At 53.8% G+C, this 102,098-nt stretch overlaps 3 protein-coding genes across 5 annotated transcripts; 1 reads left to right on the forward strand and 2 right to left on the reverse strand.

The window, feature by feature from the left end:
* Positions 1-1,015: 1,015 nt before the first annotated feature.
* On the forward strand, positions 1,016-61,994 carry ENG (endoglin). Its single transcript, XM_030535760.1, has 15 exons — positions 1,016-1,594; positions 19,741-19,892; positions 34,209-34,346; positions 40,148-40,304; positions 41,109-41,274; positions 42,234-42,372; positions 43,339-43,513; positions 44,362-44,504; positions 44,821-44,961; positions 49,297-49,335; positions 51,155-51,268; positions 54,575-54,829; positions 55,607-55,667; positions 59,225-59,320; positions 60,151-61,994. The coding sequence occupies exons 1-15, from the start codon at positions 1,537-1,539 to the stop codon at positions 60,267-60,269; spliced, it is 1,953 nt and encodes a 650-aa protein (XP_030391620.1). The 5' UTR covers positions 1,016-1,536; the 3' UTR covers positions 60,270-61,994.
* Positions 61,995-64,054: 2,060 nt separating this feature from the next.
* On the reverse strand, positions 64,055-83,963 carry FPGS (folylpolyglutamate synthase). 2 transcript variants are annotated; one of them, XM_030535222.1, is made up of 15 exons: positions 82,417-83,963; positions 76,610-76,738; positions 76,336-76,389; positions 75,981-76,045; positions 75,735-75,849; positions 75,117-75,194; positions 74,313-74,374; positions 73,776-73,878; positions 73,342-73,419; positions 72,668-72,815; positions 71,028-71,129; positions 69,501-69,651; positions 68,932-69,007; positions 67,943-68,009; positions 64,055-67,557 (listed from the first exon to the last, which is right to left on the reverse strand). In XM_030535222.1, the coding sequence occupies exons 1-15, from the start codon at positions 82,453-82,455 to the stop codon at positions 67,121-67,123; spliced, it is 1,704 nt and encodes a 567-aa protein (XP_030391082.1). In that variant the 5' UTR covers positions 82,456-83,963; the 3' UTR covers positions 64,055-67,120. The 2 variants fall into 2 exon arrangements, with proteins under 2 accessions (XP_030391082.1, XP_030391083.1); XM_030535223.1 differs by lacking the exon at positions 82,417-83,963 and adding an exon at positions 77,296-79,674.
* Positions 83,964-84,069: 106 nt separating this feature from the next.
* CDK9 (cyclin dependent kinase 9) lies at positions 84,070-91,659 on the reverse strand. 2 transcript variants are annotated; one of them, XM_030535226.1, is made up of 7 exons: positions 91,534-91,659; positions 90,187-90,268; positions 89,286-89,376; positions 87,232-87,398; positions 86,178-86,349; positions 85,872-86,020; positions 84,070-85,272 (listed from the first exon to the last, which is right to left on the reverse strand). In XM_030535226.1, the coding sequence occupies exons 1-7, from the start codon at positions 91,584-91,586 to the stop codon at positions 84,907-84,909; spliced, it is 1,080 nt and encodes a 359-aa protein (XP_030391086.1). In that variant the 5' UTR covers positions 91,587-91,659; the 3' UTR covers positions 84,070-84,906. The 2 variants fall into 2 exon arrangements, with proteins under 2 accessions (XP_030391086.1, XP_030391085.1); XM_030535225.1 differs by having other exon boundaries at positions 91,495-91,657.
* Between the last annotated feature and the right edge of the window lie 10,439 nt (positions 91,660-102,098).

Below are 102,098 nucleotides of genomic sequence, written 5' to 3' on the forward strand. Positions count from 1 at the left end.
CATGCTGTACCCTAGCTAGGACCTCAGCTGTATTCCCTAGCCAAGCTAAAGCATTGGCCATGTCCAGGGACAGACAAACCGCAGCTAGAGCCCATCGGCATTAGAACTGGGTCCCCTGCCTCAGCTGCTATTGTAGCGTGGAGCAGCCCTTTGACTTCTTCAGCACTACGCATGGAGTGGTGCCGTCAGCCGTACGCCAGTGAGAACACGTAGTCCTGTTGAGGGATTGGGGGTCTGCTGCTAACCTACAGAAACGTTCCTTCTAGTGCTGCTACTGCTTTGCCTGAGAAGCTTCCTCTCCCGCTTGTAGGTCCTTGAGCTAGCCAGGCTCTGAGGATGCCCTTGGAGAGGTTGCAGTGGCTATATTCTCCATCACATAGACACTGTGTCCCACATTGCTGAGCTTAGAGCACGTGAACTCCCCGTTTGGCCTCTCAGGCAGCCCATCAAACTCCCGTCGGACCCCCTGAAATGACACTGGGAGCCCTCCAGAAAGATGCTTTGTCCATCTCTGTCCCCTTCCATCCAAAACACTCTAGATTCACCGCCCCGAGAGGCGGGCAGAGATTAGCAGTCCCATGTGATGGGGAAAACCAAGGCACAGAGCAGTGACATGACTTGCCCAAGGTTATCCAGCAGGTCAGTGGCAGAGCTGGGAATAGAATCCAGACCTGGGTACTAACCATTAGACTACACTCCCTCTCGGAAATCCTAAAGGAAGGATCAGTGGCTGGGACTTGAGAACAGGGCGGTGTCCACACACATGCTGCAGCCGCACTGGGCCATGCCTCACTACCCAGCTATCTGTCTCCAGGCAGAATCTGGCCAGGAAGCCAGAAATCACTCTCCTGTGTGGCCATGCCAGGGGAGAGGATCAGTTACCGGGTTGGCTGAGGGCAGGAGAAAGGAAATGCAGACCCACACAGAGGCCAGGAAGCGCAGCCACTTCCAGGGCTCCAGATGTGCTGGGAGCCCCATCTCCGCTGCACTCCTCCCTGCAGAGGAGAACTGAAAGTGCAAGGCACCCTCCCTTGCTTTCCTTCTGCCTCGAGCCACAGCTCTTAGAGCATGACCTCCAGCAGAGGCTCCAGGCCTCTGAAAACGGCATTTCCTCTCTTCCTTTGGCAGGCGATCGCTTGGCAGACCCTCCTCTAAAGGGAGTTAATTTCCTGCCGTGCTGCGTCATCAGGGCTGGATTGAGTCAGTGCTGCCCATTCAGGCACTGTGAGTCCGACCCAGCACATCCACTCTGCGGAGCAGCCCGGGCACAGCAAGCGGCAGCCGCCTTGCCAGCCCACGACGACCAGCGCCGGTTCTGCTGCTGCTGCCACTTCTCCATCGCCGAGAGCTCTGAAACTCCCCAAGGCTGGAGTGGAGACGCTTCCCCTCCCTCCGTCTTTTTCTCCTCGGTCCTGTAGCGAAACAGTGCAGCCCATCGGGGGTTCCTGGTGCGAGGCCCCTGCCTCTGGACACAGGCTAAGAAGAGCCGGGAGGCTGAGAAGAGAGGCAGAGCAGGGAGTCGGCATTCCCCACCTCATGGAGGCCAGGCTGTTCCTAGCAGCGCTGCTGCTCTCTTGCACACCGATACGCACAAGTGAGTGACTCCTCCTTGCCTGAGCTCTGGGCGGCGGCTCTGGGTGCGGGGGTGGTTGTCTGATCAGGTTGGGTTAATTCTGTATTCTCCTGGTTCACCCCATCCTTCTCGCTGCTGGATCTTTACACTAGCCCTGAATCCAGCTGAGCCAAGTGCCCTATTTTCATGCTGCACTTTCACAGGCACTGTTGGGCTAGACACCAGGGCCATGCGCCGCTCCATCCCCAGCAAACACAAGCCAGAGTCCTGCCTTGCACCGGGAACTCGCAGCCGATGGGATCGCCACAAGCATCTCCATTGCCCCTCGCAGGCTCCGCCGAAAAGCCGACGGTGAGGGCGAAACCCGGCTTTGCTTTCACTTTTCCCCAGCAGCCCGGGGACCCCACATCACTGGCTGACTCTTACCCGCTCTCCAGTTAGCGCCATCTCAGCCGTCACTCCCTCGGTCAGCCCGGGAAAGCTCACCCAGCACCTCCTTCTGCTGTCCCTAGGCCTGGGCTTCCACACTGCGCTCCCTGTGGCCAAGCGGAGAGTGACTTATTGTGACGTATCCTGGCGGGCGGGTGTGCACAGACTGCAGCCTGAGGTCTCTAAACCTGCTGCTGCTAGAGCCAGATCCTGCAAAGCGCTGAGTGCTTCCTGTAGTGCCCTCAGTGCCACTGGCTTTAGTGGGCACCAAGGGCAATCTGCAGCTCACAGGATCGGGCTCCCTGGGCCTCATCCAAAACTCACTGAAATCAATGAGGAGCCCGTCGGGCGACGTCAATGGAAGTTGGATCAGGCCCATAGTTAGCAAGTAAGAAAGCAAAATACAGAAAATAGCTAAAGGAGGGAAGGAAAACCTGTCCCCTGGGCCTGGGACGGGGGTGGTTTGAGGCTTCCCAGTGACCCACCAGATAAATCTCAGTTCTCGGATACAATATGGGACCAGAATGCAAACGCTGTGCAAGGCCAGTTGAACAGCTGTTAGGGGTCTCCTGGGCTATGCAAGGCAACAAAGTGCTGAGCCACTCAGGGCCCCCTCCCATTCCAATGTTGGGCTGGGGGTGATTGACATGAGTGCTTAGTGCTGGGAGATGCAGAGGCCGGAGCCTCAGCTGGCGTGAATCAGCACATGCCCCAATGGGACTGCTTGGGAGGGAGGCTGATCCGGCCGGTTGTGTTTGGTGTAAACCATCTTTTGATTACTCAGTCAAATCAAACTCAGGCGGCTGCAGCCAGAATGCTGAGAGCTGGAGTTTTGCAGAGGAAATAGCTCGAAGGGTTGCTGGGATTGAAAGAGAAAACTCGAAACAAATGTTAGAAAAGTGCAAACCCAAGTTTTATGTGTCTTTTGGGTTGTAAAGCTCCCAGGCAGCGCAGGGAGGGGAGAGGGAAAAGGGAAATGAAAATAACGTACAAGCCTTTGAAAACGGAGACTGTAAAAAATTGGGAATTTGGCCAAATTCCATGGATTGGGATAAATCCTCTCTCCACAGTAACTGCCCCTGGAGAAGTGAGATGCTTGGGAAATCCCTGAGCTGCATTTATTCACTCTCATAAAATCCTGAAGTGTTGAGGCCAAAGAGTAAAGCAACAGTAGGAGGGGAAAGTACAATTCAGGATGAGCAAGGATTTGAAAGGGATGAACGTTGTGAGCGGATTAACAGAAATACACACCAAAGAAACTAAACAAGCTAAGGGGAGAGAGCCAGAGCTGTTAGCTCCCTTCAAGGGCAACTACACTGATTAGGGATTTGGAACAGGTCCTATATGAGGAGAGATTAAAGAAGCTAGGACTTTTCAGCTTGGAAAAGAGGAGACTAAGGGGGATGTAATAGAAGTAATAAAATCATGAGTGATGTGGAGAAAGTGGATAAGGAAAAGTTATTTACTTATTCCCATAATACAAGAACTAGGGTCACCAAATGAAATTAACGGGCAGCAGGTTTAAAACAAATAAAAGGAAGTTCTTCTTCACGCAGCGCACAGTCAACTTGTGGAACTCCTTGCCTGAGGAGGTTGTGAAGGCTAGGACTAACAGGGCTTAAAAGAGAACTGGATAAATTCATGGAGGTTAAGTCCATAAACGGCTATTAGCCAGGATGGGTAAGGAATGGTGTCCTAGCTTCTGTTTGTCAGAAGGTGGAGATGGATGGCAGGAGAGAGATCACTTGATCATTACCTGTTAGGTTCACTCCCTCTGGGCACCTGGCATTGGCCACTCTTGGTAGACAGGATACCGGGCTAGATGGCCCTTTGGCCTGACCCTGTACGGCCGTTCTTATGAAGAACGAGCCTGGAAGAGCAGATAGCACAGACGGAACTGTGGCTTTGCTGAAGGGTCAGACTATGTGGATATCTAGCAAGGCGCAGGGTAGCTTTGAAGTAGGGACGTGCTGTGAAAATCATCACTGATTCCACGCTGGTTTATAACACTCTGTGATCTCGTGCACACAGCCAGGCCAGCACCATGCTATACCACAATCCCACAACACGGCAGGCTTGGCCGTGGCAATCAGTTCTAAACCAAGATCAAGTTTCCAGGCGGATCGTGGGTGTGGAGATAACATGGTCATGATGTTCCAGGGTGCAATCTAGACCAGTGAGGGGCTGCGTCACCCCCACCCTGCTCCCTGGGGTGCCTCAGTGCTTTGCTGCTGTAGCTCCCAACCTGAGCTCCTCACGTCCTGAGTGTCTGTGCATAGCCACAGCCCTGGTCCAGCAGCTGTGTGACCCCAGCAGCCTGTCAGCAGCACATCAGCCACACTCTGGCTTCCAGCAGCCTTGATTACTCCCTGCAGGGTGAAACCCAACACATGCCCAGTCCTGAATTGTCTCCCCAAGGCTGTGTGGTCTGCGCTGTCTAGCTGCCTCCCGGCCAGTCCAGATGTATTAGGTCCCTTTCCCCTCTAAGGAGATCAGTACATGCCGGCTTGCTGCCTTCAGTGGAGTCACCCACGCAGGTCACACAACACTGGATTAGGTTTGTTTAGAGAACCAAGGAGTCCAAGGAGCTAAGTGTTGAGTGAGTGCGAGTATAAGGCATTAAAGTCAGAAACGCTTACAAGAGAACTAAAGCTCAAAGCGCTTCCTAGTACTAAACGTAACAAACTAGACGTAGGTCAAGGTGAAATTCTTACCAGAGCTTTCCAGGAGCATTGTTGACCGAACTCTTAGGTCAGGATCTGCTCCCAAAGCCCAACATCTCTTGTCTTAGAGAGAGGTGGGTAGGAAGGGAGACCCAGGGATGTTTAGCTCTGCTCTTGCCGTCTGGCCCGAGCTCAGCAGTGTTGGACTGCGTGAGTGCTTAGCAGAGAGACCGGTCAGAGCTCCCCTGAGGGTGTCGGTGGTGCAGTAGGTGTTATCCTTCCCTTGGCCAGCACCACAATTGTGTCCTAGGAGACAGCACTCAGGAACGTGTAGCCCCTTACACCTCATGCTGATCACGTCACTTCCCGGATTGATTTCCAGGGTGGGTTTTCATGTTCTGCCTTCCTAACACTCCAGCTGCGTTTTCCGTTGAGAAAGGCATTTTTCGCTTTGTGGCCTAAACAGTAGCCGAGCGTTGGTGCCTGCTGTGAAGCAGCTTCCACGTCCCACTGGGGAAGGGGGCGTGTTTCAGGGACTGTTGGGGTGAGCCCTGTGTATTGTTTGCTTATGAGTTGGGAAAGTGGTCTGGGATGAAAGGCGCTTTGTGAATGGCTGATCCGGATCCAGCACCTGAGTTCTGTCAGCATGGTCACGCCAGTCAGCTGCCTCCCCTTTTTGCCAGACCTCCCTTCCCGAAACCCCACCCCTGCCTTCACCCGTCCTATGTGTGCATCACACCCACCACTGTCTGCGCACTCTGCCATGAATTGGCATCCCATTGTGTTGCGGGTCATTTACTGGCATTGTTTTCTAGCTCACAGAAAGGATCTGAATCATGTGATTGTGTCCCGGTGTGCTGATCTCATCCAGCTATTACTGTATCCATCAGCACCAGCAGCATCAAAAAGCAAGCTGTGTAACGTTTGTGCTGCCTTTAGTGGAATTAGGGGGTTTGTCCTAGGGGTCCTCATATGCCTGGGTTTACCTGGCTCTGCCTGGCGTGGCAACTGGGGTAGATTACGCTGCCCTCATGTCATCCTGCGGGCTAGGATGACAAAACAGGGCTAGGAGCCTGGACAGCATGAGCTACAGTGAATCATCAGATTCCCGTTCATGGCCACGGGACAAAGGCTTGGCAGCAGATCCTGCCTCCGAGGCCTCACTTCCCTCACATGCGGGGCCAGGAGAAAGGTGTCTGTGTGACAGCGATCAGCCATGTTGTAGTTCTGAGCTAGCGCTGGATTTCCAGCAGCAAAAATCTGCGTTGTCTCCCTTAAATCCCAGGCCCGTAAAGAGGCTCTGTAACCCCGAGGCACCTCAGCGATGTCCCAGTTATTGTGTAGAGGGCGGAACAGACAAGCAGAAATGATGCAGAAAGACTCAAAAAGAAAAGAGGCTATTCTCTTTGCTTAGTCCCGGAAACAGGCTGGTTCCTGGGACATCAGTTTCCCCTCACCTAGGGAGGATAGATTCTCTAGCCAAGATGGGAGAGGGAAATGGTCCGAGACAGCTTTCACCTACTCCATTGACCTGTGGATTTCCATCGCTGCATCATGCAGTGCCTGCGGTTAGTTAACCTAGTAAAATACCTTCCTGGGTTGATGAGTTAACACACAGCCTGAGCTGCAGATTTCCTGGGGGGTCTGTCCTGGAGCTGCCAGAGATGGCAGGTAGGCCTGTGTGATCCATTGGTCACAGCTCAGAGCCCTGGATTCTCATGCTCTGACGAACTGGGAATTGTTCTTAATATTTCTCTGAATACTGTGTTGGTGCCTCAGTGTCCCCATGGCAGTTCTTAAGTATCTGGCAGAGCAAAGGGCCAGTGCACCTAAATGCCTGGCACTCTGTCTCCTTGCAACTGATGGCCTGGGCCCCTCCCCTGCAAAGGTGCCAGCTGAAGGTGTTGGAGACAGAGATCAGGTGACCTTGTGTCCCGGGGAAAGGAGCTGAACAGAGAGGAGGGCTGGGGAGGGTTTGTTAGTCTGGAGCTGGCTGGGGGTCGAGGAGTGAAGTGCAGACATGGGGGGTCTGGTTCACTGCCCCTCAGAATGACCCGGCCGAGGGTCCGGTTCACTGTATCTACGAGCTCTGTTTTAGACCCTGTTCCTGTCATTGAATAAACCTCTGTTTTACTGGCTGGCTGAGAGTCACGTCTGACTGCCAAGTGGGGGTGCAGGACCCTGTGGCTTCCTCAGGACCCCACTGAGGTGGGCTCGCTGAGGGAAGCGCACAGAGGGGCAGAGGATGCTGAATGCGGCAAGGAGAGACCCAGGAGTTGAAGACGTGTGAGCTTCTTGTCCTGAACAAGTCTGCTCCAAGGAGAGGAGGCTCCCCCAAAGTCCTGACTGGCTTGGTGGGGAGCAGTTCCAGAGCATCGCCCAGTGACTCCGTGACACATGCTAATCCCACAGAGCCACTGCATGACCTCCAATGAGTTCACTTCACCTCCTCAGCCAGTCCAGGAAGACGGAGCGGTAACAAATCAGCTCTGAAAAGCAGAAGGACCCAAGTGACTCTGACTAATTAAATCATGGGGAGTGAAGGGTGCTAAGTCAGTTTTTAAAAGGCTTTAAATGAATGTCTTCCCTGAGGGCATGGCTACACTTGGAGGTGTGCAGCGCTGAGAGTTACAGCTGTCTTTGTACAGCTGTGTAGGGACCACTCCCAACAGCGCTGCAGTGTGGCCACATTTGCAGCATTTGCAGCGCTGTTGGGAGTGGTGCATTGTGGGCAGCTATCCCACCGAACACCTCGTCCCATTTTGGCGCCGTGGGTTGTGGGAAGGGGACGGAAGGGTGCGGGTCATTCCGCTTCCTGTCCCAACGCCCCATGGTGCATCGCTTCACATCCCAGCAGTTTGGCGCCATTGTGAGTCTCTGTGCAGCGCGATTTCTGTGGGAAATGGAGCCCGAGCTGCTGAGGACTTTGCTGATGAGTGTCGCGAGCTCATCACGTTTGGCAGTTGAGCTATTCCTTCGGCTCCAAAGTGACAGTGAGGAGTCCGACGATGATATCAATTCGCCTGACGCGTGTGACACTAAATTGCTTGTGGCAGTAACGGACATGCTCAGCACCGTGGAACGCCGCCTTTGGGCTTGGGAAACAAGCACTGAGTGGTGGGATCACATCATCCTGCAAGTCTGGGATGACAAGCAGTGGCTGCAGAACTTTCAGATGAGAAAAGCCACTTTCATGGGACTGTGTGAGGAGCTCGCCCCCACCCTGCGGGGCAAGGACACGAGACTGAGAGCTGCCCTGCCAGTGGAGAAGCGGGTGGCTATTGCAATCTGGAAGCTGGCAACTCCAGACAGCTACCGATTGGTCACAAACCAGTTTGGAGTGGGAAAGTCGACCGTTGGAATCGTGTTGATGCAAGTTTTGCAGGGCTATTAATCGCATCCTGCTAAGAAGAACCGTGACTCTGGGGAACGTGCAGGACATTCTGGATGGCTTTGCACAAATGGGTTTCCCTAACTGTGGAGGGGCGATAGATGGGACGCATATTCCTATTCTGGCACCACCCCACCTGGCATCCGAGTACATTAACCGGAAGGGGTATTTCTCTATGGTTCTCCAGGTGCTTGTGGATCACCGTGGGAGTTTCATTGACATTTACACAGGCTGCCTGGAAAGGTGCATGATGCATGCATCTTCGGAACAGTGGCCTGTTCAGGAAGCTGCAGGCTGGGACTTTTTTCCCAGACCGGAAGATCACAGTAGGGGACGTTGACATGCCCATTGTGATCCTTGGAGACCCCGCTTACCCATTAATGCCTTGGCTCATGAAACTGTATACAGGGAAGCTTGACAGGAGCAAGGACCAGTTCAACTACAGGCTGAGCCAGTGCCAAATGACTGTGGAGTGTGCTTTTGGCCATTTAAAAGGGCGCTGGAGATCTCTTTATGGGAAGCTAGACTTGGGGGAAAGCAGCATCCCTGCGGTTATATCCACGTGCTGTACCCTCCATAATATTTGTGAAGGGAAGGGTGAAACATTGTCAGGAATGGACCTCCAAGGTTCAACGCCTGGATGCTGAATTTGCACAGCCAGAGAGCAGGGCTACTAGAGAGGCCCAGCACAGGGCTACAAGGATTAGGGATGCCTTAAGGGAGCAATTTGAGGCTGAAAGCCAACAGTAATGTTTGGTGCCTTGCACAGGAGTGAAGTGCAGTGGTTACAATGATTTGCAGTGCCTGTTTTTTCCTTGGGGTACGGTATCTTTCACTTTCTGAAATAATAAAAACTGTTTTAAAAGCCAAGAAATCATTTATTGAAAAGAAAGTATGTAAAAGGGCATGGAAGTAGGGTGGTGAACTGTACAGTCAGAGGTTTGAATATGTCCTGCCTGGAGTGCTGTGCAATGACTGCTGCACTTCAGGATGAAAATGCTGCATGGTGATGGGGGTTGAGTGCAGAGGGTAAGGGTCATAGTTCTCAGGGCTCCTAGGTGAACATACAGGTGTTGGGGGCAGCTGGTGGTGGTAAGAACTCGGATGCTGGAGAAGGGGGTTTTGAGCTGATATTGGGGCACAAGGGAGAGAGCTTTGGGACGGGGGGGGGGGGGCAGCACGGTAGTGCTCTGCCTGCATGGCTACGAGTGACTGCATACACTCCGTTTGGCACGCCAGGAGGCTTATCAGCTGCCTTGTGCTTTTCTTCTTAGCCAATTCCTTTCTCCTGCTTTGCGTTTCCCTCCACTGCTGAATTTTTTCTCTCCAGTCCTGCAGCCTCTCACTCTCTCTGGCAGACTGATTCATAACTGCTTTCACCAAATCTTCTTTGCTTTTTCTTGGTTTCCTCCTCAGGTTTTGTAGCTTTTCAGCAGTCTGTGATAGGCCCGGTAGATTACTAGTACTAGTCAAGGACACTGTCATTAGAAAAAAAACAAAAATGGAAACATTTATTACAGTGGCTGCATTGTGTATAATCACAGTTAAGGAGTTTTTAGTCTCATTGTAGCATACTTTGCACATACCAAACACAGCACAGAGAGGCCACAGCAGCGAAGACATGGTGAGTAATGGGGAATGTGAGTGCAGGAGTTAGTTAATCCTGGAAGCCATCTCGCTGCCGCTGCTCACCTGGGAAGGGGAACTGCTTGGTTCAGGGCTGCATTGGGGTTTCTGTGCATTGGGGAAGGCACAGAGCAGCGGGGGGTGGGGGGAGAACTGCACTGAACAGTCTCCCTACATTTTCCACAGGAGTTAATCCTGCAAGATATCTCACTGCTGCGGGTTACCTGGGAAGAGCGGGAGGGTCTTCTACAGCAATGTGGATTCCACCCTGGTCCCTGTGCAGCTTGCCTGTGTGCAGCAATGGTCCCCCCACCCCTCGTGGCACAGTGGCGCGGACGCGTTAGCCTGACTGGGACAAGGACCATAGTGGCTCTCCCTATAAACTTGCGCAAGCGCATTGCCCACGCTCTGGCAGAAACTTTTGAAGAGATTACAGACACCGATTACCGCGACGTGATAGACCACATCAATGGGCTATTCCACATCTAGGCATGCATGCATGCAGCCATAACCCCCCCTCCTCTCCAAAAACAGTTCCATCCTGAAAATAAAAGCTGCTTACCGGTAACCCGCTCCTCTGCTTCTTCTTCACCCACAAGTTCCAGCTGCTGCGATGGGCTAGCTTCCTCCTGGCTTGAGAAGAGCTCCTGGCTGCATGCCTCTGGGACTCCAGAGTGTCTCCCACCACCCCAGTACCCTCACTCTCGGTTTCCTCCCCCCCCACACCTCCCTCTCCTCTCCCTGCTCTGAACTGTCCATCGTGGTCCTCAGATTGGCAGTGGGGTCACCCCCAAATATCACGTCCAGCTCCTTGTAAAAATGGCAGGTCATGGGGGCAGCACCTGACCGGCGGTTTCCCTCGCGGGCTTTGCAATAGGCACTCCACAGCTCCTTTACTTTAACCCTGCACTGCACCGTGTCCCAGTCATGGCCCCTTTCCAGCATGGACTTTGATATCTGCCCATAGGTATCATAATTCCTACACTGATGAGGTCCATCAACTCGCCATTGCTCCATGCTGGGGCTCGTTTGGCATGTGGAGGCATGATCACCTGGAAAGATTCACTGATTGATTGCACTCCACACCTGGCTGAGCAAACAGGAAGGGGATTTTTTAAATTCCTGGGGCATTTAAAGGACGAGTCACCTGAGGCCAGGGCAGTAGAGTGCGAACTGATGAGCAGAGTGGCTGAAAAGGTATTCTGGGATACCTCCTAATACCCTGGAGGCCAATAACAGCGCTTTTGGTGGCCACACTTGACGAGCAGCACTGCATCACCAGCGCTGCAATTGTTCACCCCAAGCAAACCAGGTGTACTGCCAGCGCTGCAGCCAGGGAGTTGCAGCGCTGGCTGTGCCTTGCAAGTGTGGACACAGAGTAAGTTGCAGTGCTGTAAACCCACCACCAGCGCTGCAACTCTCCAGTGTAGCCAAGGCCTGAGTTACTAACAGCCCCATCAGTTACTAAAGCTAAGAGTTCTGAATCCCCTTGGCTTTTCACCAGTCGTTCACTTGCTGTGTTTTTCTTAGCCTGTACATGAGAATTGATGACAACAGCTGTTAGTGTCACTGCAAAATTGACAAACCTGTATATCCTCCCAGGATCAGGGCTCCCGGCCTTAGGTTTAGCCTTACAAAATCTGCCTGTTGGGATGACCAGTCGCGGACAGTGCCTAAGACATGGAAGGGAAAGCGCCTGATTCAGAAACAAGTAAATAATAAATGCAGATAGACTCCCAGTTATCCCACTGAGCAAACTGGTAAAGTTCCCAACCCTTAAAAGGCCAGAAATAGCAACCAACTCCAGAATCTTCCCCCGTGTCAGCCCAGACCAGATGCGATTCACACTAGGTCTGAGTGAGTGGCGGCAGGGCTCTGTGTGTGTATTTAGTTTTTAAATGATTTAGTGCTGGTGAAAGCCCTAGAGGCTGATGCTCTGGGCTCATCCCCAGGAAAGGTCCTGCCATGGCAGTAGCAGAGAGCCTTCTCCCCCATCTCCACTCCCGTCAGGCACTGCCCCGTAATGGTGAGCTGGAGAGAGGAGAGTTAACATTCCATGGCCCAGGCAATCTTTGCCTCTCTGCTGAGACAGCCAGCCAGGGACCAGTTAGTACCAGCAATGGTGTTGGGTTTTGGGCCATGGCTCCTGGACTGAGACCCACCAGCTCGTTCTATGTGTGCCAAGCCAAGATGCTTTTCATGGCCATGATGGTTAGTCCCCACTTGAAACCATCAAGCTACAGGTGAAAGGGACCAAATCTCATTATCAATCCCTGGCTCTGTTCAGTTCTACCTGGACTGTGGGTCATACTCTGTGTCTGTATGGGAATTCTTTCCCACCCCATCTATGCATATGATTTCCTCCATGCCACTGCACCCCAGGGTCAGTGCCATTGTTCTGCACTTGTTTGGTTAGTGTCTCCTTGATCTGCTTATAGAAAACAGGACTTACCCCCCTCCCCCAAGCCCATGCTCTGGGCAGACAGGGTGACGCGTCAGGGCCTTCCCAGCTCCCTGGTCTCGTCTGTGCTGGGACTGGGGGGGGGGTGGATGGGAGGGAAGGCGTTTGAACAAGATTTTTTTTCCTGGAGTACAAAAATAAAGGCTCTCTTATCTGATCGCCCCGGGGCCCTGCAGGCTGGGCCCAGCTGAGCTGTGTTATCTGATCATTACATAATGCTGGAGCCAGGCTCCTTTCCCCCCCACCCCCGACGAATACCAGCGACATGAGGAGCAAATCATGTTTATGCACAGCGGGCATGGGGAGCTGACGAGCCTGAGTGTAACGCTGCCAGCCCGGAGCCCTCCGCAGGGGGAGGCCCTTACACCTTGCTTGCAGGATGCTGAATCCTGTTCTGGCAGTGCCTGCCAGAGATGAGGTTTTCCCTTCTCAGCATCTGCGCCCCATGAGAGGGTGGAACAGTGGAGAGAAGGATGGACGGTGGGCTCCTATGATCTGGGGACAGGGTAGGAGTTCAGCGTCAGGAGCACTGTGCTGAAGGCCCCTTGATTAAGGGGTTGGCGCATAGCAAGGGGGGGCAGGGGTGTTGGCCAGAGCAGAGACAGTGCTATGAACTGGGGACATGCGGATGTACCCAGCCAAGGGAGCAGGAGGAGCGTTAGGTGAGACAGGGGTGTTTGATGTGTCAAGGCATTAGGTGATGGGGGCCTCTGATAGCATATAGCTGGGGTGTGGAGCACAAGTGGGGGTTGGGTGATACATGGACTGGAAGGGGGCAGTGAGTGGGGTGGAGGTGCCCTGTTGGAGCCGAAGGGAGGGTTAAGTGACGTGGGGCTGACGGATCATAGGGGGAAGGTGTTTCACGGGACGGCGCCAGTTAATGCTAATGCGTCGCTGGGCACAGGAGCGCGGCGTGATGTACAGTGGGGGCGGGGTGCTGAGTGACATGGGGAATTTGATGGAATGGTTTGTGTGCTGGGCAATGTTTTGATGAGTGGGGCGCTAAGAGCCGATGGGGCTGAGGGTGAAAGGTCTCCCCTCTGGCTCTGCCGGCCTAGGACGCTGAGTGGCCGGCTCCTCCCAGCCGGCATGGTCCAACTGTCACTCTGTAGGTGGAAGGCTTCACACCCAGGCCAGAGGGTTGGGTAATCTCCCTCCGCGGTATGTGATCTTGAAAACCATCCCCAGCAGCTCCCGGTCGCCGCGGCGATCTAATCTTTCCCCTTTGCGTGCTAGTCCCTCAGTGCGAGGCAGAATCGGGGCCATAACGCTAGACACGGATCGGGCCTGTCTAGTGTTCTGAGCAGCAGCAGGAGCCTGGTGTCTAGTCCTGGCTGAATTACCCCAGACTGGCTGATTGGGGTAGGGCTGGAGGGGAAGAGTGACGCTGGCTGTGGAGCCCAGATAAGCCTCTGTTTATCTTCCTCCTGATGCTGCTGACTGCATGGCTGGTCTAGTTAGTGTGTTGAGGAAGTGCAAGACAATAGGTGGGCAGTGGACGCAGCGTCCTGGACGAGGCCTGGTCTGTGACCCTAGTACCAGGGCAGCTTTGGAACTTGCTTTCTCCTTATTTGACTTCTCTTCTCCCCAGCCCCCATCTTTCCAGCTGTCACTCTGTGTGAGTCACAGCTGTGGTCGCATCTTCTGCAGACTGGGTGCAGGAAACTGGGCTTGGACGCTGACCGAGTCCATTAGCAGGCCTTGAAAAATCTTTATGAAAGGAAGATTTCCTCGACGCGTGCGTGTGGTGTTGTGTTGTGGGGTGGCAGCGGCGAAGCCACCATTTTTGGCAGCACATAGGCTGTCGTTTCAAAGTGTGTGCCTTTTCACGCGTGGATTTACCTAGGATATTTCCTAGTTCTAATGCTCATGAAGCAAACTGTCCAAAGGAGAACAGAGTGTAAAGGGACACAGGACTAGGTGTCCGAGTCTAAAGACAGACAGCTCTGCTCCTCTGCCAGCTCTGCCCAACAGCAGAGTGAAGTTAACAAGCCGCTGGTCCATTCTCACTGCCGCTATTCAGACCCTGTGAGCAAGCAAGGAAAGGATCCTAAGGCCAGAAGGGACCGTCATGATCATCTCATCTGAGCTCCTGGCCACAACACAGACCACAGAGCAGCAATACTCAGACTGTGGCTTGCAAGCCACAAGTGGTTGTGCAGCACGTGGTATTAAAACACTGTGGGATTTACTTATTAACCAATCTAAGTTATTAACCAATCAGGATCCTATTACTATGTTATTAACCAATTAAGTTATCAACTTACACTGTTATTAACTTATTTGCTGTGAGAATTATATATATACACTTACACAGAGGCACATACATGGTGTATATATATATATATAAAAACATTTTCCTATCCTACTGTAAATACGACTGGTACAGTAGTAAATGAAACAATGCACTCAGACGCCGGGGGCTCTTTTGGGTACTGTTGGGCGCTAATTTGGCTCCTGAACCCCTGAGGTCTGAGTATCGCTGCCATGGAGTGTTACCCAGTAGATCCCATCAGTGTCATGTTTCTGTTGATCTGGGGGAGCTCTGAGCAGAAGCTGGGGCAGGTGCCAGCGCTGAGGACTACTCAGAAAATCGAAGGCTGGGGGAAGGGCAGAGCAGTGGGGACCCACCTTGACCTTGCAGCTTCAGAGAAGGGGGAGTGAGCTAATGGGGGAAGCTGTGAAGTGCTGTCACAGGGCTCACTACTATTACTAACCCTGTGAGGCACTGGATCGCACAAGCAGGGGCCTCTGGCCGGCACACTAGCCTGAGTGTTGCTTGCTGAATGCATTGCATTGAGCCCAACTCTCCTCCTCTCCCCCATCCCCCCAGCCTGACTGTGTCCCAGCCTGGGGCCTTGGGGAAGTGGCTGAGATCGAAGTTGCCTTTAGTGGGATCTGAGTGTGCAAATCCCTCAGTGGCTTTGCAGGTGTCAGCCTAGGCCAAAGCTTCCCAATACATGTCCCTCTTACTGTGGCCTGTCCAGGATCCCTGTGGGGGCTGGGGCTGGGAGGCCCCTGGGTTCAGCAGCTCCCTGCACTGTTCCAAACTAAGTGCTTCAGGCCCCTGAGTGGATGCTCAAGGCTCCGTCTCTGGGCTTAGGGCTGCTGTAGGTGGGATCTCTATGTTTAGAGCCAAGGACTCTAAGACCAGTCCCGGGGGGGAGCAGCAGACCAGGCCCAGAGCCACCCTCCCCCCAGGAGCTGCAACCAGGGCTCCCCTCCGCAACCCAGCCCAGCCCAGCCAAGCCAGGGAGCTGCCAAGAGCCGCTATCCTGCAAGCCAGAAAATGGCAGCCTGGGCCAAAGGCTCCTGCCCCTCCATCCCCAGGAGCAGCAGCCTGAAGCCCCCCAGCAGGAAGTTAAGGGCTAGGAGTGGCCCCGCAGCCCTTAGCAGATGGCAGGGAGCAGCCAGGTCTCCCTCCCTGGCCAGGGCAAGCAGTAGGGGTCAGCACCCCAACCTCAGTCCCCACCCAGCCTAGGACAGAGAACAACCAGGGACAGAGCCGAGTCTCGGAGCAGCCAGAGTTTCCCGGGCGCCAGCCAGGGAGGAGCACGGCTGGGCCTATGTTCCTACAGCTCATTCCCTGCTGCAGGCTTGAATTCTGGGAAACGGGACACGGCTGTTCTTTCTGTAAAGGGGAATGTGTTCATGAGATATGCAAATGAAGTGACTGTCATTTGCATAAGACCAGCACCCTGACCTTGCGGCTTCCCTGCGCCTTCCCCGTTCTCCTGTGCTCCATCCTCCTTTCATTCAGCACGGCTGACACGTTTGTGTAAATTTCCATTCCCATTCCTAGGGCCTTCCATTTCCTGTCACTCACTGGAGCTGTAGATAGCATCGTCCAGTCATCCACCCTTCTCCTCCTTCAACGTCAGGGCGTCTGGACAATCCAGGCCTAGCATCCGGCCCAGCCCCGCTGCCTCCAGACGCCTCTGCTTGCATGCAGTTGTCTGGAGCCACTGGGGAGCGTCAGTCCCCAGAGGGAAGTGATGGAAATCCTTTCAATGGCTGGCCATCTCCAAAGAAAACATTACCCTGAAGGGGCAGCCAGGCCTAGCTATTGGACCCCGTTTCACTCCCTCTGCTTCAGAGTCAGGAGGTTTGGCAAAGGATATTGAGCTCCCTTTAAGGAAGGCCTCATGGTGTGTCGCAGTTCACCACCATCACCCTAGTGAATCCTTTGTTACATGAGGATGCTGTTGTAAAACGTCTGTAGGAGCCTAAGGCTTCACAGCTGTTGCAGTGCTGAATGCCAGGGCCACTAGGAACTTAACTGAAGCAGCAGGAACATCAGATCTTGCGCTGATAGTCCAGGCCTGCGTGCCAAAGTAGAATCTCCATGAGCTGTTAGCTGTATAGGGCCTCTGACACACAAATGAACAATTCTGATCCCTCTGGTGAGAGCCGTCTGTCTGTCTGTCTCTCTCTCTCTCTCTCATACACACGCAAACACTTTAATTAGTATATTTTCTTCCTTTGCTTTGTCTTCATTCGCTGCCTGTAGGAAAGGGGTCTCACCACCATAACACTGACAGCTCCTGTCCCTCCGTGCCTGGGCCATTCACACAGGAGACAGAGAGTTGTCAACCCGCCTGTCATTCTCGACGTTCTGTATCCACGGAGCCTGTTCTCTCCCTATATGCACCTCACTTCCTTAATATCACTGAGAACCTCAGGATGCAGAAAGGGGAAACCAGCCAGCCCCTACTGCAATTCCCTGCCCTGTCTTCATCCAGAGCAGGGTGGCCAATGCCTGCCCTTCAGCAGCAGCAAGTGCTCAGTCATAAAGTGTCACAAGCCGGGGACTTGTTCCAGCGGGATATGGAACCAAATACCTCTAGGTCATTGCTGGTCTGAATCCAGCTCAGGTTGCCTAGTGGTCTGTGTGAGATGAGGTGTTTCGCCACGTCCTCACCCGTTTCTCTGAGTCTCAGCTCTAGCAGGATGAAATTTTTTTCAAGGTCAGGGCAAAATGGCCACCAAAAAATATGTATTTTATTTATATTTATTTTCCTCGATATTGTTGTGTTTTTATTTTCATGCGGTTTGGCCAGTTCTAGTCTCAGCTTCTGCCAAACAGAGCCAGGGGAGCATATTCTGATAGCCCTTACTCCCCGAGTAGCAACTTTCGGCTTCAGAAGTCCCATTGCCTTCAATGGGACAATTCACCAGGCAGCTGCATTGCAGTCAGCGAGAATAAGATCTGCTTGCAGGATCAGGTCTCTAACTTGCCTCGTACAAGGATTCCACATGCATTCCAGTAACTTAGATTTTCTGTTTTGTTTTTTTGAATGGCACATTGTTATTGTTCCCTCAGTAAAATGTTGCTTGCCCCGGTTTTTAGATGACTTAAATAACAGCTTCTGATCTTTCCGATTTCCTCTTGCTGTGTTGCAGACCAGGGGGTGTACGTGGCTTGTGGGTGGGGGGGAGGACTTCTTGTGCTCAATTGTTTGTGAAAGGTATAGCATGATTTTGTCAAGTGTTTGGTTGCAGCAGGGACATAGCATTTTCCATACCGGATCAGAGCTTTATTAAGTTCAATCTCCTGTCTTGGGCAGTGGCCAATATGTGACACTTCAGAGGAATTTTTTTAAAAGACCCAGCATCGAGCACTTGGCCTGTTGCGAAATGCTGTGTGTTTAGGTGGGAGGGCGCAGGGCTGGGATTCCTGACCTCGGTGGGAATTGACAGCTCATATCCTGAAGCATAAGCTCTGATCCCCCATAATGGGTGTGCGATTCACGTATTTCTCTGTGCTCTGGTGTGCTGAGATCTCACAATTTATTCATGGTCAGTTTTGTATGGATGGGGCTGAAAATTTCACTTTGAATAAGGTTCAGGATTTCAACCCCCGAAGCATGGGGGTGTTTAAAGGTGGAAGATTTGTGGCTGAGTAGGCAGTGTGATGTGCTATTTGCAAATCTGGGAAAGGCGGGTCTAGGCCCACCCAAACCTAAAGCCCCCTCCCCATAGCTAAGGGGGAAGAACCGCTAATCCCAGGTCACAAGTGGGTGTGTAGGGCAACAAATTTAAAAATAGGAGCAGGAGTGAGGTCAGAGATTGAAAATCGGGGGATCTGAGCAGAGAGCCCAGGACAGCACCCAACGTCCCTCAATGGCAGCTAAGGTGTCAGTGGACACTGCTCAGAGGAACTAAGACTAGGCATATGCTATATGGGCTCTGTAGCATAATGAATAGCGCATTGGTCTTCTAGCTTAGTGACAGATGAAGTCATTCAAAGGTTGTGGGTTTGAGTCCCACCAGAGCCATATTTTGGGGGTCAGACTAAATTACCTTTGTGCTCCCTTCTAACCCTATGGGTCTTGGATAAGGCATTGGGCTGGGACTCAGAAGACCTGAGCTTTGTTCCTGACTCTGCCACAGACCTGCTGGGTAACCTTGGGCAAGTCACTTCATCTCTGTTTCCCCTACCACCCTTATCTATTTGGATTGTAAATTCTTCAGGGCACGGCCCATCTCTTGTTATATGCTTGTACAGTGCCTAGCACGATAGGGCCCACATTGGATTGGGGCCTCTAGGTGCTACAGTAATACAAAGTACAGCAGCATGTGTGGCTGATGAGATTATTTGGAGAGCCCTACATTATGCTGGTGGAGCCCACTATTGGGTGTATTATCCAGCCCTGCTCTGTGGCTGGCTTACAGTGGATAGGACTGTACTGCAGGTACCAGTTAGCAGAGTTACTCCTTCAGCTCAGATGGTGGCGGTTCACATGTTTAGTGCTGGGGATCCAGGGCTGAGGGCCCAGGGGTGACCTGTGATGTCTGTTGTTACCCCGGCACAGGGCAAAACGAGGAAGCGTAGCTTTAATTTGGACTTTCTCCTCTATCAGCATAGTTCTAGTGTCTGAATAATTTTGCTGCTGCTTTTCACTGGAGCTAGTCTCAGAGTTGGCCCTGACAGACCCTGATGGAAGTCAGTGGAGCTCCACCACGGATGGAGACTGGCTTGAAAATATGCGGTGAAGGTCATAGTTAGAGACAAAAAAGCCGTCCCTGATCAAGTCTATACAGCTGCAAAGACGAGATGCGTTCTCCAGGGAGAGGGTGTGTCCACCCACCTCTTAGCCAAAGCGCTAGGAAGAATCCTGTTTGGTTACCTTTTTTAAAGAGCAGCTACAGCTGATTGAGGAAATGTCCTTTTCAGTAACCTAGGAACGGTTCGAGTTATTTGTCTGTCCTTCCTTGCTTCCTTACTCTAGAACCGCCCCTTCAGGGCTAAGTGTTGTGCCTTGACCTTATAAATCCTTGGAAACTGGCAGGAGATGGGCTCCCAGGCTCCTCTTGTTCCAGTAAGGACTATGCACTGCAGCTTTCTCCCCTCCCACCATCCAGGCTTCTTAGCTAATGCTTCAGTTGCCCTTTGATCTGTATCCTTTCCTGGGCTCCCCCCTGCATCCCTGACTCCTTCTCTTCCCTGGCCACTCTGTGCTCCTGCTCCCCTCCTGATGTGCCAGGCCCTTCTGTCTTCTCCTGTGCTCCTTGCCCCCAGGAGCCCCCCTTCTCACTGCAGCCGTTCTGTACTGCAGCGAGATGACTGACAGTGTGTTGCTTCCTTCCCCTCTAGGTCCCACGAGCGGTGATGTTTGCACCCTTCAGCAGATCACGAAGGACAAGGTGTCTTACATGACAGGCAAGACTGCGCGCGGCTGCGTGAGCCGCAGCACCGTGGGGAAACTCCAGGAGGTCCACGTTCTCCAAGTAAAAGTAGAGACCCAGGTCAGTGACTGGGGGGCTTGGAGGGTGGGGGAGAGACACAGTGACACAATGTCTGCTCCCTGTCAGCAGACAGACCAGGTGCTTTCACTGCCTGGAGAGTATGGCTTCATAGGCAGAGTTTGGGAGAGGGGGGGCAAGGGAGGACGTTGCCCCCACCCCCAAACTGCAAGCCTCAGGCAGAGTGCAATGTAAGGAGTTCTGCAGAGGAGACAGGAGACCTGCTGCTGCTTGCGCCCCTGAGGCAGGGAGTCCGAATTTTGTTTATAAATAGTAATTAACAGGTGATTAAGGTAAGAAAGAGCTGTTAGGCTCTTTCCTAAAGTTAACTGATCTGTTCCAAGCTTGGTGAACTGCAGTAATAGAATGTCAAGTATCAGGAGGTAGCCCTGCTAGTCCGTATCCACAAAAACAAGGAGGAGTCCAGTGGCACCTTAAAGATTAAGGGTTTGGCTACACTTGCAGGTGTGCAGCGCTGGGAGTTAAAGCTGCCTTCGTACAGCTGTGTAGGGAAAGCGCTGCAGTGTGGCCACGCTGACAGCTACCAGCGCTGCTGGGAGTGGTGCATTATGGGCAGCTATCTCAGCATTCAAGAGGCTGCAACGTACTTTTCAAAAGGGGGGGGTGGAGTGTGACAGGGAGCGTGGGGGAGACAGAGGCCATGGCTACACTCACACTTTACAGCGCTGCAACTTTCGCGCTCAGGGGTGTGAAAAAACACCCCCCTGAGCGCTGCAAGATACAGCCCTGTAAAGCGTCAGTGTAATCAGGGCGGCAGCGCTCAGAGTGCGGCTCCCAGCACTGCACGCTACACCTGTAAAGGATGTGGTTTACATGCAGCGCTGGGAGAGCTGTCTCACAGCTCCCGCAGCGCTGCCGGGGCAGCGCTTTGAAATTCCAAATGTAGCCATACCCACAGAGAGTGGATTTTTGGAGCTGACACTGTGTCAGCTCCCTGCCTTGCAAGTTCTAAGGACTTGAAGATACACAGCACCAACCTTCAATCATTTTTAAAGTTTTGACCCCTTCCCCCACCCCTCTCTCATTCACTAAATGCAAATAGCCTTCAGACCAGATGAGCAGCTGCTCCAAAACGGACCCCCCCTTCCCCGTCCGGGCTGCTTCTCTCCTCAAGCAAACACTAGCTGTGGACATTCATCCCCCAGCCTGCCTCTGCTCGAGCAAACAGGAGCTGTGTTTGTTTTTAGATAAGCAGCTCTGGGAGCCCCGAGTTCACAACAAAACAAAGAGTGTTATCTTTACTTAGAAAGCATTATGGGAAGGTTCCGGAGGTCAGTTACAGCGTAGTAAGATTAATCGCTGTTTACACTGGCACCCCAGCGCTGCAAGAGCAGTGCTATAGTCGTTGTTCCCCAGGCTGAAGTGGAGTACAGCCAGCGCTGTATGTGCCTTGCCAGTGTGGACGGGGAGTAAGTTACAGCGCTGTAAAGCCACCACCAGCGCTGTAACGCTCAAGTGTAGCCAAACCCTAACAGATTTATTTGGGCATAAACTTTTGTGGGTAAAAAACTCACTTCTTCAGATGCATGGAGAAGAAGTGAATTGTTTTACCCATGAAATCTTATGCCCAAATAAATCTGTTAGGCCTTGGCTACACTGGCGCTTTACAGCGCTGCAACTTTCTCGCTTAGGGGTGTGAAAAAACACCCCCCTGAGCGCTGCAAGATACAGTGCTGTAAAGCGCCAGTGTAAACAGTGCTGCAGCGCTGGGAGCGCGGCTAAACCCCATCAGGATGTGGAGTATGTGCAGCGCTGGCGCTGCAACCACACTCGCGCGGCAGCACTTTGAGGTTTCAAGTGTAGCCATACCCTTAGTCTCTAAGATGCCACTGGACTCCTTGTTGTTTTAATAATAGAATCGTAACTGTAAATTTTTCTACAATTGTTGTATTCAAGAGATGGTAACAAAGTGACTAATATCTTTCTTTGAGATGGTTTCAGAGTGGTCGCCCTGTTAGTCCGTATGAGCAAAAAGAATGAGGAGTCCTTGTGGCACCTTAGAGACTAACAGATTTATTTGGGCACAAGCTTTCGTGGGCTAAAACCCACTTCATCGGATGCACGCAGTGGAAAATACAGTAGGAAGATATATATACACAGAGAACATGAAAAAATGGGTGTTGCCATACTAACTATAACGAGACTAATTAATTAAGTTGGGCTATTATCAGCAGGAGAAAAAAAAACTTTTGTAGTGATAATCAGGATGGCCCATTTCAAACAGTTAACAAGAAGGTGTGAGTAACAGTAGGGGGGAAATTAGCATGGGGAAATAGTTTTTTACTTTGTGTAAAGACCACGAAAGCTTATGCCCAAATAAATGTGTTAGTCTCTAAGGTGCCACAAGTACTCCTGTTCTTTTTTCTTTGAGATGGTAACTGATTTTTTAGACAAGGGAAATGCAGTAGATCTAATCTACCTGGATGTCAGTAAGGCATTTGATACAGTCCCACATGAGAAATTGTTAGCTAAATTGGAGCAGACGGGGATTAATATGAGAACTGAAAGACGGATAAGGAACTGGACAACGGGTCATACTGAAAGGCTGGAGGGAGGTTACTAGTGGAGTTCCTCAGGGATCGGTTTTGGGACCAACCTTGTTTAACATTTTTATTACTGACTTTGGCACAAAAAGTGGGAGTGTGCTAATAAAATTTGCAGATGACACAAAGCTGGGAGGTCTTGCCAATACCGAGGAGGACTGGAATGCCATACAAGAGCTGGATGACCTTGTAAACTGGAGTACTAGAAATGGGATAATATTTAATAGTGCAAAGTGCGAGGTGGTGCATTTAGAGACTAACAACAAGAATTTTTGCTGTGAGCTAGGGACTTACCAGCTGGAAGTGACAGTGGACGAGAAAGAACTGGTGTGTTGGTTGATCGCAGGATGACTATGAACCGTCAATGTGATAAGTCTGTGAAAAACGTTAATGGATGCATCAGGAGATTTCAGTTGCCTAGGGAACCCCTCGAATCATGGTTAAAGTTGCCCACCCCCCAAATCTGAAATGGTGCCCCTGTGCAGGCATGGAATCCCCTCTCTTCCCCTCCCCCCGCATGCAGCCTGTTGGCCTCACTGGAGCCGTGTCCCCCTCCGCCCCCCAGCTGCCCTACCACCACCAAATATAGACTGGTTAACCAGTCAAACTATGCCTACATCAGGGGTCAGCAACCTTTCAGAAGTGATGTGCCGAGTCTTCATTTATTCACTCTCATTTAAGGTTTCTCATGCTGGTAATACATTTTAACATTTTTAGAAGTTCTCTTTCTATAAGTCTATAATATATAACTAAACTACAGTTGTAAGTAAAGTAAATAAGGTTTTAAAAATGTTTAAGAAGCTTAATTTAAAATTACATTAAAATGCAGAGTCCCCTAGACCGGGCCAGGACCTGGGCAGGGTGAGTGCCACTGAAAATCAGCTTGCGTGCCGCCTCCAGCACGCATGCCATAGGTTGCCTACCACTGGCCTATGTTAACGGCCCCTGGACCTGGGGAAAATCTGCCCCAGCGCAAAGGTCTGGTATGGCTGTTTGGGAAAGGATCCTTTATGTATAATGACCAGTAGGCTGGGAAGTCATTCTCTGTGCTACCGGGCTGGCAGCCTCAGCTTGGTTCCCTGCTAGGTAGGGGGAGCAGAACTCAGAATGACTGGTGCAGGGTGGGGATTTAAATATTGTTTAAGAAGTTAAGTGTTTAAACAAAATAATCAGTTAACTGATTAATGGGAGAGGAGCTGGGGCTGCTCTCACCGGCCGGTGCGGCTGGGGCTGGGGCCGATCCAGCTGACACAGCCGGGGCTGGGGCCACGCTGGCCAGCGTGGCTGAGGCTGCTCTGGCTGGCCGGTGCCAGCAGGCAGGGGGCTGCCGAGGTCGGTGGGCTCTGACCCTGTGTGTCTACGTGCACCAGTGGGTAATACTGGGTTAGTAACATGGTTAGCCCCCGCTAGAGGTCTAGGTTGGCCCGTGATTCTATCCCTCTAAGCAGTCTGGCACACTGGGTTTTTCTGCAGTTTACATGGGCCCCCCTGGCCAGGCCTTTGTAACTTGTTTGACTGAGCCGCTGTCCTCCTGGCTCTCTGTACGGGGGGATCTCTTGGAGTGCCTTGCTTTGTGCGCACGTCCCCGGCGTGCTCTCGCTGCTGATGCCTGCACTGATACAAATGCAGTGCAGAGGGCTGATTCTTAGGTGTCGCCGTGAAAGCACCCTCTAGGAGCAAAAGGGAGTTCATGTCCCAGACTGTCCTTCTTGTCGTCTCTGCTGGGACAGCCAGCTAGACAGGACCAACTGGTGCAAATTATGATAGTGGTTTCGAGTCTGAAATGCTGAGCGTGTATCACTCCATAACTGCAAATCCACAGGTATGTTCCCACTGATCTTGTCCTCTTGTTTTTGTGGTGTATGCAGACAACTGACGTGAAATTCACAAGCACGTCAAACAGCATGAATCTTGTGAATTTCACTTTACTTCCAGCACAGGAGCACAGAGCAAAGTATACAGCAGTGAGAAAAGGAGAGGAAAGTGCGTGTGTGAGCTCTGGACACCCTTACATGCATGGCTGTAATAGAAAACACAACAGATCTGGACATATTTTAGATTGTCAGCCTTGACTGTTTCCCTGTAAATGATGGAAGAGAGAATCAATGGGTGTTGGGGTTTCATTTGGGCTCTAGAACTTTTTTGAATTGTTCTGAGTTTCCACTAAATTATTCTGGATGTCTTGAAGTATTTCTCCCATTTAATTTAAGCCACTGGGTTTTTTTTTCCCACTTATTTTTTTTTCCAAGGAGGATTTAATTTTTGAAAAGATGATTTTCTAGCTACCTGGAGGCCTGGGCTACATAAACTATAAACATTCTTGTTTGAAATTAATTCCTGCTCCGGACTTTCAAGGGAACAACATTTACAAAACAAACAACACGCAGCAGCTCTGTTTCTGAGTTTTGGCAAAACCAAATGGAACTAGAATCACTCTGTTCTAAATTTAGAACTCGTGGGCCTCAATTTTCAAAAGTGCTTTGTCATTTTGGATGATTCCGCTTTTGGGTCCCCAATTCAAGACACCTTCAAGGGGGCTGATTTTCAGAAGTGCTGAGCCCAGACTCTCTGAAAATCAGGTCCCTGGAAGATTCTGTAAGTTGAGCACTTAAAAGCACAAGTCATGTTTGAAAATTTAGGCCCGTGATTTTTTGAGTGAGTTCTATGTATGACACAACTTATATTTCCCATCCTTGCTTTAAATCCACTAATAAAAGCCAGCAATTTCAAATGCGGCATCCTAAATTTAGCAATCTAAATCTAGTAAGTGGCCTCTTTCCAGTGCTGTTTAGACCCTACTACAGCTGCTGAAGTCCAGAGAGATACATTGGGGGTAAAGCCAGTGAGAGAGCAGGGGCTGCTGGACCCTGAGTACTCTGCAGAATATTCAGTGCCTGATGATAAAAGATAACTCTTCCTGTGAGCGCTAAATCATAGTATTTGGTGCTCATCTTCAACGTTTCACTACTGTGGTTCTGGAGTTGTGTGTGTATCGCGTCCATGCAATATGGAGCTTTGATTGGATATTACTAAGTGAAATGGCAGTTCTTGATCCTACAATATTGGAGGATTTTATAGCAAATCACTACCATGCTGTGGAAGCCTAGTTTTTATTGATGCCAGTAATGTTCCCCAAGAGAGACTGGATTATAAGGAGCAGAGTGCCAATGAGAGAAAGAGAAATGGATCAGTGTGAAACATTTGAATTTTGGCTTAAGATTTCCCACTGCACTGCAGTGCTTTCACCCAAGCTGCTCTCGGGATCATGTCCATGTGAGTCAGACTGTAAGCTCCCTGAGACAAGAACCTTGTCTTTTTAGATGCCTGCAAAGTACAGCCCCTCACTTGCTCCAGCCATTGGACAATGCTCCCTCGCTCATGGAGAGCAGGTGTAACTTTTTTCACTATAGACCATTTGTGAGGAGACCACCCTTTTCCAAAGCTAGGGTGACAGGGCGGCAGGCTGTCAGTTCATGCTCTACTGGCTATTCATGACAAAACGGATATTTCTGCTTGTGTGGGTTTTTTTTAAGCACATGGCACACTGACAACATGTGTTTCATCTTCCCCCAGCTGATCCTCAGTGGCTATCTGCCTGCTACTTCCCCTAGCCAACGGAATCAGTCCATTAGCTCAAGTGGTACCTGTCTGTGCTTTGGTGCAGGAGGTCCCTAGAATCAATCCAGCCAGAGGGTCATTTCAAATGAACGTTTAGATTTGCTAGAAAACTGCAGACTTGGTGGAATCAGCCTTCATAATTTCCCCACTGGCTCTGCTGATGATTACCTAGTTCTGCTTTTTCGGGGGGAGGCTGGAAAGGACAGTCTGTTGTTTGTACAAAATGAAAGAGTTTCCAGAATTGTGGTGACAGTGAAATCTCTCAGGATGTATAGGACGAGATCCCTGGTTGTTTAAAAGATGTTTGGCGTTGCCATAAGCAACCTCTCCTTTCAGATCCTTCCTTCCTACAACTGTTCTGATCTGTGCTTATACAGCATCTAGCGCAGTGGGGTCCTGGTCCATGACTCGGACTGCTCGGCGCTACAGTAATACAAATAATAAACAGTAACAATAATAACGGCTGCTGTCTCCGCATTCCAACAGAGCCTGAACATTCCAAAGTGCAGCGTGCAGAGAACAAAAAGCATCCCAACTTAACAGCTATGTGCAACCAAATGCAAAGTGCCAACCGAAGGGTAGGGCGCAAGACTTTTCTGTTTCCTCTTTAACTCTGTGTCCAAGGACTGGGTGTTATATTTACAGTCTTTATTGTATCAGGCCGGAGTAAGGCTGCTGGGCTTCTCTCTGCTTTCTAAAGGGCGCATCACCCGTTCGTGGATGCTGAGCCAGATCCTCTGCTAAAAGCAATAGAGCCATGTCGATAGACACCAGCTGAGTATCTGGCCACTGATTTCAGTTATTTTGCAGTCCAGAGGTCCAGAAGAATCAAACAGTGCAGCAGGGAAGCTGGTGTGAACATAATGTGCCAGCCAAGGTGATTGTATTTTTATGTCATTTTTCACCTGTGGGCAGCCTGTAGTGAAACAATTTGATGAGCAGTCCTTCGGGCCTGTCCCCACTAGTAGAGAAAAGACTGAACCCAGCTGTACTGAATCTATAGGGAATTCTGTATGGAAGCTCAGTCACATTCCAGGGTGCAGTCCAGCCCAGTGAGGGGTTGTCTCATCGCCTGCCCTGTAATGTTGGGTGCCTCACAAGGCTTTGCTGCTGTAGCTCCCAACTTGGGCTGCACACAGCCAGCGTACCAGCTTGCAGGTCACACTCTGAAGTGTCTGTCTGCCAGACAGAACTGGTTCAGCACTCTGACCCCAGCAGCCAGTCTGCAGCCCCTCAGCCACCCTCTGGCTTCCACCAGCCTGGGTTACTACTTGCAGGGTGACCCCAACACACCCCCAGTCCTGAATTTTCCCAAAAACATCTGTTCTGCAAAGTCCAGCCCTCTCCTGGGGAGTTCAGAGGGATATTATGGTTGCTGCCCCTTTAAGGAGTCAAGATTCAAGTTGCTTTCACTGGAGTTACCTGATAGTTCAGTTTAAACACAGCACTAGATGGGTTTAGATTAGAAACAAAACATGGTTATTAAAAAAAAGACTATAGGATTTTAAGTGCGTTCAAGTATAAGAGATAAAATTAGAGACTGTTACCAGCAAAAACACACCTAAAAGTCTAAAACTGAATCTACCAAGTTTTGGTTCCAGACTTTGTTCAAGATGGCCGTTCTCACCCCAGGCTTTCAGCAAGCTGGTGACTGATCCTATCCACAGTCAGGATCTCTCTCCAATGCCCAAAGGTGCTGGTGCCTTTGTCTTCTTGAATGAAAGAGAGAAGTCGGGGTTCTCTGCCCCTTTCTTGAGTAGCCCAGTGAATCTTTGCAATGGATTCCTCTGAAGGTTACCCCTCCAAGGAAAGTTTATCACGCAGTGAGGAAGGCAACACAGAGTTTGGCGGAGAAGGAGGCTCCATCCTCTTTTTTCCTCCACTTGTGTTTGCTGAAATAGAAATTGTTCTGGTTCCTACCCTCTCCTCCCCCTGCTGAACTGAGGACCGTGTTTGCTACTTTTATGTTACATGAGGTAAAGGCACATTTCTTTGTTTAGGATAGACCAGCGTAACAACTGTTGCCTCAGCAGGGCTGTCTGGCTCTGAACATGTGCTTATAACAGGGGAATTCAGAACTGTACATATAATGGTGCTATATACATTTCACTAGGATATTATTGACCAGCAACGTATTCGTTTTTAGATGATACCTCACAAGGTATATTTTGTACAAAGATTATTGCACTAGTATGTAGGGTGTGAATACAGTGATGCTTTCGGTCACAGGCTCCTGGATGCAGGCAGCCCCTGTGGTTTGCCTGGATCCTGTGACCTTAGGTTTATGTGTCCCGAATTAGTCATTTAAAAATAAGGACTAAAACCAAACTGAATTCTTTAAGTTTTGAGCCTCCAGGGCTGTTACAGATCATTTAATTTTGTGGCGGACTGTAAATAATATGAGTGATAGAATTTTAAAAGTTATTTAATATCAAATATCTATTTAACAATCAGGCCTGGCACCGTAACCATACACTGCATTGACACTCACACACTAAGAGGCAAGCCGCAATTAGTGGTGAGTGGTCCGTAAACGAGGAGACTGGGTATAATCATTTCTCTAACAGTACCGTGATGGTGGATGGATGCGCCTAAGCTAAAATTAGCCTGTTACCCTTTATATAATCGGTTATAACAACACCCCATCATTAATTAACATAAAATCGCCCTTTTACATTTTCTGTAGTTCCACTACCATAATTAAATATTTTCTTCTTCCTTATTGGCTATTTAACATTAAGCAGCATTTGAATTGACGTCTGTGTAAATGCCATACCAATCATTGTCAATATAGATAACAGTGCCCAAAACATTAACATTTTATTTAAAACACTTGTAAAAACCAGTGAGGACCCAAACAACATGACCCGGGTTTTGCCCGAAAGTATCTGTGACCTGCCTCAGAATTGTCTCCCTTGGCTACTCACGTTGTACCAGGCCTCGCTTGGCTATCGTCATGTCTATTCTTAGGAAACAGATTTTTTGGGTGCCTACTTACATTTTCAACACATTTTTATATACACCTAAGCAAGCATCAGCTCTACAGGCTAAGATCTCAAACGAACACACACAGCGTGGGCTGACTAATGTCACCATTCAGGGTCCCTTTAAGCCCTGGCTTTAGGGCAGGGGTAGGCAGCCTATGGCATGGGTGCCGAAGGCAGCACGCACGCTGATTTTCAGTGACGCTCACACTGCTCGGGTCCTGGCCACCGGTCCGGGGGCTCTGCATTTTAATTTAATTTTTAACGAAGCTTCTTAAACATTTTAAAAACCTTATTTACTTTATATACAACAATAGTTTAGTTATATATTATAGACTTATAGAAAGAAACCTTCTAAAAACGTTAAAACGTATGACTGGCACATGAAACCTTAAATCACAGTGAATAAATGAAGACTTGGCACACCACTTCTGAAAGACTGCCGACCCCTGCCTTATGGTGACCAGAGAGAAAGTGTGAAAAATCAGGACAGGAGGTGGGGGATAATAGAAGCCTATATAAGAAAAAGTCCCAAATATTGGGACTGTCCCTATAAAATCAGGACATCTGGTCACCCTACCTGGCTTCAACAGTGCAGTCATGAAAGTGATCACTGACTGAACTTCAGACTCCAGATTAGGTCCTCAGATGATTTAAATCAGAGTAGCTTAATCTTCAATAGAGTGATGCTGATTTATACTAGCCGACGCACTGACCCTCTTAGCCTGTGTGTAGGGTAACACGACTCTTACTGGCCTATGTGGGTGATGCATTGTAGGGGGATCTTCAGAGGCCAGGCAGTACAGCAATGTCATGTGGTATCTGCATTGATCACTGGGATGGTGCTTTGGGCCCCAGGGATTCCAGTCTGATAGACTCATAGACTGTAAGGCCAGAAGGGACCATTGTGATCATCTAGGCAGACCTGCACGTTGCAGGCCACGGAACCTCACCCACCCATGAAATGTTTCCCTTCTTGCCAATCCGCTAAGCTGCCTTCTAGGCTATCTAAGGATCTGTCTCAGGGATTCATCTGGCCCCATCACTGCACTGTCTGACCATCTCGCCGGCTTCGATGTATTTATCCTCCCAACCCCGTGGGAGGCAGGGCTGGGTTGCAGTCGGGGAACAGAGGCAGAGGCTATGTTTCTAATTTAAACAGGGATTTGAAGCCCTTCTCCCAAGTCTCAGCCTAGCACGTAACCACTCCTATTCCAAGAGAGGGGCCTGAACCAACAGCTGGCCTGTGTGCTACCCCAAATGAAGTAGTTTGACTTTGGAGCCACACTGGGCTTCTCCCTGAAGGAGATGCCGTGAATCAGGGACAGCGACAGCTGGGCCTCAAGCCCAGTGTTTGGGTGGTCGCAGCTAGTGTCTGCTCTCTCCGCTTGGAGGATCCAGCCCAGCTTCCATCACCTGACTGTGAAGGCAGGGACGAGGGAGGGAGGAAACGGCGGGAGACCTGGTTGTGGGGCAGTGTGTTGTATCATGTAAATAAATAGCATGGACTTGCACCCTCCTCCCCCCGTTTATGTAAAGAGGAGTTGGGGGGAGCCAGCCATTGATATCACAACCATGGCATTCAAGGTAGCTGGCATCAAGCCCTGCCTGAGAGGAGGGGGCCAAGGGAGAGAGGCTAGGCTCCACGTATAGAAGAATTACTGGAAGCCGGTTTCTATAAGCAGATCCCAATGAAAAAGGCAGCACAGGGGTAAAATAAAACCTCCCGCCACTCTGGAGGAGAGAAACAATGGCCCCTGGAAAAAAACAGGTGGTAAAAATAGAACCAAGGCCCTCCCCGTCACAGGGCCAAGGGGACCGACCGGCTGGGGTCCCGTGGCCACCCACACAGTCATATTTACGGGACGCCTCATGCCGTCGCATCGGGACTGGACTTGTAATAGGAGTGAGTTATTCTTAAGAGGCTGGTGGTAGACTTTTTGGCAGTTAATTTCCAGTAGCTCCTGATAAGATCATCTGGGCGTGTGTGTGTGCGGGAATAGAGTTGCCAACAATCCCGTATTACAAGGGACGTCCCGTATTGAAATAGAAAATTGCCTGTCCCGTACTAAATCAGTGCAGGGCGCCTTGTATCCCGTCTTTCAACATATTACGAATAGTCTCATTATGCAAAGCCAGTTTGATTATTCACTTCTGTCCAGAGATACAGTGTTTGTAACATGCGCCAATGTAGTAATGCAGAACCCGTCACATGATTTACTGAACCAATGTACCTAGAGCGCAGAGGTTCCCAAACTCTGGGGCACGGCCCCCTGAGGGGGCCACAGTAAGGTTATCAGGGAGGCACAAAGGCAGTAAGGTTATCAGGGGCCACACTGACAGGCGGGAATTAGTAGGGGGCTCTGTCCGGCAGGGGAAGTGGACAGGGCTCTGTGCAGGGGCTTGGCTGCCAGGCCCAGTCTCCCTGCCTGCCTCGCTCCCCCACTGCTGCAGCAGCCACCTACCAGCAGTTACGCTCCTCTGCTGGGACATTGGCAGAGACTCTGCAAGCGGGGAGGCTACACCCCGGGAGTACTGACCCCCCTGCCAGGCAGAGCCCCTTCCTCACCCTGGTCCTTCAGCGCAGTTCCAGGGCATGCAGCCCTGTCCCTGCCGGACAGAGACTGACCAGGGAAAGCTGGGGTCAGCAGGGGGCCCTGTCCAGCAGGGGCACGTACTCACGGGTGCATCTCTCCACTCCCCTCCCGAGCCTGGCCCTTCTGCAGTGCCCTGTTCACTTCCAGAGCTGGGTCCTGGCAGCTCAGACTGCCTGACTGCTGCAGGGAGTGGAAGGTTTCCTCCATTGCCATGCGATAGTACCCCCACCCCTGTGGTGGTGGGCGCCCCACCCCGGCCCCGTTGGCACAGGGCACTCCTCCCCCCCAGAGGTGCTAAGAAAACAGTCCTGTACTTTTGAAATACAATGTTGGCCACGCTATGCGGGAAGCTCGGCCCTATATCACAGAGCCCGCAGCCCAACCGTCACCAGCTCCTCAGAGCTAGGTCAGCCTGGGTGGCCTCTAGGGAAAAGCCAGGCTCCGGCAGAAAGTGGGATTCAGCAAGGGGTGCAATGCCATGCAGATGCCCCTCGGGTGGTGCTGGGAGAAGGGTGAGATGCTGCTGGCGGGTCTCTCTGTTAATTTGTCCGGCCATTACTGTGGTTAACTCCTGGGAGTTTTTCCATCCTGTACTTGGTAGTGTGGGGTAACAGTTTAGGGGGCAGTGTTCAAACTTGGTCCCTGCAGTTTGGAACCTGAAGCCAGATTTAGGAGACTAACTCTAGGCACCCCAGATTGGTACAATTAATGCTCCAACTCCAAGTTTCAGGGTCCGAGGGCCTCCTGGTCTGTCTTGAAACTAAAAAGCTGGCGGAACTAGCTGGCCCCTGAGCTCTGTACATACAGGTGTGTGTGTGGGAGGGCTCTGTGTGCTTAAAGCATGGCTAGTAGGCTGCAGTACGGCTTGCCATTCCTGGAATGTTCATTTGGAAATGCAGCCCCCGGGGCTTCCCCTGAATCTGAGCAGAGGAGAGCTGGGTTCTCTGTGGGCCACCAGGCCCGATTGCAGATGGCGGGGGTGGGAGAAGGGCTGCAGTCTGCTCTGCTCCATTTTTACTGGCTGTGGGTCTTGGCAAGGTGCTGGGATGGGTCTTGGTTGGGCAAAGTGTGGACCTCCCTAGGCATTGGGACTGGTTGAGACAAACTTGGGACCCCCAGCAAAGCCAGTGGAAGGGCTCTCCTGGCTGCAGTGCACCAGGCTGAATGTAGGAGGAGCTGGGGCAATGGCCCGGCAGTGGGAGGGCGTCGTGGAGAGAGATAGGGGGTGATGGATAGGGGGTTTCCGGTTAAATTGCGGGGAGGGGCTGCACACAACCCATGAGACTCCCCAGCAGGCTCCTGTTTTCAGCCGGCATGGAGCAGCTTCTGTGTCGCACTGCATGGCCATAAACACCACGCCAGCCTGGGCAGGGCCTGTGACAGGGTAGCTCCCAGTGGCTGCAGGTGCAGCCGCATTGTCTGAGCTCACACAGGATGCACCAGCTAGGGTGGGGTGGTAGTTTCCCCGGGCTGCTGCGCATCTGTGTGCTGTTGACAACAACCAGCGCGTCCGCTGAAACTAACCCAAACCATCGGGGAGGCACATTCCAGCCCCCACCTCCAGGAGGAGCAGCGAGGTGACCTTGCTCTCGTGGTTCGCCAGTCAAACTCACGCTTTCCCCCCTGCACCAGACACAGACTCGACTCCTGGCCCTTGGGACTTGAGAATCTGGGGCCTGAGCTTCCCTGTGCTGACCCTAAATCAAGTAGGCCCTCAATCCCCCAGGACCCCTTTGCTCCAATCCCTGGCCGCTTCTCAGCCACCTTCTAGCTCTGGTGGCCCAAAGAGAAAGGTCATGGGGTTTGTGTGGCTCTTTCCACCTTGGTCCTGTTCTTAACCCGCCATGCTGGGGTTGTGTCATCTTCTCAGTTGCTTCTGACATGAACAGGAGCTCCAGGTCCTGACAGGGTTTTCCTGACAGTAATATTCGAAGGAGATTGGGCTCTTCGCACAGCAGGGTGGATGGGGAGTGTGGGGGCATTGCATGTAACAGTGTGTCTGCTCTGGGGGGTGAGGGGGAAGGAGGGCGGGTATAGACCAGGTGTGATTGTCCTCACTAGTCCTCAGCAAGGTCCAGTTCAAGATAGAACATAGAGGCATAGGGACTGGGTCATACACGCATCAGCTGAGTATAGTCAGGGTCTCCTTGTCTCCCCCATCAACCCCAGAGGACGGAGCTGGCCTCTTCCCTCCCTGTCCATGTAGCGGAGTCACCTTGCCTGGGTCCAGGGGCAGTTGGCGTGAGGTGCCCAACCCACAGACAGAATGGTACCAAGCTGGTCGCTCTCTCTCATGGAGATTTTCGATTTGTTTCTTGCTGTGTTTGGCTTTAGCTTAATCTGCAGCACAAGCAGCCCAGGCTGAAAAGCCCTTGGCTGCCCTGTGTGGCTGGCCCATGTTCTCAAAGAATCTTGGCCCGTAAAATGTGGATGTGAGGTTTCATTCTCTCCCCCTACCATCAAGTCAGGCTCAGCCTGCCCGTCTCTGCACCTCACTGCAGAGGGGGTATTGTCCCGAGTAAGCACGAGTGACATTATCCCCATTATCTCCTGCAGATGTGGCCCTTCCAGTTGAATGTGTCCTCAGCGAGGAGGACCACCTCACCTGAGCGGAAGGTGCTGTTTGTGATCATCTGTGACAAGTTCTGTATGGTGACGGTTCATTCGGCGGATCTCCACCCGACCTTTGTCTCGGTGAGTATTGTCCCTGGAAAGAGCAGAACTCCTAAACATATGCGATTGTCACAAGGAACACAGATGTGTCCCGGCTCCCATTGGCTTGTTCAGCACTTTCTCAAACCAGTTCCTTTGGGACGAATGTTCTCCAGCTCAGTCTTGCCGCATGGCGAGTTTTTTGAGACTGTCTGAGTAAAATCAGATCCAGCCATTACTGGCTGAGCCACACATGGAGCATCTGAGCAGAACATCAGAGGATGGAGATATCATGGCTTCCGCACTTAGCTCGTGAGGGCCACTCGGATTGTGTTCTGACTTTCCCCACAAAAACATATCGAGCTCTGGGTTCTGAGCGCGCCTGGAGAATTTCACTCACCAGGAATTTGCTTGAGAAGGGTCTGAGCAGCTGGAACTCCACCTCATAGTAGGAAAGGGGACAGCCTTGGGGTAGCACTGTGTACTGCTGGGTGGAAGCATCCTTCTTAGGTCTTATCCCCAGTCAGAAGGGAGTTGGAGGAAGTGCAGTTCATGGTGGGGGAGGTGGAGCCCCTCACATCTCTAAGGTCCGGCCCTCCATGATTACATTGTCCCCCTTCATCGTTTTCAGTTATCACTGCAGCGCCGCAAGGCCCCAGCTGAGCTCAGGGCCCCATTGTGCTAGGCACTGTACTTACGCTGAGCGAGAGACACTCCTTGCCCTGAAGAGCTGGCAGTCTGAATATAGAGGGTGAGAGGGGAAGTGACTTGCCCAAGGTTACCCAGCAGCTCAGTGTCAGAGCTGAGAATAACACTGAGATCTCCTTAGCCTCAGGCCAGTGTCCTACGCCCTAGAATATGCTGCCTCTCCAGTCCTTGGCTGAAAGGATGGTGGCCACAATACAGGGCCTCCAGGACAGGGATGTAAATCTATGAAAAATGGGGACCCCGTGGGCTCCCTACAGGAGTGAGAAGGTTGCCCCACTCAAGAACAGAAGCAGACTGGACTGTCACCTATTCAGCAAGTCAGGTGAAGGACAGTGCATTCAAAGCGAGAAAGATCCAACCTTCTTCTCCTTCATGTTCTGCCTAGAGGCAGGTTGGAGGGGAGACAAGCATTAGGTACGGTGCTGATTTCCTCCACCTCACGTGAGCGCTGGGGAAATGTGTATCTGGTGTTTTGGCGCTGGCCCGTCCACAGAGTGGACACATGCTCTGCCCTGCCACCTGCTCTCCTCTCTTCTAATGACACTCTGCCTTGTGTCACCTGGTGGCATTAAGATGCTTTATGAACATGCATGAATAAAGGGGCACATGGCCACTGGGAGGCAGGGCAGGATTAGCAGTCCCCCATTTTACATGTAGGGAAGCTGTGGCACAGAGCTGTTCCGTGATCCTTGAGCATGTCCATGGCAGAGGCAGGAGAAGTGGGGCTGGTTCTGCCAGCCGGCCAGGACACCAAAATCCTCAGGATCTGTTTGTGTGCATGACTGTGGTGAGGTAGGGACAGACATTTGGAAGGGTGGCCCAGTAGTTAGGAGGGTAGCTTGGGCCTCGGGAAACCTGAGATCAGGTCCCAATTCTGCCACTGACTTCCCGTGTGACCTCGGACAAGTCACTTAGTCTCCCAATGCCTCAGTTCCCCATGTGTAAACTGGGGAGAGCAGCCCTGGCCTGCTTCCTAGTGGTGTTGTGAGGCTAAATTAGAGATTGTGTGGAATTCAGGTAAAATGGTGATGAGGGACATATAAGCACCATAGCTAGACAGAGCTGCTGATTGGACAATCTGAAGAGCCAGCTCTGAATAGAACCCATGAGTTCTGGATCTGCTCACTAGAGAATACTACCGCACTCCATGGTAACAGTCAATAGCGTGAATGTTGTTGTCACTAACACGTGCTGGTGCTTTGACTCCCTAAGCCCCCCAATATCTGGCTTTGCTTCCCTTGGGAATTTGGCAAGCTGTGCCAGTCCCTGACTAACTCCACACCAAATCCCCTTGCCCAGGGAGAGATGACAGCTGGGGCAATAAGTCCCTTACAGGAAGGGACATGTTATTAAAACAACACAGACGTGTGCCCTGGATAGGAGGGCGGGGAGGAGAGTGTGAAAGAAGGGGAGAAGAAAACATCTCCGTCTTGTCTCTGTCTCAGTCTCTCGTTCAGTCTTTCTGGCTCCTGTGTCCTGTTGTTTGCCTTTGTCTGTCTGGGTTTTTTTCTTGTGAGACTGGGAAGCAAACAGCTGGTGACATCTGGAGAGAGCAGCTCAGCTCCTCTGGCTGGGCTGAGCAATGGGCCCCATGGAAGGGGGGGAGTTCTTGGCCAGTTAGCTGCTGGCCGCTGCCCCAGCTGGAAGAAATCCTCCAAATTCCAAACCAAGCCCCCCAGGACCCATTAGTATTGATAACAAACAGCAGGGGCTGAAGATGGCGTGTGACCCCCCATCAGAAACATGTGTGCTGCCTCCAAGTGACTGAGGGAACATCCTCAGCTGAGAAGCCAAGTGCTGCACCCCTCGTGGGGGGGCCGGTGGGGCTGGGGCCAGGAACTGGAAGGAATGCAGAGCTAGGACAGGAGGTGACGAAAGGACTCTTGAAGGTCAGCACTGGCAGTCAGGCAGCAGGGGAGTGCCACGGGCAGGGAGGAGCGTGGCCAGGCTGTTCACCAGCCGTCACGGCCCAGTTTGTACTTGGCACCAGAGGTGGCTTCACAATTCAGGGCGGATTTTATGGTTAATAAAGGCCTGATTTTTCCTCCTGTCCTGCAGAGGAGAGGATCTGAGCCCGATACATCCCATAGGGGAAGGAAAGAGGGGCCCCTGACCTCCATATTCCCAGTGAGAGGGAGACCAACACCCCATGCACCCAGCAAGTGGGAAGGGGGCCCCTGAGCCCCATACAGCCAGCTCCTGAGCCCTGTGCAGCCAGTAGCTGGCCCTGGACCCCCTTCCTCTAGGACTCAACTCCATATGCCCAGCACCGCTTACTAGAAGCTGGTTTGCCGAGCCAGGTTTCGTCCCTCTGCAGTGTTGATTTAATGTGATAACACATGCTTACCTTCCCCAGCCCGCAGTGCTCCCCGGTGCAGCATATGCCTCCCCAGCGGGACACAGGCTTCTGCACAGCCAAGGGGGACCCCTTGTGGAAATGTTGGCAGTGCAGTATTGGCTCACGGGCCAGGAGGGCGCTCGCGGGAGTTTGTAGCAACAGCCCTGGCCTGGTGCTCGCTGCACAGGGCATGTGGATGCTTTGCTAAAGCTCCGATCATCTCCTGGTTTGTGGTCAGTGGGTCCGACCTCCAGGTCAATGCAGCCCATGCCTCCCTGCTGCTCTCTGGGGGGCTTCCCCGTGTCTCGCGCCTTGGGAAGCTCTGGCTGCCGGGGGCCCCCATCCAGCTGCGTTCATCTCCTTTCTGCGGCTGCTCTCCTGTTAGGGAGGCCCCTGCCTCCTCCTGGGAGCCAGGCCAGAACAGCCACAGGGCGCCCTTCAGCTGCGCAGAAGCCGTGGGGTGTGTGGAACTTCAAAGGGCTGAGTGAGGAATTACTGGGGATGAAGGGAACAGCTGGGTTCATCCTCCCACCAGCCTAAACCAGAGCTTGGCCTGCTGCTTGGGAGGTCCCTGGCCCTCTGTCCTCCTGGGTCTCCCCGTGGGTACGTCCCGGGCTCTGTACCACGTCCCTCTGTCGTCCTCTGGCTGAATCAGGAGATGTGCTGGCAACAGGTTAGCAAAGCCTGCGAAGAGCCCCCCTTGTGAGGGGTCTGTGTGCAGCGGAGAGGAGCAAGGCTGGGATGGGAGGCGCTAGCCAGCCCTTCTGGACTGTGCTTCTGCATGGAGGATCAAGAGCAGCGCTTAGCCTCTGGGTGCAGGAGTGAGAACCTGGCAGGTAGCTGGGGAGATCCTCTGGCTGCAAATGGTTTCAAAACCCCAGACACCTGGGGCAGGCTGGGCCACTCACAGTCTGCCCCCCAGCTGGCCTGTGTCCCCCTGCCTCCTGCAGTGCGCCCCTCCCCTAGACTCCCCCCACAGCTGGCCTGTATCCCCCTGCCTCCCGCAGCATGCCCCTCTCCAGCTCGCCTGTAGCCCCCTGCCTCCTGCAGCACGCCCCTCCCCCAGACTGCCCTCCTATCTGGCCTGTATCCCCCTGCCTCCCGCAGCGCACCCCTCCCCCAGACTGCCCTCCTACCTGGCCTGTATCCCCCTGCCTCCCGCAGTGCGCCCCACTCCCCTAGTCTGCCCCCCAGCTGGCCTGTATCCCCCTGCCTCCCGCAGCGCGCCCCTCCCCCAGACTGCCACCCCAGCTGGCCTGTATCCCCCTGCCTCCCGCAGTGCGCCCCACTCCCCCAGTCTGTCCCCCACCTGGCCTGTATCCCCCTGCCTCCCGCAGTGCACCCCACTCCCCTAGTCTGCCCCCCACCTGGCCTGTATCCCCCTGCCTCCCGCAGTGCACCCCTCCCCCAGACTGCCACCCCAGCTGGCCTGTATCCCCCTGCCTCCCGCAGTGCGCCCCACTCCCCCAGTCTGCCCCCCACCTGGCCTGTATCCCCCTGCCTCCCGCAGTGCGCCCCACTCCCCTAGTCTGCCCCCCACCTGGCCTGTATCCCCCTGCCTCCCGCAGCGCACCCCTCCCCCAGACTGCCACCCCAGCTGGCCTGTATCCCCCTGCCTCCCACAGCGCACCCCTCCTCCAGACTGCCCTCCTACCTGGCCTGTATCCCCCTGCCTCCCGCAGTGCGCCCCACTCCCCCAGTCTGCCCCCCACCTGGCCTGTATCCCCCTGCCTCCCGCAGTGCGCCCCACTCCCCCAGTCTGCCCCCCACCTGGCCTGTATCCCCCTGCCTCCTGCAGTGCGCCCCTCCTCCAGACTGCCCCCCCCACCTGGCCTGTATCCCCCTGCCTCCCGCAGCGCGCCCTCTCCCTCTGGCTCAGGCCCCGCACCCTCTGCCCGATTCCCGCTGCGGCAGGCCCCTCCCTGCGGCTCAGGCACTGTACTTGGCCCTGGCTGGCTTTCCCCTCTGGCCCTGGATCTGAGCGGAGGGCCAGTCTGAGCAGCAAGTGACGCACAGAACTTGAAAAAGCTCCCGTTTCCTCTGCCTGTTTGGAGGAAGGTCAGGGATGGGATTTGGCTCCAGTGAGCTTGGCTGGGGCTGGGAGCTTTGTTAGCAAACTACACCGCCTTCCTATTTGTATCTAATAATAACCCGGGCTGACAATGGCGGAGGCAGGGGCAGGGTGCAAAGAGCTATCAGATCGACCCTGGCACCACTCCTGCCAGCGACCCCCTCCACTGACCCCCCACGCGCTGCCCTGGGGGAAGTGACAGGCCAGCCCAGCTCTGGCTCACACTTCCTGACCCCCTTCCCCGGCATGTGCTCACCCAGCAAAGGTGACCCAGGGGTTCAGACAGGCTGGCTGCCGGCTCTGCTGAATGTTCCTGGAAAACCCCAGCGCCATGCCAGGTGATTCAGCCTTCCTGTGGGGTCCCCAGAACCCAAGCGCAGCCAGGCTGCCTGTGTGGTACCCACCTGGGATTTGGTGTATGAGGAGAGTCCCCAGGAGCGCTGGGCTGAGCCGGCTGGGCCGCCAGGGCAGGGCCTTGCCTATATGTGTGCCGCCATTTGCCAACACAGCCAGGGACATTGCGGGGTCTTGATGTCTGGTTGCTTGGTCACCCTTGGGCCTGAGTTCCAAAGAGCAGCACGTTTCCTGGTCCCCTGGACCCAATGGGGCGTTTGGCGCTAGCCAGATATTTGGTGGGATGTGGGGCTCTGGTGTTGTCCCAGCCAGAAGCCCAGTCACCAGGCAGAGCGGTCATGTCCATTCTATTGCTGGCTTGGTTTTTTTCAGAATAACATGGTCTACGGAGTCATGGGCAACGTGGCCACCACCTTTGACCAGACCAGTGGTGAGCAGCTTGTACAACAGGTGAAAGACCACTATGATAACGTCACTTCCTTCACCGAGCTGGAAAACCCCCTCCACATCCGCTTCCGAGTGGGCGAAGGTGGGTCCTGGAAGGGCTCGGGGCTGGGAGCTGGCATCCACAGCGCGGTGCTGTGCTATCACCCCTTGGAGGCTCCCCAGCACCCAGCTGTCGCTCTGGTTCACACGATCAAAGCAGGGGGCGTGTTTCAGGGCAGCACATGGCTCCCTGCCTCCTTGGCGGGCCGTCGCTGGGGAGTTAGGCTGTTAAAAGAAACAAGCTGTTTTTCCCGTGAAAAGCCACGTTGGTGAAAGACATTTCTCGACTCAGGCCTAGACTTTCAATGACATGGCAGGTTTGTTTTTTGTTAGTGCTGTGGACTTCCTCACAGCAGTGTCTTGTCCCTGCCAGCTGGCCTCTCAGCAGCGTGCACTCCCTCGCAAGCAGCGGTTCGTGCTCAGCGCTGCCTGCAGGAGCTGGTTTGGAGCTAGTCAGGCACAGGCTGAGTGGATAAGGGAGGAAGAGGATGCTATAGACAAGACTCCTCAATACCAAATGGTACTGCTGAGACTCTCAGTGCCGTGTGTGTCTAAAACCATCCGCGCTGACGCTCATGGAACGCAGGGAGCAGTGGGCCACACTGAGCCATGGCATAAGAGGTTGCAACTCCCACTGGCGTCAGCAGGAGCTTTGTCCATTTCTACCAGGGCTCAGTATCTTGCAGCGTAGCAGTGAGGGGCATGGGAGCCCAAGTCAGAAGTCCAAGGTCCATCCCACACCTTGGCCTGGAGACCAGGCCCCTGCGAGGTAGGGAGGGAGGTCACTGCAGCTCAGCAGAGTTCCCCACGCTGGAGCATACAGATGATTTTTTCTTCTCTCGCCCAGATGCCAGCAGTCCAGAGAACTGCATCGTGCAGGCTGGTTTCAATGCCTGGCGGTACCTTCAGACCGAGTTTTTAGTCCCAGAGGTTAAAGGCTGCACCAGCCCCAGTGCGAAGAAGGGGAAGGAGGCTCACATCTTGCGCGTGCAACAAGGCCCAGCGGAGACCAGGTAATTGGTGTGCTTTCAACCCTGTCCTCTCGCGAAGGGAGGGATCAGCGCATTCTCCGCCCCGGGCCTCCCCATCAGAGTACGCCTGAGGCTGGCTACAGGTTCTTCCCTAGCTGAGGGAGGGGTGGGAAGGGGGCGCCTCTTACAGAAGCAGCCCCAGTAATTGGGCCGAGAGCCGCACTGCAGGTTAGCTAAGCTCACTGTGCTGCCAGGCAGTGTCTGCAGTGGAACTTCGCTTAGGAAGGGAGCCCCTTCCCACAACACACACATGCTGGCTGGGTCCCAGCAATGGGGCCGAGAGAGCATGTCTCGAGGCTCGGCCCAGGGAGAAGTTGTGCTGGTCAGAGGGTGGGCGGCGAGGCTCGAGGACGAATTCAGGTCTGTGAGCTCTGAGGACGGAGCTGCGGGTGTCGGGGATCATTGGAAGGAGGAGGACGGATAGGGGTGATTTGGAGGAGAGTTGTGGTTTGCTTTGCCTGTTGGCAAGAGCCCAGCAGTGGTAGAAGTGCTAGGGTGGAGTGTGTTCTGGAAGAGGATGGCACCTTGTCAGGACCCAGGCCAGAGTGTAGAGCAGTGTGGGGTATCTCCCTCTTTGATGGAGGGGGACAGCCCTAGTTAAGTGGTGGCTTTCCTAGGGAAACTCTGAGACCAGTGAGGTGGGAGGTCTATAGGGCTGGGAAAGGTGTGGAGGGTCTTGAAAACCACCCACTCTAGCCAGTCTCCAGTGATTCCTCTCTGGCTAGGCCCGTGTGTGAGGGACAGAGAGAGAGGAGCACGTGGCATATTTTGTTGTTCGCAAAAGAGGCCTTGAAGTTGGCAGAGGGCTTGTTAGCAGAAGAGGCCTGCCGTTGGAGTCTTTGCCCGGGGGGCCCAGCTGTGGCTGAGAAGGTGGACTAACCATCGTGGGAGGCCATATTGGTTCATGAGCCCATCGGTTTATTCTGGGGTTTGCACTGTAGCTCTCAACCCGTGGAGGTGAAGGTGACCGTGGTCTGCCCTGAAGCAAAGCCACTGCAGGATCTGGAAATACTGCTGATCCTCCAAAGCCAACCCAACGTGACCTGGAACATTGATACGCAACGCACCGTGAGCATCATGGTAAGGCAGGAGAGAAATGCTGACTGAGAGCTCATATTTCCATGATGCCTTTCAGTTCAAAATGTTCACGGGGCGGGAGGGCCACCCCACCTGAAAAGCAGCCACCTCTGGGGTGGAACACAGCAGTTGTTTCAAAGCACACAGCCTTGCTGCAGAGCAATCCGGGATGGGGAGTGAAGAGTTCTGTGTCCAACTGAAACAGCAGGAGGAGTTTAGGGAAGCAGAATGTTACTGAGTGAGAATCTGGCCAGGACAATGGGCTTACCAACCCTACTCTGTGACAAGCATCCTGGGATGCTGAAAGGCTACCAGTGGCCAGGACCTCTGGCCGGCGCTCAGATGAAAGGTGGTACCTGCCAGCAGCACAGAGGTTAAAGTAAAAAGGAGTGGGGGAGAACCCAGCTTCCCCTCATCTCCCTGGGTTGGGCAAGCAGCACTCCCCTACAGCGTCCCATGTCTGGTTGGTGCAGTGAGAGTGCCCCCTCCTGTTTTGATCTATTTTAACCATTAGTGCCACCTATTGAATCCCCAGTGCTGGAGTGCTCCACAGCCGCCTCTTTCCAAGTACCAGCCTGGCCTACTGCAGCTTGCCTGGGTCCTGACGGGATCCCGGCATCAGAACAGACTCTCACAGAGCTGGGGCCTGTTCTCCCAAAGCCAAGCTTTAGTTTTGCCAAAGGGGCTTCATGATGCGCTGGGGGCTGCGTCAACAGGCAGAACACCTGGGCTCCTGCAGGCTTTGTCCTTAGGCTGGCAAGGGCTAGAAAGGCTGCAGAGGAGGCACCCGTTTGTGCCCTCATTGAACCTGACTGAAAAATGACCCCCTCAGCTTCCGCCAGGTCTGTGATTGCTCGTGGGTCACAAACAAGCTTGCTAGCACCCACCACCACCCTCCAGCACATCAATTCCTGTCTTCTCTATCTCTCTCCCTCCTACTTCTCTCTCCTCCCTCTTCTCCCTCCACAGGCGTCTGGGAAATACCGGATCACCAGATTCCCCTCCGAGCAATTGGATGAGAGAGTACTCCCTGACAGTGAGCAGGGCCTGATTGGCTTGGCCCACCAGAGAGGATTTGATGACATAGCTTCATATACGAACATCCCGTCTGCTACCCACGTGATCCTTGAGCTGCACAGATGTGGTGAGTCTCTGCCCAGCCACTCGACTCATTTGTCAGCCAGGCTCTGAGGGTAGGTCTATGCTGGAATTAAACACCACTGGCTGACCTGTGTCAGCTGACTCAGGCTCACAAGGCTTGGGCTACAGAGCTGTTTAATGGCGGCATAGACATTCGAGCTCAGGCTAGAGCCCAGGCTCTGGGACCCATTGCAGGGTCTATGCCGCAACTAAACAGCCCTGTAGTGCGAGCCCAAGTTAGATGACATGGGCCAGCCACGGGTGTTTAAATCTCAGTGAAGACATTCTCTAAAGGCCCCACGGGCAAAATTGCCACATGGCTCAGGAGGTTGGGAATGGACTGCCGGGCCTCCCACCTCTATGGTCACTGGCTCAGATCCAGCCCAGGTCAGTAGTCGCTAAGAGATGTCATCTGGTGGCTGCTTGGTGGTCTCAGCCCGGATCCCAGTGAGCAAGTGTCCACATCAGAATTTGCACAAATTGTTCCCCTTATTGGCAGCCTCAACAGAAGTGCCCGGGATTGGCTGGACCATGGCAACTGAGCCCCCCGCCCTCAAGAGATGGCTCTCTCCAGCTAAGGCCCATTCGTGGGGCAACATATGGGAAGTTGGCCCTGCTAATGCCTGTGCCATACCTGTTCTGAGTATCAAGATAACGTCACTCTCCAGAGCTCAGTCTGGTCCTTTTCCCAGCAACTAGATCAGCCCCTCTGGGTTCTATCATCACCTGCATTGTGAGGGTTACTCTTGCGTTTGCAAAGACGTCATCCCAGTGAGTTAAGATACCAATACCTCTCTCTGGGCTGCCGAAGGAAGCCGCTGCCCAATAATGTCCTGATGTTGATTTCTATAGAACCAGAAGTGAAGACTCCACCACCAACACCTGCACAACACCCCAAGACCGTCAACATTGTTCAAACAGTTTTCAATCTGCTCCCACCATGGAAGTGCGCAGACGACTCCATTGAGATAGTCGTGCCAAAGATGAATTTAAAGGTGAGTGGCTAAACTGAAGAGCACGGGCTTGAGAAATCACATGCTCCGGACAGAACTGTGGGAACAGAACTGGGACCTGGGAGAAGGGGCTCAGCACCTTCCAGAACTGGGCTCTGGGTTTCTTCCTGTCTCCAACATTTGGATGCTGGGCGTCAGAGGGTTCTGCCTTACTCTGCCTCTATGGAGGGAGGAGAGAAGCAACAGAGGGACCAACCACATGTTTTCCACAAGCAGGGGGTGCCGGGGGAGGCGGGGGGGGAAGAATCTAGGATTCTGCCTGGAACAGATGATGGATACATTGGTATCTTTCTCTTAGGATTTAAATGACTACATCACGGATATCACATTGCAAGATCCCCGTTGCAGAGCTGAACAAAACCAAACTCACTTTGTGCTGAAAAGGTATTTAGGGGACTGCCACACCAAACTGGAGAGTAGAATTCTAGCCAGGAATAAGGTCAGTGATAGTCCCACATGGTGCTAACATCTACATTCTTATCCGTGTGAATGGCTTGGTGTTAACCTCTGCCTCACCCCCAGCACACTGATTCCTGGTCTGTTGCTCAGAGATATTGCCCCCCTTCCCTCAGTGCAGAGATTCCCGCTGTACAGACTCGCCGAGGTATTAATCTGCTGTCCTCATTTGGGCAGAGATTTCAGGTATATTTCACTGAGACTTTGTCACCTTCAGGCATCAAGGAAAGTCCTGGTGTATTTCACAGCACGGGACTGTTAGAACCCATTTCTGCACCCACTGAATGCATGTTTGGCCAGTGTCTTCAGTGGGAGTGGACTTGGGCTCTTCCGGCAGGTATTTCACTTAATTCCAGCCCCCTTTTCTAACAGCTGCTGACCAATAACTCTAATATCAGTCACTGTCAGCCGTGGGCGCTCAGCACTTTTGAAAATCAGGCTAAGTCTTAATAATCCTGCTGCGGGCCACTCAGGTAGCAGGATGTAGTCAAGAAGGCTTGAGCGACGTGTCAATTCAGATTCTCCATTTCAGCAGCCCTGCTGTTAGATGGTTCATGGGTTTGCACCTTGCCACTTCCCCAGCCCCAACCCAAGGGGTGCTGCTTCAGGCTCCTAGTAACTGTGGGAAAATCAGATTTGGTCAAAATGAGAGACTGGGTGGGAAATGCTACCTGCTAAACAACCCTTGGCTGTCTGCTCTGGCTTTGCTAATGGAAGTGACATTTGGGCAAGTAGCATGAAATAATCACATTGCCTTCCTGGGATGAAACCTACATGAACTGTCATTCATGGCAAGTGACCCCAGCTGATCAGCTTTAGACTGCTAAGGACCATGGCAATTTTTATTTATATAGTGGCATAAATGTGCGTACGTGTCTCTTGCCCTGGAAAGCTGCCTCCCAAAGGACTCTGCTTGCAAACCACAAACACGCGCAGGAGCCGACTCTCACTTCATTTCTCTATAAGATGCGCTCTGTTTTTAAGCAAAAAAGCCGTTGTTTTTATCTGCCTGCCAACCCTGCAGTCTGACTGCAACTTGGTAACCATTCTCTTGCCAATGCATGAGCCAGGAATAGCCTCCAGCTTCCTCTCTCAGAGCTGTAAGGATCTGCATGGCTGTAGTGTATCTTTGTCACTGGAATATGCAGATATGAGTCTCTCCATCCTGGGAGCAAATTGACTGAGTAAGAAGGTGCCTTTTTTGCCTGGTTGCTTTTTGCACTGGAGCCTCGCGTTAAAGAAATGGATCCAAACTGTCTTGTTAATTAACAAAGGTGTGTAAGGAAAGCCAAGGGCTGATGTCCTGAGGAAGGTGTGAGGCCCTTAAGAAAAGATGACAAATCCTTAATGCCAGTCAGAATTGCCATGGAGTATCCGTTAGTATCCATGGAGTAGCCATTTAGCTATAGTAACTCCTCGCTTAAAGGCCTCCCCGTTAAAGTTGTTTCGTTGTTACGCTGCTGATCAGTTACAGAACATGCTCCTTCAAAGTTGCGCGATGCTCCCTTATAACCTTGTTTGGCAGCCACCTGCTTTGTCCACTGCTTGCAGGAAGTTGGAGCTAGCTGATGGGGGCTTGGAACCAGGGTGGACCAGCAGCCCCCCTATCAGCTCCCTGCTCCCCTAAGTTCCCTGTGCAGCAGCCGCCCAGCAGTCTAGAATTGCTGCAGTTCAGCTGTTCCTCCCCCCACTGCCATGTGCTGCTCCTGCCCTGTGCCTTGGAGCTGCTCCTAGGAGCCTCCTGCTTGTTATGCGGGGGTGTATGTGTGTGCTAATGTCAGGGTGTCCCTCTTCCCCCTGCTCCTGGCCCCCACTTACCCCATCTCCATAGAGCGGGGCTGGGCACAACAGGGCTCAGGACAGAGGGAGGTTGCTGGCAGTAGCTGCTGTCTCAACTTGCTGATCTACTTAAAAAGGCAATGTTCTTAGAGCGAGGTCAGCATACTTAAAGGAGCAATGTGCATCTCTCTCTCTCACACACGGTGTGTCTGTCTCGGTCTGCCATGCTGTCTCCCCTCCCTCCATTCATGCTGCCTTGTAGAGTGTGAGGCTACATTAACAACGTGTTAACCCTTGAGGGCTCAGCCGAGTGCGGCATTCCCTGGGAAATATCCCACCCTCTTCCACCCTCTGACTTCACCACCTCAACCAAGCTTCACAATCATCAATGCTGTGTACAGTATTAAACTGTTTGTTTAAAACTTATACTCTGTGTGTGTGTGTGTGTGTGTGTGTGTGTGTGTGTGTGTGTGTGTGTGTGTGTGTGTGTGTGTGTGTGTGTATCTATATCTATATCTATATCTATCTATCTATCTATATATAGTCTTTTGTCTGGTGAAAAAAATTTCCCTGGAACCTAACCCCCCCCCTTTACATTAATTCTTATGGGGAAATTGGATTCGCTTAACATCGTTTCGCTTAAAGTTTCATTTTTCAGGAACAGAACTACAGCGTTAAGTGAGGAGTTGCTGTAATGGCACAGAGAGTACACTTATAAAGTTTGTGGATAATAGCAAGCTGGGAGGGGATAACAAGTGCTTTGGAGGATAGGATTAAAATTCAAAATGATCTGGACAAACAGGAAAAATGGTCTGAAGTAAATAGGATGAAATTCAATAAGAACAAATGCAAAGTGCTCTGTTTAGGAAGGAACAATCAGTTGCATACACAAATGGGAAATGACTGCGTAGGAAGAAGCACTGCAGAAAGGTTTCTGGGGGTCATAGTGGACCACAAGCTAAATATGAGTCAACAGTGTCACACTGTTGCAAAAAAAGCTAACATACTTTTGGGATGTATTAGTAGGAGAGTTGTAAGCAAGACAGGAGAAGTAATTCTCCCGCTCTGCTCCACGCTGATTAGGCCTCAACTGGAGTATTGTGTCCAGTTCTGGGTGCCACATTGCAGGAAAGATGTGGACAAATTGGAGAGAATCCAGAGAAGAGCAACAAAAATGACTAAAGGTCTAGAAAACATGAGCTATGAGGGAAGACTGAAAAAAAATGGGTTTGTTTAGGCTGGAGAAGAGAAGACAGAGAGGAGATATAACAGTTTTCAAGTACCTAAAAGGTTGTTACAAGGCGGATTGAGAAAAATTGTTCTCCTCAACCTCTGAGGCTAGGACAAGAAGCAGTGGGTTTAAGTTGCAGCAAGGGAGGTGTAGGTTGGACATTAGGAAAAACTTCCTAACTGTCAGGGTGGTTAAGCACCAGAATAAATTGCCTAGGGAGGTTGTAGAATCTCCGTCATTGGAAATTTTTAAGAGCAGATTAGACAAACACCTGTCAGGGATGGTCTAAAAAATACTTAGTCCTGCCTTGAGTGCAGGGGACTGGACTAGCTGATCTGTCGAGGTCCATTCCAGTCCTATGATTCTATGATTAGTATCAATAGCAATTTCTGGTAATGACAGGCTAGGCTGGGCAGGTACCCAGTACCAATGTCCATTACACCCGTTAAGCCAGTGGTTCTCAAACGGGTCCAGGGCCCCATGGGGGGGCTGCAAGCAGGTTTCAGGGGGGCCGCCAAGCAGGGCCCAGGCCAGAAAGCCAAAGCTCTGCCGCATGGTGCAGAAGCCAAAGCCTGAGCAGTGTAGCTTAGCGGGGGCTCCTGTGGCATGGGGCCCCAGGCAACTGCCCTGCTTGCTACCCCCTAACGCTGGCCCTGGCCTTTGTATGCAGAAAAGCGGTTGTTGTGGCACAGGTGGGCCATGGCATTTCTACTGCATGTTGTGGGGGGGCCTCAGGATAAAAAAGGTTGAGAACCCCTGTGTTAAGCAGCTAAAATGGACTCAGTCGATTCCAGAACTGTCCATGTGTTTCACATCACTCCTAGGCAGTACCAGCAAAGGACCAATCTACATCGGTGTGTCTCCAGCTGCCCATGGCTCCAGCAGGCAGGGGTGCCCAACCCTAGCTCAACTGAGTGCCAGTCACTAGGGCCTGATTCGGTGAGGTGCTGAGAATCCTCAACTCCCCATTAGCTTTGTTGGAGCTTGAGGCTGCTCAGTACCTTGCAATAGCAACACCCGAACTTGCAGACAAGTAGGTCACAGCTGCCATTTTTGTCTTTAATACAGAGGTGCCGTGTGGAGACTGCAAGTCCCAGCATGCAAAGCTGCATAGTGTACCCAGTGGCTAGAAACCACACTGTCTTCTGGACTTTTAATCCTTTTCTACTCCAAATGATTGGCTCCCACCTTTGAGAGATGCCACGCGCAGCTCTTCGGGAACCAGGAGCCAGAGCACTATCTGCTGCATCAGTTCGGTGAGCCGTTCACTAGAGTCTCATGTTCTTTCCATTCTCTTTGTGTTCCCAGCTGATCCTGACACTGGCTTCATCGCTGGAGAAAGTTGAGGTAAGAGGAGTTGCTTGTTTTTTAATCTCCAAGTCTCCAAGCTGTTTCCAAGAGGAGAAACGGGGCTGGAGCGTTTCCTCTGGACAGCAGGAGTCCCAGGCTGTGATTTGGGAGGATTCTTTCCTTCTTTTCTTTCTTTCATTCATGCTTTGCTCCTCCCCACTGCCCCAGAGAAATCCAGGTGACTAGGGAACAGTCTTCCTTCCTCCCTCCCTGATAGGGGATTGACAACAAAACCTGCCGGAGGGGAAGTGAAAGCGTTTGCCATTTGCTCATGACGCAGCTACAAGTGATTGAGACGGCCGAGTTCTAGTGGTGCAGCAGAGACCATCCCTGTTCCAGGGGCTGTACAGGATTTCTACCATCCTGGGGACTGACTGATGTCACAGATCCCAGCAAGTGCCCCCTTCCAGCCCCTCGTCAGGACTGCTGCGAGGGGAATCCAAGCCACTGCTGTTCTGGATCCCCAGTGTTTCAAGCCCTTGGACCCTCAATGGAGTCCAGCCACTGCCCCAATCTCGGGGTCCCTAGGCATGTTCTCAGACCGCAGACCCTGTGTCTGGCAGCCCCGTCTGGGGGCTGGAACCCATTGTCCAGCTGCCTAACCGCTCTGGGCACGGCCCTGACCCCGGTAATTAAACACACCCCTCTTCCAGAACTTCACCGTAAAAGTGTGAAACTTTGGGTTTACAGTTTCTCTCTCTCAGGGGCATGCAGTTGTGACACAGTTAACACGCACACACATTGCCAGCCCAGCACTGGCAGGCTGTTTGCCTTGGATCATGCAAATCACAGGCGCATCCAAAACAATAAAACACCCTAAACGCCATGTCCCTCCCTAGTTCAGCGTGCTCCTGTGGGCCTTGGGAGATCACCTGTGTTCTGGCAGGCCAGGGCTGCCACCCTTTGCCTACCCTGCCCCTGCCGCAGCCTCCCACCCCTCATCTTAATCTGGTGCAAAATGTCTCTCCTAGTCACTCCCCATTCCCCCAGGGTGAGTCCCTTTAGAAGCTCCTGCTTCTTTCATTCTCTTCCCGTAACTTCCATTCCTCTCAAACCCCCTCCTTTCAGACAAGAGGAGCCAACTAGACCAAACCCATTGTCCCCAGGTGTTCACCTTTGCTAGGTGATGGTTGAATGTTGATCACTTGCCATTGTCTCTGGCCTGGCAGTGACATAGAATCACAGAATCATAGAATATCAGGGTTGGAAGGGACCTCAGGAGGTATCCAACCACTGCTCAAAGCAGGACCAGTCCCCAACTAAAATCATCCTAGCCAGGGCTTTGTCAAGTCTGACCTTAAAAACCTCGAAGGATAGAGATTCCACCTCCTCTCTAGGTAACCCATTCCAGTGCTTCACCGCCCTCCTAGTGAAAAAGTTTTTCCTAATATCCAACCTAAACCTCCCCCACTGCAACTTGAGACCATTACTCCTTGTTCTGTCATCTGCTACCACTGAGAACAGCTGAGCTCCATCTTCTTTGGAATCCCCGCTTCAGGTAGTTGAAAGCAGCTATCAAATCTCCCTTCATTCTTCTCTTCTGCAGACTAAACAATCCCAGTTCCCTCAGCTGCATCAGGAAAAAGCACTGGGGTGGGAGAGATATCAGTCGTCACTGAAATAATCTGGCCTTTTCTGGGGTATTCCTAAAATGCCCATCAGTGCCAGGCCTAAGGGCTGGCTCTAGGAGCTTAGATTTCTGCAGTGGTGCTCATGGTCCATCACTGCAAAGCCCAATACACCAGGCTGCACCAGCGCCTGTGAGCTCTCAGAGTGACAGCAGCCTGGAGCTCAGCCCTGTCTCCTTCTCTCGCAGGTGCCGTTCGAGTGCAGCCTGCCACAGGAGCTCCGTTTGCAGCTTTACCGGACCCAGGACTTCAAGTGGCCTTCTACCACCATGCTGGAAGTCAACAAAGCTGCTTATGTCCAGGTACTGGGCACCTCTCCCACCTTTGCTGGGCCCGGCTGGCGCCAGGCTTGGCTGGGCTGAGTTCATGAAGCCGGGTGAGCAGCTAGAAGGCTCCAGGCCACTTGAAGAGTGGCTTTGCCTAGCCCATCTCTGTACCTTGGTGTGTTTGTTCCCTGCTGTGTCCATGGAGTGAGGGATGCCTTGGGAATGGGGAGTTAATGCAGGAGCCTCTTTATCCCTAGAAAGCTGGGCTGAAATCCCAGAGGGGCTTTGCGACTACGAGTCATTTGCGGCCCTCCTCGAATGATTCCCCCGGTGTGGCAGGCTTTGGCTGAGAGAGGCCCAGGCCAGCACTCACCATCTGGGCTTAAAACCAAGCATTAGAGGCATTGGCCCGGTGGTGGAGACGTCCACAGTGACATGCGTTGGAGGCAGCGCGAACCAGATGAGGGGTGTTGGCAGAATTGTGGGAGCCGACACCTGGAATAACAGGGAGCTGCAGCTCGGCCCTGAGGGTTCTGATAGTCGTGCGGGGCTGTGACAGGGGTAGCCCGCCCTGGTCACTTAGCTAAATGCGTCACGGAGATGATTACAGGCGTGACTGGAACCAATGAAGCTGGTCTGGTGGGGACCGGTGCCCTGTGGGGGCAATGGTTGGTAATTCGCTCCATCGGGGCAGCTGTACAATTGACAGGAGCAGGAAATGTGTGAGGCAGGACTGGAAGAGTGAGGTGGGCAGGGCAGAGAAAGCTGGGGAGGGGCGGCTCTTCCTGACACATGCTCACACTATGTTCTGCAGGGCTTGGCATCGAAAGATCAAAGGTGCCGATGGGCAAAAGCAGCGGCCTATGTGGCCTGTGTGTAAGAGACCGTGGAAATGGGCCAGGCAGCAGGTAGCTGAGCCAGTGCCCAGGACAGGAGTAGCCCCGGGGAGGGGACGGGGATCAGGCTACAGCTCAGGATGAAGGGTAGTCGGTAGAGCTGGCGTGGGAAGGAGTTTGCATGGAGCCAGCGGCACTCCCCTGCCTTATGCTACTCACACAAGTAGTGTGTACGGGAAGGGGAGAGCAGGTCCTTGGAAGTGAACTCGGGGGGAGAACTAATTGCCAAGGATGGCATGTGAACATGGACCTGTTCCTGGGCCCATCTGACCTGTCCCAAACTCCCTCTCCATGCCAAGGCTGCCTCCACATCCACCCAGCCTCACTCCCCGTGCACAGGGAACAGTCTGACCGAGGCTACTCCTGCAACCAGCACTCCGACTGTGTCAGCCTCTGGCTTCCTACAGACACAAGAGCATTTGGGACAACCTGCCCTGCAGTGCGAGGGGGGAGTGCCATGCAGGCAGACCAGTGCCAGCCCAGCCCAAAGTAGCCATGTAGACGTGGCAGCACAAGCTTCGGTGCAGGCGAGCCGCACGCGTACGTACCCTGGTGCGCTTGCACAGCCCGTGCTGAAGCCCACACCGCTGCATCTACGCTGCTGTTTTCAGCTGTGCTCGTGAGGGTCTGGCTGCACAAACCACAATGCACCTTGGCTGAGGGTGGAGACATTCTCCCGGCTAGAGAGTGTCGCTGTGTTAGATGAAGACAGACTGTGCCACAGAATGACCCCAGTCAGACTATGCCTGTGGGTGTATACAAGGTATGGTACCTTGCCCCAGTTAGGCAGGTACAGGGTTGTAAAGGGTTTAGCACATTCCTGCCTTGAGTGCAGGGGACTGGACTAAAATCGATGACCTATCAAGGTCCCGTCCAGTCCTACACTTCTATGATAATCGGGTCTCGGATGACTCAGGCCTAGGTCTTAATAGAATGTTTTGTGAGAGTAAAGATGATAACATATCACTGAGCAACCTGGATCATGTCAGAAGGCTCTGCCGGAAACAGAGCCCTTGGCTTGGTGTCTCTCTTATTTCCACATCCCGTCTGTAAGCATTTGGGCCTTGGTGACAGGTGCTGATAGCTCATCGGGGCCTTCCGGCTGGGGGAAGGTAAATAACTAGCTTTCCTCTCCGCTGTTCTCTTTGCGCCAGGATACACAGTGTGTGTCAGACAATTGGCAGGGAAATGGTTCTTTGATTGCAGATGGTTCGGAATGGCCCCTCTCTCTCCGTCCACAAATCAGGTTTAGGGGTCAGTGTCTATCAGGGCTAATCACTTTTCCCAAACAAGGTGGCTCCAGCCTCTTCATGTGGTCATAGCTTCCTGCTCAAACTCTTCTGGCTCAGGAATTAGGACTGTAGATTTTCTGACCGTTTATCAGTCAGATGAAGGGTTGTCCGCAAACCCAGTCTGTGCAAGCTCTGCCAGCCATGTGGCTGTCATCAGCCTGACCCAAAGCCCAGAGAACAAGGGCAGGCGTTGGATCCGGCCCTTACAGCCCGGCGCTGTCTGCGCAGAGGGATCAGATCCAGGCCAGCTACCGCTGCGCATTAAATGCTGCAGTTGCAGTGTGAGTTCTGGTACATTGGCCCAGACCAGAGTGGACAGGGAATTACTAAAGCCATGTCAGAAACCCAAGCGTAAGGCAGTGGACTAACTCGGCAGGCAAAAACAGTGTTGTGCAATCAACAAAGCCTTAATCCCCAGGGGTGATGCTTGTAGCACGAAAGCAAAGTCTCTTACCCTGAGGAAAGCTCACCACTGTCGGGTTCAGCTGTCCTGTGGTCACCGAGCGTGGAGCGCCCTCGACTCAGCAGCATCTTCCCCTCTCTCGCTGTCCTGCAGCCAGACCACAGCCTTCCCCTTAAGCACCTGGGCTGAGCTAGAGTAACCCCCGGTGCCGTGGGGAGCAGGTAGCCTCTGCAGATTCCTTGGGAGATAGGTACCCAAAGTTGGTGTCCATGGCATGGTGGTGGCTAAGATCTCCAGCATCTGGCCTACCTCCCGCTCTCTCTGCTTTTCCTGGTACATGCACTGCCTGCACCCAGCATGGTTTGGCAGATCCCCTAACACCCACGCCTTTGACATGGAGGAGGAGGATTGATGTCTGTGCTGGTGACAGAAACCCTGCTAGAACTCTGCCACGCCAGTGGTGGGTAAACATGATTGGAGTAGCCCTGTTCTGATCCCAGTGCGGACAGAGCTTCATTGCATCCAGGACCCACGCCTCAGAGAAGCACCCACCCAGGCCTGCGAGTGCTTGTACTCACCCAAGAGGAAGCTACATCATCAACTGGAGATTGGGGCTGGCTTGCTCCCTTGTCTTCAGCTGGTACATGGGTGGATCCTTTGGCTTCCTTCCCTGCCAGTCCAGATACGGAGATGAGATACAACCCCCGAGACCTGCTAACTGAACTCTTGTTCTCCTGCTGCCCCTCTGCAGGTCTCGTTTCGGGCTGGCATTCCCCTGACATTCCTGGAGGTGAAGGAGTGTTCTCTGCAGATTTCTGCTGAGGAGCCTCAGCAGCTCCTGATCCAGCCTGTTGCACCACTCAGCCAAGCAGAGACTGTCCTCGAGCCAACAGAAGCCACTCTGGGCCGGGAGCTCCATCGGTTCAGCTTCATCTACAGTCCGGCTGGGGGAGGACCCTTTCCTCCTTGCGCCACCCTGTCGTGCCGAGTGGCCTGGCGTTTCAACGTGAGTGTGGGGGGTCATCTCCTTCCCGGGCACCCCCAGGAGGCCTGGTGGCGTGACCCTGGCCCAGGACCCTTTGCCATCTGTCGAGCGAGGGGGCTGTTCCCACTGCCCTAGCCGGGGGGAGGCAGGCACCGATGGGAGGGTCCAGGGCTTCCGTTCCCGTGTCCCGCTGGCTGGCTGCTGACGTGCAGCTCTGTCCCATTCCCGACACCAGACGACACACACACAAGGCTGGACGGAGGTTAACAGGCATCGCTCTCACTGCACCGCCCTGCCGAGCCGAGAGGGGTTTGCACTGGATCGCAGGGCGCAGACTAGCCCCCGTGTCCCTCCCTCCGGGCCACTGCCGTAGCCTTTGCACGGGGCACAAGCTGGGGGTGTCGTCGCCTCTTTGTTCCCAAGAGCAGCGGAGCCGTGGCCAGGGGTGCATAGTGCACCTACTGCCCAAGAGCCCCAAAGTACGTTAGAAACAGGAACGAATCAGGCTGGGAATCGGTATCCCCATTTACAGGAGAAACTGAGCCTCCCTGGGTCACCTGGGCACTGGTCCTGTGGCAGAGCCAGGGATAGAATCCAGGTCTCCTGTCTCCCTGGCCTGCACCTTAGCCACAAGGCCAGGAGGTCTCTTCCCAGGGTGACGCCATGTGCTCACCCCTCCTGCTATAGCCTTGAGACCAGCTGCTGGGGGATCCGTGCAGTACTCAGGGCTCTCTCGCTGGACAGGGCAGAGATGTGCACAGCTCATCTTAACCCTCGGGTTTTTTCTCAAAATCACAGGGCAGCACCAGCATGGAAACATTAGAGGTGACGCTGCAGGACACCAGACCTCCACCTTCCAGTGAGTTCACGATCTCCTTGTCATGTCACATTGGGTCAGAGCTGAGAGCTGGAGCCAAGCCACACAGTGAGGGTGGATCGGCATGGACCCTGGCCTGCACGTTCGTTAGATTGTCCCTGGTGGGAGGTCCAGGCACACGTGGGAGCAGAGAGTGTCTCATAGTCCTTGCCGAGTTTCAGTTCGATGAAGGATCTTCTGGCAGGATTAGCGCCTTCCCTCGGCTGGAGAATGGGAGCTGGGCTAATGGGGCTGGGGTGAATAGACAGGAGAGAAATACCAGTTCAAAGAGAAATGTGGTTGCACCCACAGAAATGGGCTGAATGGGGAAAGACGTGATCGCAGGTGGGACGCCTTGTAACTGGGAAGCAATGCCCAGGGCGGGACAGCAGGACCCAGGGCGCGGTATGTTCCTCTCCAAAAGGGGAGGCACTTGAATGACCATGAGACGTGGCAGAGCTGCCTTGCTACCATGTGAGATACAGAACTCCACAGGCCAGAGGCTGGCGGGAGCCATCCTGAGAACTGGCCATCGCAGGGTGCCTGGCTTGCCCAGGCTGCAGCAAGTGAGATGCCTTCATCCTGGTTGAGGCTAGGGGGAGAGGGGTCAGTCTGGCTCTGAGCCCAAGACTTAACACAGGCTTTTCCACAGAGCCGTCCTGCTGGCGCTCTTATCAAATTCCTGGCAGCTTCCTTCTGCTTTTCTTCTTGTCATTTCTCCTTGATCTGCATTCCCTGCTGAGGCTGTTGTGACAGAGCCGTGCGATGTCTCAGCCGGTCTCCCTAGAGAGGGGTTAGGGGTTGTGGCCGGGCCAGGCGCTGACCTACAGGAAGCTGTGCACAGTGACTGTGCACCAGTTGTCTGCGCAGGATAACAGGCTGCGAGGGGGCGGGGAAGGGAAGCGAAGTTCTGATGTGAGCCAGAGCCCATGTAAACTTGTCTTGGTGTGATAGGAAACAGCCCAACTTGGAGAGGACTCAGTCAAAAGAGCCTGGTGGCAATTGGATGCAGTATCCTTTACTTCCTGTCCCAAACTTTCTTGTGTAGCTGTTAACTAGCAGCCGTCTCTCACCCCAGAGGTTGCTGCATTTCACTGATTTGTGTAGTGATTCTTGTAGCTAGCATTTGTAAAGTGACTTTGGGTCATTCTGAACGAAGGACGCTGCATGGATGTAGAAGCATTATTAGTCCAGTTTGGTGTTTGCATTTAGTACCAACCACTTCATTTTTATCCTCTCCGCAAAATCCTGGAAATCAGAATCTCTCTGTGGGAAAAGCTCTTGGGAGGAGTTGATCTCTAATAGACAAATATAGTGTGGCCAAGCCTTGCCATTTTAATGCGGTCAGGTGATGGCTAGAGTTTGTCTTCAAGCTCCAGCTCTTGGAGTCATAGGATGGAGGTGACAGGCTCGGCTTTTGTTACAAACCAGGACACTTCTGGCCCTGGTGGCTGCAGAGAAAAGCTAGACAGCATGACTCCTATCATCTCAAGACCCACCAGGAGGAAGCCAAGACCCTGGAATGTGTTATTTTTAAGATCTCCTGCCGTGGGGGGGGGGGGGACTGGCTCCTGATTTCCAAATCTTTGGGGTTGGCGATGCTGCACAGAGCTTTATGTGAAGGCAGAGTGCTGGTGAGCTCACTGGGGCAGGAGCTGTGCCTGCGTGTGAACAGCACCTGGCATGGGGCAGGTGCGTCCGAAAGACACAGACGTGGGGATGATAATGGACAGGTGACCTCAGCCCCTGAGAAGCAGTTTCCTTGCATGCCAGTCTCCCCTGGCTGAACCTTCCAAGCAGTCGCGAGGGAGACGTCCTGCTGATGGCTCCAATAGCGGTTATTTTTGCAGTCGCTCCATGCGAGGGAGCGTGGCCCGGCTTCCTGCCCAGCTGAATCCTTTCCAGGCAGGAATGAATCTTCAGCGCCATCCAAGAATGGATGATTTCCTGCTTTCCTCCCACCTTGGTCCCCTCTTCCTGCCTCTGTTTGCTCAGCTCCCCCAGGACAGCAGCACAACAAAGCAAGGAAAGGCTTTTGACACCAGCGAGCCCTGATTGGAATTCGCTCCGCACATCACACACTCAAACACACACGTCTCACATCCCCGGGCAGTTTAATGAACACTGCGGCCCGGAGACAGCCACAGAGAGGAGCTGCTGGGCTCACCAGAAGAGAGCTGCTCCCTCTAGGGGGATGGAATCAGGGACTGAGAGGAGGCCAGGAACCATTAGCCAACCAGACCGGTTTCGACCTCTGCCATTCAGTCTGCATCCAGCCACCTGAGCAAGGTACTGAGAGACCGTAGCAAGCACAGTATAAATAAATCAGAGCAAGGGCTTGATGGTTCCTTGGCTGGGTTCTGCAGGCAGCGGTGGTGTGATTCTTCTCTGAGTCCGTATTGAGCCAGTGCCCCCGGGTGGCGGCCGTGGGGGGCTGTGTTGCTGGCATTGCTCTCTTTGGAGGTGAGGCACTGATGTCCTGAATACCTGTGCCCATGAAAGATCCCAAGGGGTGCGCCCCCCCCACCTCCCCACTAGTGTTTAACTACATTCAGCCTCATCTGGAAACCTCTGTGTGGTTTCAACTGCCAGGCATTCCTTGTTAACCTGCCTGCAGAAAATCCACCATCAGTGTAGTGTTCCTGTGCGCTGCCAAGCAGCTGCCACGCCCACGCCTAGAGGTGGCTGCGTTTCAGTGCTGCACCAAGGTAGTGCTCAGCATTTTATGGCACTGGGAGAGCCTGTCAGCACAGAGCTGCTCCACCCAACGCGCTGCAGTGGCACAGCTGGATCGGCACGGCTGCACCGCTGCAGTGCTGTTCGGACAGACCCGGCCTAAGGAGAGGAACAAATGTCCAAAGCGTGCAGCAGCTTGCAGGACTGTGGGGCCCAAAGTGCATGGGCAGCGTGGCAGGAGAGAGGCTGTGAGCCTGCTGCTTGCAGAGAAACCTGCTTCTGACCATTTCTAAACGTCCCCTACCTCCCCGCGGCAGAGGGGCAGAGTCAGACTGATGCAGAGGGGCTGGGGGGCAAGGCCACTTGGAAGCCATTTGCTTTGCTCTCTGTCTGTCTCCCTTTAACTGGTTAATTTCAAGTCACTGGCACGCTTTGGTCCTGCCTGGTGGGACTGGCACATATCTGCGCTCAGACTATTGCACAGCCAATGAGCTGCCGCTCCGGTTCTGCTAGGGGAGTGGAGCCCTTACAAACCAAGCCGTCACCTCCTTCCACAGGCCTTTCAGCCAGATCCACCCTGCAGGGCTAACCTGTGCCCTGCTTATCGCCCCGGAGTTCAGTTCCCACCATGGGTTCACCTGGGCCTGGTGCCTGCGTGGAAAAGGGAGGCTCTGGGGCAGGAAGCAGGGGCGTCTCTTGCTGGCCCATCAGCAGTGGATGGGATTCAGTACAGAAGTCATGACTGTGGGCAGAGAGAAGGCTCCATAGTGTGTTATCTTGGCAGGAGCCGGGGCGGGTGGGTGCTATAGGAGAGCAGAGGGTGGCCCCCGTCTGGGGAAACATGCTGATTGCTTTCAATGCTCCTCTCTCCTGTGCGGATCCAGGCCTAGGGATAGAAGCAGTTGTGGGGATCACCTTCGCAGCGTTCTTAATCGGCACCCTCCTCACCGCGGCGCTCTGGTGCATTTACTCCCATACCCGTGAGTATCTGCTGCTTCGCCTCGTCTCTTCTCTGGTCACCCTCCCTCTGCCCCGCCCCCACTGCATGGTTCCCAGTGCCAGGGCTTTGGGGTGAGCTCGGTCTGCTCAGCCGGAGCCGGGGTCGCTCCTTGGAGTGCTGCGGGGCAGGGGGACTTCTCGGCTGGCAGGTGCTGGTCAGCTGTTGGGCTGCTCCAGGATGTGACGCAGCCTTCATGCTATAGTGCTGGTGCCCAGCGAGAGACGCTTCGGGCCAGATCCCCAACCAGTGCATCAGCCCTGTAGCCCCATCCCACCTCGAGCCAGGGAAGATGCTGGCATGTTGGTACAGTCCACCCGGCCCTTTTCCCGAGGCCTCCAGCAGGGCGCGAGGAGGATTGTTGCTGGGGTGAGGCCCCAGCTCTGTCCGAGGATCTCACGGCTGCTGCTGCGGGAGCCTTGCTCCTGTTCCCAAGGGCAGAGCAGTTGTTCCCTCTGCCTTGCCTGGAAGCTTATCTGCAAAAAGAGCCAGTATCACAACAAAATCCTGCAGCCTGTGGCCTTCTCACCCTCCTGAATAGGCGGCCAGTCCCAGCGGGGACCAGCTGATCGGTTTATCTCTGCCCACTCAGGCCTTTTCCTTCCAGGGCCAGTGTAAACACGGGCAATTGGCTTATCTCAGCACTGAAAGGGCCGTGATTGGGCAGGGGGAGGAGGAGCCGCCACATGTGCTCGGTTCCCTCAGCAGCCCCTGACTGGCTGGGAGCAGCCCCTCTGGCCTTGCAGGGGAAATAACCCCTGGCGGGCGCCTGCCTAACATTTTCCATTTTTTCTGACATGTAACATACTCCAGGCCCCATGGCCAAGCTGCAGCCCGTCTCCACCAACGCCCCGGCCTCCGAGAGCAGCAGCCCCAATCACAGCATCGGCAGCACCCAGAGCACCCCCTGCTCCACCAGCAGCATGGCCTAGGCAGGAGGCCACCCGGAACCCCCACCCCTCGGGGAGAGAGGGGCTGCCCGGGAGCTCCCGCCCATGGACCTCAGCAGAGCCGCAGGCAGCTGAGCTCCCCGACCCAGGGACAGCTTGGGGGGAAAAGACAATGGGGCCCATCCCTCATAGGCTGCTCCGCTGGACAGGCACCGCTGAGAGGAGCAGCCGCGCCAGCACTTTTCATGCACTCTGGGAGCAACACGCCAACCAGCTCTCCACGGCCCCAGCTAACCCAAGGAAGGTATCAGCAGCATGGTACCAGGCCAGGCCACAGGCCGGGAGTGGGAGCATGAGGACCAGCAGGCAGCATGTAGAGAGAGCAGGTGGCCCAGGGAGACTTTCACTTCTAGGCCAGTCGTTCTCTGCCCAAAATCCCTGTAACTCTCCCCTGCAGCTGTTCAGTGGCCAGCTGAGAGGGGCTGGGGGCATCTGTCCATTTCCTAATGCAGAGATGGCCCCCCGGATCTCCCTCCATCTGCCCCCTTTTCAGGCTGCCCTAGGAGAGGGGCCAAAGCCTGACTAGGGTGTAATGCCTGAACTCCCCTCACGGGGTCCCTCTAGTCGAGGAGTGGGCTCGGCTTTTGCTGCCACTGTCCAATTCCCAAACTAGAGGTGAAAGGCCCCTGCTCACTGCCAATCCCTCCAGCCCTCCTGGCCCCGACTGAAGAATCACTGTCTGCGAGATCCGTGGGATACAGTCCATGAATGATGTGTCCACTCAGACGCGCTGTCGCTCACAGCAGAGCTTCAATCAGCATGAGCCCAGCCCTTTCCCCAGGGCTCAGCCGCAGCCGGGGAGCTCCCAAGTCGGCTGCTTATACCCAATCCAACATGCACATGCTTCCCCCCCCCATCAGCCTGTCAAGGCGCTGCCGGTCTCCCACTTTGTCGCAGGTGGGGCAGCTGAAATCAGCAAGTCCCCTAGTGGCACCTGGGTGCTCGGCCAGCAGCTGCGCGACCACAGTCAGCCAGGGAAGGGGCAGTCAGGTTCCCAGGCAGGGCTAGTGGGAGGGACCAGACGGGGTTTTCCTGCTGGAGGGATTCGTTCCACCCTAGCCCAGTTCCTTGTCAGGGACCCCCTCCCACTGATCTGGGCAGGCAGTGGGGAGTGATTCCTCTCCCCTGTCGCCCCCCCCTGCTGGAGCATAGCCATGCCGTTGGAAAGGCGTGAGCACCCAGAGAGCAAATAGGAACTGGGAGTCAGCTCCCCCGACTGTAGCAGGCAGGGAGTGCCCCCTCCCCCCGGTCACCTGGCTGGGCGGTGGCACAGAGCTCAGGGCCAGGCAGTCGTGGCCCCGTTGTGCTGTGGCACAGCCAGCATTCCTTACTGTATATACCCCACTAGCCCTGCAGTTACCCAGCAGCGGTGCTGAGGGGCATGTCAGTTACTAACAGAAGGTGGGCAACTCTGTACCTTTTCTTTTTGTACCAACCAAAATCATTCAGGCTGTGGGGCAGAGGCGGCGTGGGAGCCGAGCTGCCTTCAGCCTGGCCGAGCGGGTATTTATGTGTGCGCCAGACACAGCCCTAGGGCAAGGGGGCGAGACAGCGCACCTGCTGGGCCTTGCCCTGCCTTCCCCGCACCAGGGTTGTGTCCGGGCCCCGGCAGGCCACCGCACCGCCTGTCCTTGGTCTGTAAATATGTGTAGTGACCCCTTGTAACCATGATAATGTATAAATAAAATGTGTCTTGGGTTTACCAGAGCCTGCGGAGATTATTCCTGGCCCTGGCCAGCCCACTCAGCACGGGGAACGGACCCGCAAACAGCACACGCCCCTTTCTAGCTTTTCCTTTTTTACCCCAGCCCAGCCCCAAACCAGGCCCACGCACCCTCTCTCTGGTAGAGGCAGATGCTGTTCAGGTTTCCATTGCATTGTGCACATGCAGCTGTGCAAGCGGCCGGCCCCCAACAGCTGGGCTGGCCCAAAGAGCATGGCCTTGGCCCTGGCCCAGCCTCACTTCGACAACAGGAAACCCAGAGCAGCAGCCTGCTCCCCAAGCGGCAGAACATGGCACAGGGGCGAGCTCCTTCCTTGTTTCCACACAGCCTGCCAGGCTCATCCCAGCACCAAGTGGCCCTGGGCTGACAGGCAGCTGCCAGAAAGGGCCAAGCTGCCCCAGGCGGGTGGGGAAACAGCAAAGCCAAAGCCAGCTCTTTCTCTGGGCCCTGGGGCTGGGGGCTGGGGGCTGCCTTGGCTGCTGTGGTGGGAGATGCTGCTCCTGCAGGTAGTGCTGCTGCCGTCAGTAGAGCACCAAGCTGCCCGAGTCCCAAAGGCCTTGGGTTAGCCCAGCTCCCTGCCCCAGCCCACAGCTCAGCTAAGCCACCTGGGAGCCACACCCTGAGCAGAGCCAGCCCCAGCCCTGCCTTGGCCAAAGCCAGCCCAGCCCAGCCCAGCCCCTCACTTCCTCCCCTGAGCGGCCTTGTCTGGGGTGCAGGTGTAAGAACCCTGCAAAGCGAAGCAGGAGAAAACAGCTCCCTGCGTGGGCACGCCTGCTTTTACCCAGGCACCTGGAGCCGCCGCGCTGTGTGGAAGGGACCAGCCAGGTTGGCCACAGTCAAAGGAAGCTTCATGTAAGCCTGGACTAATTCCCCCTGATGCTGGTGCCTGGCTAGTGTCAGCAGCCCCATGAGCAGCTATGCCCCCCACCTGGGGAGCTGCAGTCAGCTTGCCCAGATTTAACACCACTCACGTACACGGTAACTGGGTCCTTAAGCAGCAGCACCCAGGCCAGTCCCGTGTTCACCAGCTCCACCAACACCCCACCCTGCAGGTCCGGTGGACGGGGGCCACGTGCAGAACAGGGTAGTTGGGATCCAGGGATGAAGCCAGCTTGGCTAAGCCCTGCAGGAAACACCTGTGCGCAGATGGGCATCCGCTAGGCAAAAACCTGGCTGGGGCCGGGGGTACTTGGAGCAGGACCCAGCCAAGATTTATGAATAGCCAAAAGCCACGGTGCTCCCTCAGCAGCAGCTTCAGCCCTGCCCGGGATTCCAAGCGGATAGCCCAGCCCATGCCCCAGTGCCCTGTGGAGAATGCAGTGACACGGGCAGGCTGGGACAGGGAACCCTCCCACTCCGCAGCTGTTCCAGTTCCCCCATTTCACTGCCTGGCCCCTTCCCTTTGCATCGTTCTGAGTTAGGCCAACACCTCCCTCATGCCCTTCGCAGCACACACCCGCCTGCAATGGGCATCAGAGCAGCCGGCAGCCTCCCACCTGAAGCCCCCACAGGCCTGTGCCCTGATTCTGGAAACCTCCCTCCTGAGAAAGCAGAGCAGTGAGCGAGGTTTAAAAAAATCAAGAGCTGGGTGCAATCCAGCTGCTGACTCTGGGCCAGGCTGGTGGCACACTTAGCGCCAGGCTCCAGAGCAATCATCAGGGCAGAGCTGGAGTAACCAGCAGGTGGAACCCACCCAGGGCTCAGACACAAAGAATTTCATCATCCAAACAGTAACTAATTCCTGTTCTGAGCTCAGCAGAGCCGTGGGGCACGCACCAGCCCCTGCTGCGTTGCCTTGGGCAGCCCAAGTGAGGCCCACACCTGGAAGGCAAAGAGCCTGTTGAAATGAGCAGCCAGGGAGACACTGCTCTTTCAGGAGCAGGCCCTTAGCCTGCCTCGGTTTCCCCACCAGCAGAGTGAGAGTAATTTTCCAGCCCCCACCAGGGCCAGGGGGATTAGACTCCTGTGCTGCCTGGCAGCACAGCTCGGCCTCACCCCCACCAGGCCCCACCCGTCCAGGAAGGAGACGACAGTGTACAGCACTACAATGAGCATGATGTTTATTTACACAACAGGCCAAAGGAGCGGACGCTCATGGAACAGCAGCACCATTGCTTCACTTTCAAAACTAATCTCCCAGAAAGCAATCGGGAAATTTAATCAATATTATTTCAAGTTACAGAAGATTTAATAAAAGCCCTGTTGCTAGTTAAATTATTGGAGACTCAGTAACATTTAGTCTTTAATCATCATCTGAGGCTGGACACGGGGAACGACTTCCAACCTCCCTTCCTGCTTGAACCCACAATCTCCAGGCTGCAACCAGAGGTGGGCCTGGCTCCAACAAGCCTCTGTATCACAGCAGAGCCCGGAGGGGCCACCGCGCCAAAGCACAGCTCTGTGGCAGTGCAGAGGGGCCCAGCAGGCTTCTCCCCGTCTGCACTGCCAGAGCCGGCGTGGTAGCCCAGCCCCGGGAAAGGGGCCCCATGCAGCAGGCCATGGGTCTGGCGTGTGTTGCTAGACCAGTTGCACAGGAGGTTCTGCTAGGAGGTCCGTGGATCGGCAGCAGCAGCAGCATTATTCCGTCACCTAGACCCCCACATGGTGTAGCTGGGCCACAGGCAGGCAGTCCGTTGGGTTTGCTGAGAGGGGAACATGCTGGGCCCAGGCTTTCAGCAGTTTGAGATTTACCCAAGTCAACCCCTGAATCCCCCTCACCGGGGAGGCGTTAGGGCATCAGACACACGCCACGAGACCCGGCCAGGTCACTTCCCAGGCTGCCTTCAGCAGACACAGAAACAGGCACTGGGTCAGTAAAGGGGGGAGTGGGAGGACAGACACTTGCCAGCTAGACAGCCAAGACCCCACACTGCCTGCCCAAGCACCCCAGCACCGCATGCGTTCGAGGATGGGGTTCAAACCCAACCCCCCAGCCTGGCCTATGTGCGGAGAGGACCAGCCAATGCCTGAACACTGGGCAACAGAAATCTGGATACAGAGATACAGCAGAGAGGTGGCTATTAATCACTGGGTCAGGACATGGCTGGGCTGGCACAGCTGGTACTCTGGTGTCAGCAGAGCCTGGCACATCCTGACCGTACCATGCATCTGGGCACTCCAGTGAGCACAAAGACCACGTAGTGCAACCAAGACCTTTGCAAGAGCATCCTCCCCTGCCCCCCAAACACCCTCTACAGGCTGCCCTGCTCACAAGTGGCTTTAAAGCACCGATCTCTGGGAACATGCTTGCCCCAGCCTGGCTGGTTGTTCGAGCGGGGGCGGCTAGCTCGCTGCCTGGCCTGGTGCAGGTCTCAGGGGGGTTCTGCAAAAAGCGCACCCCCAGAGGACAGTAAGAGACGCTGGCTGAGCTGTGACGACACCAGGCAACTCACGGCCTTGGGGCTGAGAGCCAGTTTCCACAGCCCTTGCGCCTGAGGGACTCAGCTCCTCCAGACAGGTGCTTCCTGAAGTCCCTGCTCAACAAGGCTCCCTCGCAGCTCAGCTTGAGAGATCAGCCCGATTCCCAGCACCCAGTGTTTGCCCAGACACTGCTGGGCGATGAAGCTGTCACCTGAAAGCGACCTGGGCAGCGGGCCAGTCGCCAGCACAAACTCCATGAGAACTGCATATGGTCCAGAAAGCAGCCCAGCTCCTCAGCTGTCAGGGCTTCCCGACCTCCAGACCCATATGCCCTGCCCACCAGTCATTCATAGTTACTGTCCAGCAGAGAGCGAGAACGGCCCACCGGGGAACCAACAGAGCAGGTCGGGGGGGCAGAGGGGGAATCACCCACTTTGCACATGGCATGCAAAGAGCCCTCGCATCCCGCTGCCCAGCACTGGAGACAGAGGCAGGAGTCTCAGCCCCAGTGCACAGATCTCTGCACAGGAGGGGGGACTATTCCTGCATAAGGCCCCTCTGCACTCAGGGCCGACCTGCCTACACAACACTGGCGCTGGTGCCCATGGACCCCACTGCCCTGGTGTTGGCCTGCGAGAAGCTCACACATTGGGGCACCGTGAGAGACTCCTTGGCGCTACGGTGCCTGGATCTCACCCCACAACATGACTTGCGGCTCTGAGCCTGGCACACGGCTCCCACTGCACTCCTGCCCTTCGATCACAGGCAGTTCCAACCGGACCCCAAGCCAGACACACCCCAGCACTAACGGCCTCTGACAAGCACTCAGCCAGAGCTTCCGGAGCCGATTCCACAGGCAGGTGGCAGGATCTGGCTGCATTCAGCCAGGGCGAGCCCAGCCCCAGAGGAGCCAGAGGGCCTGAAGTAGTGAGACTCAAACCCATCCCTGGACCGCGCACCGGACAGATGCCAGGGAGGAGACAAAGGCACCAGGGCGGGGGGCACGGGACGCATTCGGTGGGGGACTGAGGCAGCTCCCAGTGAAGGCAACGCCCCAGCCAAGGGAGGCTGATGCTCAGTTGGGCGTCTGCCCCGATGCTCACGCCTCCCTCTGAATGCCTGGCGGGGGACGGCCTCAACATGGCAGATGAACACTGCCCTCCTCAGCCCCCCCGTGGGACCCAGAGACTCGGGTAGGGAGACGGCAACACAAGGGCAGAGGAATTCCACCCTGGCCCAAGCAAGAGCTCCCCGCCTGTCTCTGCTTGGCCAGGCCAAGGACCGTGGAACATCAGGTAAACGTACAGTGCAGCCAGTCCCTGCGGGCTGAGATCAGCTGCTGGGTCCTCACCCCAGGTCCCCCGGGCCTGCAGGGAAGGTGCCCATCAGCCCAGGCAATAGGGACGCCAGCATGAGGGCAGTAACCAAATCCCGGCAGTAGTGATCCTGCTGCGGGGAGGTGAGGTGAGGTTGAACATGAGAGTGCTGGTGCCAGGGTGCGGATGACATTGCCGTGAGGGTTCAGCATGAGATCCCGGTGCCGGGGCGTGGGCCCTGGCCACACCAATCCCAGTCCTAGGGGTGGATCCAGCCGCCGCAAAGGGCTCAGCACGAGAATCCCAGCAGCACGTGCAGTGCCCAGCCCCACCTCGGGGGGCAGCAGGCTCAGGGACCACCTGGTAAAAGGTGGCTGGGAATATTCAAGTAAACAGCAAAGAGCGGCATGGAGGCCCCGCCCACAGGCACCCGCTATTGCGAAAGTGATTGGTCGAGCAGCTTCAAGACACCGCCCACCAGGTGCAGGCTTCCAGTGACCAGCACGCGGATGGCAGCCGCTTCCTTGAGCAAGACGGCGCCGGTGCCCGCCACGGGGTGCAGGTGGAGCCCCTTGGTGGCGGGCGCCTGGAAGTGTGGGTCCCTGCCCTGGGTGATCCACTGCAGGGCGTGAGAGATGCAGGGGAACACCAGCGAGTTGGAGTTGAGAGGGCGCTCAGAGGAGGGCACGAAGAGCAGGGGGCTGCGCAAGAGGTCTGGCTTCAGCTGGCCGCCCACCTCCTCCACCTGCACGGGGGGAGACAGCCAGAGGTCCTGCCCCACCTTCTCCTCCATCAGCCGGTTCCACTTCTTCTGGTTCTCCAGGCAGCGGGTCAGCATGTTCTCCAGGGTGACGTTGAAGTTCTGTTGGTCTGCAAAGGGGAGAACAGTAAGCTGGCATCAGAGCAGCCTTGCGGATGCTCCCGACCTGCCTGTTTTAATGGCCTCTCTGGCACACACTGGTACATGGGGGATCCCGCCCAGCTCCACGGCCTGGGGAAGCAGCACGCGCATCCCCGAGAACCCTGCTCAAAGCTATCTGATCAGCACTGTGGACAAGGTTCAAGAATCTGCAAGAGACCCCGACCCCCTGCCCCCACTCCAAGCCAACCTATGCTCCTGGGGCAGGAATATTCCCCAAACAGACATTCCCCAACAGGACGGGCAGGGCAGAATCTGAGCCAGGCAGGGCATGTCTGCTCCAGGGCAAGTTCCTGAGCAGATCCCCAGTGGAGCTCCCCCTCCACGGGTACTGACCTGCATTCCCCACCGCAGACACCTCCGTGAAGTTGGGGCAGAAGACGGCGTAGTCAAACCGGCATGGCTGGGGCACAAGAGACACAGCATCAGCACAACGTCCACACCAGCACAGGGGGTGGGTACTGCAGCCTTGGGCAGCCCGCACGGGGGGGGGAAGGGGGAGGACAAGGCGGGATTCAGCTCCTTACAGGAAGGATCTTGGCTACTGGCTCAGCATCCATCACTATTCCTGCTGGAACCATTACAAACCAACAGGGGCACGTTTGGTCTAAGCAGGGACCAGGTAGCCAGGACGCCTGGGTTCTATTCCTGCAGAGGCTACTGGGTAAAGCAGCCAACCAGCCCCTCCCCCTTCTATTTTCACTTCTGCCACCAACTGGAGGCAAATCCAGCTCCCAAGACTCGCTCCCAGGATCGCCCCCAGCCACTGCACAGGGAGACTGGAAGACTCTGAGTCCCCGGGGAAGGGCTGTTATAGGAGACAGAGGTGGTCTGGACTTTAAGGGGAATGGCTGGGGGACAAGAGTGGGGCACTAGCACCACCTGGTGGCAGCCTGCGGGATGTGTCAAAGCAGGATCTGAACAGCCAGGCGGGTGCAGGGGAGGGGTCAGAGTCAGACACCACTGCAGGGCCCATGACTCTGAACCCACCTGGCACTTCAGAGCCCTCTGCCAGCGCCCACCCGAGGCCGGCATTACCCCAGGACACGGAAGGGGAGAATGAGGAACTGAGGGAAACAACTTAGCCAAGGGTTGGGGCAGAGCCGGGAACAGAACCCAGGAGTCCGGGCCCTCAGCCTGAGCTGGATGCTGACAGCCTCAGATACCCGCAAGCATCATCTGTAACCACCCTCCCTAAATCCATTTGATCCGCTCTCCCCACCGGGTCCAGCAGCCCCCCTGTCGCCAGCCCATTTTCTGCCCTTACAAACCCACCTGCCCTGCCCAGCACCAGTCCCCCACTGCCCCAAGGCACAGTGTCTCACCAGCAGCAGCTTGAGCAGAGCAGCTGTGTCCCGGTCCCCCGTGGCATTGAAGAGAAGTACCCGGACCTCAGAGCCGCTGCAGATGAGACAGGCCCAGCCTGGTCAGCTTGGGGGCTCTTGCTCCCCGCCCCAATTTGGAGCTGGCTGGGCTAGCTGCTGCCACCTTGCAAGGCCCAGGAAGTCCAGCAACCCCAACCCAAGGCCTGTCCCAACCTTGGTGGGGCAACAGGGTCCCGTCCCCATCCGCCCTGGTGACCTGGGACGATGCGGGTTGCTGAGACAAAGCCTCAGCCCTCCTCACCTTCCCTGCCTACCACTCCCAAACACAGCCTGCTGGTCTGGGGCCCACCTCCCTCCAGCAGGGAAAGGCAGGTGCTCGCACCCTTGGCATGGCTGATGGGCAGGCTCTCTCCCGAGATGGGCCACAGGAGCCTCATTCTCAACCCAACCGGCACCTCCCTTGAAAATCCCCACATAAGCCTGCTCCCTCCAGTTATGCTAGATGGGGCTCAGGCAAAGCCTGTGACAGCCGAGCGACAGATCCCCCTCCCCGTCCAGTGCCTCCTTACTCCACAGGCTTCTCCTCGTTGAGGGCTGCCTGGCGGAACCAGCGCACGCAGGCCTGCACGCTGCTGGTGGTGTGAGCCCCGTCGATGAACCACGTCACCGGCCCATGCTGCAGCACCTGGTTGCGGCCCAGCCACTCCGTGTCCTGTAAACCTGGGAGGGGAGAGGGGTCAGGCCCACCCAGCAGGGACTCGCTGCCCCCTATACCAGCCCCCGGCGTTACCAGCTCCCTGGTGGGCCTGACCCAGCTAAGCTGTGGCAGCATGAGAAGAGTGGGGACAAAGCGCTCCGAGACTGGGGGGTGCTGGTGTCATAGAACAGGCCTGGCTTGTTAAGGGCCTGGGGACTGGCATGGGGCCCTGCTCACAGCACAGTGACCCACCCACCCTGGGACCCGCACATAGGTACATTAAACCCACCCAGAGCCATTCCTGCAAAACCTTCCTGGGGCACTTCACTGAGGAGACCCCAACACCACCACCAGACCCCCCCTTCCCCTTATTCTGATACCAAGCTCCCCCAAGCCCTGCACTGCGCCAGCCCAGGCTGCTCCCCATCCCAGCCAGCCTCACCCATTTCAGTGCTGGCTGTGGGGGAACCGCCCCGTGCCACAGAGGCAAGGAGCCCGACTGCAACTCATTATGCCCATGGCCTGCCCACCTCACAGCGTGCTAGCTCCCAACGGGGCGAGTATGGATTCCAGAAACCCTACCCAATCCAACCTGCCTGAGCTCCTGCCCTCAGGCCAGCGGCTGGGATCGTGGTGTGGGCCAGCCCAGTGACCCCAAGGGAGGTAGGATGGTGCACTGGGGAGGGTCCAGCCTGGGACTTGGGAGACCTGACCTCAGTTCCTTGCTCTGCCACAAACCCCTGTGTGACCTTGGGCCAGTCACTTGGTCTCCCTGCGCCCCATTGGTAAAACAGAGGTAACAGCCGTGAGGATAAGCCCATTAAATATCGAAGCTACCAACTGCTTTGCACTGCCCAGGGACCCCATATGGGGCACAGTACGGGGGGGTAATAGCGGAGCGGAGCGAAGGCCCCTCTCACTCTGCAGCAAGGGGCAGAGCAGCGGGCAGCCCCCTAGGGCAGGTGGTGGAAAGACAATGACCCTCAGCCAACAAACAGCCTGGGAAAAACCCAAACAGGAGGCGAGGGGAGGTCAGGTTGGTGCTGGAGGCCGGTGATGTACAACTGCCCTCAGCACTTGCTAGCAGCCCAGGAAGCACCAGGCTCCTGAGGGTTAAAACTGAGGAAACAGGAAGATCTAAAGGGCAGTGCGTTCAAAATGTCAATGATCAGGGTGGGCCGGGGGCAGAGTCCAGGGCTCTGCCCGTTGGGACCGACGCACGAGCGGTTACTGCCCACAGCGCGTTATCTCCAACAAGCAGCAGCTCCGGCCTGATCCCAGCTAGCCAAAGCCAAGAGCAGGCACTAGCCAGGGGACCACAAGACAGCACCCAGGAAATGCCCAGGGCAGGCAGGGGGCAACGGAGCAGCAGTGGGGCGGAACACACCCACGTTCTTACCCTGCACCATGGAGCTGCTGGGCCTGAATGCAGGTGCCAGGGGCACAGTTCTCTTGCCTAGTAGCTCCGCACCTGGCGGCAAGTCCTTCAGCTCCCCAGTACCTGCAAGGAGATGGAAGCCGGGCTGAGTCACCGTCCTAACAGCCCCACATGGCCGCCTGTAGCACTCCTGTCACTCGGCCATCCCTCCTCGCACACAACTGGACTCCAGTCACCCTGGGGGAGCCACCCCGGGGTACGTGCCATACAAACCAGGGTGGATTGATTTAAATCGAGGCGACTGAAATCACCAAGTGGAAAACCTCAATTTAAATCATGGATTTTCATCCAGGTTTCCACTTGCACTTCTGTTCTTTTCTAGCGAAAGGTGCATCCTCGTGGACTGATACAAACATCAAGGAACTTTCACACTATATTCGATAGTGCTCACAAACTCTGCACATTTACTTAAGCAATTATATAGCTTCATCTTTTCATATTCTTGTTAATTGTATGTTTTTAGTATGTTAGAAAATGGTGTCCAATGCATTGCTTCTATACTAGATAAATAGTATTAGTTTACTAATGGTTTGTGTCAGGCTGCATTAGGACGGTAACTGGAATTGCATTACAGCACGTCACATTTAGTTTTAAACAAAACCACCTTCAGTGTTTTGGATACACAAACTGCAGTGTTTTTCCATGAGCTGGAGAGTAAATTTCCAGGGTGGGTGGAGTCGTAAATATTCATAATTTAAAACTGAGCCAATCAGAGGAGAAGCAATCAAATAGGAGTCGGAGACCTCCCAGGTGGGCTCACTGGATCCTGAGGAGCTACACGATGGCGTCTCCCAGAGCCAGAGGCTGGGTCCCAGCGCCTGGGATGACTTTGCCAGCTCCTAAGCCCCCCACAGGATCCAGCCCTTAACACAGTACGTGACCCAGCACATTGATAAAGCTCCAAAGTTAGATATTTTCCCCCTGCTTCTTACTCTGCACAGAGAAGCAGCCTTGAACTCAAAGTCTTTAGAGAGGCTCATCCACATTGAGTTTGAATTGAAATATTTCAAAAGGGTATAATAGGTTTAGACCTTAACATATTTTGTATTAAATTCACAGTTGGTTTTAAAACAGGTTTATTTTTAAAAAGAAAAACTTATGATTTAAATAAAATAAAAACTATCCTAAGTATCCCCCCCTTTCCCCAGCAGGGCCCCCCGCTTAGCTTAGCCCCCAGCACATTGGTAACTTGCTGGCTTGTATTTGCAGGGTGCAGAGAGCCCTCCCCCTCAGCCTCTCATGAAGCGCCAAGGGTGAAGCGCCACCCAGAGTTCCTCACCGGGCACTTGGGAAAACACCAGTCAGGGCATCTCCAGGGGGCTGCGGCTGGGAACACAAAGCCAGAGTGCTGGCTTCACATCCTAGGTGCCAGGCTGCAGGGAGGGGAGCTCTGCTCAGCAGCACCAGGCTGGTCACATGCTGCATACCCCACCCGCCGGGAGCCCTGCGAGCACACGCACCGAAGTGCAGCCCAATCGGGACCTTCCCGGAATCTCCTTGGAGAGACGCCTCAACCCAGGAACAAGAGCAAGGGCTGGAATGCGCTGTTCAGCGCAGGGAGGGACGCATAAGCTCCCCTGTGCCAGCGCCAAGCTCCTTACCCTGATACCCCTGCTGCTGCAGCCAGGCCCGGGAGAGCTGCAGGGCCAGAGTGGCATTGGATCGCTGGTGCTCGCCCGCCAGCCCCAGCTGAAGTGCCTTATCGTCCTCTTCAAAGGCATCCAAGTCAGGGCATAGGTAAAGCAGGCACTGCACGGAGAGAGAGGCAGAGGGTGAGCCCTGCCCAGCTCACCCACCTCCATGAGGCAGCTCCGCCAGCTGGCTGACAGCCCCCCGGCGGGTTCTGCCGACCTACAGACCAGGCAGCAGCAACCGAGGCAATCCCACCCCAGGGCCCTGTGGCTCATATTCATGGGCCGTCACGTTTCCATCTGGCCCTGCCTCTCCAGGGATGGACCCCAAGGGGCGCCGGCACCTGCAGCGCCCACACTCAGCTGCTGCCCAGGAGAAATGGGGGAGCCCCTGGGGCCACCTTGCAAAGGATCCAGAGTGAGGAGGGGTCACAGGACCCCAACTTTCCCTCCGGAGAACAGAGGGAGCCCAAGGCCCCTGGCCAGCACCATCCAAGAGGGCAGGAGCCATCTGACATCCCAGCCTTTGCACTTGGCGTGGGTGCAGCAGGGAGAGTCGCCTCCCCTGACCCAGTGACAGCAGCACGATGCCCTCAGAGGGGGCAGGGGGACTCAGGGGAGACATGTATCTAACAAGAACTCACCGGGCTCTCCCTGGCTCGCTCCCTCAGTACCTCCAGGGGCCGCTCAGGCTGGGGCACTGTGAATGCCGGCACACCAGGCTGAAAGCAACACAGATGTAGTCACAGGCCCCGGATCCATGGCCTCCCAGGCTGTCCCCCCATCCCCACGCAGACACCTGGACTCCAGAGACAGGCAGCTGGTCGGGGCAGACCCAGACACCCAGGGACCAGCTGGGACCTCTCACTCAGATTCAAAGCTTGCCTCTCAGATGGGCCCCCACCCCCATGCTGCCCTGTGGCCTCCTGCGCCAGGGGAGATTCACTTCCCAGATGCGGGCAGGAGCCGGAGCCATCACAGCAAACAGACTTGGTCCTGCTGAACCAGGAATCTGGACCAGCCCCACTCAAGGCTGTCAGAGACTCCCCTTCTCCCCACAGAGCCCCGCAGTCCGTACCTTGAAAATGCCCCCTTTCTGCCAGGCGATTTTCTCAATGGTGTCCCCCAGGATGCTGGTGTGGTCGATCCCCAGAGAGGAGACCCCGCAAACGATCGGCTTCCTGGAGACAGAGAGAAGGTGAGAGCCCAGCACCAGGACTCCCGAAGGGCAGGCTCATCTCCCCAGCTCTGCAGCCAGCCAGCACCCAGGAGGTCCCGGAACTCAGGCTGGCTCATGGGATCGGCACAGAGCCTTTCTCCTCCCGGCCCTCGGCTGACACCGAGCCCAGCATGGCTGGAAGCCCCTATCACCTCAGAGAAGGTCAACGGCTTCCCTGGCCAGGCGTTCCCATCACAGCCACCAGGACTGGGCCCCTTTGCCAGCAGAGGGGTCAAGAACTGACCCAACTCCCCTACCAGGCCCAGCTGGGTTGAGACCCGTTGGCTCACCCGCCCATGCCCAGGCATCCCTACTCTGGGGACACCTAGTGGCCTCCACATGCTGGCAATAAGGAGGGGGCGCCTGGTCCCCGTGCCAAGCCCAGCCTGCTCCTACCTGATGATGTTGGTGCAGTCGTAGGCACCCCCAATGCCAACTTCCACCACAGCCAGATCCACCTGGAGGGGAGACAAGAGCATGTTAAGGGGCTACCTGTGCCATCCATGCCCAACATGCAGGAAACAAAGCAGCCCCATGGCAAAGCCCTGAGCAGGGACAGAGTGCTCAGCACCCTTATGCAGGGCACGGCCTACCCACAGCAGCCCTTCGGATACACGGGATCCCGGCCCGAACACACGGGGTAGGGACAGGCTCCGATCAGACTTGCACAAAAACGTCCCAGGCATGCACAGGTACCCAGAGAGCTGCCTGCATGCTGGACTACAGAAGAAAGACATGCACATAAGGAAGCATGAACCCAGGACTTTCAGCTCCACACGAGCAGGCCTCTGCCCCGGAGACTAAAGGAGAAGCTCCACTTCTTCTCAGCAGTATTACAGCTTTTACCCTGTGAGCTGCAGCCACTAGGGGGCAACAGTCACACACACAGGCAGTCCCAGGGGGCAGCTAAGGCTGTGCAGATCCTAGGACTCTCTTACCAGGCATCCCTAGGAGTAGAACCAGGAAAGGAGGAAAAAACGTGGGAGAGGAAGGGTGGGAGAAACAGAAGCCCCTGGTCCCATCCCAGCAGCAGATGGCTGGGTGAGACTGGGGCCAGGGAGTGACAAGGCCCAGGGCTCTGGAGGCCAAACCCTCACCGCGCACAGCTCCCGCTGGAGCCTATAGGGGCTGCAGCCACTTGGCACTGTGAGGCACTGGCTGGAACCCAGCCATCCGCCCGCAGGGGAGGGAGCATCATACCTTCTCCTGCAGGAAGACGTGAAAGGCCATGATGGTGAGGAAGCGGAAGTAGGCGGGCATGCTGGCATGGCTGGGGTCCTGCAGGACAGACAGTTACCTGAGGGGAGTCCAGGACAGCAGCTCTATCCCAGCCCCATTGCTAAGCCAGAGGACCGGCAAGGGATAGACCCTCCTCCCTGTGCTGTGGGGCTCCGGCCCAGTCCTCAGGGCAGGGACACGGCATGGCAAGGGCCCAGCTCATCTGACAGTTTTACATGAATAGTCAACTTCGCCATGCAGCTGGGGAAACTGAGACACAGAGCGGGGAAACTGACTTGCCCAAGGACACCCAGCAAGGCAGTGGCAGAGTAGAACTAGGGATCTCCTGCTCTAAGCACTAGATAACCCGTCCACACCCAATCCTTACAAGGAGCCAGCCTCAGGGCAGCGATCTGACTTTGCCTGGTCCCCGAGCAGAGATTCGGTTACTGTACCGCACGGGGCAACTCCCTTAGTGTGGGATCCTACTGGCCTGCTGCCGAGGACCAGGCGCACTGGGCTGCAGGAGGCAGCAGCAGCTTATTACCCCCCACTCCAGAGCAGCAGCAGCTCCCTGCCCAGAGCTGCCCCCACAAATACCTTGGTCTCCTCCAGCCGGTTATACACCTGCCAGAAGTACTTGCTGAACAGCTCCTTGCTGATTGGCTGCCCGTTGATGCGGATCCTCTCACGCACCTGGACCAGGTGGGGAGAGCTGGGATGAGGGGAGAACAGACAGTCAGCACCCAGGACAGCTCCTCCATTCCACCCACCCCAGGGTGCCACTCAGCACCCGGCAGAAGAGACCGACTGAATCCATCCCCCAGGAGCCACCGGGCCGCCCACCTGTAGAAGCCCGTCTTCAGGCCGTAGTTGCGGAGGATGCGCTCTGTGAAGGCACACGTCGAGCCCTGGAAGAAGTCAGCAGCGTCAACCATAGACCCAGCCCTCCCTAGCAGCCCCCAGCAACAGAGAACCCCATAGATTGCCCCCAACCACAGCCACAGTGCCACTGCTGCTCTCCTAAACCTCCAACACCCCCACCCTCAGCATCCCATGACCCATCACACAGCCTAATTATTTCCCCATTCACCCCACCCTGCGGCGTGCTGCCCCATCATTTATCCCAAGCCCTGCCCCCCACAGAATCCCCTCGCCCCCACATGCCTCGTTCCACACACCCCTGCAGTGCCCCACTGACCTTGCCCTTTGTCCCAGTTACGTGGATAATGTTCAGTTGATCCAGGTCTTCGACCTGCCAGACAGAGGTTAACAAACCCGTGAGAGGGGATCAGGGTTAGGGAGACACCCCCGCCTGGCACTGCGCCAGACTGGAAGGAGGGCTCACAGCCAGCCCCACCGAAAGGAGAGGACAGTACAGCCTGGGATCCCGCCCCCGCCCTCCCTCCCACCTGGCAGGGAGCAGCGTTGAGAGGGCTCTGCTCAGCCAGGGAAGGGGACCTGACAGCTCTCACCTTTAACCCACTTCTCTCTAAGAAGCCTTTCATGGCCTCCAGCTGCACCTGGGGGTCTCCTCGCTCCCGCTTCACCTGCTCCAGGTAATTGGCATTGGTCTGGAGGGTGTTCAGGGTCCGGATGGCATCCTGGAATGAGACTCATCAGATGAGGCACAGATCAGCTCTCCGCTCATAGGAGGGGATGGTGGCCAAGAGCCAACGCTCCAGCCCCATGTGTGCACCAGAAGGGAGTCTCCTGCTCGCCCACAGAGGAGCCCCTGGCCCTACATAATAAGCTCAAGAGTGCCAGGCAGCCCAAGCCCCCACCCATCCCTGGATCCCAACACACAGCTGCCAGCCTTTGCTCTTCTGGAGAAGGGCAATGTTACCAACCAGGCTCCCTCGCTGTCAGAACCCTCATCACGGGTGGGAAGACAGCCAGCTCCAGTGCCACCCACCCAGTCCATCTCTGTGCCCAGGGCCCTCCAAGGTGAGGTCGGGGGCTCATCAGCCACGCCCCTGTGCCAAGAACCTCGTCTGCCCTGCGCCAAGAGCAGTGCTGGAGCATGACAAAGGGGAGCAGTAGGAGCTCACTCCTCTCCTTGCCAGGTGAGCGCTGATCAGAGCACACCAATCCCGGCTTTCGCTTCCAGCCAGAGCTAACAAAGGCTGCACCACTGTTCACTCACTCACTGTTCACTCACGCGAAGCATAGCGGCCAGGGCAGAGCCAGCCGCTAGCTCCGTCTGCTCCACAGTGGCCCTCGACTTGCACACGGCTAGCTTGTCTTGGCCCACTACAGTTATGGGACTGCAAAGCCACAGTCCCAGGTACGGTCCTTGGAGCACGGGGAACTGAAATCCAGTGTCCTTTAGAGTTTTTCCCACTCGCTAGGTGATTGGCAATGCAGCTCCCTGCCTCCTGCTCAGGGGCTGGGGGAAAAGAGACGACTGACAACTCTTTCAAAATACACTAGATGAAGGACCACAAAAATAAGGGGCACAAGTGACACCCCAGGTGGGAAATCCCCACCGAGGAAGCACTGGAAAGAAGAGTCTCAGCAGTAATTCTGAAAGAAGCTGCCAGAGGAGAGAGGGAAGGTGCGTGAAATCAGCCCTGATAACTATTTCCAAGGCACGAGGAGCGAGGACAGAGCGTACGCCGATCACGAGACAAGCCCCAGGAACGCAAGCTGAAGCACTGGTGTAACAGAGCCCCAGGATGTGTTGGGTGGATCCACGGGCAGTACAATCCGCCCACAGTCTGCACCAGAACACTTTAAGCGCAATATATTTTCACCCATTGCCATTACTAATATTGGTTGTATTGTAGTAGTGCCTAGAAAGCCCGACAGAGACTGGGCTCCCATTGTATTAGGCACGGCAAATATGCATGGGAGAGACCCTTTGCACCAAAGAGTTTACAATCTAAGCAGACAAGACAGTCAGAGGGTGAGAAGGGAAACTGAGGCACAGTGAGTGCCTCACTGTGGCAGAATCAGTACCCAGGGTTCCTGACTTCCTGTACCCCAACTCCAGGGCCACTGTATTAGTATCTGAAGCAGAGTACTGAAGGGCTTTATAGTCTCACTCGCTTCAATCGTAGCACTGTCTGCGTCAGTGTGTTTTAAGGTCCTGGTTTTCCAAGGCCCAGAATAGCCTCCTTAAATGCTGATTAACACATTTCTCAGGGATAGCTTTAGTTCCAGTATGCCCCATGCAGAGTAGCAATTTATTGGGGTGTCAAAGTACCTCTGGGGTTACAGTGTGCAGCTCTGGGAGGGGCTGGATGGTAACCAGATATGCTCCCCACAATTCACCTCTATAAAAAGCACTGGCTACGCTCCTCCAGATCCACATGGCTATTTATACTGGGTGGGACACTGGATCTCCCTGGGTTTCCTGGAAGCAAAGACACTGAATGCACTATCCACTTCTTGCCTTCTCTCAGCTGAGCCAGAGCTGGATGGCGTCAGGTCTTCCCCACACTGCACCAGAACTCCTGCACCCCTCACATCATGCATTGCTTCCCTTCTCCAACAGAGGCAGGAAGCCAGCCCACTACCTATGGTTACCCCAAGCAATTCCCAGGTAGACCCAGGCTCATGTAGATTATTATTAGGCACTATCACAATACAAGGGACTCCTGTTATAAACCAGGCCCTGTTGTGCTAGGTGTTGTACAAACACTTAATGAAGAGACAGTCCCTGCCCCAGGGACTGAAATTCATCTCCATGCTTCATCACTATTACTGATGACTGCTGACACCAGGAATCCAAATCACAAACCTGATACTACTCATAACTCAGCCAGGTGTTAAGACTATGAATCCCACATGATCCTGACTCACTTCCTGCCCCAACATCAGTTAATTAGACACAAAGCCCCCTCCACATTATGTTCATGCCACATGAAGCTGCATGGTCAGAGCTGGTTTTAAAAAAAAAGTGTAAAAATCAATGTTGAACATGGCCACAGCCCAGACCCTTTTGACTTTACAGGAGGAACTGAGTGAGCAACTCAGCAAGCGCCACAAAAAGTGAGCGAAGACATTAGCTGGGTGCAGCCAGCCACATTAACGGTGCTTTGGAACATTACCGTTTGCATCATCGGACATTCTGATTCCAATTCAGCTACCTTCATATTGCTTCAGCGGCGCTTTATGCATTTCATTCCTCTAAGATCATCCAGCATCTATTAACAGTCACTGATTTCCATATAGTCAAAGCCCATTCTTTTGAAGAGAACACATACACAGCCACAGATTCTTCAGTTTACAAAGAAAAGCTCTCTGATTTGACAAAATGCATGCAGCTTTGCTGGTTTGGATGCTGGCAGAAGATGAAGGAAGGGGACCCAGTGAAAGCAGCGCAGCAGAAGAGGGTGACAGGAAAGAGATGCTGAGGAAGTGATGGCTGGATTGCATCAAAGAAGACAGTAAGCAAGTGGACCTTAGTGCTGCCTCAGACAAAGACGGTGGAAGCTTGCATGACAATCTTATGCCTCTGTTTGTCAGAGATGGATGGCAGGAGAGAAATCACTTGATCACTACCTGTTAGGTTCACTCCCTCCAGGGCACCTGGGATTGGCCACTGTCGACAGACAGGATCCTTGGCTGGATGGACCTTTGGTCTGACCCAGTATGGCCATTCTTGTGTTTTTATATAATCCAACCCAAATTAATGGGAAAAGGGTGATTTCATTTATTCAGCGGTTTCCCCCACAAAACCAAAGTTGGCTGAATGATGTTTCCCAAATACTTCCCAGCCTTTGTTTGAAGTACTGTGCCGAAAGCCCACTGAAATCAACGGAGTTTTTCCATTGAGTTCAATCAATGGGAAGAAAGTAATGAAAGAAGGAAGACAGGGAGTTGTGAGGAGAGATTGTCGGGCAAGCTCGGTTGTTAGAACCTACTAGGAAGAGAGCCCTACCCCAGTCACCTGTTACCCCTTTACAGCCCATAAAGCCCTGGCAGTGCCAGTATGAGGCGCATCACCCACAAGAAAAGTCAGACCGGGCAAGGGGTCGGGGGGACCCGCTGAGGTTTTGGCCAGTGACTGTTCTGCATCAGAGCTGGGCTGAGGGCCAAGCCCCCTAAACAGCATCAAAAGCAATTTACAAATAGCACCAGCCCCCAGCCCAGCACCCTGCCTCCACAGGTCCCAGATGCCCCCCCAAAAGCCCTCGATACTCCCCCACATGCCTGAACCCCCCCCCACAGAAAACCCGCATATAAAATATGATGTGCCCATACCAGCCTCCCCCCATTGCCAGGCTAAAGACACGTGCCCCGGAACAGGCGGCCCGGCCCGGCCCGGCCCCGCCAGGCCCCACGTGTCCGGCTGATGTAACGGGCCGGGCCGGCCCCACGCCGGTACCTGATACTCCATCCTGGGCACGCGGGCCGGCCTGGTGCTGAAGCGGCGCTGCCCGCCGGCCGCCCCCGCCACGAGCCGCAGCGCGCAGTGCAGCCCGCGAAAGCCCATCCCGCCTCCCGCTGACAGGCGGCCCCCGCCGCCACCGAGCCCCGCCCCCCTCCCCCGTACGCGCGGCTGCGCCCCGCCCCGCCCCTGGAGCCACCGTGCCCCGCCCCCGCGCGGCAGCGTGAGCCCGCCATCTTTGTGAGGGGCACTAGATGGTGAGAGCGAGCCCGGGAAGGGTGACGGCCGCCATCATTGTGAGGGGCACTACCTGGTGAGAGCAAGGCCGCCATCATTGTGAGGGGCACTACATGGTGAGAGCAAGGCCGCCATCATTGTGAGGGGCACCTGATTCTCTTACAGGGCAACACTGCCTTTCATTTACTGATTGTGGCAACTATGTCCCCTCCAGCAAGCGGGGGAGGGGACACAAAACGGATCTCGTACAGATGCAGCACTCCCCCCCCCCCCCACAGCACTTTGCCAAGTGCTACACACAGTCCTCAATTCACGCCCTACTGAAGGGCCATCCAACCCCCCAACTGCACTAAAGAGGACACGTCAGATCCCAGGGTGGAGAGGGCCCAAGTTCCCATGTGTCTACAGCGGAACAGCCCCAGATAAAACCATGTTTGCAAACACACTGCTTAGTACCTAAAGCAGAGATGGGCAAACTATGGCCCAGGGGCCACATCTGGCCTTTCAGGCATTTTAATCTGGCCCTCCTGCTCCAGCGGGGTCTGGGGCTTGCCACTCCATGCATGTCGTGGCCGTGAACCACGGCCAATGGGAGCCACAAGGGCAGTGCCTGCAGCCAAGGCAGCACGCAGAGCCACCTGGCTGCACTTCTGCGTAGGAGCTGGAAGGGGGACGTGCATACCTCAAGCAGCTTCTGGAAGCAGTGGCACCACCCAGAGTCTGTCCCCCTGCCCCATCCCATGCCCTGACCCAGCCCCTTCCTGCACCCTGAACTCATTTCTGGCCTCACCCCAGAGCCCACACCCCCAGTCTGATCCCTCACCCCCAGCCCCCGCACTCCAACCCCCAATTTCATGAGCATTCTTGGCCCACCATATAATTTCCATCCCCGGATGTGGCCCTCAGGCCAAAAAGTTTGCCCACCCCGATCTAAAGCCTTCCAGCGCACATGGCGAGGAAAAACCACTACGACATAGGTGGCACTCTGCATTGTGGATTTCAAGGTCAGCTGGCACCGAGGGGCAGCACAAAGTCCAAGCAATCCTGCTAGTTCAATAAAAGCTGTTTTTATTACAAAATGGAATGTTATGGCAGTGCCTACCTATGAAAACATCACACACCCTACTGAAGGAAACGATCAGCTACAGCCAGGATATTTCAGACCCTAACCCACCGCTCACAAAAATACAGAGCAGACGCTCTACTTTTTAGTTGAGCTACAAACCATTCCTGTCGTTTTCTCCTCATGTTGCAAATACATGGGCAAGCTGTGCATTCCATCCCATTTAAACAGACACATAGATATCAAAGAATATCAGGGTTGGAAGGGACCTCAGGAGGTCATCTAGTCCAACCCCCTGCTCAAAGCAGGACCAAGCCCCAGGCAGATTTTTGCCCCAGATCCCTAAATGGCCCCCTCAAGGATTGAACTCTCAACCCTGGGATTAGCAGGCCAATGCTCAATGAGGAGGTCTTTTTTAAAAGGATTTTGGTGAGGACCTAAATGATAAATTTAATAGCAAGCTTTAAACACACCCAAGCCAGATATACCATAGTTGGCATATTCCTACTAAAGCCTCAATTAACCAATAGCTAGAGGTGCAGGCAGCTCTACCTCCTGCTCACCATTCCCATCTCTTAACAGCATTTATAGCTTTAGCAGTGAAGTTAGTATCAGGGCCCAAATTTAAAACAAAATTAAATTACCATCTCAATTCTTCGAGTGTAGGGGCAGCTCCACCACATTCAGCCAGTCTCTCTCCTACAGTTTGCAGGGCTGTTGCTAGGTGAGGAGATTTAACAAGAGATTACGACTGTAGCAAAGACCAGTTTTTAGTACAGGAACCATTTGTTTCCGTTCAGGATCATCATCTACTGCCTGCATCGTGGTAGCACCCAGGAGCCCCAAGTCAGGAAGCAGGGTCCCATTGTGCTAGGCACTGTACAAACACACAACAAAGACAGTCACTGCCTCAAAGTGCCTCAGCAGAAAACATGCAGGGTAGGAATCATTACTCTAAAGTGGCCATCTTCTAAGATTCCAACACTGCTCTGGAAAGAAAGGAATCAGCAATTCAGCCAGATTTTGTTCTTGCTCGTGTCTTGATGCAGGAGCTAACTTGTTAACACTGTTCAGCATTATCTTTATCAACACGGATTTATCACAAGAAAAATACTGGTTTCTGCATCTAAACTATTTTCTACCAGAGAGATTTGAGTTATCGCTGCCTGTGCTGCTAACCTCATCCACAGCAACACCTGTTCTTATTCAAAAATTACACAGTAAATCCCAATTACTTTTTAAAACTATTTTCATCAGTGTAAGAACAAACCAAACAGCTCCAGCCCAGTCGTTAAAGGGGACTTCACCAACTGAATTACAGGTGTAGGAACGGTTACCTACTTACTCACAGAGCACATCAAAGAGCTGCTGTTCCATTTTTCCCCGTTTGTTCAAAAATTCACATGGGGAGAGAAAAAAAATTAAAAACGGGACATATGATGGTTTCTTCCCAACAACTGGTAGAGGACACCAGGGCCAGTGTATTGCCTGCAGCCAACTTAATTCATATCCCTTTAACATCAAAAGCTTCCCAAAACTCCCCACTGTTTCCAAACCCCATCCCAGAGAAGAGATTTACCGTATACATGTCCTTTCTCATCCTTACTTTCTGCTCTGAAGCCAGTTTGATCTCTTCTGCCTGCTGTTTACAGACCTCATGCTGGCAGCCCAGTTGAAGGACAAAGGTTATCAGTCTGCACACACTACTCTCATTTCAAAGGCTCAGGGTTTTACTCTGGTTTGCTAGCACCACAAAGCAGCCGCACCTTCTCAAACAAATTCACACGAGCTGCTGCAGCCACTGAACATCCCCGGGCAGGAGCCTGAGGAAAGACAGAATTTCCCTTCAGCATAGGAATCCATTAAGATCTCCATAGAGAGTTTCCACTAGGTGCATACCAGGTTTAATAAGCTCTCATTGGCGGGATACATGTTGCCAAAGTTAAGTACAGTCCATTCAACATGTAGTGCATTGGTTCTCTGCACTTGGAAAAAGTTACTGCTCTTAATCTACACCCATGTAAGCAAAGCCAGGTAAAGCAACAGACACAGGAATGCTTGTAAATACAGCCAAGTGTCTAGCTGGGCCAGGTGTCGCAGTAGTAATAGCTCATTAAGCATTACTGCTCTGTCGCTATGGTCAGCACTCAGAGGAGTTGGACAGACACCTGCCATCTGCCAGTCACATCCACCCTCAGACTACGAGCAGAATGCGTCCAACTCCCTTCAGATCTGAACTGGTGCTGTTGTCGCACTGGTTAGTGAGTCAGACAGAGGAATACACAGCAGACTAGGGGTCTAAGAAAGGGAACTTTAATTGCAGATTACAACCAAAAGTGGCAGTAGGCTGAACAGAAAGCATGATGAACTTTTATTGAAAGCAACAACTCAGGCAGATCCTCCTAGTCAGAGCAACAGTAACGAGCACCCTCACTCCTCTTCCTGATCAGCCACCGAGACCCTTTGTTTCTCACAGGCTCTGACCCTGTCTGAACCAGAAGGACATGCTGCAGTCTTGACCATGGTGCAAGCTAGTTCTCGAATTTGGAGGCGTTTTGTCTGTACCAATCCCACTGGCTCCACACAAGGAAGACACATGCACACAAAGCTCAGTGGCACTCAGCTATGTGACCCTCACCCTACACAACAAGCAGAAGGAAGGATCACATGGGGAACTGCAGCCACGGAGAAGCAATTCAGAAGAGATCTGAGGCAGCTCCCAATGTGGGCCAATCTATCCTGCCAGCTGCATTCGCAGTTCAGTTAATGAGTCACCCAGTCATGTCCTCCAGTGCGCTAAAGCTTAGCCAGTGACAAAACCTTCTCCAACAGTGGCTCCCCAGCAGAAATGACCCATTAGAGCCAGCTACTGATAAAGAGATGCTATTTCTGGGTGTGGAGGCAGAAAATCTGTGCCAGATGGGCTGAGAGATGATCCCAGGCTCTTGGAAACAGCTCCCAAGGATGTCCTTTATGCACACAACTGTTCCAGACAGTTCGTCCAGCCCAACATCTCAGACCAGGGCCTGCACCTCCTTTCCATCAGAGCTGCTGCTACAAGAGACTGCAGAACGTAAGGGTAATTCAAAGAAAACTCAGTCTGCTCCCTACTCGCTTTTCGGGGCTCCCAGCAATCAAAACACTCTGTCAAACTCTGTCTGATTGGTTGCAGCTGGATTCCTGCCCTGATTGGCTGGCTGCTGCGGCATGTGTCCACCTCTTCTCCTGGGTGGAGCCAGATACTCAAACATTGATTGATTGTGGGTGGAGAGCATGTTCTTGAGATCAGAGGGCATTGGGTCCGACCAGAAGAAGTCATGGTTCAGTGCGTCATCACTGTCTATTCTTTGGGCAGGATCCAGAACGAGCAGTTTGTCTATGAGATCCAGAGCGTATGGGTCTTTGACATAGGCTTTTAGACGATCCTTAACTTTGCGCTTTTGGCCCTTGGGTAGGTCCAGTTTCTGGTACAGCTCATACTTATCCACATTTGGCCAAACCTAGAGGGGGCACAAGGAAGATTAGCCTTGGAGAGAAGACAGCTAACCCGTTTTAGAGCCCGACGTTGGTGCCCTAACTAAACCCCACAGGCACGCTGCATTCAGCTGTAGTGGAGAAACAAACCAACCAGTTCTTTCACTACACACCCTCTAGGGCCCCATGACATCCATTAGGGATTTTACTGTTGCAGTCGAAAGTGGAATGCATACTGATGCTACAGAGACGAGCAACAGCACAGAACATCCCAGGGCTCCAGCCCATCACAGGGGGGGGATATCTCACACGGGGAGAGGCTAAATTCATTGTTTATCTTTGGTAGAGGTGCTAGAGAAGGGCAGCGTATCATTCCGGATACAGTAAACATATGTGATCTCTTCCAGGAGCAATGCACACGTTGAGTACACCTCTCCCCACTCTTGGGATGTAAGGATACCCCCTTTAAATGCAGCTGACAGATAGATTACTGCTCAAGGTCACCCAGCAGGTCTGTCTCCGAGGCAGGATTAGCTCTCAGGATTCCAGGGTTCTAAGCCCATGCCCATACAGTTTCACTGCAGTTTCCCACAGGTGCTGCATTCCTGTGCGTTTGGGCCCCTACCTCCGGAGTGATGGATCCACAGAGCTGGCTGATGAGAGTGAGCTGGTGTTGTTCCGTGTTCCCCTGCATGATGGGGCTGCGAGTCCACATCTCTGCCATGATGCAGCCTGCACCCCAGAGATCAATGGGGGGGCCATAGTCCCGTTCCCCTAAAGAGAGCGCCACGGGATTAACCACTTAGACTCTAATATTAAGAGCTTTACATGCACCAGACTGAGAGAACAAAATAGTAAGGGGACGGGGAAAGAGAAACAAACAAGATGGGAGAATTCCCTTGCAATTTCTCTAGCCAAGCCTCCCACCTACCTAAGAGAAGCTCCGGAGGCCGATACCACAGAGTCACCACGCGGTTAGTGTAGCGGTTGGGCTGACTGTTTTTTGCCAGGCTGAAGGCTCGAGCCAAACCAAAGTCCGCCAGTTTCAGGACCCCATCTCGGGTGATCAGTACATTTGCAGCTTTCATATCCCGGTGCAAAATCTGCACAAAGGAGGGAAATTGAAAGGTTAAGCTATTAAGTCATCTTCCACTGGATCCAGCTCTATCTTCATTACAAAGATCCTCACCACCAGGAAGGTGAATGGGGCATTCAGACCCTGGAAAAGAAACATCAGAAAGTCTAGAACTAGACGTGGATGAACACAACAGAAAATAAACCCACTGAGAGCATCTTACCAAGCATGGAGTTGGCTGGAGAGGGAAATTACAGCTGAGGATCTAGAACTGGGTGAGATGTACTGAAACCATAACCCTCCAGTCACCCACAGGACAGAGAGAGCACAGGCAGTAGCATGACAAGCATCCCCACAGTAGCTAATGTGCCTCACCCCTGCCCTGGGAGAGCCAGGGTGAGTTCAGATTACAGGGCCCAGTCAGCCCTGGGCCCTGAGGTTAGCAGTCACAGCACAGCTATGCATTAGCTCCTGAACTTAGAACAAGGGTCACCCTTACATTTGATTTTCAGGTGTATTATTTCTTTGGACACTGTATTCTGCAGTGTTACAAACACCATGGTGGGTTGAGAGGACTTGATAAGGATCCTTCAGAGCATCATTCTCTCTCTTTTGAAAACACATCCTAAGTTTTCACTTGGCCATCACTGGCTCTGCTAAAACATCCCACTCCCCAGGCCTATAAGAAGGAGCCTCACGGCATCAAACCCTGAGACTGAGAATAATCATTACTGATTCAGCACTGAGCCACCCTGAAAAGTACCCACTTTTCAGAGCGTCAGTGTGCAGAACTAGCAGCCCAGCTAGAGACACTGGCCTGTGCTCACATGCCTACATCTCAGCAGGGCACACACAAGGCCATTGCAACCTCAGCCCTCAAGCCATGCAGCATACAGATCTGGCCCTTTACCTTATTCCTGTGGATGTAGTAAAGTCCATTCAGCAGCATCTGCATCACTTTCTTGATCTCCGACAGCGTGAACTTCACGTGGGCATTGCTGAGGAGGCCTGCGAGGTCGTGCTCACAGAAATCGAACACCAGATAGATGCTGCCCTTGCAGCGATTGTAGGGGGAGGCTACAAGAGAAGCAACGTGTGGTCGTTAAGGAGGTCTCTCAACCCAAACAGTTCTCTCCCCCACACTGACGGCTAGCTTTCCTTCTGTCAACTTCTAGCACCGGACACTGGCCAGCCTTAGTTCAAGCACCATTCCACTTAGGAGCTTAAATATTGCCCCATAACTAAGAAACAGAAAACACAACACAGCTCTGTCTTAAGGCCACAATCGAGCATCAGGGTGAACACACAAGTTCCACCTAGCCTGCCCCCTTTCACCACATACCCCCAGAGTCTTCAATTACACAGCCATAGCTATATAGAGAAATGGGGACATGCCTGGCCACCAAGAACCTCAGCATCTAGATCCCCATAAGGCTATTCAAAGAAGAAGTAGAGGGGAATGGAGGAGAAGGGTTACAGCAGTGAAGATCGTGGCGTGTGTACATAACATAAAGCACATTGTTTCTTGTGGTCACTCATGTTCAGAAAAGATGAATTCAATTTGCACAGAATGGGCTACTAGGGTGACCTGTTTTCTGAGAAGGAATGTTTAACCTAGCAAAGTGAAGGCTGGGAGGGAATGATTGCTCTCTATAAATACACCAAGGAGAGAGAAGAGCTACTGAAGCTAAAGGACAATGCTGTACAAGAACAAATGGAAATAAACCGGCCGTAGGGAAATTTGGGCTCGAGATGAGAAGGTCCATAAACCATCAGAGGAACGAGGTTCTGGAACAGCCTCTCAACAACAGTAGTGATGGCAGGACACCTATCTGGCTTTAAGATGGAGCTTGATACGTTTACAAGTAAGATGATATGACAGGGCTGCCTGCTCACACCACAGGGCTGGACTTGATGACCCAGAAGGACCCTTCCAGCCAAGTTCTTATGTATTTTAAGATGTAATTAATATACTGGGGAGCACATCCAAAATGAAGCCCAGGAGAGTGAACAACAGAAGACTGAGCAAAACCAAGGACCCTTCTATTTCTCAAATGCTCTATTACACAATAGAAAGTTTTACGCAGCCTCAGATGATATGATTTGCTTCCAGAAGCGCAGATGCTAGCACTACACAAACACAGAGGAGGCTGCCCCAAAGAGACAGCTTACAATACAGTGAGAGGACAACCAGGCATTCAAGTGACTGCATCGTGCAACCAGAAAGCCTTTGAATCCATTTACCAAAGTGCTTACAGTTACCAGCCACGGTACGGGAACTTGGAGCAAACCAGCGTATCATTAATACAAAATTGATAAAAAGAGCCAACCTGTGTTAAACAAGAGGGAGAGCTCCAGCTATTAATGGCATAGTAACACCATTGGGTTTTGTTTGCTTTTTAAAGAAAGGACAAATGTAAAAAACCAACCACTTTCAGGGTGAGAAACGTGCATGTCAAGTTTCTCTCCAGTGTTTTTTGTTGTTGTTGCTGTTGTTGTTGTTAAAAAAACCAGAAACATGAGTTTTATAGTCTCACACACACACTTTCAACTGTTGTAGCCCAGTCTTTCAAAGGAGCTTACAAAAGCATCTTCTAGTCCAGCTGTGATGCAGTCAAAGCTCTGCTACTTCCCTAGCATGTCAGGTGTTAACTCTCATATAACACCACTACCACACAGTTCTTTTCATCCATAGATCTCAAAGCACTTTACAAAGCAGGTCAGTATCATTTACCCCAGTTTTACAGATGGGAAACTGAGGCGCAGAGAGGGGCAGTGACTTGCCCAAGGGCTCAGCAGGCCACTGTTATCCAAAGGAGACAGGCATCCACCAAAATCTTTGGACAAACCAGGCTATTTTGTATTGGGCAAGTGCACCTCACTGAAAGAAAAATAAAGGGTACAGTAGAGATCAACTGATGTGAGTGAACAAAACCAAAAAAAAGGGGAACTAAACCTTGCTACCTTTGGTCCTGCAGATTTCGATGAGGTTCACCACATTCTCATGCTTGAGCAGCTGAAGGATTTTGATCTCACGTAGGGCTGTGATGGGGAACTAACAAGGAGAGAGAGAGCCACATATCAGAATTCCAAGACAATATCCCAATCTAGTCTAAAGCAGGTGTGGGGGGAGGGGGTGGCAGAGGAGGGAAGGGAGAAATCATGGTAGAAATCTCAAAGAGGAGATGTATTCAAGCAGAATTAAATGTGGACAAAGTGCAGCTAGGTCAGAACAGAGGCTAAAACCAACATTGTGCAGTTCCAGTCTGCTCAGTTTACAACTCTTAGCACCTAGTAACGTAAGTAGAAGTTAGTGTCCTTAACACCATACAAGATCAGGCCCTTAGGGTGTGGCAACAGCTACTACAAAAAAACCAAAGTGAGAGGTGGAAGAGAATCCAGTCTGGTTTTGCTTCTTATGAGATCATCAGCAATAGGGATGTTTGTCATCAGAATATGGACACATTGTATTGATGAGTGATCCTGATTAGAATGCAGCTCCCCGTCTCCTCAGTGTATCAACACTACCATGTTAACAGAAGTAAAATCTTATTGGGAACAACAGAGATGTGACTCAGACACACAAGAAGGCAATATGGAAAGAGGGTTTTCATTTTTTTTTTAAATTACTTTCCTGATACATAGGGAAACAACAGTTTCTAAATGGAAACAGTCTTGTATATTACTTTATCCATTTCCATACTGGTTTTTACTGCAGTAGGTCCTGCAAAGTTAGACACACGATGAATTTCCTTGTTATCCCAGACAAGGATTCAGTCTTTGTCTACTAAAGACATATGCTCAGCTCTCAAACTCCTGTCTTCCCACATCATACACAGGACAGGCACATGCCCATCTATCTTACCCCCTCCTTCTCATTTTCCATCAACACTTTCTTCAGAGCCACCTTCTTGCCAGTCTGTCGATGTTTTGCTTTGAACACTTCCCTGCAGAGAGGATGGAAATACATGAGCATTCCTGGAGGAGTTGAAGTGGCCAAGTGGAGCAGGCACAGCCAGGCAAGACCAAACAAGACATTTCTATGCTTCCACACAAGCAGCTCTGTGCTGACCCTCTGCCTAACCCAGGTCTTCCCGCTTCAGGCCAAGAAGCACCATGATCTCCTCTAGAGAGCAGGCTCTCAGATTCCAGGGCATGTGAGAGAACGGCAATGAGATAGGGCTCTCACGGATCCCCAGGAGACTATTGAGAGCAGGCCTTGCAGATTCCAAGAGGTGGCAGGAAGGATATAGGGAGAATCTCAGACTCTAGAGGCATTCAGGAGGGACTCTCTTTCTCAGAGCCCAGGGCCCTGGGGAGGTGGGGTGTCTCTCTCTCAGAACCCAGGGGGCCGGGGGGAGTCGCTCTCTGGGAACCCAGGGCTCTGGGGAGGGGAGCAGGAGGGAGTCGCTCTCTCAGATCTCAGGACTCTGGGGCAGGGGGGGGTCGCTCTCTCGGATCCTGGGGGGGGAGGTCTCTCTCTGGGATCCCAGGGCGCTGGGAAGGAGGGAGGGGGGAGTCTCTCTCTCGGATTCCGGGGGGGGAAGGAGGTCTCTCTCTCGAATCCCAGGGCTCGGGGGGTGGGGGGGGGAAGAGTCTCTCTCTCGGATCCCGGGGGAGACGGGGAGGGAGGAGTCTCTCTCTCAGAGCCCAGGGGAGGGGGTCAGAGGGGAGTCGCTCTCTCGGATCCTGAAGGAGGGGTCTCTCTCTCTGAGCCCAGGGCCCTGGGGAGGGGAGCGGTGGGGGAGTCGCTCTCTCGGATCCCAGGGGGGAGGAGGGGGAAGGTCTCTCTCTGGGATCCCAGGGCGCTGGGGAGGAGGGAGGGGGAAGTCTCTATCTCAGATCCTGGGGGGGGGCAGAGGTCTCTCTCTCGGATCCCGGGGCTCTGGGGAGGGGGGGGGGAAGAGTCTCTCTCTCGGATCCCGGGGGGGACGGGGAGGGAGGAGTCTCTCTCTCAGAGCCCAGGGCCCTAGGGAGGGGGGTGGGGGGGAGTCGTTCTCTTGGATCCCGGGGGGGGGCGGGGGGGAGTCGCTCTCTCGGATCCCGGGGGGGGTCTCTCTCTCAGAGCCCAGGGCCCTGGGCAGGGGATCAGGAGCGTTGGGGGGGGAAGTCCCTGGGCGCCGGGTCCCCCAAGCCCCATGGGGGGGGAGACCCGGGAGGCTCCGGCTCTCACCCGAACGTGCCCTGCCCGATCTTCGCCAGCTTCTCGTACTTGGACACCTCGTCGCAGAAGGGACACTCCACCGTGTCGTACTGCTTGGCCATGCCGGGCCGCCGTCCCAGCCCTCGCTAGGCCTCTGTCGCCCCGAGCGACGGCGCCTTTGGTGACGTGCGTACCCGGGAGCCAGGCCCCGCCCCTCCCTGCGCCGCGGTGCCGCCTGGGAGTTGTAGTTCTGGACCTGCGGGGACCGCTCACCATTGAGCTCGGGGGCGCTCAGAGGCCCCGCGCTTCTTCCCCGGGGGTCGCAGCGCCAAGGGGCCCCGAGATCTGCCCCAGCACCGCTCCTGTGTGTGTCTCCAGGCCATCGCGGCGTGTCCTCACAGCGCCTCCGCCTCGCCCCCCATGTGTCTGCACTGGCCACGTGCTGCCAACAAATCCCACGGAGCTCAGGAGCCTCGCGGAGTGTTTCCCTGGCCGCCTCCTCCTGCTTTGCCCTGTGCACCGGTCACTCTTGCCTCCTGCTCCCCTCTCTGTTTCTCAGATCTACCGGGGGCCTCTCATCTTAAACTTACAAGTTCTTTGGGGCCGGAACTTTTTTAGTATGTTTAGTGCTTAGCACCTGCCGGAGGCCTTGCTACCAGGTGTTGCTGTAATATTAATAGTGTCTGGACCACCACCATGTGCCCCTGCATCCCTCCAGAACTTCCCAGAGGCATGCAGTAACAAAAGCATCAGAACATCACCACATCACCTCCCAGCACCATCAGATTCCTCTGCAACATCCCCATCAGGTCATTACATTGCACCGAAAACATCACTGGCATGTCAAAGCATCATCAAATTGCATCACAAAGTTAAATCAACTGTCTTTCATTCCCCCACCTGCTACACACACTCTCTCTTCATGCATATGAATCAGATGCACATTGTTTATCTTCTCAGCTCCTTTCCATCACTGGCTTTCTCATCCCCCCAACCCACACTTCCTATCACATCTGCCTGATGCACCAATTATTCACAGCTCAGCAGCATTTTCAGATGCAGCTGCCTTCAGCATCCATCTCAGAGGTGCTGATGGATATAAGAGCCAAATGCCATCAGGGGGGGCTTTGAGACAAGCCAATGGTATTAGCAGCCAGGCAGAGGCAGAGAGCGAGACTCTCAGGAGTCCTGAGACAAAGTCAAGCCAAGATTTCAGGCAACAGAAATGGGCCTGCTAAGAGAGCGGACACAATCTGATAGTACAGTGGGGTGCCACTAATACTGTCACTGGGAAAGGAGAGGGACTAGATCATTGGAGTGGTTAGGATGGGCAATTCGGAGTCAGGCCTGACTTTGCCACTGTCTGCTGGTGTGGCCTTAGGTAAATCATTTATCCTCTTGGAGGCTTAGCTCTATGATTAAGATTAAAAGGGGAGCCTAGAGGACCAGTGTCTAAAGCCTATGCCACTGGCTGGGATGCACAGTATTCACTTATAGGCCAGGATGCAGGAGAACTAGCAACAAGGGACAATTTGCATGGCCCCAGAGAGAGAGCAAAACACACTGATCAGTTTTTGTAGAATGTTTTGCCCTGGCTGGCATGCTGTGGAGACCTCGCATACTGCATCCAGCCCATCCCCTAGCTGCTGTCTGATCCCTCACACTCTGGGCCCCATATCTGTTCTCTGATGCACTGGAGGCTGCGTCAAATGCATTCCTGCGTACCTCTGGGGCCAGATTCTCTGGATATAAAGTGGCATTTCTCTATTGACTTCACGGACTTATGCCAGTTACACCATCTGAAGATCTGTCCCTGAAAGTTTTGGCAGCTTGCTGTTCGATGCCAGTAGGCTAGGTCGCTTACAGATGAGGCAGTATGCTCATTTCCTGCCCTTTAGGGGTGGCATGAGCTGAAAGGGAAACAGTTGTAGTCCCTATTCAGGGCAATACAAAGAGTATCTTCATCTCTAGGTAGCAGCACTGGCACCAATGCACCAAACTCACTACCAGGCCCAACCAGCACAGGCGATTCTAATATCCATTGGTAACAGGCACACAGAAGGTCTTGGAGATGATTTCCGAGCTGGTCTGGAGGTTTGTCGGTCAATGCTTCTGGGAGCCATTATTATGAGAGAAGGGGGTTAGTTTTTCCCAAGACCAGAAACTAAGGTGGCTGATCTCCTCTCTTCCTAACCCCAAGCGGAAGCCCCTGAATAAATAATTCCAAGGAGAATTCTGAGCGGAAGCCATCAGCCGCCGATATTTCCCATTAGCTTATCCCAGCCCTCCACCACTGGCATTTCCTCAGGGACACAGGCTCTGTGCTTGACTGACCCTTGAGCGGGCTGTGTTCTGTGATGCAGTTTGCCTGCTTGAGTGGTTCCTTTTCATTCTGGACACCATCTGCTGGTATATACTAATTTCCAAGTCAGGCGCTGTCCTTTCACCAGGCGAGTGCATAGCAGTGGAGTGATTTGTGTTAGGGATGGAGGGAAATCTGCAGTTCCTCAGTCCGCTAGCAAGGCAGCATGGCTGTCATAGAATCAAAGGACTGGAAGGGACCTTGAGAGGTCAGCTAATCCAGTCCTCTGCACTCATGGCGGGACTAAGTATTATCTAGACCACTGGCTCCCAAACTGGGAGGCGCAGCCCCCTGGGGAGGTGTGAAGAAATTCCACGGGGAGCACAAGGCTGCCCAGCCCTTGAGCCCCGGCCAGGGAGGCTAGCCCCCGGCACCTCCCTTTCTGTCCCCCCCTCCCCTGAAGCCATGCCTCCACACAGGCAGCACAGCTTGTGCCCGCCCACCTCCCAGGCTTTCCAATAAGCCAGTCCTGCCTAGGGTGGCCAGACAGCAAGTGTGAAAAATCGGGATGGAGATGGGGGGTAATAGGAGCCTATATAAGAAAAAGACCCCAAAATCAGGACATCTGGTCACCCTAGTCCTACCACCCTGATAGGCCTGGTACGGGGTGGGGGAGGTTGGATAAGGAGCAGGAGATCCCAGGGGGCAGTCAGGGGACAGGGAGCGGTTGGATGGGGCGGAGGTTCTGGGGGGGCAGTCAGGAGACAGAGAGTGGGGGGGTTGGATAGGGAGTGGAGTCCCAGAGGGGTGGTTAGGGATGGGGGGTCCTGGGAGGGGGCAGTCAGGAGACAAGGATCGAGAGGGTTGGATGATGGTAAAGGAGAGGTGGGGGGTGAGGGTTTCTCAAAAATTAAAAAGGGGGCGTGATGCCGAAAAGTTGGGGAACCACTGATCTAGACCATCCCTGACAGGTGTTTGTCCAGCCTGCTCTTAAAAATCTCCAATGATGGAGATTCCACAACCTCCCTAGGCAATTTATTCCGGTGCTTAACCACCCTGGCAGTTAGGAAGTTTTTCCTAATGTCCAACCTAAACCTCCCTTGCTGCAGTTTAAGCCCATTGCTTCTTGTTGTAGCCTCAGAGGTTAAGGAGAACAATTTTTCTCTCTTCTCCTTGTAACCTTTTATGTACTTGAAAACTATTAGAATGTCCCCCTTCAGTCTTCTCTTTTCAAGACTAAACAAACCCAATTTTCAGATCAACCTTACCCAGTTGCACCATGGGCACTGGCCCTGCAGGGGAGCAGGCAATTTGTAGGGTTGGTTACAGCTCTTCACCAGATCCATCCGGCTCCTGAGTGACCCAGGCATCAGGAAAGGAGAGTGACATAATCAGCAGGCCTGATGAGCCTCTTGACTGCGCTAAGAAATAAAAGAACTTTACACCTTCCTTGAGGAAACTCCCCCTTTAGGTCAGTTCACATGCCCTGCAGAATTAGCTGCTCCAGTCTTCTCTTCCTGTCAAAGCACAACACATGCAGTACCCATTGTAGGGAACAGTCCTGCACTGGCCCAGGGGGATGGATGAGATGTGACCTTGTTCTTATGACTCCATGTCGTTGTTCTCCTGGCCAAGGAGAAACTTTCCTGCAATAAATAAGGATTTCACATTCAGGGCCGGCTCCAGCTTTTCTGCTGCCCCAAGCAAAAAAGCCGATCAGCGGCACTTCATTCTTCGGCGGCAGTTCAGTGGCGGGTCCTTCACTCCCTCTCGTCCTCTTCAGCAGCACTTCAGCGGCAGCTCAAAGAGGAAGAGAGGGAGTGAGGGACCCACCGCCGAATTCCCGCCGAAGACCCGGACGTGCTGCTCCAATACTGGACAGAGTGCTGCCTCTTTTCATTGGCCGCACCAAGCACCTGCTTTCTTTGCTGGTGCCTGGAGCTGGCCCTGTTCACATTGTTATGCTGAGCAGAAATATTCATTGCATGTGCAAAAGCCCTCCCGCTCGTCTGCCCACCAGGCTGGCTCCTCCTCGCGGGATGATTTGCAGATTCCACAATGGTGTAAAATCCAATCTCATCTCCAAGGTGCGAGGTGGTGAAATCATTCATGTTCTTTAGGAAGTGTGGCCTAGTGGGAAGAGCAGGGGCCTGCGCGTCCAGACTCCTGTAATATAGTGGCTTGGCCACTAAGCCATAGTGCAACTTTGGGGGAAATTTTCAAAAGTGGCCTCTGGCTTTGTGTGCCTGGCTTGAGAGACTTGAGCCTGGGTTTTGTAGGTGCTGAGCAACTACAGCGCCAGGTGATGCCAGTGGGAGCCTTGGGTGCTCGGTTCCTCTTAAAATCAACCCTAGCTTATCTAACACTGGGCATCCAAAAATCAAGGCCCCTCTCCACCCCAAAGTAGCAGCTACTCTTGCAAACACAGGCCCTCTGAGTGCCTCAGTTTCCCCTCACCGGGTCCTTTGAGATCTGTGAGTGAACCAGGAGTGGGAGAGCATGTGTGCAAGGAACAGAGAGAGCCCTGTGAAGGACACCAGTGACTGACACCCCATTATGACCCAGGCCTCTTGTTGGCATGGCAGTTCACGCTCCAGAACCATCCTAGCAATATCTGGGCTTCCCATATCTCTGCAGAGACAAAGAACTTTGTGGACACAAAGCATCAAGTCACTCTTCTGAGCCTGGCCAGCTGATAAGGCTGCTTGTTTATGAACAATAGTCCATGGGGAGAGCGCTTACATCAGGAACACGGCGTGCCAGCTCCCTTGGCATACACACTCAAGCCGCTGCCCAATGAATCATCACCTCTCCTGGCTTCCCCCTCATTTAATGTCATCAACGCCAGGAGAGAAGCGGGTGCGAGTGTTTCATTGAGATGCAGGAGTGAGTTGTATCATTTCCCTGCCAGGGGCCAGTGAGTGGATTTCTTCCATTGCCTCTGGGGACTTTGGCAGGAAGAGCCACAATAAACAGGAGCAGAGAGTGAGCTCAGCTCATAGGGGAGGCAACTCCTCAGATGCACGTCCAGAAACAGAGAGAGGAAAATGTAACAACCTTGTGTTAATGTCGTGCTGGGGAGAAGTGCCAGGTTGCCAAGGCCTGGGCTCTGATGTTGTCTGTTTAACGAGACAGCAGATCCAGCCCAGGCACAAGCAATGCAGGTAGAAGCTCTGTGACCCCCCCACCACCACCACTGGGTGCTCCTACACCCACCTGGCACAGAAGAACCAGACTGGTTGGCACAGGATCCTTCACAGCCACAAAAGCAGGTGTGAGCCCAGATCTAACACGAGGTTTCAGGAGCAAGGCTGAGGAGCAGGACACCCAGGCACCCTGACCCCAGAGGGCCCCGTGAGCACCTGCTCATTCACAGCTCAGGAGACCTGCAGCGAACAATGACAGAAGGATCAAACCTCTTGCTTCTGCCCCCCTGCGCTTTGCTTTCTGACTCAGCCACGGGTCATCACACGTAGGGCACAACGGGTCCCCCAGCCGCCAAGTGCAAACATTCAGGTCAGGGATGGGGAGGTGGAGAGACTGGTTGACAAACGTGGATATTATCTACCAAAATCCAATCTGCCCTGGGGCTGAGAGACACTCAGCCAAACGACCTGCCTTTCATTGTCCTGGTGCTTTCAGCAGCTTTGTAGGTTTAGGTGCCATGGACTGAGAGGCCACCGATCGCCCTGCAAATGGAAAGCACTGTATTACCTCCTCTTTAACTCACCTCACCTGATTTATGCACCCCAGAGCAATGACATATACAGATTGCAGTCTGAGTCCTGGGCAAACGAGGCTGTTTGAAAGCACCACATATGCCAAAACTTTCATGCCATGACACCAAAACTGTATATGTGGAAAGTGGCACGGAGACCCTTGTGTTCAAGGCATTCATTTAGGACTCAGGCGCTCTGGGTTCAAGTCCCAATCCTGCCACAAATTCCCTGCATGACCTTGGGTAAGTCACTTAACCTCTCTGTTCCTCAGCTTAGCCATGTATTAGCTCTCTCAAGGGGAGCATAGCAAAGCTGAATTCCTGGTTTTGTAAATCACTTGGACAGCCTCCGATCAAAGGTGGTGGAGAAATGCAGAGTCTTGCTGTTATTTACTAGGAATAGTTGCCTCTTTTTGACCCAAGTTTGGAGCCCTGGGGATGCCCAAGCTGGGAATAGAAATTGCTTCTGGAGTCTGGCTTTGCTTTGACACAATCTTGCTTCTTTACAAGGAATAATCGAAGTCCTGCTGCTCTGAATGCAGGAGGAACCAAAAGCAAAAAGAGCAATTTCTTAGTCTCTTTTCAGCCCAGCTCCAGAACCTCTCTCTATGGCTATGTCTACACACATCATGTTATGTCGGTATAACTTATGTCACTCAGGGATGTGAATAAACCACTCCCTGAGCGACATGCGTTATACCGACATAAGTGCTCAGTGGAAGAGCTTCTCCCACTGCCAGGGCTTCTGCCGTTCACGGAGATGGTTTCATTACGTCAACAGCAGAGCTCTCTCCCTTCAGCATACAGCATCTTTACCAGACACGGTACAGTTGCATCGGTCCAGCTGTGCCACTGCAGTGCTGTCTGTGCAGACATGCCAGTTTATCTCAGGGTCAAACCATGCTTACAGGCTTCTGCTGCTGCTTCAGGCTGTCTCTGTCTCTCTCTGGTTCTGTGTTCAACTTTTCCTCACATTCCCCCTTCCATCCCCTCATGCAAAACAATACTCGGTAACAAATACCGCTCTGCCCACACAGTCCAAATCTCCTGGGCAGGTTCACGTAACCCTTTTGTCTTAGGTGGGGGACTGTGACTAATTATCCTTATAGTTATGTTAATTGTTCATACCCATCAATCTTAATGAGGCATTAATTCAGCCCATACCCAGGTTTCAGCCAGCATATAACAGTATTTTGAACCCTGAAGGTATGGCAGGTGAGGACAATCTAATCCAAGTCCAATAAAAGAATCCTGCAGAGCTCCATGGGCCTCCCCAGATTCAGCCTAGAACCTAGTGTGATGGAAACATCTTCCACACACCAGGTGTCCCACAGGTAGCAGTGAACTACTGTGACTGTGTCTAGTGTGGTGAAAGCCCTGATCTGACAAGCAATAGCTCCACCCAGCCCAGCCATGGATATTTGCAGCCCAGGCCCTCTCCAGGTGCCACACTCTGCTCTCTGACAGGTCGGCTTGGCAGATATCCTAGCCCACAACAGCTGCTTTGCCCTCCCGTCTAACTAACACATTCCCCAGCGTTTGGCCTGTGGGTTTAGCCCTGCCCGGCTCTGACCCAGCGTAGGAAATGCCGATCGGGTTACAGGCCCTTTCAAGCTCAGCCAGCCCAGCTGCTGCTCTGCAGCTGTGTGTGCATGCCGGGCCTGGCTCCGAGAGGCAAGGAGTGCACAGGCCACTTTCCCAGCAAGGAGAAAAGGAGCAGGCGGATGAAGATCAGTGTCCCAGGGAGCACGTGCAGCCATCAGGACAGAGCGGGTGACTGTGGTATAAGGGGTGGAACAAACCCTGCACTCCCAACACCACATCAGCCCCCTTCCATGCACCCACATCCACCACCTTCTCCTGCCTCCTGGCTCTCCCGTACACTCCATCCCACGCACAACCCTCCATCCACCACATGGCCCTGTCTTCTCAGCACCACCCTCCCAAAGGCCCAGCCTGAGGTACCTGTCTGTCCCCATCTGCATTAACACACCTTTCCCCGCCCACAGCACAAGAGGGGTCCTAACTGCCAAAGAAAAGCTGGAGGCTGGTTCCCAGACACTGACCTTTCCCCTACAGTCTCTGGCCAGTGTCCTGTGGAAAATTCTTTGGCCCTAATGTCCAGAAGAGTTTGTGTCCCCCCCTCTGCAATGCCTTTGCGCCCGGTACAAAGCCTCCCCCATTCCCCAGGCCCAGCAATGCTCTGGTGTTAAGCCTGGCTCTGATGGGCACTACCCAGGCCGGGTTTGCAGAGAGCAGGAACCTGATCTCACCAGCTCGGACCTGTGGACCAAAAAGGGCTGGTCTCCTTTTCCCCCATGCACTGGCCATCTGGGTCGTTCCAGGGCTGCAGCTCCCCTTGGGATGCTGGAATGCCACGCTCTCTTTCCACACGGTGCGGCTGTTGCTGCAGCCGGATACTGTTTAAACTGCACAGAAAAGGTGAGGAGCCCCAGCTGTGGGGAACACAGCCCCCTCGTCTGGCCCCCGGAGATGGCGCAAAACGCTCCTCTGATTACAGACCTGTTGGATCAATTCCTGCATAACCAACCTTCGCGTCAACCTCGCCATTGGCCACCCTTCGCTGCCGCCCAGGAAGCTCCATTTCCGATCTCTGCTGAGCTGGCCACTCGTGTAAAACTTAATTCCATTCAGGTGCACAGAGAGCCGGCTGTGAGACAGCATCTCCTGGGACCATAACTGGGTCGAATGGTTCACACCTACTTCTGATGTAGGAACTCACTGACCGAACCATCGAAACGAGATCAGATTCACCACCTGGTCCCACTAAATGAGCTAAATACTGCCCTTCAATTATACCCGTGCAAGCCACTCCACTGTGGGCATCTGGGTGGGTAGCATGTGGTTTAGATTGTCCTCCCCACCTGCCACCCCTTCAGGGTCCAAAATACTGTTATGCGTATGGACTGAATTAAAGCCTCATTAAGATTGATGGGTATGAACAAAACCAGTGGTTTTTTGCTCCTTACGATTTTCCTCACTAGGATTTAACTTCCACTTTTTAAAGGATGCCTTTTTCCTCTCACTGCTTCTTCTACTTTGGTGTTTAGCCACGGTGGCTTTTTTTCGGTTCTCTTACTATGTGTTTGAATTTGGGGTGTCCATTTCAGTTGAGCCTCTATTATGGTGTCTTTAAAAAGTTTCCATGCAGCTTGCAGAGATTTCACTTCTGGCACTGTACCCTTTAATTTCTAAAAAAAAACAACAAGGAGTCCTTGTGGCACCTTAGAGACTAACACATTTATTTGGACATAAGCTTTTGTGGGCTAGAATCCACTTCATCAGATGCATGGAGTGGAAAATACAGTTGGAAGATATATATACACAGCACATGAAAAGGTGGGAGTTGCCTTACCAAGTGGTGGGGTCAGTGCTAACAAGCCAATTCAGTTAAGGTGGAAGTGGGCTATTCTCAACACTTGACATGAGTATTTATACCTCCCTACGTATTTTCCACTCCGGGCATCTGATGAAGTGGGTTATATCCCACAAAAGCTTGTGCCCAAATAAATGTGTTAGTCTCTAAGGTGCCACAAGGACTCCTCATTGTTTTTGCTGATACAGACTAACACGGCTACCCCTCTGAAACCTTTAATTTCTGTTTAACTAACCTCCTCATTTTTGTGTAGTTCCCCTTTCTGAAATTAAAAGCTACAGTGTTGGGTCGCTGTGGTGTTTTTCCCGCCACAGGGATATTAAATTTAATTATATTACGGTCACTATTACCAAGCAGTCCAGCTACATTTACCTCTTGGACCAGATCCTGTGCTCTGCTTAGGACTAAATCAAGAATTGCCTCTCCTCTGGTGGGTTCCAGGACCAGCTGCTCCAAGAAGCCGTCATTTAAGATGTCGTGAAACTTTATCTCTGCATCCCATCCTGAGGTGACATGTACCCAGTCAATATGGGTACCCAGTCACTCCAGATGTACTCCAGTGTAAAGGAGCAAGGAGTTGATCCCATTGTCCAAGGTGCAATCAGTAAGTAAAGCTTGTAAAAGCACTTAGGGACCCATTGAGAATGTGCATTTTTATTACACTGTCATTGCCAGCATTGTCACCCTGTCTTGTTTCGTAACTCAGACCACAATGACAGGGCCAGATGGCTTAATCCCTGGGCTCAGAAAGGCAATATCAACCTGACAAATGTCAACACAAGCTGAGAGCCACCTCCTCTGCCCAGCCAACTGCAATCCACCTCCCAAGCAGCAACCGTCTGCTGGGCAGGGCCAAGCACAGTGGGAATGGGATCAGGCCCTAGAAGGAGCTGTCAGGATTCCCCCTTGTCCAGCGTCACTAGCCAGACAATACACACTTTCTGCAGAAACCCCTCTTGTGCCCTGGGGGACAGAGCAATCGAGGGTCGGGAGGATCTCACTGTCTGCGCAGCAGGCTGTAATCCAGCTAGCTGGGTCCTCGAGGGCAGGGGACATCACTTTGCAGTGCAGGGTTGGGGTTAAAAAGCCCTGGTGGTTCCAGGGTAACCTCCCCCTAGTCCCCCACCTCAGCCTGGAAGACTCTGCTTTGATTCCTGGCCAATGCAAGAGCAGATATTACCATTAGATTGTGGGGCCTGGACCCTGTCTTCGCATGT

This window comes from Gopherus evgoodei, chromosome 16, assembly GCF_007399415.2.
Source record: "Gopherus evgoodei ecotype Sinaloan lineage chromosome 16, rGopEvg1_v1.p, whole genome shotgun sequence".
In the NCBI taxonomy this organism is placed as follows: Eukaryota; Metazoa; Chordata; order Testudines; family Testudinidae; genus Gopherus; species Gopherus evgoodei.

Coding starts and splice junctions, on each gene's coding strand:
- ENG (XM_030535760.1), top strand. CDS start 1,537: ATGGAGGCCAGGCTGTTCCTAGCAGCGCTGCTGCTCTCTTGCACACCG. Junction 34,347..40,147: donor TCCACCCGACCTTTGTCTCG/GTGAGTATTGTC, acceptor GGTTTTTTTCAG/AATAACATGGTCTACGGAGT. Junction 42,373..43,338: donor AACGCACCGTGAGCATCATG/GTAAGGCAGGAG, acceptor CTCCCTCCACAG/GCGTCTGGGAAATACCGGAT.
- CDK9 (XM_030535225.1), bottom strand. CDS start 91,586: ATGGCCAAGCAGTACGACACGGTGGAGTGTCCCTTCTGCGACGAGGTG. Junction 87,399..89,285: donor CGAAATCTGCAGGACCAAAG/GTAGCAAGGTTT, acceptor CTTCTCTTGTAG/CCTCCCCCTACAATCGCTGC. Junction 86,021..86,177: donor GCCTCCGGAGCTTCTCTTAG/GTAGGTGGGAGG, acceptor CGCTCTCTTTAG/GGGAACGGGACTATGGCCCC.
- FPGS (XM_030535222.1), bottom strand. CDS start 82,455: ATGTGGTGGAGCTGCCCCTACACTCGAAGAATTGAGATG. Junction 75,195..75,734: donor ACCGGCTGGAGGAGACCAAG/GTATTTGTGGGG, acceptor TCTGTCCTGCAG/GACCCCAGCCATGCCAGCAT. Junction 69,652..71,027: donor CAGCAGCTCCATGGTGCAGG/GTAAGAACGTGG, acceptor CTCCCCTCCCAG/GTTTACAGGACACGGAGTGG.